Source organism: Myotis yumanensis, unplaced genomic scaffold (genome assembly GCF_028538775.1).
Source record: "Myotis yumanensis isolate MYYU_CA2020_CCGP unplaced genomic scaffold, mMyoYum1.0.hap1 SCAF_9, whole genome shotgun sequence".
NCBI classification, from domain to species: domain Eukaryota; kingdom Metazoa; phylum Chordata; class Mammalia; order Chiroptera; family Vespertilionidae; genus Myotis; species Myotis yumanensis.
The window spans coordinates 34585897-34716379 of NW_027223760.1; the positions used below are offsets into that span (position 1 = coordinate 34585897).

General features: G+C 41.5%; 3 protein-coding genes across 6 annotated transcripts; all 3 read right to left on the reverse strand.

Annotated features, from left to right (window-relative positions):
- Positions 1-9995: 9995 nt before the first annotated feature.
- Positions 9996-10970, reverse strand: LOC139015986 (olfactory receptor 10AC1-like). Its single transcript, XM_070423529.1, has one exon. It carries the CDS (start codon positions 10968-10970, stop codon positions 9996-9998), a length of 975 nt encoding a protein of 324 aa, XP_070279630.1.
- Positions 10971-51086: 40116 nt separating this feature from the next.
- On the reverse strand, positions 51087-66750 carry TCAF2 (TRPM8 channel associated factor 2). Of its 2 annotated transcripts, none has more exons than XM_070424082.1 (8): positions 66340-66750; positions 63106-63741; positions 59394-60385; positions 59037-59134; positions 55771-55984; positions 55153-55392; positions 54064-54401; positions 51087-51856 (listed from the first exon to the last, which is right to left on the reverse strand). In XM_070424082.1, exons 2-8 carry the CDS (start codon positions 63726-63728, stop codon positions 51602-51604), a joined length of 2760 nt encoding a protein of 919 aa, XP_070280183.1. In that variant the 5' UTR covers positions 63729-63741; positions 66340-66750; the 3' UTR covers positions 51087-51601. The 2 variants fall into 2 exon arrangements, with proteins under 2 accessions (XP_070280183.1, XP_070280184.1); XM_070424083.1 differs by having other exon boundaries at positions 51725-51856; positions 54318-54401.
- A 7781-nt stretch (positions 66751-74531) lies between these two features.
- On the reverse strand, positions 74532-121058 carry TCAF1 (TRPM8 channel associated factor 1). 3 transcript variants are annotated; one of them, XM_070424085.1, is made up of 9 exons: positions 120923-121058; positions 101514-102146; positions 85816-86810; positions 85446-85543; positions 84244-84457; positions 83698-83937; positions 82296-82633; positions 80360-80610; positions 74532-77305 (listed from the first exon to the last, which is right to left on the reverse strand). In XM_070424085.1, the coding sequence occupies exons 2-9, from the start codon at positions 102131-102133 to the stop codon at positions 77296-77298; spliced, it is 2766 nt and encodes a 921-aa protein (XP_070280186.1). In that variant the 5' UTR covers positions 102134-102146; positions 120923-121058; the 3' UTR covers positions 74532-77295. The 3 variants fall into 3 exon arrangements, with proteins under 3 accessions (XP_070280186.1, XP_070280187.1, XP_070280185.1); XM_070424086.1 differs by lacking the exon at positions 120923-121058 and adding an exon at positions 110921-111085; XM_070424084.1 differs by lacking the exon at positions 120923-121058 and adding an exon at positions 108876-109051.
- Between the last annotated feature and the right edge of the window lie 9425 nt (positions 121059-130483).

The window sequence follows — 130483 nt, forward strand, 5'->3', positions numbered from 1 at the left end:
GAGTGATTTTCATCTTTGAGTCTGATCCACACCAGGAGTTGCATTGACAGAACCAATATTTTATACACTGGATCCCTGGCTCTTAGAGAAAGTTCACTTCCTATAATGACTGTGCAATCTCAGACCTGCTGCTTGCCTGGGTCTTTTCTCACTCCTTTGGAATTGCCCCATTACTACTCACTTCCCCACCCTCTCCTTCTTTGCCCACATATGTCCTTGCCATAAGACTTTCCTCTTACTAAGAATAGTTCTAGTAAACTGCTACATCTGGTTCTCAGTTAGGCACCTACCCCTTTCAGTTCTTTCCACTGGGGAAAAAAAAAAGAATTAGTGTTTCCTTAAATGTCAAGAGGCACCTTGTCGGAAGCAGGTTATGTGGGCTGATGACCGCTATATTTGAGGGCAGCTTCAACAACCCCAGATATAGCTCATCACTAATAAGCTCTGTCATGGGAGGGTCAGACACTCCTCTGGTTCCTACTGTTACACTCTAGGACAGGGGTGGGCAACCTTTTTGTGAGTGCGTGCCAAAACTAGCAAAATCTCTGACTCAAAATTCTTCTGTGTGCCAACCCTAATTTTTTGAGAACATGTTACGCCTACTTGATATCTCTTAAGGTGTACGTATGTGAAGAACCTTGAAGAAATAATAAAATTCATTCGAGTGACAAAAACACAGTATATGATGATGAAAAATACATTTACTTTTGAATGTATACATGTTCTGTAAAATTATTTATTTATTTAAGATGCACCTACACTGAATTTATCTGAAAAATAAAAAAGTCGATATTAAGAAAAAAATTTTAAATAGAAGATTATAAGAGAGGGTTTCGCTTGCCAGCAAAAGTTACTGGCGTGCCATGTTTGCCACACGTACCAGGGGTTGCCCACCCCTGCTCTAGGAAATGTTTAAAATGGTATTCCTTTGCTTTGTTGTCTCTTTGTGACTTAGGGGAAACCATTTAAGTGGTGGTATTAGGGATGAGAAAGAAAGACTTGGCTACTAATATTTATGAGTATTAAATGCTTTATAAGAATCAACTCTTTGAAGCTTGACATAACTTTCTTATATATTAAGAAGTAGAGTACAGTTTATTTCTGTAAAAGAAGTCTTTCCTTAATAGATTACTAGCACACACATAGAGTCAGAGCAACCTTTACTTCAAGGTCAAATTGCCTATGTGATGGAGTAACAAATTAAAATATACTCTTCATGGATGTTCAATGAAAATGTAGCATCTTTGCCCTAACCGCTTTGGCTCAGTGGATAGAGCGTCGGCCTGCAGACTCAAGGGTCCCAGGTTCGATTCCGGTCAAGGGCATGTGCCTTGGTTGCAGACACATCCCCAGTGGGGAGTGTGCAGGAGGCAGCTGAATCGATGTTTCTCTCTCATCGATGTTTCTAACTCTCTGTCCCTCTCCCTTCCTCTCTGTAAAAAATCAATGGGATATATTTAAAAAAAAGAAAATGTAGCATCTTTGATTTCTATAGTGATCTTATCTTCCTAAGTGTACATCCTGATGGGTAGTATGGGGAGGGGAAAAAAGCAAACAATATAATAGGTCAATTAAATATATCTCATTTTCTACAGTATAAACAGTTTCTTTGACTTAATCTTTCTTTTTAATCTTTCATTAACTACTAATTAAATAGTTAATTAACTCAAAGTCCAATATTTGATCAGACTGGTTTATTTCTTTCCTTTTTCAGGGTATAAGAGAAAAACTGATACTATTGAGTTATTGTGGAACTTGGATTGAGGGTATAGAAAGAATCCTGTTTCATGTCTGTCCTGGTGCTGGTCTCTGCAGCTGGGCTACTACTCTCATCTGAGCATATACACATGGCTGGTTTCTGTTAAATGGTGGTTGATTGTATCTAGTCTGTGGCATCCACTGTTGAAGTCTGTGGTTGAGGGACTCATGGACTATTGTCTTAGCTTTGTCAGGGTTCTGTGGCAATCCTTTTGTTGAACCTACTTCAGGGTTTCCAATATGATTCCCCCCAACACAAACAGACACACATATGTATGCACACATGTGTGCACACACGTGCACGCATGCATACATACACACACACACGTGCGCACACACACACACACACACACACTTCGAGAACTGACCATGAGTCCTTTTGGGGTCTTGGCTTAGTAAGTCTACTTTGTAGTCCTTTTCTCCAAGCTGATCCTCTCCTGCCAGGTTCTCTGGTAGGACTTTCAGCTGCCTCTGCAACCTCCCATTTGAGCCATGCAGGAGTTTGGGGCCCATAATCTACATTCTAGGAGCCAGGACCATGTCTCAGATTGAGCTGTCCAGCACCATCCTTCACTGCAGTGGTTCTGCTGTCCTACCACCTTGAGTTTTCTGGGCCACCCTGAACAATAGTCTTCTATCCGGTCTCTAAATGGGAATCAGGAAAACATTTCTGATTTTGGCCTTCTCCTCACCCCATTTCTTCTCCACCCTCAGAGACCTAAGTCCCTCAAAAGGGGTGGTCAGGGCACATATATTTGACTCTCTGCTTTCTTTTCTTTCACTTTCTTTCACCCCACACCTATGCCAGAAGGGGAAGGTTTTCCTTCCATAAGGAATTCAGGGATTTCCCTTGTATCATATCCTGAGTTCCCTGTGCTTCTACTTTATCAAAATCTTAGTGTCCAACTCCAAAGGCTGTGTGTTTTGATTTAGGTGCCTCAGAACTAGAATTTTGGAATTAATAAAGATTAAATGACATTGATCTAATATTCCCAAAGTATTAACTGTTATACCCATTATTCTCTATACAGTGTCCATCTTGCATGGAGAATTGGCCATCTCCTCTCTCCTCTATTCAACTCATTATACCTGTTCCCAGGAACAGGTGGGGGCTTCTGTTTCAACTCCATGAAATTCTAACAAGGGAATTATCAGAGATCTTCTCCCCATTGGTTTCTGTGGTCTCTGTGCTCCATATACATCTCAACCCTGATCTACATTCAGCTTCTTCTTTTTGGCCTTTGGCCTGGATTATTGGTCATTCTGTTCCATTCCATTCTTCATGGTTGCAGCTGACTGGCCCAATGTAGTGAATCCATGTGGGTAGAGGAGGAAATGAAGAATGCATGCCAGGTCTGACTACAGGACCAAGCTGCTACATGACAATCAGATTGTGATCACTAAGCTTAAGGCATGTGAGATATTTTTGCTAAAAGATCCTCTTTCACTCTTTATTTTTTAAAATATATTTTTATTGATTTCAGAGAGGAAGGCAGAGGGAGAGAGAGAATTAAACACCAATGATGGAAGAGAATCATTGATCAGCTGCCTCCTGCATGCCCCCTACTGTGGATTTAGCCCGCAACCCCAGCATGTGCCCTAGACCAGAATTGAACCTGGGAGCCTTCAGTCGCAGGCTGATGCTCTATTCCAGTGGTTCTCAACCTTCCTAATGCTGCGACCCTTTAATACAGTTCCTCATGTTGTGGTGACCCCCAACCATAAAATTATTTTCATTGCTACTTCATAACTGTAATTTTGCTACTGTTATGAATCATAATGTAAATATCTGATATGCAGGATGTATTTTCATTGTTCGTGACCCCACAGGTTGAGACTGAGCCAAACCAACTAAGGTGATTCTTTTTAAAAGGCCCTAGCTTGGTGTGAGCTTGGCCCCAAAGGGAGATCTGGATATGTGTCATGTCCTATGGAGTGAGAAGAGGAAAACATTATTCAGGATAACTTTGTAAGGTAGGCACAGACTTGGCTAGAGCTAGACAATTGATAAAGAGCCAACTGAGATGAAAATCAAGGTATGTCTTATGTGGAGGTCTTTTCATATTCTGACATTTCTGACATTCTCTACACAGAGGTTAGCAGAAGGGGGAAGCAGTATCTTTATGCTTCAGGATCTTTTTCCTGCCCCAATTAAGCAAAATGATGTTTCTTAATACCCCAGAAAAGCAGAGTAAAGGAATTCTGGCTGGGTATTTCCTGCTACTCTTAGATACAATTGGCTTCTTAGCCTTAGACAAAGAATCTGACATGCTTTTTTCTCTAGTCTTCAGGCTCATCTCCAGGCCTACATATTTGCCCTAACACTATGGATCTGTGGTAGGTTAAATAATATCCTACCCTTGTAAGTCCATACCCTAATCCCTGGAATCTGTGTCATATCTTGCATGACAAAAGGGACTTTGCTGATGTAATCATGTTAAGGATTTTGAGATGGGGAGATTATCTTCAATGATCCAGGTGAGTCCAATATAGTCATATAGATCCTTATTAGTGGGGAGGGGCAGGAAATCAGAGTCAGGAAAAGGAAATGTGATGACAAAAGCAAGAGTTTAGAGTGATGTGAGGAAGGGGCCATAAGTCAAGGAATGCTGGTGGCACTAAAAGCTAAAAAGGGAAAGAAAAGGGTTCTCCTATGAAGCTTCCAGAAGGAAAAAAACCTGCCAGCACTTTGACCTTAGCTCAGTAGAATTGATTTTGGACTTCCGACCTTCGGCACTTCATGAGAATTAAATGTGTATTGTTTTCAGCCACTAAATCTGTGGTAATCTGTTACAGCAGTAAAATACTAATGCAGCTTCTAATCTCTCCCCTTAATCTCCTTTCCTTGGTCCCCCTGGAATTACTTCACAACTAATGATGCCTCTGTTTTCTTCTCCATACCTTGCCTTGTGTTCCTGCATCTGACCTCCTCCTCCCTCTCCATCTCTGTCTCTCAGCCTGTGGACTCTTTTTGAAATTGCCTGATCATCAGCTGTCCCAGTAGATAGTAAAAATGAGAAACCCTGCCTTTCCTCTGCTGGCCTTGAGTTTCATGATGAAGGATGCCTCTTTCCAGCTCAATTTAGAGGGGCCTCTCATGTGGTGAGTATGAGACTATCTGTGCCCGAGTCTCTTGACTCCCTTGGCCACAGACTGGGCTGTCTTGGGACACCATTCACAACAGCCCAAGGACTTATTGATGTCTAAGTCTCAGGAGGACATTTTTTAAAATATATTTTATTGATTCTTTACAGAGAAGAAGGGAGAGGGACAGAGAGCCAGAAACATCGATGAGAGAGATCAGCTGCTTCCTGCACGCCCCCCCAGTGGGGATGCGCCCGCAACCAAGGTACATGCCCTTGACCGGAATCGAACCTGGGACCCCTGAGTCCGCAGGCCCATGCTCCATCCACTGAGCCAAACCGGTTCGGCAGGAGGACATTTTTTTCATGACAGCTATTTAAGTACTTGTCACTGGATACCAGGAGGTCTTAATCCCTAATTGCTCCTTCCTGTTGCTCCAAAGGTTCTGCAACTTGATAAAAGATATTAAAATGGATACTATCTCAGTTTTGTCTTTGTGTGAGAACAATCAGATTAATGCCTTATACCCACACCTTCCAAAATGAAGTACTTACTTACTTTGCAGAGTTTTCAGAGAGGGTTTCTAAAACCAATTGTCAACTCTCATCCTAGTCCCCAGCCCAGTATGAAAGGTTGAAAGTGAAGAGGAGGAGGAAGAGATTGGAGAGCAGACTTTTTTGGGGAGAGATTTGGTGTTCTTTGATGTTTGTCCTGTCTCACCTCCATGCACGAAGGATGGGAGGGTTTCCCATCCACCTTAAGCCATTCATTCTCTTATATCAGTCACTATGTACCCCTTAGAGTTGGGGGAGCCTAAGGACTGATAAGAGGAGCTGTGGCTAGAGATGCAGAACAGAGAGAAGGAGGAGGGCTGCCTAGGCATGAAATGGCATTTCTCCCAATGCTACAGCAGAAGTGCTCAAGGCTTTCTTCTAGACTAGAGGTGGGCTCCATGGAACTGAGCTGGTCATGACTATGAGTCTCTCTGAAGAGACTGTGTGGAGGGTAAATATGACCCTAACTGAGGAAGTGGACCCTCAGATGCACAGAGGTTGAGGGAGAAACTGTATGTGGTCAGCAGAGGGGGGTGGGGGAAAGTTTAAGTGTGTCTGGGTGGGTGGATCAGAAGCTTTGCCTACATCAAGGGTGCTGCAATGGTCCCAGTTGTAGAACCTCTGAGAAAACCCTGATGGTGCTTCTGAGTATAGTCGGCCAGCTTAGGGAATCTTCTCCCAAAAGACACCATTGCCAGTCAACAGAGATGTTTTTGCCCCTTACCCATGTCATTCCCCTGCTTCAAATCTAGGAAAAGTTAGACACAGTCTAGTGAGGCCAAGCAAGACAAGGAGAGGAGGAAGAGGGAAGAGAGATAACAGCAAAGAAGCTGACTTTCCAAATTCAAGTTTCTCATGTTGGGGTGAGGAAAGCTTCAACTTACACTGAGGTTCAGGATTTTTATTTTGCCTTGGACTGGCTACTTTTAATATTGAAACGAGAATGTTTTGGGAACCAAAAGTGACTGGGAACTTATTTTCCACAGGAACTAGGACAATATGCAGCATGTTATGTATTTAGTCTGAGGGTAGGTCAAGGACTGTCCCATAGTGCAGGCTTGAGGACATGGAGGTCAGAAGGAATAAAGTCATTTTCTGCTTATACCCTGAGAATTCAGCGTTCTGTGAACCAGTTTCTTTTAGTTTTCAGAACACGATAGATTTGAGGTCCGGTGGTCTAGAGCCTGGAAATCCCATTCTACCTGTGACCTTTTCCCAAGACTTTCAGATCTTGTCCAGTCTTAGGTGCACATTGTGTAGCAGAAGAGTTTGTTCTGTCTTCTCAGCAGACCACCACTCAGCTGGAGGCAGCAAAGCCTGGTAGCTAAGGGTGTAGGCTCCATACTCTGGATGCTTGCATCTGAATATTGGCTCCCACATTGTCCATTTGTAACAGTTGGGCAAGTTAAAGTCTCCACTGCCTCAGTTTCTTCAAATGTGAAATGTGGAGAATTATAATGTCTGGGCTCTTGTGAGGATGATAGGAGGTAATCCACGTAAAGCACTTAACCCAGTGATTAGTCTATGGTATGGTGAACCTTTGATGCATGTTAGGTATTTTAAATATTTGAAATACATTCAAAACTGTGGGAGAAAATGGCTAGTCAAACCAATGCTACAAATAGACCTAATTTCCCCCCTTACTCATTTACTTCTATCCTGTTGAGCTTTGTCAACTCAAAATCCTCTTATTTTTCTCTTTTGTAAAATACAAGTAGTTCTAACAGTTCTCTGCACCAAGCCTGCAGTACTTTATGCCACCCTTGGGATTGTGTAAGAGAGGTTTTCAAAATACCTTTTTATTTTTATTTATTTTATATATATACATATAAAATCCATATATATTTATTATTGATTTCAGAGAGGAAGGGAGAGGGGGAGAGAGATGAAAGAGAATCATGGATCGGCTGCCTCCTGCATGCCCCCTACTAGGGATCGAGCCCGCAACCCGGGCATGTGCCCTGACCAGGACTCGAACTGGTGACCTCCTGGTTTAGGTTGATGCTCAACCACTAGCCACACCATCCGGGCTATTTAGAAGCTTCTCTGGTTGGAGTTGTTCCTCAAGCTTTGCATTTAGTGTAGAAAACTTCAGAGCTCCCAGACGGTGGGGCTGCAGAGGGCAGCTTGGCATAGATTCCAGCCAAGGAAACCTTCTGGCCACTGCGGTGGGCATGGGGACACTGAAGCCAGAAGGGAGGCCAAGAAGGAAAATGAGTATAGGGACTGGGAATGGCTATCCAAGAGCAAACATGAGTCCAGAAGCTATACAGAAGCAACAAGGACCCTTTTCCATCTTGCCTGTGTCCCTGCTGATACTATACTTACTGCCAGTGTCGTGGAGAGTGGATGGAGAGAGAGATGCTGCCCGGAGTGAGGGGTGCTGCCACACAGTCCCTCCCTCTTTCCAACTATCTCCAAGTCTAGTGAAAAAAACATCAAAAGAAATCCCCCAACTCCCATAGCGTAATTACACATTTTCTTTCTTGTGAAGACAACTTTCAAGATCCACTCTTCTAGCTACTTTCAAATCTGCAATACAGTATTAACTATAGTCCCCAAATTGTGCTTATAGGACATTATAATTTATATCACAACATACTTTTTGATAACATAAATTTCCAAGAATATTGTGGGTAAAATGTTTTTTAATTAAATTTTATTGGGGTGACATTGGTCAAGATGAACATATAGGTTTCATGTGTGGATTTCTAAGTTACAAAATCTGTATATAGCACCATGTGCCCACCACCCAAAATCAAATAAACGTTTTGTTTTTTTTAAAAAACTGAGAATGAATTTCTTCTGATGAAGCTTTTCAGCTACTCATGCAGCAAAGCATTTCATCGGTGATACACGACTTTCATGTTTAGCAGTGACATTGGACAAAGCTGAAGTAGGCCCATATTTTGTAAACATAACCACACCATAACTGCACTCCTCTAGACTTCCTTCCCTTGCCTTGTGGACAGGCTGAAACTGCATCCTCCATAAGAACCATAAATCCCAACCATAAATCAAGTACTGACAGGTACTTGATTTCACTGTGGAGCTCAATGGATTGAAGGAGGCAGGGCTAGATCACACATCACACAGCAAGCCTTCCCTAAGTGTCTTTCATCTGCCCCCGAAATCCCTTTTCCTATTACAGCTGTCTCTTTACCCATAACTGAGATTCTCAGTCAGATGCCCATGCATGATTTTGTTTCAGGAAAGAGTGCTGTGAAGAAGTAGGCATTCCATGTAATGAAGGAGGTGATGGAAACAGCTAGGTTCTCAGGGCAGAGGGTCTGGTGTTTGACCCCCAGCATGATACATGCCCTGTCCCTAGCAGCAGAACTGTGGGGCATGGCTTCCCTGCCTCCACCACCAACTCTACAGCCCCCCTAGAGATTTACAGGTTTCTAAATATTCCTCATAAATGATTTTTCTGCTTCTTTTACTAGAGTAGATTGTTTCTTAAAAATACAATCAGAACACTGACTGATCTGCCTTGTGATCTCAACCTCAGCTCCCAAGCCAGTTCTTAGCCTTTCCAGACCTTCACTCTTTCATTCACTGTTTCATTCAACATTGAGCAGCAGCTACATATAAGACACTGTTCAGGAACAGGTAATGAAGTAGGCAAATTTCACAAAGTTTATATTCTTTGGGAGGAGCAGGCAATTAAAACATTACAAAATGTCAGATAATTTCCAATAATGAGAGATGCTTAAAAATTAAAGCATGATAATGTGAGAGAGAGCAGAGAGGTGATATTATATAGAGTGACTAGTGCAGGCCTCTATTCTATGAAGAGTTGAGACGGCATCTGGATGACCAGGAGCCAGCCTGTGAAGATCTGAGGGAGGAGACTTCCAAGAGTGGAAATAGCAAAGGACAAGGCCAGAATTAAGGGTGACTCCTTAATACACACTATTGTGCCCCTTGCTTTTTCACTTAATAATATATATGAGAGATGGTTCCATGTATGCCACAGATCAATCTTTTTCTCTTCCTCCTCCTCCTCTTCCTCCTCCTCCTTCTCCTCTTCCTCCTCCCCTTTCTTCCTCTTCCTCCTCCTCTCCTTTCTTCTCCTCTGCCTCCTCCTTCCCCTCCTCCCCCTCCCTTTCCCCTCCTTCTTCTTGGCAGCTGCATAGGATTCCATTATAGGGATAAATCAAGTTTATTTAGTCACATGCTGGTATTTAAACAATTTGTAATCTTTTGCTGATTCACACAGTGCTGGCATGAACATTTTTGAACATACATACTTGCCCTGTCTGCGAGCTCCCTGCAGCCATGCGTTTTGCTTCCCACATCATTGCAAGCCCACCACCGTGCAGGCTCCAGGGTTGGGAAGAACTCAGCAGTGCTTGTGAAAGCACTAGAGGCAGGTCTCAGGTGCCATACCACACTGTCTCTGGCTATTCCTCTAGGGAGGGGTGGAGGATGGAGCAACTGCTGGCAGGCTCTCCTTATGTGGACACGCTTCCTGCTTCTTTCCTGAATCCGGTCCTTGAGTCCCCCCCGGGGGCATTCCTGATGATATGTCCTGTAGACGAAACTTTAGGGAGTAGAGCTGCCTACTCTGGCCTGGCCCCTGCCCGCTGTCAGGGTTCATACAGTCTGACCCTGTGGTTGGCCCAGCAGCCACCGCCCCAGCACCCTGCGGATGGCCATTGTGACCTCACAGTTGCGTAGGCTGTAGATGAATGGGTAGAGCAGCGGCGTGACATTGGTGTAGATGAGCGCCAGTGTGCGGTCCCTCCGCGGGGAGTAGCTGGCCTTAGGCCGCACATACATGAAGGTGGCGCAGCCATAATGCAGAAAGGTGACAGCCAGGTGCGAGCCACAGGTGGAGGCAGCCTTGCGCCAGCCCCCAGGGGAGTGCTTGTGGCGCAGGGTGGTGGCGATGGCGCCATAGGAAGCCAAGATGAGTACCAAGGGCAGCAGCAGCAGCACCAGGCAGGCGCCCAGTAGGGGCAGCTCGTCCATGTAGCTCCGTGTGCAGGCCAGGTGCAACAGCGCTGTGATGTCGCAGAAGAAATGCACCAGCAGGTGGGAGCCACAGAATGGCAGGTGGAAGACCGCTACCGTGAGCCCTAGGGACACTGTCAGTCCCCCGAGGCAGCAGGCCAGGGCCAGTCGTGCACACAGCCCCGGGGTCACTACAGCCGCATAACGCAGCGGGTGGCAGATGGCCATGTAGCGGTCATAGGCCATGGCGGCCAGCAGGAAGCACTCGGCCCCACCCAGCGCCACGAACATCTGCATCTGAACAGCGCAGCCCAGGAAAGAGATGGGGCTGCCCCTGCCGAGGCCAAGGCTGGGTGCAGCCAGGTCGGCCAGGGAGCGGGGCACCACCACCAGCGTGTAGCAGAGCTCGATGGCTGACAGCTGGCATAGGAAAAGCAGCATGGGTGGCCGGCTGGGCATGTAGGCCACTGCCACCAGGATGAGCAGGTTCCCACTCAGGGTGGCCAGGTGTACAGCCAGCAGCAGGAGGAAGAGCACAGGCCTCAGGTGTGGGAACTCAGAGAAGCCCTGAAGGAGAAAACCTCGGGGCATGGTAGCATTGCTGGAGCTATCCATGTGGGTCGCCCAGAGCCACCTGTGGGAGAGAAATGAGGGAAAGGCGAGCTGTGGGGTGCCACCCTTCTAGACCCTATGGTGGAGAAAGGGCCAGGTGGGAGTTAGAGGGTGGGAGGGAGTAGTGGATACAGAGAGCGGTGGTAGGTGCACGGTACACTCCCAGCCCCCTCCCCATGAGGGTGTCTTGTTAACTGGTTCAGAAACATGGTGCAGGTCTTCCTGCCTCCTAGACTAGATTCTCATTGCTGCTTTCTCAACATGCTCTTTCCAAGGAAGCCTCAATTTTAGACTCTTTCCTTATAATGGATCACTCATGACCTTCACCTACAAAGAACTTCCTGCCCTCAAACTGCAGTTACCATTCTGAGGGGGCTAGCCTGAGCTCCCCAAGGCAGGAAATGTGTCTTCAGTCTCTGCCTCTGTTCCCTCCTCCCTGGCCTGTCCAGTCCCTTCTGAGTTGCTTTCTGTATGTGTCACAGAATTACAGAAACATAAAGCAGATGAAGACCTTAGAGCTCATGTCCTACAACCTCATAATTGTAAAGAGAAAAATGAGGCTGGGGGTGGTACTGGTGAAGGGCTTAACTGCTCATAGAAAATTATGAACAGAATCTGCATTCCTGAGACTGAATCCTGACTCCAAATGGGGCTATAAAAAATGTCACTACAGTCAGTCAGTCCATAGTAATTTAGTCTTAAATGGAAACCCAAGTGTGTTCCAGGCACTGAGGCAGACACTTAGGGAACAGGGGAAGTTAGCGGGAGGGCCTGGCTGGGCACATCAGGAACAATGTGTCCCTAACATTTTTATTAGAAGTAATGTGTATCTGTTCTAACTTGCCTTTTTGAGTGAGTAGTACATTCCAAATTTGCCAACTGAACACAGTTTCTTTCTAAGCATTATCGCTGACTCATTTGCAGGAAACATTTGGAAAACATTGATAACCTGTAGGTCGACTGTGCTTGTTACAAAACTCTAGTATGGGGGAACATGGGGTGGTAAGAAATTCAAGGCAATGCAAACAAGAGGAGGATGTTTGATTTTTCCAATAGTTATTTATAATATCTCTTATTTTCTTATCTTTTATTAAGTTCAATTGTAAGCTCAACTACTATTTCTTCTCAGTGACTTCGAGTCATGGTTTATAATCAATGTTGGAAATGGAATTTGTGCATAGCTTTTATACCATAGAGTGCAGTAGCAATAAAGCTGGGTTAAGGGCATGGTCAGATGAAAGAGCTGGAAGGAATGCAAACAGCTTGGGCTTTGCTAACTAGTGCTTCTTTTGGAGAAGGGAATTCTGAAGAATTATCAGTGTCACCCTGTGCTTTTTCTTTCTTTCTTTTTTAAAATTTCTTTATTGATTAACATATTACATATGTGTCCTTATCCCCCTATTGCCCCAACCTCCCCACCCCCGCTCATGCTCCCTGTGCGTTTTCTTGTCATCTTGGGGGAATGTCTCCAAACAGATGTTTGTAGTCTTACGGAGGACAAGTAAGTTGGGGTTTTGGGTGGTTCTAAGGGAGATGGAATCATTTCCCTTGTGTTTTAGAACTCTCGCTTTTTTGGCCAGTATTCAGTCTATTGAGCAAATTTAACAAACCTTTTTCTGTTAAGTGATTCTTCCTTGTCAGGTGTTATAGCTGCAGGTGTGAACAAGAGAGAAGCCTGGCTGTCCTGGAGGTCCTGGCAGGATGTAACTGCTGAGGGACCCACGGCAGCTCTCTTCTCTCTGCCTTGGCTCGCTCTTCTCTACTCCTTTCTTCTTAGAGAAGCAGGGGGTGGGGGGCTGAGGGACAGAAATGATCCGATTCTTTTGTCTTCATGTTCATACTGCACAGAAATGAAGATGACAAGAAAGGCCAGGAGAAGGTGCCAATAACTGCATACTGAACATAGATCATGTTTTTTATAAGCAAAGCCCCACGAAGAGCGCCACATAGGCCAACTAAACAGAAAGGAGACTGAGGAATGTTTCTACTTTGTTTGGAGTTTTTAGGAGGATTTGTTGCAAACTCAAGGAATGTATATCACAAATGTCTTTTCTCTTCAAGGATGAACGAGGTCAGACACTTTCCAAACTTCTATGATTTGGTCCATTTAAAACCCAGCTCTATCAGAGTCGTTGAAGCTACAGAGGGAAAAGAAATGATGACAAGGTCTGCTTGAGCCACCCCCCCTCTTACCCCCCATGTCCTCCAGGGGCAGAAGGGCAGATATTCTTGTTCTTCCAGGTGATTCATAGTATCAACAATAATAGCTGTGCTTAAGGGAGTAGCTGGCAAATGCTCACAAGGACTTTACACATTTAATTCATTTAATCCTAGCGACAACTCAATAAAACAGGCCAACTCTTACACTCATCATACAGATGAGGAAATTGAGGCATAAAGAAATTAGATGTCATGAGCTAGTGGTAAAGCCAGATTTTACACCCAAGCCTTTTATAGTCCATGGTCCTATTCACAAGATAGTCTTCCTTACCTAGACCTCTCCTGAAAATTCTTCCCACCTAAGACACACCCTCCCCTTCTTCCCACATCTCCTACTTTCCCTCTCTAGAAATTAACTGGACTCTCCTAGGCATTGCTGTCCTCATATTTCCCTTTGCTGACATTCCCTTGAGGCCTTGTGGATGTGAGCAGCAATACAGATAGTCTAAGATAGCAAATCTAAAAATAATTTCTCCTTAGCTTTGACATTCATCGCTGCTGCTGTTATTGTTCTGGCAGATCTGCTTTTCTAATTGTGTGAGGCTCAATGGAGCACCCACAGAGTAATGCCTGGCTGGTGGCCCAGGACATTGGGATGTGGCTGAAAGCCTCACTGGGCTGCAGCTGCAGAGCTGGGCTTTGATTTTTACAGTGCAGAAGAATTAAAATTATCTGTAATAATGATGCTTTTTAAAATTGGTCATTTCAGTAGTCAATGAAAGCACATTTAAAGAGGGGATGAAATGGGAGGTTGGAGAGGCAGACAGGTCAGGCTCCTCCAGACCACTGGACATGACCAGATCTCTGGCACCCATCTGTAGACCACCTGGCATGCATCATTTTGACCACCTGACATCTAACTGATTGTCATCCTGGACCAATCCTAGGGCTAAGAATGCAGGGCTGATTATTACCAAGAATGCACTTTGAACTATAAGAACACAATTTTTCTTTCTTCTGAACATTTTTGAGGTTTTGCCTAGCTGTGTTCCCAGTTTGAAAACTCTTAAGACCCTGGAATAAATCTTTATAATTAGTTTCTAGCCAAGCCTCCAGACTCTTTTTTAGTTCCTTTGACATATGTTAGAACCCAACTTCTACAGTATCGTAGCAGCCTTTGGACTCCATTTGCATAGCAGCTGACAAGTATAATTCGATAATGACTCCTTTTCCTATGTCATTAGTTTTTCCCTTGATTTATGACAGATAACTCAAAACCTATTAATATACATATACTTGCAATATTATTGTATTTAACATTTAGATGTTTTCTAAAATAAAATCCTTGAATTAAAACTTATTACCATTCTCTTGCTAAGATGCAAACATATCTTTTGGTAGTGTTTTTCTCATCAGATTGATATTTCCTTTACTCAAAGGAGCTACATATCACCTCTGGATGCACAGATTTTATTGTGTGCTCCCTCTTCCAACCATTTATAATTTCAGCCTCAACCCCAGGTAGGTGCCTCTTTTCTGTCCCTGTGTTTCTGTCTTGTGAGACACGTCCTTTCACGTGATAAAGCAGTCTCCTGAGTTCTTGATAACTAAATTTGGTAAGATAGCTTGTCAAAAATTTTTGGAAGCCTAACTAAAAGAAATCCTTTGTTATTTCTTGTTGGCATCTGTGTTCCCAAAAGCATTTAAATAGATTTAATAAGGAATATTTTCCTTACATGGACATTCTTGCTTTCCTCCCTTTATGGTGTTTTCTGAAGTATTTAGTGATCCTACATGTTATAAAAGTGAGATGCCCTTCATACTTTCTGTGTCTTCTTAGGAGTTCTTAAAGTGATGGTTACACAGGCAGTATTTTAGTTCTCCAGCTCTGGGTCAGTATGTTACCTTGGGTTTTACATTTTTGCCAACATTTATCCTTCAAGTTTCCTGACAATTTAGAATTACAACAATGTGTGCACTTGTGTTTAGAGCCCCCTAAATAGTTGCCGCTGTTAATTCTCTTTTCTTAAATCAGTTGAGTGAAGTATTATTTCAGGCTTCATGCTCTCTTTTAATTTCATCTGAAGAGGAGCTTTGAACCACACAAACCTGGGAGCCCTGCTGATTTTAGAGCTTGGTCTCTGCCTTTGCTGCTTTTAAAAAAGTTCTCAGCTTGAACGAAGCAGTATCCATTTAAATGGATATCTCTGACCCAGGCTTCCGCCAGAAGAACAGGGATATACTTCAAAAACCAGCACTTTAATGTTTAACATCAAAATTGTCTGGCAAAGAGACTGTCCCCATTTTGGGACTGTGAAGGACATCCTTACCACACATAAATGCATGGTCATTGTACTGTTACATTTTGAAAAGTATTCTAGGCCTGAGGGTCAGTCACTTTATCAACTTGAAAAGATATTAACATCTTTTCTATATAGGACACTAGTTTGTTTTCTAAATATGTTTTTAAGATCAACTGTCATTTTTCATGAAGTCAGTTTTAGTAGGTTTGAAAATACTTTTAATTTCTAAACTGCATCTTATGCCACAGAGCAATAAGAGGGCTCCCTCAAAAACCCAGATGACCCTCCTACTAAAAGAATGTTGGTCACAGACTGAGAGCTGGAACTAAGGACTAGGGGCAAGGCAGCTGCTTGGATGAAGACATCAAGATTATCTCAGTTCTGCCAGGGTATTTTCATGATTCATTAAACTGTAAAACAACAACAACCCAGTGGTGAAAAAATATATTGATATCCTAGTCCAGCCACCATACAGGAGAGAGCACACTGATATCTTTGGAACATTGTCTCAGAAAGCCATGGGCCCTCAACAGATTCTTCACCTGGGAGTGTTGTGTGCATAATTTTGGCTTCAGGAGTTCTTTCCAGTGAGGTACTCTCCTCACCATCCTGCTGCCTACCCCCAAGTCTCCAGAAAAGACTTCTGTATTTGCTGAGAAAAAGCAACAAAAGTCCAGATGAAATGAGATAGAACACACAGAGTTCAGCCAGCCCAGGGGTGGGCTCTGATGGTGGGCCAGGTCTTCTTCAAGGGGGAGGGGAGTGGTCACTGTGGTTGATGTGGTTTGGGGCCTAGGGATTTAGTTTTTGGCCAGGAAGCAAGGAATAAATGGAGCCCCTTACAATACCATGACAGGAAGTTTTTGTGTGGTCAAATTTTTGTGTCCCGTGGAGCTAAATAATAATCATGGACTTTATTTTCATGAATACTCTATTTTGCCTCTAAAAGTTGAAGAGGTAATATTTTCCTCAATTCTATTCTTACCCATTATTTTATAGAAACAACAGATCATTGAATGACTCTCTCCATGAGAACCTCTATCCACCTGAGGAGAAAACAGGGATCTCCCAGTTTTTGGTTGGAAAAGTTGAGGCAGAAGAGATGCATTTGGGCAAAGATATTAAATAAAAAAAATATAGAACCTAAAAGTTCTGGAATCTGTAGCTGCCTCATGTTCCTCATACCACATGCCTCCTCAGTGCACCTCAGATTAAAGGGGTCCACAGGTGAGAACACCTTGAACACCACGTGCCCCATGATTTACCGATGTGGGATACCGGGTCTGACTTGAAGTGGTGCATGGGAAGAAATGCTTCTCTCACAAGTAGTTATCTTTTGGGGGGGAACCTAATTGGGAAGTGTTTTGATTTCCTTATTTCCATGCTCCATTATTTGTATTTCCTTCTCTGCCCACATACTGTACAAATGCCAAACTTCTCCTTACCTGGGCCCAGAGAGAGGGATGACCTGGAGATGGGTGGAAAGGAGACTCAGATCATGGTAACTGGAGGTTAGAAACATCACAGGCAAAATGAGAAATAGCAGACTGTAGGTTTGCAGTGGGCAGTTGTAGTGGAGATGGAGGGTTGAAATGAGAAGAGTGAGAGATGGAGAGGCTGTAAGAGGGGAGATCACCCAGACGGATTTCCACAGCAGCTTCTGGATAGCTGTGTCTGGTTGGCATTATAATCTTAGCTTGCTCTATACCCGTGGAGAGTGGGGAGAGAGGAGAGGAATATATTAGTTCCTTCCAGAGGGAGGACAAGCAAGAACAAAGACATCTATAATGAATGCACTCACCACAAAACCCCTCCTCAGGGCTGGAGACCTAGGTGGGGCTTGGCACACATACAGTGACTCTCCAACTATCCAAAGAGAAATGACTTGTCTTATCCCATGTGGCCCACTGTCCAAAATGCTGTCGGTCCCATTGGTACTTACTCTTTCCCTAAAGTGCTTCTTGCTCCTCTGTCATCGTAACAATTCCCCTCTCTGCATGCCGGGGCAGGTGGCAGCTCTAGAACCCGTAGTAAAGTGTCAGGTCTTAGATAATAGGTCTTAGATGTCTTTAGTTTTCCAGTTGGGAGCTGGCTGTTGAGATGCATGAATGAATCTCCTTTCTAACTCTCACATTTGTGTGCAAGGACCCAGGAAACTACATTAGGAAGCCTCCACCACCAAGGGATACTCCTGACCCTAGAGTAAGAACTAGAAGACTCTGGCAGGTCCCTCTAAGTTTGGGAGCCAAAGACTCACTCTTGATTTTTTGGTTATTATCTTGCATGTTCACATGTATATATGTGCCAGTATTGTTGGATGCTTTGAGGTCATCTATTCTAAATTCATATACTCGTTCATTGATTCAACAATTCAACACATGTTTATTGAGTACGCACTATGTGCCAAGCATGGATCTAGGTACTGAGGTATAGATCAGGTAGCAAAGCAGGGAAAAAAATCCTGTTCTCATGGAGCTTACTTTCTAGGGCGGTGATGGCGAACCTTTTGAGCTCGGCGTGTCAGCATTTTGAAAAACCCTAACTTAACTCTGGTGCCGTGTCACATATAGAAATTTTTTGATATTTGCAACCATAGTAAAACAAAGATTTATATTTTTGATATTTATTTTATATATTTAAATGCCATTTAACAAAGAAAAATCAACCAAAAAAATGAGTTCGAGTGTCACCTCTGACACACGTGTCATAGGTTCGCCATCACTGTTCTAGGGCAAGCATGTCAAAACTCTCGGCCCGTGGGCCGCATCTACAATGAATATTTTTGTGGCCCAGCCAATATAACGGTATGTAAGAAACATTTTATTTTTTATTTTTTTTTTATTTTTATTTTTTATTGCTTAAAGCATTACAAAGGGTATTACATATGTGTCCTTTTTTTTCCCCCCCCGCCCTTGACAATACCCCGGCTTCCCCTACCCCCCAGTGTCTTATGGCCATTGGTTATGCTCATATGCATGCATACAAGCCCTTCAGTTGATCTCTTAACCCCCTCCCTCCTGCCCCCCAACCCTCCCCAGCCTTCCCGCTGCAGTTTGACAATCTGTGTGAGGCAGCTCTGCCTCTGTATCTATTATTGTTCAAAAGTTTATAATGGTCTCTATTATCCATGAATGAGTGAGATCATGTGGTATTTTTCCTTCATTGACTGGCTTATTTCACTTAGCATAATGCTCTCCAGCTCCATCCATGCCGTTGCAAATGGTAAGAGTACCTTCTTTCTTACAGCAGCATAGTATTCCATCGTGTAGATGTACCACAGTTTTCTAATCCATTCATCTACTGATGGGCATTTAGGCTGTTTCCAGATCTTAGCTATGGTGAATTGTGCTGCTATGAACATATAGGTGCATATATCCTTTCTGATTGGTGTTGTAAGAAACATTTTAATAAAAATTTCATAATTTAATTTTTACAATATCCTGTTATACATAATCTAATCTAATAATAAACAAACATGGTAATTGACCGTAACTTTACTATGCTTCCCATTGGCTAATCAGTACGATATGCAAATTAACCACCAACAAAGATTGTGACTAATTTGCATATGTAGGCACCAAGCAACAGAGCAAAGCCAGCTGGCCCTGGGCAGGAGCAGCAAGCAAAGAGCAAAGAGGGAAGCCCGCCATGCAGGCCCCGCCCCCAGGGCCCGAGCAGCAAGCAAAGAGCTACTAAACCCCTCGCCTGCGGTGCCGACCTCACTCCCGGGGCCGGGGTGGCCAGCGAAGAGTGAAGAGTGAAGCCCGCTGCGCCGGCTCCTCCCAGCGAAGAGTGAAGGCCTGGGTTCCGGCGCTGGAGGAAAACTGGTGCCAGCAGCCAGGGGAAGGGGCCCCCGAGGGGCCCCAGACTGCGAGAGGGCACAGGCCGGGCTTAGGGACCCACCCGAGTGCACAAATTTTTGTGCACCGGGCCTCTAGTTATTAACAATGAACTACAATGTTTGCTAATGACTGATTACTATAATCATGTTGCATTTATTTCCCTTACACACCTTATGCGCAGGCGTACCATTTCTCTCCACTAATGCTAGCAGCAAATATTTTAACAGCTGATTGCCACGTCATTAGTCTTGGACTGATTTGTTTGGTGTGCGCAACAGGAAATATTTTGCTTTTGGCGAACAAGAAAAATAGGTTTGTTTGTGTTACGCTTATTAATTTGTGCAGTTATTCAGTGTCTAGTAAGTTAATGTTCAAGAAAAAATATTAATTTTTATTAAAATGTTCTATTATTTTATGTTAACAATTACTCATTTATTTCAGCCCTTTAATCTACATTTCTATGAAAATTGAAGCTTTTGTGTGTTTTTTGCAGCCCACATAAACTTAAACCTTATTTATTTGGTCTGTGTTAGCCTTTGAGTTTGACATGCTTATTCTAGGGAGAAGAGACAATGGCCAAGTTAAGTAAATTATAGAGCATATTTGGAAGTGATAAGTCCAGTGGAGAAAAATAAAGAAGGATAGGAAATGTGAGGAGGTGACATGCAATTTTCAATAGGATGTTTGAGGAAGGCTTTAGAGGAAAGGTGACATTTGATGCAAAACTTGAAGGAGATAAAGCAGTGAGCCATGTGGATATCTGGAGGAAGGACATTCTAGGCAGAAGCATTAGCCAGCCAGAGGCCCTGAGTGGGGTGCAGGCCTGGTGTGTTTGAAGTCCAGTGAGGAGGCCAGTGTGGCTGGGATGGAATTAGGGAGGACATATTAGCAGCAGATGATGTCAGAAAAGTAGTGTGTGGCCAGTAGGGGGTGCCATGCAGGAGATTGTGAAAACTTCGCTTGTATTCCATATGGGATGGGGAGCCACTAGACCAGGGGTGGGCAACCCCTCGCACGCGTGCCAAAAATGGCACGCCAGTAACTTTTGCTGGCACTCGAAACCCTCTCTTATAATCTTCCGCTTACAATTTTTTTCTTAATATCGACTTTTTAATTTTTCAGATAAATTCAGTGTAGGTGCATCTTAGATAAATAAATAATTTTGCATAACAAGTTATCTTAAAGACCATAGACATGGATTGATGAGAGAGGGGAAGAGCAATTTCTATGCCTCTGCCTTAACTCTCCCTGCCTTCCTAGATCCGACCAGTGTTTTGGTTTCATCCACATACGCTTGTGAATCTTTGTTCTCAGTGATGAATTTTGTTAAGTCTCGTAATGGGAGTAGCCTGACGGATGAAAGTAGTAGCTCGTGCATATCTCTGAAGGTCACGAAATATAAACCTGATGTAAAATCTCTGTCATCAGTGATGCAGCAGCAAAAGTTTCTGTCGGACTATCAGTGTACATGTATACATTAAAAAATAAATGTATTTTTCATCATCATATACTGTGTTTTTGTCGCTCGAATGAATTTTATTATTTCGTCAAGGTTCTTCACATACCTACACCTTAAGAGATATCAAGTAGGCGTAGCATGTTCTCAAAAAATTAGGGTTGGCACGCAGAAGAATTTTGAGTCAGAGATTTTGCTGGTTTTGGCACGCATTCACAAAAAGTTTGCCCACCCCTGCACTAGAGACTTTGAGAACAGGAATTCTATAAAAGGACCACTCTGGCTGCTGCATAAGAATAGACTGTAGGGGACCAGAGTGCTTTACACTAATCCGAATGAGGGAGAATATGATGGATCAGATTGGCAGTAGAATATTGGTTGTATTCTGCAAATATTTTAAAATGTAGAGCTAGCAGAATTTCCTGATGGATTGAATATGGGGTGTGAAAGAGAGGGTCCAGAATGACTTTATTTTTTGTCTGAGCAACAGGAAGGGTAGAGGTGTCGTTACTTGAGATGAGGCCTCAGGTGGAGCAAGTTTGGGAAGGAGAAGTTGTCAGAAGTTCAGTGTGGGATATATTAACTTTGAGACGTCTGTTAGCTGTCCAAGTGGATCTACCTAATTGGCAGTTGGGCATGTGATCTGTAGTTCATGGGAGACATCCACATTAGAGGTAAAAATTTCTGCCCATCAACCAATTTGTCCAATGAGTCCTGATCTCCACCATCATAAAATATTTATATTGAAAATTATGTAGTAGGATGAATTCTCCTTTTGATACTAAATAATTATTTCAACCCCTACACAGTTCTATTAAAGATAGAGTATTGAATGATGGTCATAGCTACACTAGAGGTTGGAAGTGAGGGCAGAACTCAAACCCCATAGAGAAGGAAAGAGTTGGCAACAAAATTATGGGTTCTAAAATTCTAGGTTCTTATCCTAAATTTGCCTCTTTTTTTGCTATGTATTCTTTAGAAATTAACTTACCTTGTCTGAGCCTTAGTTTAGGTGACTGAAATATAAAAATAATAATACCACCTGTGTCTAATTAGCAAATTTTGTTTTTACATTTTATTTCTGACAGCTTTATTGAGGTATAATTGAAAAGCAACGAACTGCTTACACTTAATGTGACAATCTGATTAAGTTTGACATGGTTCTCTCTCTCTTTTTAATCCTTACCCTAGGATATGTTTATTGATTTTAGAGAGAGAGAAAAGGAGAGAGAGAAACATTGATGTGAGAGAAAAACATCAATCGGTTGCTTCTTGTACATGCCCCGACCAGGGATTGAACCCCCAACCTGGTTATGTGCCCTGACTGGAAACCAAACCCTCAAACCCCCCAGCTTTTGTTGTATGGGATGACACTCAACCAACTGAGCCACCCAGCCAGGGCGTGCCCTTTCTCTCTCTCTCTCTCTCTCTCTCTCTCTCTCTCTCTCTCTCATCATGAGATCTACCTTAACACATATGGAAGTGCACAACACAATATTGTTATTCACAGCAGTATGTTGTACAGCAGATATCTAGAATTTACTCATCAGTCATAACTGAAATTTTATACCCTTTGGGTAACAACTCCCTGATCTCCTACACTCAGCCCCTGGTCACCACTATTGTATTGTCTTCTTCTATGAGTTAGGCTATTTTCGATTTCTCATCTCTGTGGAATTAAACTGGTGTTTCTCCCATCTTAAAAGCTTTCTTGATTTCCATTTTTATGCAGTTGAAAAAACTCAAATGAGTTGTCTTTGTTGTCTATACTTCCTCTCCTCTTACTTTCTATTTTTAAAAAACTGCTTAATTGAGATCTGGTTTACATGTAAAATGCAGTTTTGAGATTTTAAATAAGATTTTTACTTATGAAAGCATTTTTTTAAATTCTGAAGTGCTACAGAAATGTCACTTATTATATTGAAGAGCCATGATCAACATATTTTCCAAAATAGGACTCTATCCCACCTTTCCCTGGCTCTCAGCTTTCAGAATGTGGACTGCCCTCTCTTCCTCATTCTTTTCATGCACATAGTTTCCCCACAAGATAAGAAGCAATCGGGAAGGGACTCAGTCTGGACAGGCCTCCCTAGTGATCAGGACTCCCGGATATGATATCATACACAAACAGCAGTGTAGTCACGGTTCAGGATTATGGAAATGGTGCCAAGAGAATCTTGGACATAATCTTCAGGCTGTATTAGCCTTGACCTAAAGCAGGATTTACCAGTGACGGGAGTTTGAAGTTTTATGCCTAATGTTTTTCTTGGCTGGAGTCTGGCTTTTTGTGAAGAGTTGTGTCAACACGGGGGAGTCTCTGCTTGGGCTTAGGGAGTCCTCAGATTGGTGGTGCCTCTGTTCCCTCTTGGAGAGTTGTGAGTTTTCTCAGACTTGGAGTCATGTGGGATCTGTGTTTGGAAAGACTGGAAATTCTTACATCATCTCCACATTCCTCAGCCATTTGTCACCAGATTGCACATTGCCTGGTGGGATGCCTGCTTCCAGGGGGAAAAGATACTAGTACTTCTTTCTGACTTCAGCAGAGAAGAGGTTGGTTAAGTTTTTTTTTAATATATATACATATATATATTATTGATTTTTTTACAGAGAGGAAGGGAGAGGGATAGAGAGTCAGAAACATTGATGAGAGAGAAACATCGATCAGCTGCCTCCTGCACAGCCCCTATTGGGGATGTGCCCGCAACCGAGGTACATGCCCTTGGTCGGAATCGAACGTGGGACCCTTCAGTCTGCAGGCCGACGCTCTATCCACTGAGCCAAACCGGTCAGGGCTGGTTAAGTTATTGAGTTAGATGAACATTTATGACTCTGGCTGTAAGGAGAAAAAGTTTATTTCTTTGGGGTCTTTGCATTTTTTTTTTTGGTAAATTTATAGAAATATTGATGATAGAAAAAGGGCAAGATAGTAAACCTAAAGTATCAACAATAAATAAAATTATAATGATGCCTAAAGAAATTATAAGCATATAAGAGAAATAAAACAGAGTATAACCAAAATCTTAAGTTGATTTTCTGCAAGTTCCAGGAAGATGAAAACATTTCTGGAATTCTCACCAAAGAAAAATGAGAAAAGACAATTAAAAAAATGAAAAGGTAGAAATTAAAATCGATAGAGTTTAGAAATAATAGAAAAATATTATTTAAAAAGTACTTATGGATACAATAGGCACATATCTGAAAATAAAAGCCTAATTGGCCTAAGAAGAAACAGAAAACTTGAATACAATTATAATCATTAGTACCATTGAAATTGCTACTGTAAAGATAACTTTTCTGTCCTTTTCATTACACCCATGGAAAATAATTTTACAAGTGGACTTTACCAATGTTTCAAGGAACACATAATCCCCATATATTAGTAAGTTTTCCAGAAAATGGAAAAAAAGGAGAAAGAAAAATTTCCCAACTCATTTTATGAGGCTTACATAACCTAGATTAAAATAATTCTCGTAAGTATATTATGCAAAATGTATACATTAATTTTATGGATGACAACATCTTTTAATATTATTCAAAAAATTCAACCTTTATTAAAAATCAGCATATTTCTACCAGGTGACAATGTTCCCAGGAGTAGAGAGATGATTCAATTTCACAAAATTCATAAGCACACTATCACATAGGATGATTACAGGAAAACAGTCATTTATTTTTTAAAAATCTTTATAAAATATATTTTTATTGACTTCAAAGAAGAAGAGAGAGACAGAAACATCAGTGATGAGAGAAAGAGTAATTGATCAGCTGCCTCCTGCACACAGCCTACTGGGGATTAGCTCAAAATCCAGGCATGTCCTGAGCGGGAATCGAACTGTGACCTCCTGTTCACAGGTCGACACTCAACCACTGAGTCACACTGACTGGGAAAAATAGTCATTTCAATATACAAAGAAAAATGATGAAAATTCTTAGAAAACTAGAAACAGAACTTTATAACTCAATAAAACCTATATTCAAAAATTCTATAACAAATGTACTTAATGGATAAATCTGAGGCACTTCTTCTAAAGTCAGAAACAAGATGCATCCTGCTTTGTGTAAATGATACTTATGGGCACACACAGTACTTATGATTCTAGCCAATACAAAGAAAATAATAATTGATCTGGAGGAGCATGCACTATAATTATTTGCTGATGATATTACCATGTACATTTAAAATCCAAGAGAATTAATGAGCAAATTGGTCACACTAATAAGAAAGTTCAGCAAGATTTTCCAATATAAGATCAACATGTAAAAGTAAATAATATTACTGTATACTAATGATAATCAATTAAAATATAATAAAAATAAGATACCATTGCTATAGGAACACATGCCATTAAGTATGGAGTTAATTTAATAAAATGCTTTCTAAATAAAATTATTAAACTCTAGTAAAAGACAAGAAATAAAATTTAATAAATTAAAAATTATACCATGTTCATGAATGACCTTTCCTTGTAAAAATGTCAATTTTTAAAATTTTGGGATATATTACATGCTTTCTTTATAATTACGACAGGAGCCCTGGCTGGTGTTTCTCGGTGGTTAGAGCATCAGCCTGCATACTGGAGGGTCATGGGTTTGATTTCTGTCCGCATACTGGAGGGTCATGGGTTCGATTCCTGGTCAAGGGCATGTACATGGGTTGCAGGTCTGGTACCTGACCCCAGTCATGGCACATGCGGGAGGCATCCAGTCGATGTGTCTCTGTCACATCGATGTTTCTCTCTCTCTCTCTGTTTCTCCTCTTCCCCCTCCCTCTCTTACACTCTCTCTAGAATCAATGGAAAAAATATCCTCGCTTCTTAGATGAGGATTTAAAAAAATAATAATTACAACAGGAATCATGAGGCCTGTTAGTATAGGTTTTAAAATATATATGGAAAAATAAAAGCCCTAAAATAGCTAATAGAAGTAAAAAATTTTGAACTAATGTGGAGAGGAGAGAGGATGACTGACTAGCCCTCCTGGTTATTAAGATATACTGCAAAGCAATAATTAGTAAAGTAATTGGTATTTGTATAAGAAATCTGACATAAGGTCCAGGATTGAGAGTTCAGAAAGAGATCTGTATTTTTGTGTGAACTTGGTAAATGATGGTGATTGCATCATAAATCAGTAAAAAATAATTTAAAAATAAAATTTTTAAGGAAAGTAGGTTCATTAGATGGAGGAAAATCAATTAGTTGCTCCAGATACACCCAAAGATATAAAATACACAACCTTTAAGAGAAAAATTGATATATCTGACTACATTAAAAATAAATATTTTGGTTAATGAAGAATGACATAAGCAGAGATAATAGTCTAGGAAGTGATACTTGCATTATTAATAATAAAAAAAATCTAGAGTTATATTAGGAAATAATACTAATTAATTAAAAAAACAAGAAATATGCACAAATTTATTAAGCTATTCAAGAAGAAGAATTTGAATGGATAATAAATCATTGAAGAGATTCTCAGCATCATTTTTAGTCACAGATAAATAACATTTAAACAACCATGCAATCTCTCTTTTTTCTTTCTCCGTCACTGCTATGACGTGGATACTTGACCTTTATTTTAACCATGTCTCACATTAGCTAAAGAATCCAGTTATCTTTCATCAGAAACAAAAGCAAAAGTGTCCTATTTCTCAAGGGATTACAACAACAACAATATGACCATTAATCAGATCAGGTATGATTCCAATAAAAGATTTGGCAAATTAACCAAGTTGGGCATTCATGAAGGTAGCCTGTATTGGCTCACATGTTTATCTTGCAGTGATTCCATGTTTCTTACTATTCTGTGTTGAGCCAAGTACTTTTCATGGTAACCACTTGAAATTTGTTAGAAGACATACCCAATGACATTTTCATTATTTGTTTTCTGAAGTTCAATATTAAATATGTGATACCTTTTGAACTATTGTTATATTTTAGTTTGTGAAGCAACATACTTACTAAACATGAGCTTGAGGCTACACCTTCCACCTCAGCCAGGTGGTGTAACACATTGAGCATCATACCTGACACTTCCAAGATGCTGAACAACTGTTAAATGAAACAAGCAAGCAAGAAAAGCAAGAATAAATGAGAAATCCATTTATAACCATCAGGTTGGCAAAAATGAAAATGTCAGATAGTACAAAGTGCTGGTGAGTTTGTAGAGAAAGAGAAATGAACCCTCCTGTACTCGAGTGGAGGTATAAACTAGTGCACTCAATGTGGCGACAACTTAGTAACATTAGTGAAATTGTATCAGTTTCATATTCTATGTCTTTGCAGTTTCAATCCTAAGCATATGCCCCACAGATACTCTTCGGGAGCTAACAGGAATAAGTTCTCAGCAGCGTAGTTTGAACCAGCAAAGAGTTGAAAATAACTTGAATGCCCAATAGTACAGAAATGAATACGATACATATATGTGAATGATAAAATGCCATGCAGGGGGCTGAACTAGATTTAAGTATGTCTACATTAATCTCAAATGTAATGATGAGCAAAAAAAAAGTAAGAAAAAATGTAGCATAGTGCCAGGTGAGTACTTGAATATAATATTAACATATTAGTAAATATAAGAATATAAAAAGAGGAATAATTCATGATTGATAATGTTATTGTGCTACAAATTGATTTTGGTCAAATTAGTTTTTTGCCCCACTTCCTGAGACTTAAGTTTTTCACTTTCTCCCCTGGGAATGAGAAAGAATATAATAGGTCATAGCTAACTAGAATCAAATAATGATTGATCCTTCCCTTTATCCAGTCTCTCTTTGAGTTCTATGGTATCACCAGTTTGTGTCAGAAATTCTTGTCACCACTGTTAACAAATTTCAATGATTACTTTTCACCATCTTCAATGATTTCTTATAATAAAGACTGAGCAATGTGGGGATGAGGGCAACATTTCCAACCTTCTTGAAGTCACATAATTAGTTTCTTTAATGAAGTAATACTGCAGAACCTTGTTCCTGATTTTTCTTTCCATTTTCTGCATTTTCAGTGACTTCACCACTTACATTATAACTAGAGGCCCAGTGCATGGATTCGTGCACCAGTGGGGTCCCTTAGCCTGGCCTGCACCCTCTCGCAATCCAGGACCCCTTGGGGGATGTTGGACTGCTGGTTTCTGCCCGATCCCCACGGGCCAGGTCGAGGGATCCCACCGGTGCACAGGGCCTCTGGTATGCATGTAAGATCTTTGGTTAATCTCTTCCTGCCATCCCCTCTCCCCCTTTCCCTCTGAGATTCATTAGTCTGTTCCATATTTTTATGCTTGAGTGTTGAGTGTCTGCCCCCTGGTAGTCAGTGCTCATCATAGCTACCAGTTGAATGGTCAAATGGTCGAACGGTCGGCTGGTCACTTAGGCTTTTATATATATAGATATACTAACCATACTTCCTATCTTTACCTATTTCCACCCTGTTTCTTCCCCCCATTACCATTTATCCCCTCTATGCCCTCTTCTACCTCCCCACTCCCACCCCTTTTTTGACTATTAGCAAAGAGATGCTTAAGCTTCATGAATGAGTGTCAACCCTCCTGTAAAATATCACCTACTAAATCTTTTAAATAATTGTACCCTTGTTTGTGTGGAATGACTGCCTACTTATTCTAATTTCACTCATTCTACTGGCTTCCTTTCTGACCAGACACATACCAACCTTTTCCAATGTCTGGCCAAACTTTAAGTGAGTTCCTACAGATGCTTAATAATAATGATTGTTCTTTTTCTGGTGAAATTGCCATAGCATCTCTTCCAACCAACCTTCTTCTGTTTTTCTCAAGCTTACTTCTTATCACTTTGTTCTTAAAGAGATATTTCATATTGATTATTAATATCCTTGCTCCTTTTAATTCCACCACTACCTCTACAATAGCTTAGAAAAGTTCCTGGAACATAGTAAACACTCAATAAATTTTTGCCACTGTTTTTACTACCAGTGTTAAGTCTCCTAGGATCACCATATGTCAAATAGTTATTGTGTTAAGGTTTATGCCAAGTATTTTATGTATCTTACCTCATTTGCTTTAATACACTTTTACTATGTTGAAACCATTTGAGAACAATTCTTAGGTTTTTCAAAATTGATTTCCTTAAAATTTGAACTCTTCACTTATCTTCCTAATCTCAGAAAGAGATGTGCTCTTCCTCTCCAAGGTTAGTACTTCAATTCGTATTTTCATCCACAGCCCTTTCCAAAACCATGTTTTCCTGGTTTCTGACTCCCTTGATTCTTCAGACTCTCCTTTTCCAATGGCTCCTTTTTCAGCCTTCATATAGTCCTAGGTCTGCCTAAGTTGTCTCAAAATCCCCCAGGTTTGAACATTTTTCTGTGTAACATTCTATCGCCATTTTCTCCTTCCCATCATTGTACACATTAGGTAAGTGTTCTATCCTATGCCTTTTTCTTATCTGAATTCTGTTTCTGAAACCTACCTCTATCATTTCTGAACTAATCATGATTGGTCATAGTTTCATAGCTATGAAAACCCTCTTCTAACTATCTTCCATGATTTTTCTAGTGCATTTTTCGCCTTTGATCACTGTGTCCTTGAAACTCTTATCTTCTTTGGTTTTTATGATCAGATACATTCTCAGTTCTCTTACACCTTTCTGAACACATTCCCTTCTCTCTCCCTGTCTCTTTGAGGCCAGATGGTGAGCATCATGTGAGGACACCATCTGAGGGATCTGGAAGCAGAGCATGCACAGAAGGTCAGGGTTGGGCAGCAGCCAGGTCAGTATTCACATTGCCAGAGAGAAATCAGGAGGGAATCAAAAGGCAGAAGGTTTATATTCCTGACATCAATTGGTAGCTGAAACAGCTGCAGTTGTACATGAAATATTATGTAAGTCTGAGAACAAATTGGTCAAAGAGTTTACAAAACTGATGGAGCCAGAGCAAGGAAGGGCAGAAGTGTGTAGGTGGCAGTTGGGTGGGATGACAAGGAAGTAGGTGGGTTGTGGGGCAGAAGGACAGCAGAAAAAAAAAGGATAAAGAGTCTTGGCTCCATTTACTTACCTCCTAATGATGAAAGTTCATCCTGGGTTGGCCTTGCTCAGAACCAGGGGTGATGATGGCATGAAGTAGCAGGCTAGGTGATTGGGAGAATGAGGCGAAGAACTGCTTGCTAATTATTAGCACTGGAATGAATAGAGCTTGTTAGAGGTACAGATCTGATGAGCAAGGTGCTTGGACCATCATTCTCCTTCCTTTTTAATAAATATCAGTCATCCACACATTTTACAGCTTTTTATTATAGAAATTTTCATGTATATATGTATATATATGTATACACATATATATACATGAAAATTTATATAATATAGCCTATATAATAAAAGGCTAATATGCAAAGTGACTGAACGGTGGAATGACCAGTCGCTATGACACGCACTGACCACCAGGGGGCAGACGCTCAATGCAGGAGCTTCCCCCTGGTGGTCAGTGCACTCCCACAGTGGGAGCGCCACTCAGCCAGAAGCTGGGCTCATGGCTGGCGAGCGCAGCAGCGGTGGCGGGAGCCTCTCCTGCCTCCACAGCAGTCGGACATCCTCCGAGTGCTCCCAGACTGCAAGAGAGCATAGGCCGGGCTAAGGGACCCTCCTGAGTGCACGAATCTCGTGCACCGGGCCTCTAGTCTATATATAAAATAATGAATCCTCTATTATCCAATTCAGCAATGATCTATTATGCAATTCAGCAATTACCAAATTTTGCCAATCTTGTTGAATCTCTCTTTGCCCTACATCCTTTGGATATTTGTTTTTGTTGCAACATTTTAAAGTAAACCCAAAACATCCCATTATTTTACCCACAAATAATTTAGTGCAATCACTTGTTTTGTGTCTAAGCATCTGCATATATACAGGTGAATTTTCTGCTTTTGTACAATTATACCTGTGGCTCTTCAGTTATGATGTTTGGGTACCAGGTGAGTCTTAAAAAAAGAGCAGTAGCCAAAGAGCCCAGCTGGTTCTGCAAATGAATGTGATAATGACTTTGGTCCTAGTGTCCTTTTTAAAGTTTTTTTGTTTTAATTTAAATTTAATTTTATTGTAGTTGGTATTACAGATGTCCCCAATTTCCCCCCTCTGCACTGCCTTTCTTCCCGCCCCTGCCCCACCACAGGTCTTCACCACACCATTAGTGTATTTTGTTTCCTTTAAAATTTGTGGCTTGGCCGTAACCGGTTTGGATCAGTGGATAGAGTGTTGGCCTGCAGACTGAAGGGTCCTGGGTTTGATTCAGTCGGGAGCATGTACCTTGGTTGCGGGCACATCCCCAGTAGGGGGTGTGCAGGAGGCAGCTGATCAATGTTTCTCTCTCATCGATGTTTCTAACTCTCTATCCCTCTCCCTTCCTCTCTGTAAAAAATCAATAAAAATATATTAAAAAAAATTTGTGACTTGAAGAGCCCTCACTGAGGACTAGACTTTATTCCTTAAATTAAAGCAGGGTATTTCTTTCTTAGGCAGTCAGCTTGGTCTTTAAAACTGAAACTGTATTTTGCATAGAAAGGATTTTGCCATTTGAAAGTCTCTGAGCTAGCCTGATAGGCAACCTTAGAATCATTATTATAATCTGCCTGAGTTATTAAGCAGCTAACTCTGAGAGATACATAATTACTGGAGATACATGGACTAACCCAGTAGGAAAGATATGAAGAGTTAGAAACATAACTAACAATATAGTACTGCATATAGTGTGCCTCCACTACACAGTACAAAAATAGGTATGCTCAATAATTATAGTGAACTGATTATGTAAATTGGAAATCAGGATATGTAATTTAATAAAGATTTTTTCTAACATGAATTTACTTATAATAAGAATCCCTCAAAAATAACATTTCGTGCTACATTTGAGTTATTTTCATTAAGAATGATAACTCAGCAGTCAGTCCGCCTGGTGGTCAAATCCCTCTAGTATTAACTACAACAATTAAGGCTTAACTAGAACAAGACTGCGCACAAAGACCACAAGGGGGTGCACCAAGAAAGCATAAAAGATGCAGAGACAAAAAAGCATGACAGAAATGGAGGATATGGAGCTAAAAATCGCAATTTTGAGGGCTTGCAATAAACTTGAGCAGAGCCTCACGAAAACTAATGAGACCCTCGATGCTATGATAAAGAACCAACTAGAAATTAAGCATACACGGACTGAAATAAAGAATATTATACAGACACCCAATAGCAGACCAGAGGAGCGCAAGAATCAAGTCAAAGATTTGAAATGCGAAGAAGCAAAAAACACCCAACTGGAAAAGCAAAATGAAAAAAGAATCCGAAAGTGTGAAGATAGTGTAAGGAGCCTCTGGGACAGCTTCAAGCTTACAAACATCAGAATTATAGGGGTGCCAGAAGATGAGAGACAGCAAGATATTGAAAACCTATTTGAAGAAATAATGGCAGAAAACTTCCCCCACCTGGTGAAAGAAATGGACTTACAGGTCCAAGAAGCGCAGAGAACCCCAAACAAAAGGAATCCAAAGAGGACCACACCAAGACACATCATCATTAAAATGCCAAGAGCAAAAGACAAAGAGGGAATCTTAAAAGCAGCAAGAGAAAGAGACTCAATTACCTACAAGGGAATACCCATATGACTGTCAGCTGATTTCTCAACAGAAACGTTGCAGGCCAGAAGGGAATGGCAAGAAATATTCAAAGTGATGAATACCAAGAACCTACAACCAAGATTACTTTATCCAGCAAAGCTATCATTCAGAATTGAAGGTCAGATAAAGAGCTTCACAGATAAGGAAAAGCTAAAGGAGTTCATCACCACTAAACCAGTATTATAGGAAATGCTGAACGGTATCCTTTAAGAAGAGGAAGAAGAAAAAGGTAAAGTACAAATAGTGAACAACAAACATGCATCTATCAACAAGTGAATCTAAGAATCAAGTGAATAAATAATCTGATGTACAGAATGAACTGGTGATTATAATGAATCAGGGACATAGAAAGGGAATGGACTGACTATTCTTGGGGGGGTAAGGGGAATGGGAGATGCGGGAAGAGACTGGACAAAAATCGTGCACTTATGGATGAGGACAGTGGGTGGGGAGTGAGGGCGGAGGGTGGGGCGGGAACTGGGAGGAGGGGAGTTATGGGGGGTGGGGAAGAGGAACAAATGTAATCTGAACAATAAAGATTAAAAAAAAAAGAGATGCAATAAAGATACCTATCTCAAAGATTGTTGTGAAGGTTGAATTAGATAAAGTTTGTGCAATATAAACTGTACCAATTTTCAGTTACTATTATGAGTGTTAGACCTAGTGAGATAGGAACCTGACATATAAACCCCCAGATGCAGAGATCAGCCCCAGAGTAAGTGATTAAAGACCACTATGGTCATATCTACACAAATGCCAGGATTGTGGGATGAAATTCTTTGGGGAGGTAAGGTAGGCTAAAAGTGGGCAAATCATTTGTTACAAGGAGTTCTGCTAGCAATGATTAGAGATCTACTCATTAGGCACCTGGGGCATGAAGAGCAGGCCACAGGGTGCTCTATATGAGGTAAGCAATCCAGGCAGTAGGCCTCGGGTGGAGGAGAAGGACACCATGGGACTACCAAAAACAGAGCAGAAACAACGCAAGCCTGGTGATGCCAAGGAGATAACTAATAGCAAGAATTAGTCCCAGGGTTAAGAGCAGAGGTCCTTAAGTAATGAAAGTGCAATTATAATAATCAACCCTCCGGCTCTTACTGTGTGCCAGGCGCTATTATAAGCTCATTTTTACCAACTGAATCACTTCATCCTCAAACAACACTATTATTAGCATTTTGCAGATGAGGAAACTGAAGCCAGAGGAGTATAAGAACTTCCCAAGTTCACATGGCTAGGAAGTAGCAGAGTCAGGACTTGCATGCAGTGGTCTCCGAGCCTCACCTCTACCTCTGTGCCACAGCTACTAATGTTAGAAGGGAGAGGGGGTTCCTTAGAAGACAGATAACCCACTCCACTACCCATATTCTCAGGATTTGTGGATTCTTACTGTTAATCTCTACAAGTACTTTATTATATCTCTATGCTCTCCATACTCCTTTATTCATGATCACTCTGAGTGTTAATCCTACGACAAAGGGTAGCTTGCTTTTCCTATACTATTGGATCCTTGATTATGGGGGCAGCATAACAAAGCAGGGTGGGCTTTGGGTTCAGAGAAGGCTTGTTTTGAGCACAGGCTCCACTCCTTGGTGATTGTGAGCACTTGGCTTGTTACCTTTCTCTAAGCCTTAGCTTTATCATATGTAGCTACAAGTGAGCATAATGTGTGATGATTGCATGAATAGGCTTTGGAATCACACACTTTTGAGTCCAAGGGTCTGGCTCTTGAATTTAGAAGGCCTTCAGGTGGGCTTGAATCTAAAATTCAATCTTGTCACTGACTCCAAGGTACGGAGAGAAATTTCTGTCTTAGATCTATTGGCTCCCGGGCAGCACCTCCCTACCTCCCTTCTGTGGTCTCATTTGGAGAATTCTCCTGCCCTTCACAGCATGATGAAGGCTTACAAACCAGGGGCCTGTTCCACAGGAGGAGCTGGACAGGGCATGCTTGCGAGTCAGATACCCCTCCCTGCTGTTGGCCATGGGATTCATTCTAAGTCTGTTTCATGAATATCACTGCATACCCTCTGTCGTCCCAAAACTCCTGGAAGGAAAATACACTTTTTTTTTAGTTGAAACTATTTTTATCAAAGTTAAATAGTAATTTGGTAAAGTTGAAAAAAGTATCTGTCCTCTGCCCGTTTCTACCTCTGACTTCTGCTCAGCGTCAACTCTTTTAATTACTTCTTTCTGGCAATGTACTTAAAAACCATCTGAACCTATTATGTTTTACATATTATTTCTCAACTTCCTACCATGGAAGACAGAAATTTGGCTTTCTGGTACTCCTTTTTCCCAATACAAACATATACAAGACAAACAGATACCTCTTTTCCCCATATAATAATTAAGTCATAGTTTTGATATAGAACAATATTCACTGTGTAGCTGATTACAGTTATGTTAATATTATTCACAGATGAGCTGTAGATTATACTATTATCACCAATTATTACATTTGCCTTCTTGTAAAACTTTTATTTCCCTGGAGTTCGTAATTACCTTATTTTTGCTGTTTGCTTAGTTTTCTGTATAGCTATCACTACTTTACTTTAAAACACTGAGTCAGTGATGTGAGTCTCTGAGTATATTTGAACATGTCAGCAATGTGTCCCTTTTACCATTGTCATAGAGATGTCTCTCCTGGAGCCTCAACCTCCTGTCCCAAGATGGTCCTGTGGGTCTTTGCTCACTGCACAGCTGCCCTGGCATCTGCCTGTAGCACTGTCCTGAAGATTTCCTCACTTTCTCTGGATCCCTGTCTCCTGGATGCTGGATTTTCTTCTTTCTCCTTTACTCTCTTATTGGTTGGCAAAGATCTCTTTGGAAACTTTCTTGAAAAATGAAGTGGGCGGAAATAAAGGTCTTGAGACCTTTAATGTCTGATAATGTCTTTGTCCATACAATGGACTAATACTTTTGCAAGAGTGTAACATTTTGTGCTGAAAATGAATATTCCTCAGAACTGTGAAGATCATTTCATTGTTCCTGGCTTCCAGTGTTGCTTTTGAGAAGTAGGATCCAATTCTGGTTTTCACCCCTTTTCATATAACCTATTTTTTTATCTCTGAAAACAATTGGTGTCTTTGTACAGAGGAATTTGAGATGTCATGACAATCTGCCTTGGGGCGGGCCATTTTTAAAATGAATCATGAGTGCATTGGTGTGTTCATTCTTGAAACTCATTGCCTTTGTTTCTGAAAAATATTCATTTATTTTGTTTTAGCTAATGTTGTTCCTCCATTTTCTTTGTTATTTCTTTTTTGGGACTCCTATTAGGTATTGAACCTGTTGGGTACTCCTCCATTTTCTTTTTTTTAAGTATGTATTTTCTCTAATTTTCCTTCTCTGTCTTTTTTTGCTATACTTATGGGAGATTTTTCTCTTTTTAAAAAATATGTTTTTATTGATTTAAGAGAGAGGAAGGGAGAGGGAGGGAGAGAAACATCAGTGATGAGAGAGAATTATTGATTGGCTCCCTCCTGTATGCCCAACACTGGGGATCAAGCCCGCAACCCAGGCATGTGCCCTGACTGGGAATCAAGCTGTGACCTCCTGGTTTATAGGTTGATGCTCAACCATTGAGCCATGCTGGCCCAGCATGGGAGATTTTCTTGACTACATTCCAACACTTTAATTTTTCGTACTATTGTCAAATTTATGATTTTAGAGACCATTTTATTCTCTGGTATTCCTTTTGCCTGTGTGATGAGATGTTCAAATTGTTTTCATTTGATATATGCAATGTCTTTTCTAATTTCTCTGAGGAAATTTACTATATATATTTTTTGTAACACCTTTCTTTTTCCTGAGATTTCTTTGAGTGTATATGTTTTCTCTAATATTACAGGTTTTTAAAATGCCTGGTGCTTCCTAGCTCTCTGTTCATATCTATGATGAGTCAATAAAAACTATTTAGCCCTACCTGGTTTGGCTCAGTGGATAGAGCATCAGCCTGCGAACTGAAGGGTCCCAGGTTTTATTCCAGTCAAGGGCTCAAGCCTGGGTTGTGGGCTCGATCCCCAGCAGGGGGCGTGCAGGAGGCAGCCAATCAGTGGTTCTCGCTCATCATTGATGTTTCTTTCTTTCTCTCCCTCTCCCTTCCTCTCTGAAATCAGTAAAAATATATATATATAAAAACATTTAGAAGAATAGTTTGTACAGCAAAGCTTATTGATTGGTGGGCTTCCACATTGAGTGGTTCCTCAGCTACTTCAATGGGGGTCCTCTAACTAGGATCTATTAGTCTCTTCTACTGACTTGTCAGTATACTCAGAAAGAAATGTATGAATCTCTGGCCTGTAGGGTATAAATCTGGCTGCCACCATCCTGAGACTCTGGTAGGGAAAGGGATCTGAGGGTGAGATGGGGAAGAAGTCTCACTCACTGCCCCCATTTCCAGCACTTCCTTGTCCTTGGACAGTATACTGACCCTAAGCACAAAGTATTCTAGTTCAACCTCTGCCTTCTTCACTTGGGGTAGAGTACAAGCAGCTCATTGACTGTAGGGATCTAACTACTTCTGTGCAGACTTGTAAACTAGTCCTCATGTTCTTCACCCCTCAAATTCAATTCTCCCCAATTCCAGAGACTTCCTAGGAATCTGCACTGTAAATCTGTGTTTCCAACCTAGGTTTGTTTTCCTTGGTTGGATAAATTGGTTGCTCATCTGTCTGTTTTGCAAAGTTTAAAATTTTGTTGTTGTTATCTCCACTCCCATTTTCTTGATCCTTGAAGATGTATGACTTTTGTAATCCCTTACTTTTCATTTTAGTGAGGTTTGACAGAAGCAAAGGTAAATCACAGGCATAAATGGAAGTTCTTTAGAAATACTTCTTCACCATATTTTGCAGCACTAGCTTTTTGGTTCATTGATTTTTTTTCTTTCCTTCTCTTTTTTCCCCCCACCTCATTGTTTTATTCTATTACTCTTAATATGTCCTGGGAATTCTGGATTGATATCCCAGAATCAACACTATAGATCATTGTGTTCCAAACTTTAAAAAAATTGTGATTTATAATAATTACTTTTTATATCATATTTTGGTATGTGCAAAAAAAACCCCCATATATATATAATTTTAACAAACTTTCACAAAACAACACTTTACTTGTATTAAGTGTGGGAAATGTCATATTTTCCAATTCTATTCTATTCTGTTCCAGTCTAGCTATATTATCTTTTGTTAAGAAAAATATGTATTATGCTAAGTGAAATAAGCAGTCAGAGAAAGACAAATACCTTATTATCCCACTAACGTGGAATCTAATGAACAGAATAAACTGACAAATAAAATAGAACCAGAGACATGGATACATGGAACAGACTGACAGATGTTAGAAGGGAGAGGGGTGGGATGCACAGGATGAAAGGAGTTGAAGAGATTAGCCAAAGAATGTATATGCATAGCCCACAGACACAACAGTGTGGTGTTGGCTAGAGGGAAGGGGGGCAAGGGCTGGGTGGAGGTAGACAAAGCGGGGGAGTGGGGACATCCCTAATAATGTCAACAATAAAAATAAAATAAAAAATAAAATTTTGTTCAGAACATGGTGAACTATATTCACTGCCTACTAATGGTTAGTGATGTACAGTTTTAAAAACATTGCTGAAGATGATTCTGATAACAGGTTATATATAGGGCATTTTGTGAAACCCTTTACTATTTCTTGATCCATGTCATTGCTAAAAATGAAAAACAAGATAGGGCACATTATCTAGTCCTATAGACTATTTCTAGAAATCTCTCACCAGGTTGAAACAGTGCCATTAATGAACATACTTTGCATGTGGTTTATCCATTCATTCAATAAATATTGTCCCCAGGCACTGTGAATACAGCAGTGAATAAAATAGATAAAATCATTTACCTATGAATTTTCTATTTTAGTGGATAAAACAGTCAATAACAAAATATACAAATAAGCTTGTCAAGTGATGATAAGTGCAATGAGAAAAACTAAAGCAAGATAAAGAAGAAAAACGTGGGGGTGCTATGCTATTTTATTTGCAATTACCAGTGACTATTTACTGTAAAAACTAATATTTGAACAAAGAGTTGAATAAATGAGAAATAGCTGGGGAAAGAGCATTCCAAACTAAGGATAGAGCATTCCAAACAGAGGAAAGAGCCAGTGCAAAGGCCCTGAAGCAGAATCACATTTGGAACTGGCAAAGAACACATTGGGGGAGGGGAATGGTAGAGATGAGAGCAGAGAGGTAGCAGTGTCCAGCCTATGGATTGCTTTTCAAGGCTATAGCAGTGACTAGATTTTACTCTGAGAGAAAGTGCTTTTTGCAGCTGAGTTATATGATCTGACCTATACTTTAAAAGACTCAACTAGACTGCAGTGGGAGAATAAGATGGAGGCAAAGGAAGATATTGCAAATGTCCAGGCAAAGGTGGTTGTGCCTTGGATTAGAGAGAGAGCATAAAGCTGGTGAGAAGTGATTGAGTTCTGTTCTACATATTCTGTTCTGTGTATATCTAGAAAGTAAAGCAGACCAAATCTACGATAATTGGATGAGGGTTTGGAAGAAGTCCACAATCACTCTCTGTCATCCCATTTTATGTATTTTTATAGCACTTTTAATATTTGTTATATATATACTAGAGGCCCGGTGCACAAAAATTTGTGCACTCAGGGTGGGGGGGGGGGGGGTCCCTCAGCCTGGCCTGTGCCCTCTCACAGTCTGGGACCCCTCAGGGGATGTCCACCTTCTGGCTTAGGCCCACTCCCCGGGGGATCAGGCCTAAGCTGGCAGTCAGACATCCCTCTGGCAGCCCGGGAGCCCTTGGGGGATGTCCACTTGCCAGCTGGGAGCAGGCCTAAGCTGCAGTCAGACATCCTTAGCGCTGCTGAGGAGGCAGGAGAGGCTCCTGCCACCACCACTGTGCTGGCAGCCGTCAGCCTGGCTTGTGGCTGAGCAGAGCTCCCCCTGTAGGAGTGCACTGACCACCAGGGGGCAGCTCCTGCATTGAGCATCTGCCCCCTGGTGGTCAGGGTGTGTCATAGTGACCAGTCATTCCCAGTCATTCTGCTGTTAGGGTCAATTTGCATATTATCCTTTTATTATATAGGATATATATATATTTTTTACTTGTGTATTGTCTTCCTTAACTGCTAGACTGGGCCCCCTGTGAGGTCAGAGACCTTGTCCATCTTGTCACAGTCCTAATCCAGCTCCCAGAAGAGTGTCGGGCACATACAGAGGCTTAATAAATGTTTGTTTGCATGACTGAGTGAAAGGAGGAAAATGGCATCTATATTGAGTCCTTAATATACTTCTGCCATTTCAGACTCTAATTCTACTTCTGGGAACCTATTTTGAGGAATTTTTCACAAATGCAAATAATTAGCCCCATAGATATTCATCAAAGTAACTGATACTAATAGCAAAAAGTTAGATACATCTTAATGTTCAACAAGAAGAGAATTTGGGACACTTCAGAAAATGTTCAAGGGAGACTTGGCCCACCTTTGGGCAGGATGGTCAATGTTTGGAAATAGCCCTCCCTGCCAGGGCTTTAGCACCAGAGCCCCGCAGGCCTTTGGTCACAGGCTTGTGGGCTTATGCCAGCTAGATGTCAGGGTTATGTTAGTTCACTTCAAATCATGCATTCTAATTACAACTCTTCAAATCTCAAGGGTTCAATTTAAAAAGTTTTATAGCAGGCTTTGAACTGGTTCCTGGGGCCTCATTATTGTCAGCTCTCCTCTCCATGGGCCTATGTGGAGGGAGTTAAGGGAAAGGGGAGCCATGACTAAGGAAGAAAAATGGAGGATGAGACATGTGTTAGGATAGAAAAACCCCAGGGAGAGTGGGAGCTTTAATGAAAACCCAGCTGGGCAATTTGCATCAGTGAGTTTAAACCTGAGAAGGAGAGGGTAGCCTTAGAAAATACTGTGGGAATATGGGTTTGCTAGGCTCCTCCAAGGTAACATTTTCAATAGACTTTGCAGTACAGCTTACGCAGGCACTCAGCACATTCCTGTGGGAACTCATGCTTGTGTGTGCAAATATGAACACATTAGCATTTATAATTTTAAAAATTAATAAAACCTATATTTATTCTGCTTCTGCTTAGTGCTGGGAAAAATAAATGAGACATAACACCATTTTTACTCACCAAAGAATGCTTTTTAACAAGTTACATAACAGAGTTCCAAGTCCTAGTCCACAATCATATGTTTATTTCAAATCAAAGCATTTCCAAGCTGAAAGGTTGGAAATGAGCTATTTTGCCTCTTCATTTTACAAATAGGAAAATGCTGCCTAGAGAATATTTGAGGTAGTAGAGAAGGGTAGAGAAAATATTAATTCCTGACTCCTATTTCAGCAGTTTCTCCACTATTTTATATTGTTTTCTTTTTTTTTTCTTCTGGATTTATTTATTTGACAAATACTTACTGAAAACCTATGTGCAATGCACTGGTTAGTGATTGGGGAAGGTGGTGCACAAAGACGAAACTGGAATGAATTTTACTTTCTAGGGATACATACTCTAGATATAAGTGGTCTCATACTCATTCTTTTCTCCTTCTTTCCTCTACCTAACTCTAAAGCCAACATTACTAGTAGGTGGCCAATATTTAGACCATTGTGAGCCAAATGGGAAGTAATGCAAAGCAGAAAGATGTAGGTATTATATGGGCTACCAGGGATTCTAAGAATTGGGTAGCTTTAATGGGATTGAAGGGAATTAGGGCCTTTCTCTGTATTAAGCTTTGGCTTAAGGGAATGTTTTGGCTGGTTTGAACTTATATCCAGACCACTAAAACTTTCTCCATATCAGCAATAAGTCTGTTTTGCTTTCTTATCATTTGTGTGTTCACTAGAGTACTTTTAATTTTCTTCAGTAACTTTTTCTTTGCATTAACAACTTGACTGATGCAAGAGGCCTAGCTTTCAGCTTATCTCAGCTTTTGACCTGCCTTCCTCATTAAGCTTAATACTTTCTAGCTTTTGATTTGAAGTGAGACATGTGTGACTCTTCCTTTCATTTGAACACTTAGAGACCATTGTAGGGTTACTAATTGGTCTCATTTCAGTATTGTTGTGTCTCAGGGACTAGTGAGGCTTGAGGAGGGGGGTGGGACAGCTGGTCGGTAGAGCAGTCAGAACACACACATTAAAAAATATATATATTTTATTGATTTTCTTTTTACAGAGAGGAAGGGAGAGGGATAGAGTTAGAAACATTGATGAGAGAGACACATCAATCAGATGCCTCCGGCACACCTCCTACTGGGGAAGTGCCCGCAACCAAGGTACATGCCCTTGACCGGAATCAAACCTGGGACCTTTCAGTCCGCAGGCCGACGCTCTATCCACTGAGCTAAACTGGTTAGGGCACACACACAACATTTATTGATTAAGATTGCTGTCTTATATGGACACTAGTGGCCTGGTGCACGAAATTCGTGCACATTAAAAGGGAATTAATTAGAGGAAATATTTTAATATTGCTATTTGCCCTTTCTCTGTAATAGAAGTGTCCAGCTGGCCCCACCCCGGCCAAGTCCCGCAGGAGGCAGGGGGCGGAATATACAGCCTCATGTCCCAGTGCTGGGGCGGGGGCATGGCCTCAGGTCCCCCAGCCCTGGCCCATGCCATGCAGTCTCACCCAGACCTGCCGCGCTGCAGGACCCATTAATGCACCTCCTGGTGAATGGTTGTTTGGTTGTTACGGATGAAAATAAAGTCATGCAGTTAAGCATGCACATTCATTTTCAATGCCTGATTTGTCTACGTTCTCAAAATTGCAAAATAAATAAGATCTTCAGACAGATAACATCATAATGCCAAGTTCTTTATATAATGACACATACCATTTTCTCTACTCAGTATGCTCCATTTATATGGATTAAATGTATGTGACTCATATGAAAGGCACTGCTGCTTGCTCTTTTTAAAAAATAAATCTTTATTTTTCAGATTATTACAATTGTTCCTCTCCCTCCCCCCATAGCTTCCCTCCACCTGGTTCCCACCCCACCCCATGCCCTTACCTCCCCTCCACTGTCCTCATCCATAGGTGTACAATTTTTGTCCAGTCTCTTCCCACACCCCCCACACCTCCTTCCCCTCGAGAATTGTCAGTCCACTCTCTTTCTATGCCCCTGATTCTATTATATGCACCAGTTTATTCTGTTCATCAGATTTTTTATTCACTTGATTTTTAGATTCACTTGTTGATAGATATGTATTTGTTGTCACTTTGTTGTTCATAATTTTTATCTTTACCTTTTTCTTCTTCTTCCTCTTCCTAAAGAATACCCTCAGTATTTCATATAATACTGGTTTGGTGGTGATGAACTCCTTTAGCTTGTTCTTATCTGTGAATCTCTTTGTCTGACTTTCAATTCTAAATGATAGCTTTGCTGGGTAGAGTAATCTTGGTTGTAGGTTCTTGCTATTCATCACTTTGAATATTTCTTGCCACTTCCTTCTGGACTGCATAGTTTCTGTTAAGAAATCAGCTGACAATCTTATGGGTACTCCCTTGTAGATAACTGTTTTTCTCTTGCTGCTTTTAGTATTCTCTCTTTGTCTTTTGCCCTTGGCATTTAAATTAGGATGTGTCTTGGTGTGGCCCTCTTTGGATTCCTTTTGTTTGGGATTCTCTGCACTTCCTGGACTTGTAAGTCTATTTCCTTCACCAGGTAGGGGAAGTTTTCTGTCATTATTTCTTCAAATAGATTTTCAATCTCTTGCTCGCTCTCTTCTTCTAGCACCCCTATAATTTGGATTTTGGTATGCCTGAAGTTGTCCCAGAGGCTCTTTACACTATCTTCATATTTTTGGATTCTTTTTTCTTTTCTGGTTGAGTGTTTTTTGCTTCTTTATATTTCAAATCTTTGACTTGATTCTTGGGATCCTCTAGTCTGCTATTGGATCTCTGTATATTATTCTTTATTTCAGTCAGTGTATGCTTAATTTCTAATTGGTCCTTTTTCATATCCTTGAGGGTCTAATTAAATTTCTCAGAGCTTTCTAGAAAATTCTTGAAAAACTTTATAACCGTGGTTTTGAACTCTATATCCAGTAGTTTGCTTTCCTCCATTTCTTTCATTTGTGACATATTTCTTTGTCTCTGCATTTTGGCTGCTTTCCTGTGCTGATAGAGTGGCTTTGTGTGCTAGGTGTCCTATAGGGCCCAGTGGCTCAGCCTCCCTAATTACCTGAAGTAGACACTCTTGGTGCACCCCTTTGTGGGCTGTGTGCATAGTTTTGTTGTAGTTAAGCCTTTTTTGCTATTGGTATAAATGGGAGGAATTGACCTCCCTGCCAATTGGCTGTGAGGACCAATTGTGTCTACAATGGGAGAACTGCTGTGCTAGAGACACCCTTATGGGATGGGACTTGCTTCAGTGGGGCTTTGGTGCTCACTGAGTCTGCCCCCTGAGTGTGTCTCTTATGGATGTGAAGGGTCGTAATCTGGTATGGTCTTACTCTGACCACTGAGTACACTGGCTCTTGGATCTCCAAGGAGGTGCAAAGTCAGCCACTGCCTGAGGCCACCCAGCAGGAGCTACAGGGAGATCTGCAGATTCCTCCTCTTTGTTTGGTGTTTGTAGGTGCCCAGATGAGGCCCAGCTGTGAAGCAATGCAGGCTGCTGTTGAACCTTGGGCTTTCTTTTGGAAGCTCTGGGGCTCTCTGACCCAGCTGCAGTTTGTTAGGTTTTAGATTGCAAAAGGCCAGGCCATTTGTATGCAAAAGCCTGTGTGCACAGCTTGGGTGGGGTTGTAAATTGGGTGGGGCATGGTCTCAGGGAATCACCAGGGTGGAGCAAACAGCAATGGCTGCCCTTCAGCCCTGCCCTGGAGAGGTCCCTGGGTCTCTGTGTCCCGCGGCACCGTGCAGAAACAATGATCGCTACAAGCACCTCTGAGAGAAAGCCGCCCTCGTGTTCCTGCCCAATGCCAGACAGTCCAGTTTCTCCCCATATGAGTCTGGGTCCCCAGCCTCTCACCCGGAACTGGAGTTCAGAGCAGTCGGGAGCTTGTATCTTCCTCCCAATTGGAAAAGGCAACAGCATACCCAGTTGCCATCCTGTTTCAGTGCACGCCTCTGTACCTCCGCACTTCTGCACCTCCACTTCTCCCAGTTTCAGTGTGCTTTTCTTTCCTTCTAGTTGTATAACTTCCATTCAGCCAGCTTTCCCGTGGTTCTGGATGATATCTGTTTTGTCATTTAGTTGGAGTTTTGATGTGGTTGTGCGAGGCAGCAAGTTCAGGTGTTTATCTATGCCTCCATCTTAGTTCCTCCCTGCTCCTTGCTCTTAATAGAGGAAGCATTAGCTCATTACCTAATGCCATAAAGTGGTTTAAATGGCATATACTGACTTGAAGAACAAAAGGAAAAATAACAAAAAAACAAAAAATGATGTTTAGTGCTGCGGACGGCAGAATCCTCTCCCTTTCCCTTTGTTTGTTTTTTTCTGCTTTTCCCATGAACCTATTTGCCCTCTGCCTCAAAATCAACACAGAAAACAATATCAGATGCTGTAATCTGCATTTTATAGTGCCATTTGAGTACAAAGAGGTGTCTTTCAATCTTTGCTTTTTTTTTTTTTAAATCAATGCACCTCAAACTTGCTCCCAACGTTCCAAGAGCCAGGCCAACATGACTGTGCAGACACACCTTTGCTATGTGCTGTCAGGCTTCAGGGCTGGGGCAGGGAACATGCCAGGTGTTGCTGGAAACGAATCAGCTCTCCTCTCTACATAGCAGGAGTCTTTTCATTATAAAATGCAAAGCAGCAGCCATTTTTCATTACTCCCATCCCCATCCATCCTTGCCAGGGGCATAGGAAGTGGCTGGGAGGATATTTATTCTTGGCTCTTTGATTTCTCTTATTTAACAGAGCCCAGTGACAGCTGCTTCTCTGAGCGCAACGCCAGCCGGCTCAGGGCTAGCCGCACCTGGAAGGCAAGTGGCAGAGCTGACCAGGGGCTTTGACCAAACCCAAGCACACAGGTCACAGCAACCTCAGCAGGCGGGCTGCTCCCAAAGACTCTAGACCCCTCCCAGCTCCGCACCCCAGCTCTCTGCTCTCCCCCTTTTACCCACAGGTACCACCGGCATGGTGTGCCCCAAGGCTTGCTGTGTAGATGCCAGGGTTGCAGGTTCAAGACACTCCACCTCCTCCTGGCACATTGAGCCATAAGCGCTGCCAGGGACCTTTCCACTTGGTCTTGGTCTTTTGTCACTACTGAGGTTTTCTGGACTTTCTAGGCCAGGGACAGCCAGGACCTTTGCCTCTGACCAACGCAGTGCCTGCAGCCTGCCTGGGGTACCCCCAGCACTGGGAAAGCATGGGGACGTGGCCGGCCTGAGTGAGGGGCCATGGGAGTGGGGGGGTGGCTTCCCCACCCTCAATTGGGGTGAGAGAGGCTGATCAGGGTTGGGGACGGGAAAGGTGTTGGGCAGGGCAGCCATCTTGTGGTGGCGTTATGGCGTGAGGGTCAATTTGCATATTACCTCTTTATTATATAGGATGGTTCATGGTGCCCCAAAATAATTACAATAATAAGAAAAGGATCACCGATCACCATAACAAATATAATTTAAAAGTTTGAAATATTGCGAGAATTATCAAATGTAACACAGAGACACAAAATGAGCAAATACTTTTGGAAAAATAGCACTGGTAGACTTGCTCAACGTAGGGTTGCCAGAAAACTTCAATGTGTAAAAAACACAGTATCTGCAAAGCACAATAAAGTGAAGCAAAGTAAAATGAGATCTGCCTGTACAGCAACAATTATGTGACAAGAAGAATTTGGTTAGGATGTGGGTGCTGTGGCTACTGGTCACTGAATGCCACCAACAGAATTAATTCCATACTTGACACTCTTTTCAAGTCATCTGCTGGGGACCCAACATCCCAGTGGACTTGACTGACTATACTTTAGTTACAAGGGTTGAGGGTAAGGAATATACATATGTGGCATTTTTAGCTAGCGTGCTGTGAAGAAGGACCTTGCACTCAGACTCAGAATATTTAAATGGGATTCCAAACAGGACCAGGATCCAAAAGCTGAGTAGCCAAAAAAGAAAAAAAAAAAAGAAAGAGAAAACGAAAAGTCCCTTGTGCCTGTTTAAAATTCAAGAGAATTCAGTGAGTTGAGAGCAGATAATCTGTGAGTCCAGTCAAATTTTCACTTTTCATTAATAAGTTTTTAGATGTGAATCAACAAATTCATTTTCAATATATGTTCATCCTAGATCCAAATGATACATTGAGAAGTAAGGTGCTAGTATTAGGGGAACCTGCCTCCCCCAGATGTTTTATTATTATAAAAACAGCACTGGCTGGTGTGGTTGGAGTATCCTTTTATCCACCAAAAGGTCGCACCTTTGATTCCTGGTCAGGGCACATACCCAGGTTGGGGGTTCGATCCCTGATCAGGTTGTGTACAGGAGGCAACAGATCATTGTTTCTCTCTCACACAATGTCTCTGCCTCTCTCTCTCTCTCTCTCTCTCTCTCTCTCTCATTTTCTCTGCCTCTCTCTCTAAAATTAATTTCAAAAACACATATCCTTGGGTGAAGATTAAAAAAATATCTCAGCTAATTATAGTTCATTAAAAGAAAAAATATCATTTACACATTAGTCTCCAAACATCAATCATATAATAAAGTTGAATTGAGATGATAGAAAATCAGTTTTTCTGGCTGACCTATGGATCATGATCTATCTAATCTCTTTTCCTTTACTTAAAAACTATACTCTCATATAAACTAAATATAATGTACTTTTCCCCATTTAAAACATATAACCCACAATTTCTCCCTCCATGCTGGATTATTCGCAACTATATATAAGTATTCTCTAATATGTCATTATTTTAAAAAACAAACTCTTCCCTTGACCCTTTAACCCCCCAGTTACCTGTTTCTTTGCTTCCTTACCAAGAAAAATGTAAAGCATTTTGAATATGAGTTGTCTTGAATCCCTCATCTCCCATTCTCCTCAACCTGCTCCAGTTGGGTTTCTGACTCAGCCACCACCTCCTTGATGAGATCACCAACAGCCTCCATGAGCACTGATCCCAAAGTTACCTCTCAACCTTCATTTTACATGACATTTTTATGACTTTTTAACAACATATGACTATTGTCATTGCCCTCCCCCTCTGCTTAAAAAGTATATTTTCTTCCCCACATTTTTGTGATACTATCATAAATTTGGGCTTTCCTTTTATCTCACTAGGCTAGTCCTTCCCAATCCCATTTGCTTGCTTCAAAATGTTGGCCTGCAGCATTCTCAGTGTTCTCCTTCTTAAAGAATTCAACTCAGCCTAAAACTTTGAATACCATCTACATTCTGGTAAGTTCTAAATTTACATTTTCAGACCTGACCTCTACTCTGAAGAAGTCTAGACTCATCTATCAAACTGCCTATCTAATATCTTCTCTTAATTCTGTACTCTAAACCTCTAAAGTCTAGACTCATATATCAAACTGTCTATTTGATATTTTCTCTTAATCTCACACTCTCATTTCCCACTATCTCAGTTATAGTATGAAAAACTCTGACAGCTCAAGCCGAGAGCCTAGGTGTCATCCTTGATCTCTCTTTACCTGTCCCCATCACTTCCAATTTATCTGCTAAGTCTATTGCTACACCCCCAAAATATAGAGGACCATATTTTTCTGAAAATAAAACTATTTTTTTCTTCCTTTTCAGTTTGCTTAATTTTCTTATCTTAATGCATTAATGTGCCGAGCCAGCACAACCATGGGTGAACCTGAGAGGGGGTGGTGAAGGATGGAGAAGATAGACAAGAATATAAAGCTGGGGCTAGATGGATGCTGCCCTCTCTGATGGAGAGACAGTGCCACAGCCTGCAAGCCAAGTCTTTATTTTATAGCCAGATTCCACGAGGCAAAGTAAGGGAATGGTCAAGATGTTTACAATGTTTTCACGGGTTTCGAATCTACTCAATTACACGCACCTGATCAAGCTTTGTTTACTTGCTGCACCTTCTGCAGCCTATATCACTTAGGCACGTGAAACACAGATTGGGACCATAAGGTCAAGCTGACAACTATAGCCTTTGGCTATAATTGTTCTGGGAAGGCTTTGCCCTCCAAGCTAGGACTTGCACCTGGCTTTGCCACGAGAGGACCGTGCCCTCTCATTAGTCCAAGGCTTGAACCTGTTCAAACACTGTAGCTGCTCTCCACACATTAATAAGGACTTCCAAGGATATATTGAAGATAGATTAAGAGTGAACATTCTTCTCATGTTCTTGAATGTAATGTGAATGCTTCTAACTTTTTACTACTGAGTATAATGCTTGCTAAAGGTTTCTGGTAGATGCACTATTTGTTACAGGACATTTTTTTCTACTGGACTGTGCTGCAAATTATCTTTTGGCATGATCATAAATTTTTCTCATGTAATCTGAATTTAGCGAACATATTAGATTTATTAGAACTGGGTCATCTTTGCATACTTGAGATTTACCAGTTCCTCCAATCCACTTCCCCTGGACTTGGGACAACTGTGGCCACAGCTGCTCTGAAAGCACTTTGTATTAGGCAAGTTCTTGGTTTTCTTTAACCATGTGATACCATCTCCCTAGATCTTTTAAAAGGAGCCTGCTTCCTGGTTTTCCATTGCTGTGTTAGAGGTTTTGAAAAGACCTTGTCTTTCTAGTAATTTATAGCCAGGGGTTGAAGAGGCTGGAGTCTGTGCTTAGTATGCCATCTTGAGGACAGATAGGAAAGAACTCAAGTTATTTTGGTTGATGTCATAAAGAGATTTGGGGATCATCTTGATTTAGGGGAATGCCTTTGATCTGGAATATAATGACATATAGCAGGGCCAGGAAAAGTGATCTTTCACAAGAAAGAAAAACCACTCAAAAATTAATGCTGGCTGAAGTTCAAATAAGGTGAGAAAAGAAACCAGTATGGGAAGAAGTGAAGACAGAGACTATAAAATGTCAAGGCCTAAAAAATTAAATTAATAACTGATGATTTCCCTTGAAAGTTTCCATCATCATCCCTACAAAAAATTTTCTACAAACATTCTTGGAAGTACTGAATCTTTAATATATAAATGGGGTGGGGAGGAAACCAAAGGAAAGTTTCCTTCCATCCAGTCTGTCAACCAATATAACCAAAATTTTTATGTAGCTAGGTCTGAGATAGAAGAAAGTGGAGGAAAAATTAAAGTTATATGGAAACTTCCTTCTAGATTAATGGAAAAATTTCTTTTGAATTTCAGTAATTATCATAGGACTCTATAGGGTATTTAGTTGCGATAGTAATTGGGAATCCTTAATCAGTCTTGTATACCTTTATTGAGTACACAAATACCTATGGAAAACTTTTGATGTGCCAGGCACTTTGATATGTATTGGAAATAAAGTCCTGAGAAATGCAGGCTCAGCCCTGCCTTCATGAAATGCACAGCCTAGTGAGGGAAAAGAACATTAAACAAGCATTAATTTCAAATGTGATGAGAATTATTAAATAAAGCATGATGGGAGGCATGACTTCAGGTAAACAGTAAGCATAGGTCATTAAATTGAGACTTTAAAAGAGGAGTCACCCAGCCATTGGTCATTCTGATTAGATTCCTGTCTTTCCAAAGCTGGGAAAAAACCCAAATTCTTTATGACAATTTTTTCCCTCTTTATCCAAAGGTTTCTTTAAAATCAAGGCTGTGTCCTGGCTGGGTAGCTCAATTGGTTAGAGGCGTGGTCAGCAAACTGCGGCTCTCGAGCCACATGTGGCTCTTTGGCCCCTTGAGTATGGCTCCCCCACAAAATACCACATGCGGGTGCACGTACAGTGCGATTGAAACTTTGTGGCCCATGCGCAGAAGTCGGTTTTCAGCCTGGGCGAGTCTATTTTGAAGAAGTACTGTTGATATTTGGCTCTGTTCACTAATGAGTTTGCCGACCACTGGGTTAGAGCATCCACCCAAGGTTGTGGGTTAGATCCTGGTCAGGGCACATACAAGAATCAATCAATGAGTGCATAAATAAGTGGAACAACAAATCAATGTTTTTTCTCTCTCTCTAAAAATCAATCAATGAATAAAAATGAAAAAGAAACAACAAGAGTATATGGTTTCAGAATCATGGAATTCCAGAGGTGGAGGCCATGGTGACCATCTGCTATCTTATCTTTACCATCAGTGGAAAACTGGCTTGTGTTCTCACTGTCATGACTCATGTGGAGCCCACTGACTGTGAGGAAAGCGATGTGAAACCAGCAGGGTCTGCCCCAGGGTCAATCCTCTGTGAGCAAAGACAGGGGTCACCTCACTTTAATCACAAACTTACAAGGACTTGAGGAAGGTGGAAAATGTTTCAGTTGAGCTTTTCTGATGACAGGTTTAGATTGTAGTCAAGAATCCTTCCAGAGGCAGGAGAAAGGATAAAGGATAGGCTAGGATCTCGACAATGCAGTAGGAGTGACACTAATATTCATTACAGTCTCTTACACGAGGACTGAATGCCAACCTCAGGGTGGTCAACTCAGAAGTGAGATTCAGTTTTCAGGTTGTCCACACAAAACTGGGACCTGGAGAAAGCTTAAGGATACCCTTACACATGGGTACATGTTATGGTGCAAACACATTCACCATTATCAAGTAAAACATTTTTATCCCCATGTCATGGGTACCTGAGTCATTAGGAGGGCTTTAAGTTTAGATGTATATTGAATATGCTCTGGGGTCAAACATTGAAAGGTAAACATTTATGAAATCACTACTTTTATTTTGAAACAAGAAAAAAAAAGAATACAGAAGCACAGAGAGGTTAAATGGTTTTCCATAGAGCCAAAAGCTCTCTCCACTATACCACCCTGTCTCTCCTGCTATTAGAAAAGTTCTCAAAGCACAAGAAATTAAGATCCTTGTTCAGTCAGTAGTGAGGGAGTGATATCAGATTATTATGGTAATCCATGGTCTTTAAAAATATTGGTCAAAAATAGAAACAAAGAGCCTGCAGGACCTTAAGATGCCAAGACGAAAATTCTTCCACTGGAGGACTAGAATGGTGAAGCACAACTCCTGGGAAGAGTGACAGTATAAGCAGAGAGACAATACAGAGAAGTACCAAAGTATTTTCCTGAGAAAGTTGTCTTCATTTTGTCTTTGGACCTTCACTGCCTTTCTGAAGACAGGGAAGGAAGTAGGATTCAGGCTCAAGGTACATGGGTGGTGGAGCTGGCCAGTGACCATTCCTGTCCCCAAGTGACTCTGTACATTTTACTCCTCAGCATGGATGTGAACCCGCAGGGGGTTTTCTTCCCACCAAGGCAGACAAGCCAGGCTCTCAGCCACTTCCTTCTGGATGGGCCAGCCCCAGGCCTTAAAGAATGGAGCCAGATTCTTCTGCACTTTTTCAGAGAACTTCCTCACCCACAGATTCATTTTGCCAGTGTTGTCTTTGGGGATGCTGGGTAGGGTCTGGTACTCAGCAAAAAGTTGGGTGAATGGCTCCCATCCAAAGACCTCCTGGAGCTGAGAAGAGAAAGAAGGGGCAGGATGAGACATCAAGTTTCCAAAAGTAACGGCAACATGCTTGTTCATAAGAATATGTCCTTTATGGCCCTACTGGTGTGGCTCAGTGGTTCAACGTCGACTTATGAACCAGATCACAGTCGATTCCTAGTCAGGCCAAATGCCCGGGTTGTGGGCTTCATCTCCATCAGGAGGCGTGCAGGAAGCAGCCAATCAATGATTCTCATCATGATTCTATCTCTCTCTCCCTCTCCCTTCCTCTCTGAAATCAATAAAAATATATTTTAAAAAAAGGATATGTCATTTATGGTGATTATTTCCTCTTAATAATTTATAAGCTTCACTCCTATTATCTGTCCCTGTCTCTCCACCTGACCTCTGCACATAAGTACAATCCCATTGGCTCATTCCAACCTCCTATTATCCAGTAATTCCAGAATCTGGCCACAAACCTATACTCCCTGAATCCAGTAGGGGACATCATGAGAACCTAATATCTGACAAGGGGTATATACTCAATAAATGACAGTTGTTGTTATTATTATTATTGTCTTTAATTTAAAAATTAGATCCCCAGATCCTAACTGTTTTCCTTGGCATCAGACAGGTTTGAGCCCTAGTGAGATGAGAAACCTTCATTTTGTACATATTTGGGATGATATAGGGAGAAGAGGTTAATAGAGCTGAATTTTGACAGGTGATCTGACAGGTAATAGACAAGATGTTCAAGCAAGTTGAGGCTGCAGGAAGGAAACATGGGGAGGCACAGAAGCCTGGAACAGCGAGATATGCTTATAGCGGAAAGCAGCCTGGTATACTAGAGGGTAATTATGGAGGTGAGGAAATGGAGCTGGAGCTGGAGGTGCTGATAAAGGGTCTTCTCCACTTCATCCTGTATGGAAAGCAGAACATTTGGAAAGTGTTAAATGTGGAATATTAAGATTGTTTTGGAAGGTGGGTGGTAGAGGTAAAAGCAAGATGCTGGAACAATTTAGGAGGCTTCTGGAATAGACAAGGAAGAATAATGAGGACCTGAGTTAAGGCCTGAGTGGGAGGAGTGATGGTGAGCAGAAATCTCTCAGGTACAGAAAGCAGGTGTCTGCTTGTCTTGAGGCAGAGGCTCAGCCTCCGAGATGATAAGTGTGCCCATAGCTTTTGCAAAATGATATTCAGGGCTCCACGTTGAGTGGGTATGCGGGGAGGGCAGAATTAGGTTTTTAACTTCCAACTTCAATGGCAACCTCCTACCATTTAAGGCCTGTTACCTTATAGACCCTTGGACTGGCTATATAAGAATACAGAATGGATGCAATGCAAAGTTATTTCATTGACATCCACTCTTTAGAGTGAAAGAAGAAACAAAAAAGAGCAACTCATCATTAACTTCTGATTTTAAGTTCTGGGTCCATCCTTTAAATGTATGATACTGGATTGGCAGTTTAAACTCCTCAACTTAGCATGTGCCTATGTGAAAAGTGTCCCTATCTATAGGGTTCAGGTGGACAGCATAGGAGATCTGATATGAAGAACAGCTTTGACAACTCCAAACTATTAAAATCCCAAGCAGGACTGGGGAAGGAGACAGGGACTTATGTTAATTTCCTATAAAGCAGACCTGGTTCAGGGCTTCCTTCCACTTGGTTGGTTGGTTTGTTTATTTATTCATTCTTAAAGCATTTTGGGTTCAAGTGGGATGATGTAAGTCTGAGAATCTCCTTAACAGCCTGATCTCCTATCATGCCTTCCTGCAATTGTCCCATAGACAGACATGTCACTGTTACTATGAAGGGATATAACACTTGACCCATAAAACTAAGGTGAGGTAAAACAAAGCAAAGCAAACAATGAACATTTCTGGAGTACTTATTAGGTGACCAAGGTCAAAACCAGTGAGTGGAAGAGGTATGATTCAATCTCAAGAAAGCCTAACTCAACTTCTGCCCTTGGTCAAAATACCAATAGGCTGCATTTTTCTCTACTTACTTTTTCATAACACTTTTCATTTCCTCTTACTTATGATTGCAAAATTATAGGAGGCGAATGGGACAGGTATAACTATCTCCATGTAGAAATGTATAAGCTGAGAAGCATCACCATATGGCCCAGTCTCTCATGTCCAGGGGGAGGTGGTGGGCCTGGGCTGGTGAAGAATGTTACATGACAGAGGGGTCTTATGGCCCCCACCTCACTGAATCTTGGCTGAGTACCTGTAGATATGTTTCCAGAGCTGTCCACACATTCCAGTTACACAGGGGGGCTCCCTTGCCCAGGTGCTCTTTGATCCTCTTCTCTCGTTCTGGAGGGCTCAGAGCAGGGTGGGCCTGAGCCCTGGGGATGCCCAAGACTGTCTCATGCACATAGACTGACCAGAGGTTGCAAGTGGCCTCAGTGGTGTGCGGGGGGAACTCCCACCCATGCCGCTGCTGGTTGTGGCCCAGCTCATGGATGGCTCCCCACAGACCTCTGCTTCTCATGTTGGTCTCATTGATGAGCTCCTGCACCGATTCCAGGTGGCACATGATGGGGTACCCTGAATGCATCCAGCCTGGGAACCAAAAAGAAAGAGAGGAGGCATGAGGTGGGGTACCTAAACCCATCTCCCTTCTTTCCTCTCTATTCCAGAATCCCTGTGCTCATTGGAAAGTAAATGGCTTTCCTATATACTTCACACAGACATTCTTGGTATAATTCATTTCTTCATTTTTGTATGTTTCCTCTGGGTGCAAGGCTGTGACATTATGTCCTGTGTCTGAATTTGAGATCCTCAAGGCTAGAGCAGCATCATCTCTTCACCTATGCAAACCACTGCTGTCTAGGTGCATACTCTTTAACAGACAGAATCTTGTCCTTTTTAAAAGATCACACTGAAATTCCAGAGGAATTTTTTTCCACTTGGAACCAGACTTCCTTATTTTTTCTTTAGATTCCCTCTTTCCTCTAAACCACTCAATACTTAATATAAACCTCTTTTCTCCCTATTTTCATTGCCACTCTGACTTATGCTGGAAGGAAATGTTTCTATTTTAGCCTCTCCTTGAAACAACCCTCAGTGTCATCTGTGAACTCCTAGAACCATTTTTCCTGAGATTGTTCTACCCATCCTGTGAAATCTCACCTTGTAGATGTAAATGATTTACCTTCTCACATGTAAACATTTTTGCATCCCATCAAGGTCCACGTCTTTTATGGCTTTTTACTTTTATTGGTAAAATTATGCCTTTCCCATATTGGACATTTAAAAAGGCAAAATGATAAATGGTGTCCACTGACTAGGAGTCCTTCCCTGGAACACCCACCAGCTGAGATTTGTACATCAGCAACAATCCTCTCCGGACGGTGGAACGGGAAAGGCTGAGCTGCCAATCTGGCTATAGCCTGCATCATCTCATCCCAGAGGCGGAGCACAGGCTCAGGGTCCTCCAGGGTCCGGAGGTTTTCAGTTGGCACCGTCAAGATGATGTTGTCTGTTGCCAGCTCTCCCCAGGGAGCCAGGCTCTCCTGAATACAGCTCTTCCACTCCTCCTGGGATGTCTTACCTACGAATAAATATCATGGATCTCTCAACCACTTCCCCAACTTCCCTTGAGCTGAAAAACATAACTTGAACTCTAGGAAGAGGACACTGAAATAATGAATTATTATCATGTGGGTCTCCTATGAAGGGAAGGATAGGCCTCCATATCCTTCCTTTAGTTCTATGAAGGTAAGGACAGGCCTCCAGCTCCTTCCTTTGGTTCTATCCTGAAGTCTCCATAGGTACAGGGTGTTCAATTTCTCCTGCTTCCACTTCAACCTTGAACAGTTCTTCCTCCTTCTGTCCACCCATCCCTCTCCCTCTCCTCCTTAGCAACCAGCCCCTAAACTACTACAGCATCCTTAGTGCTCCCTCTTCCCTCAATGTTCAGTTCACTTACCCAGCTTGTAATATGGGGCAGGCACAGCACTCTTAATAGTGATGGACATGGGTCCCAGTTTACTGCCTTTGGGCACAATGACATAGAAAAGGCCACCCCAGAGGCAAGAGACTGACTGTTTGGTCTTGTTCATACACCATCGGTGAGACACCATAGGGGCTCGAGACAACTTGCTGGCATTGTTCAAGTCATCGGTGTGGCATCCAATCTGTACCTGCGGTGTTGTGTACATGAAGGATATTAGAAAAACTCCAAGAGCTCCAATATGGTGGCAGAGTAGGTGGAAGTTACACTCACCTCCTCCCAAGACCAAATCAAAATTACAACTAAATACAGAACAATCAACCTGAATGATGAACTAAAGACTACCTGAACAGAAGTCTTATAAATAAGGATTTGCGGAATCCACATGGAGACTGGTAGGAAGGGCAGAGAGGTGAAAGGGCTGGTCTTGCAGCCATGTGCAGCAGTTGAGAATACCAAAGGATATCTCAGCTGCAAAGGTACCCCCTGAAGAACGAGGGTATCAACTCAACTCTGAGCTCCCAAGCCCAGAGTACCAGTGCTGGGAAGAGGAGCCCACCTAACAGCTGACTGTAAAAATCAGAGTTTAAAAACAGAGAATTTTAAAAGCAGTGAGAGAAAGATAGTTACCTACAAGAGAGCTCCCATAAGCTGTCAGTTATTTCTCAACAGAAACATTTCCAGCCAGAGGGATTGGCATGAAATATTCAGTGATGAAAAGCAAGGAACTAGCCCTGGCCTGTGTGGCTCACTTGATTGAGAGTTGTTTCATGCAGCAAAAGATCAAACTATATTATAGGCCATAGTAATCATAGTATGGTACTGGCATAAAACATGCACATAGATCAATGGGACAGATTAGAAAGCTCAGAAATAAACCCATGCCATGCACAACAAAAGAGGCAAGAACATACAATGGGGTAAAGCCAGTTGATTTAATAAATGGTGTTGGGAAAATTGGACAGGTACATGCAAAAATATGAAACCAGACTACCTCCTAACACCATATATAAAAATAAACTAAAAATAGATTAAAGCTTAAATATGAGACTCAAAACCATAAAAACCTTAGGAAAAAACATACTGAAGTATCAGATATTTCTCGTAGCAATATTTCTTCTGCTATATCTCCTCAGGCAAGGGAAACAAAAGAAAAAATAAACAAATGGGACTACATCAAATGAAAAAGCTTTTGCACAACAAAGGAAACCATCAACAAAACAAAAAGACAACCTACTGAATGGGAGAAGATATTGGCCAATGATATATCTGATAAGGGCTTAATATAAAAAAGTTATAAAGAACTCATACAACTCAACAGCAAAAACAAATAATCCAATTAAAAAATGGGCAAAGGACCTGAATAGACACTTATCCAAAGAGGACATACAGATGACCAAAAGATATGAAGAGATGCTTAATGTCACTAATTATCAAAGAAATGCAAATTAAAACCACAGTGAGATATCAACTCACATCTGTCAGAATGGCTATCATCAATATATCAAGAAACAACAGGTGTTGGTGAGGATGTGGACTGTTGGTGGGAGTTCAGACTGGTGCAGCCATTGTGGAAAACAGTATGGAGTTTCCTTAAAAAATTAAACATGGAAGTGCCTTATGACCCAGTGATTTCACTAAATATATATATAGATATAGATATAGATATAGATATAGATAGATATAGATATATACATACACACACACACATACACATATATATACATATATATGTGTATGTGTGTGTGTGTATGTATATATCTATATCTATCTATATCTATATCTATATCTATATATATATATAAACTCAAAGCACTAAATCGAAAAAATTATGATCCTTATGTTCATTGCAGCATTATTTACAGTTGCTGAGATATGAAAGCAACCCAAATGCCCATCAATAGAAGAGTGGATAAAAAAGCTGTGGTACAAATATACAGTGGAACATTACTCAGCCATAAAAAAAAAATCTTACCATTTGTGATAGCATGGATGGACCTAAAAGATATTATGCTAAGTGAAATGAGTTAGCCAGAGTAAGACAAATACCATTTGATTTCACTTATGTGTGGAATCTAAAGAACAAAATAATGAACAAACAAAATTGAAACAGACTCATAGATACAGAGAAAAGATTGATGGTTGCCAGAGGGGATAGGGTTTGGGGGACTGGATGAAATAGCTGAAGGGATTGAGAAGTACAGATCGGTAGTTATAAAGTAGTCATGGGGATGTCAAGTACAACATAAGGAATATAGTCAATAATATTGTAACAACTATGTATGGTGCCAGGTGGGTATTTGAATTATTGAGGGGAATACTATGTATAAAGTATATAATTGTCTAACTACTATGCTACACACATGAAACTAATATAAAATAATATTGTATTGTAAATCATAATAGAAAAAAAATTAGACAAACTCCACCTTCCCTTTTCTCTGAGCTACGCATGGAAACCTATGATATTTTAGCACTTCAAAAGTAACATGGACTGAAGCACGAAGAGTCACTTTTCTAGGGATTAGAACAGCTCCTGAGGCTGATTATGACTAGGTCCCACATGCCTTCGCATCAGGAAGAACCTCTTCTACTGGATCCTAAACCAGTGTGTTGAGTTTGATGCTGAGGATGAGCCTGTGGGGTCCTGTATACAGACAGGAGGTGTGACCACAGGCAGCAGGATCTGGCCTGAGGGGGAGACCTGAGTCTCTCTCCTTTGTCAGGCTTGCCTCTCTCCCCCTCCCCGCTCTCCCCTCCCCTCCAGGTCTGAAGGACTGAGTACTTCTCTGTTAGGAGTCCTGGACTTGCTTTTCTTAGGTTTAATGTGAGTTCCAGAAAGGAGCCTGATACAAAAGAGACCCTAGCTGTGGAAGGAAGTGACTTTCAGAATTGAGGCAGGAGGAATTTAAATTCTGAGTGTAGTGAGTGACCAGATTAAATATACCCTTTAGGTGTCAAGGTAAAGAGGTAAAACCCAGAAAGGCAGTGTGCTCTCCACATTCCTGTTGGGAGGCAAACATCACCATGTGTGGAAATTGTGGCTTAGATCTGAGTGCTGGATCTGATGTTAGCACTCTGGCATCATCACTCACTGCCTTAGGCACCCTGAAATTTAGCTGCATCCCCTGGGAAACCTGTAAAATGAGCTACCTGTGTTCCTGGTAGCATTGCCATGAGCTGGATGAGAATGAAGCAGCCCTGAGGTTTGGGGATGTGGGCAGTGGATGTTCTGGCCTTACCTTCAGGCCGGTATCGGCCACAGCTTCAGACAGTGAGACTTCTGCATTTTGTCCATTTAGGACGTAGAGTCCAGTACTCACCCAGCACTCACCGTTGCCTGAGAAAAGCCATAGGAAAGGCTGAGTTCTCCCCACTAGAGCATCACAGCCCCTTCCACAGGTGCAGGCCCTTTCCTGCATACCTCACTTAACTCGTCCATGCTTCTTGCTCTCATCCCTTCTAAACTCTAAGACCCCAACCCCTCTTCCTGAAAATAGTTGGTAGAGAATAGAGCTGCCTGCCTGGGCTTCAGCACCTGCTAACCCAACCTTCCCCGGGTCCTGCAAAGCTCCCAGCACTCTCCTCTAGCTCCATACCTGGGTTGTTTCCGTCGATGTCCACAGCAATGGAGTGTTCTGAGGGGTCCAGGCTGCAGTGGCAGGTCCTGGTTCCCCAACCCTGCATCAGTTTGGAACAGTCAGTCCCAGAATGTACCAGCTCAGTGGCTAGGCAGAGCACTGTAGCCTCAAGGGAATCACTGGCCACTGGGTTTTTCCGGCTCACAGCTGGGAGGCCGGACAGCTGCAGCATCTTCCGTATAAGTCGGTGCATGGACATGTATGCAGGGACCCCCTCAGCAGGGATCTGCAGGAAGGCGGCCCCATCACCTCGCAGTTTTGCCAGCCAGCTCTTTTCCAAGTTCCTATTCCCCTGGTTCAGGACAGCCTGGAATTCCGATAGGGCCTTGCGGAAGTGGTAGCTCCGCATCTGGGGGTTGGGGACGGGGAAACACCCTGGGTTGAGAGACTGAGGTAGGATGCTAAGGCCAAAGCAGTTGAGGATGACGTTACCAGGGAAACCAGCCAACGTGGAGTGGCCCGGGTTCTGGGAGGCCCACCACCAGGCCTGGCCCCCGATCAGCAAACCCCCTCCCTCAGCCACAAACTCCTGTAGCTGCTTAGCCTGACTGTCACTGTAAGCCTTACAGCAGTAGACAGCCAAGCCACTTGTCAGATGGGGCTCCAGACTGCATTCCAGGCCATGCTCCAACAGTAGGGCACACAGGTTTTCTAGACTTGTGTTCACCCCAACTTTGCCTGTCTGGCCTCTGGACAGCCAGCGTACAGCATTGAGCAAAAAGGGCCTCATCTTGGGAGCACAGAGCATGCCCTCATGGGCAGCCAGGACCACCCGGCCCTGGCCATAGCGGGCAGCAGCCAGGAAGCAGCCGAGTGAGGCATCTAACCCCAGAGGGAAGGCCAGGGCCCCGTGCACCAGCAGCTGTGAGGGGAGTCCTCCTGTCTTGATGTCCAGCTCTGAGATCCCTTCCAGGAGCTGGTCCTGGTCCTGCCTGAGGTCCTCCCCACACCTGGAAAGTGACAAAGGGGTCACAGTCAGTCAATGAACCATTGAAATGAGTTCACTACATAGAGAAATCAATGTGTGGGTACAAAGTTTACAAAGTTCATGCCAAGCTCCTTATTCTTACTGATAACATTTAGGATTTTAGTATGTAACCACTTATTTTTTTTTCACATCTAAGGCATATTTTTTCACCTCTTAACAATCGATGGCATATCATTATTTAATTGGCATATTTTGTTCTATCTCAGTGACTCATAAAATAATGGTGCCTCTTATAATCCATGTTGTCCTAGATTTGATGAAATACTGAAGAGTAAGGTAGTGACCTTATTTGCACATCTTAAAATCTATATTCTCCAAATGAACTCTTCCCATGTCAGTCAACTGAATGTGGACTAGTCTGGCTTGAATTTCTATATTTTCAAATTTGAAAATATGAATGAATTAAATTAAAAGAGATGTTCTGTTACTCCTGAGAAAGTAGTCCTACTTACACATATCTCAGAGCTAATTTTCTGCAAAGGCGGGCTGTAAAAAACATAAAATTACCCTCACCCTGTGCTAGTTCTGATCTAGGAACACATTACAAGTATATTGTTTAACATTATACTTGAAGACTTATATAAATGCACAGTCTTTTTTTTTTTTTTAAATTCTCACTTAAATGTGATGATGTACTTACTACTTTTTATTGAGAAATATTTAAAATGTAATGAATTCAGGAGAGGTTTTATATTCCTGGATTTTTCTTTTTTAAAAAAACACACACCCAATTTGTAGATACTCTAAATGCCAAACAATAGGAAACTGATTAAATAAGTTATGGTTAACCCTAGACAGCATACCATGTAGTAATTAAGATAATAATTAGATAGTGGAAAATGCTTAGGGAGAAAATTTTTTAATCAGATTAAAAGATACTGTGTACTAAATAAGCCAGATTTGCAAAACAAACAAACAAAACACCGAACACAAAACAAAGCAAAAACAAAAAACAAAACCAGATACAGAAACAAGATTTAAAGCACATTTATCAACACGTCTTCAGTAATCATCTTGACTATTGGGATTATAGGTGATTTGAACTATCTTTATAAAATTTTGTCTCATAATAAAAAAATTTAAATCAAATGTTTAAAAAATAGTTTATTCATTTGAGTAGCACAACATTATTGAAAAAAGTAGCTCTTGTACAGTTTCTCCTTAATTTCTTCTCAGCATGAAAATGAGGACTGTATCTTAGTTTTGGCATCTGACTTTCAAACTAACATGGCAAATGTCATACAGGTTCAGGCATCAGTTTTTTGTTTTTTTTTTATAAAAATATGTTTTTATTGATTTGAGAGAGAGAGGCAGGGAGAGGGAGAGAGAAACACTGATGTGAGAGAGACATTGATTGGCTTCCTCCTGTACACACCCCGACTGGGACCAAACCTGCAACCTGGACAAGTTCCCTAACTGGGAATCAAACAGTGACCTTTCTGTGCATAGGACAATGCTCAACCAAGAGCTATAGTTTTACCTGTAGCTTTCTCTTCTTATACAGATTCTAGACTTATTTTGGAAAGTAATGCCATTGAGCTATAAGACTTAGCTTGTATGATGCTTCTATGTCTCTGGATCTATTTTAATTCATCAGTTTATGTTGTTCATCATATTCCACACTAGAGGCCTGGTGCATGAATTTGTGCATGGGTGGGGTCCGGCCAGCCCTGCCCCAATGGGGACCCATCAGGGCCAGGCCAGCCAGGAGAAGGGGACAGTGGGAGGTTGGCCAGCCAGCCACCCCCATTGGGGTTGGGGGGGTGATCAAGGCCGGGGCCAGCTGCCCCCCACCCCCATCCCCGCAGTGCATGTCATAACGACGGGTCATTTGGTCGCTTAGGGTTATAGATATAGATATAGATATAGATATAGATATATACAGATATATAGATATTTAGATATAGATATGAGTGAGATCATGTGATATTTCCAACCTCAGGGGGAAGGAGTGGGGGGAGTTGGGGAGAAGAGATCAACCAAAGGACTTGTATGTATGCATATAAGCATAACCCATGGACACAGTCAGTGGGGGGAGAGGGTGAGGGCATGTGCCGGGGTGTGGGGTGTGTGTGTGGGGGGGAGGGGGCAATGGGGTCAAGTGGGAAGAGGTCAATGGGGGAAAAAGAATTCATATGTAATACTTTAAACAATAAAGAATTTAAAAAAGACACTATCTTCTCCTATTATATCTTATTAAGAAATGTATTGCCAAGAAAATTTTAGTATTTGTTTTTAAAAGACTTAGCTTGTAGACTTGGCTTCCATTCTTAACTGTTATCCCAGAATCTTCTGAAAAGCACCTCCTAATATTTCACCTAATGATAGAAAACCTTCAATATGGAGAGCCATCATTAATGAAATTGCTAACCTGAGGGTTCATACTCATGTGTTTATAAAAATGTCTAACTGCTACCATCCAGCTGAGTGGGTGACTGATGGGCCCTGGTTCTGGTGGGCAGGGTAGGATCCTGCTTCCTTCCTTGACCCAACAGCTTGATGGCCCTGTGAAAATTACTTCCCCTCTCAAAGTTGCCATTTGCTCATTGGTTTCTGGGCTTATTAAATAGTGATCATGATCTTTAGGGAATAATGGAGACACTGTGGCAAAGGGAATGGAAAGTTAATCCTCATTTCAATAGGGTCATTGGGAAAGACTCCCTGAAGGGACATATTACTCACCTGACCTGGAGTGGGATCTTGGGCACCTTCTTAGAGACTTTGAATGGGCCTCTCTCCCCATAGGTGTCGGTGAAGTACACTCCAGCCACACTGGTCACCAGGTTCCCAGGGAACCTGGATAGCACCTTGTCACAACCGTGCTGACTGGCCCAGTACCAGGCCTGGCCCCCAATGAGCAAGCCCCCACCACGTTTCACAAACTGGACCAGCTCTGTAGTCAGGGTTTCATTGTAGGCATTGATGCAGTAAACCCCTGAGAGGTCTCCCAGTTCTGGCTGAACCTGTGCCTCAATCCCAGAACCCCGCAGGATGGTAACTAGTGGTTTCAGGGAGGTGTGCACTCCCACGGGAGCCCCAGGAGAGGGACGGAGCCAGTTCACTGCATTGAGAAGAAAAGGAGCTAAGCCAGCATCCAGCAGGTAGCCCTCATGGGACACCACCACCAGGCGGCCTCGGCCATAGGAGGACGCAGCAATGAGGACCTGGCCCTTCTTATTCACCAACACTGGGAAGGCAGCCTCTCCAATGAGAAGCAGTTCACACGGGATGGGACCTTCAGGGACATCCCAGCTCGTCACTCCATTTAGAAGGGCCTCGAAAGCCACCATGGGAGTTGTTGCCATGATCACTCAGCTGCTGCAGAGAAAAGCAAAGACAGTGTGAACAGAACAAGTGAAGCAGTGGGTGAACACAAGAAGGAATGAATACATTCGGACGAGAACCATTTCTTGGGTCCCCACTATGTGCCAGCACTGGTGGTGCAGCAAGGAACAAATCAGACAAGGTCCCCACTTTTCTGAACCTAGTATTTCATAAGGCGAAGGACCATAAATAGGTCGACCAACAGATCAATAAAATGCAGCAATTAATAAGTGTTATGATGAAAATAAAACATAGTGATGTGTCGAATGACTGGAAAAGGGCTTTAGACTCGGTGACAGGAAGGCATTTATGAGAAAGTGACATTGAAGTTGAAACCCGACATGTTAGTTGAGACCTGACAGGGTGCTGCCGGAGAAGAGCAGTCCCACAAAGAGAAGTGACAGGGAGGCCGCAGAGAAACGGGCAGGGAGGAGCAGGACCTGAGTGGAGTGGGGAGGGGCTGATCCTGTGGGGCCTGGTAGATCAATGCAACTGGTGACTTAGTATTTCATTTCCCTGGACAAAAAGGTTTGGTGACCTTTCAGAAACTGCATTTGTTCTGATAGCTTCTTTGATTAAACGAGTTAGAAATGCCTCCCAATTCATCCTTTCTAACTAGGGAGTTCACCACCTCCATTTGGGTAGCATTCTGTAATTTCTGGAGCTCTTTTAAAATTCGCTGCTCCTAAAAGTAAGCTCATTAGCCCCCTCAGAGCAGGTCCTCTTGAATAAATTAATTGTCTCAGTTTCCCCATTTGTAGAAAAAAATCATACATCTCTTAGAGGATTGTTTTTGAAAATTAAGAGAATGCATGTAAAAACGCCTTTTCCTGGGCTGGGTCCACAGTGGGCACTGAGAAAATGTTTCTGTCCCTTTGCTTCCCTTTGGATCTTCCCCAAGTGACAAGGATCCTGTAGTAGATGCTTAGGTGCTGGTGCCATGTCCCCTCCGCCCACTTCTAATTTCAGTGGCTGCTTGAGATGCATCCTAGAGTCCTCAAAGGGTCCTCGGAGGAACTGAGTTCTGGCTGCCCACAGTGGAAAACAGCTCAGTGACATGCCTCATCCTTCACTGCCTTTCCCACCTTCCTTGTCTCTTCCTCCCCATGTACTCCTTCTGGGCTCTGAGCTCACTTCCCAAATAAACTACCTGTATACCAGTTCTTGCTCTGGGGAAGCATCTAAACTAAGACAGATACCAAAGTTCTCTGCTGCATTTGCCGCCTTCCTCCCTTCTGTTTCTACCTCATTCCTTCATGTCATTCCCTTTAGTTTACATTCATATATATCTAGATGGGACCAAGTTAGTTTCTTCCCAGGATGTATTCTCATCTAAATCTTTCTCAAGCCATCCTACAGACATCTCTCCCTAATAAGAGCCCTCCACTTTCATCCACTGTCCATATGGCAAAAGTTGAGTGCCTCACTCTGGGTTTTCAGGTCTCCAGGGCCTGAACTTTCCATTTTTTCCTGCACTTCCCTTTCCTGCTATGTTGGTTCTCCACGAGATCTCTAGTTGGCTTGACTTGTACTTCCTGTAAAATTCCAGGGTGGTTTTTTTTTGTTGTTGCTGTTAGTTCTCACCTAAGGATATTTTTTCCATTGATTTGGAGAGAGGGGGGTAGGGAGGGAGGGAGGGAGAGAGGGAGAAGGAGAGAGAGAGAGAGAGAGAGAGAGAGAGAGAGAGAGAGAAACATCAATGTTAGACACATTGACTGGGTACCTCTTGCACATGTCCCTGCAACCGAGTTATGTGCCCTTGACTGGGAATCCAACCCTTCTGTGTGTGGGCGGAGGCTCTAACCATTGAACCACAGGCCAGGGCTTTTTTTTTTTTTTTTTTTTTAATCTACCATCTCTTTCTCAGTATTGCTCTTAGGACAATAAATTCACAAAGACAGACATCTCCTGCCTGGAGTGTGTGGGTGCGTGATCCCAGCTTTTGGGTTCAGGAGTGGGGAAGGCAGGAAAGAGTTCTGGTACCTGAGGTCAATATCCTGTTCATTACCTCTGAGATGACAAGGGAAGTCTTTCATTAATCTGGACAGCCCTTGTTTTACAGGAAAAACACACAAAACACAGGAGATGAGTAATATACACTTGGGACGCTGACCCCCAACTCTATAGACCGAAGTGCGCACGCACATACACCTATCTTTGTCAGATTCTTGACTCACAAGTTCAAAGGGGCGAGAGAAAAGTGTTTTGAGACAAATAGTGAATACCATCCGACCGGCGAAACAAAACGAAATAAAAACCTGGCGGGAAGAAGAGACAGACACCCTGATAGAAGGAAAGTTCCGCGCATGCGCCTGCCACCCGGGGGTCGCAGTGTGTAGGGTGCCCACACACTCTCCCACATTTCAATCGGAGCTCGGATTGAAAACTCAGGCGCGAAGGAGGAGAGATAAACCAAAGAACTTATGTACTTATATGCGCAGCCCACGGACACAGGCAGTAGGGTAGTGAAAACCTGGAGTGGGTGGGTAGGGGCAGAGAGGAGAAGGGGAAAAGGGAGGGAAATGGGAGATATCTGTAGTACTATCAACAATAAAAAATATATTTTAAAAAAGAAAAAGGAAGAAAACTCACGCTTAAGTCTTCCGGGTCGGGGCGCTGGCTCCGGTGCAGGGACTAATGCAGGCGGTCTTGGCTGGTGGCCGGTGGGGCGGGACTAGGTGAGACTGGCGGACACGCCCTGGAGCCAACCTCCCTCTGTCACTCCCCGGCCGCTGCACGTGGGGCGACCCAGCGGCAGGGGGGCGTCTGCAGAGTGAGCGGGGGTCCCTCCGGAAGATGGGGTCCCTCGGCCTGGCCTGCGGGAATCGACCGAAGCGGGCTCTCCCACATCCCCTGAGTGGTCCCGGAGTGCGAGAGTGCACTCTGCAAAGTTGCAACGCAAGTGTGCAATAAACCAGATTCTGGGTCGACTGTGCCCCAGCAACAACTTAACGCACTGCAGAAGGTGGAATCGGGTGGCCCTGAGGAATCGGGCTCTGTCCTCTCTGGTCCGCCCTCTCTGGTTCCGGGGTGTGTCACCCGTGAAGTCACTGCTGGGCAGCTCCTGCGTTGAGGGTCTGCCCCCTGGTGGTCAGCACCTGCCATGCAACCTGTGCTGGGGCCATTCGCAGAGAACCAGGGAATTCAGCAGAGAGAATTATACACAGAAATCGTGCCTAGTGATATTGCTGCTGGGAAGGAACTGTGCCAGTTACATCACCACACACATAAGTCCCTGCTTGGCTGCAGAAATCACCGCTAAAGCTATCGAGTAGCTGCTGCTTGTATTTCACCTAAAGGGTGGGAAGGTGAAAATCAATGTGGGCGAGTAGTACTAGGGGATTTGCGCGAATCTGATTTTACACAGCTTTGCATAACAGATACACCATTTTTAATTCAGTGAAGCTTTATTTTGCTTTGATTTTAGGGGGAGAGAGAGGATACAGGAAGGGTAAGTGTTATGATTGGAGGATGATTATGGAGAAGGGGATTTTAGACCCCTTATTTTCTAAAACTCCCATTGGGGCTACCTTTGGTTTTACAAGTAAATTATCACTCTGTTTTTAAAGTGATAAGATGTACCTATTTTTAAAGAAAAGGTTTATGACTGTCTCTTCATAAGCATCATTTAAAAGCAGCAGTTACTCCCACAAACATGTAGTGGACTCTTCAGTCATATTCTCTTCTGTCTGGGGGCTTCACCACACCTGTAGGTCATGCTCTTTATAAAACAGATAGCACCTCCTCCAGGATATTGCTGTCCAGTTCCCTCTCCTTTTTGTGTTTTCATTTTTGTGATTTCTTTCCTAGACTAAAATATAGATTGGTTAAACTCCCTTCCTTGCATCCCTGTGCAGAAGACACCATTTCTTCCCCATGGTTCACCCACTCCTTTGTCAAGAATAAGGCTCAAACCTCAGCTATGCAGCCTCTGCTTCTACCACTTTATTCCTTCCAAGGTCACCAAGGGATTCCTTTCCACACTCCATCCTTACCGCTTGCCTCCAATGCACATTTGCAGTGGTTACTGATTCATTGTCAGTCTTTTCTCTTAAATTGACATAATGCTATATTATTACTATACTTCTCTTTGGAACTGTACCAAACCATACTTTCAGTATTTTAAAATAGTTATTTTTTCTTTGAGAGTTGGAGCAACCAGGAATGAAGTGCTGATTCTTATTTTAATACATCTTGAACTGCTTCTTGTTATGGACCAAACTGTGTTCATCTCTTCCCCCAAATTTATATTTTGAAGTCCCAGTCCTCAGTACCTCGGCCTGGCCTTGGAATGTAACTGTATTTGGAGAGAAGATCTTTAAAGATGTGATTAAATTAAAATGAGGCCAAGGAGGTGTGGCTCTAATCCAATATGGCTGATGTCCCAATAGTAAGATGAACACTGCAGTTAGTGTTCATTCTAAAGTTCAAATCTGGTTATGAAAGTTCCTGCATACTTCAGGCTTCCCCCCTTGGGCTATTGACTTAGATATCCGGCCTCCACATGGATTGACCTTTGCTCAGTTCTTCATCCTGATTTAACACTGTGGTTTCTCTTTTCTCCCAGGACTCTACCTGTCCCTAAAGTGAAATTTCCTTCTCCTAGAAAATGACTTTTTTCTTAGCTCAGTCATCACTTCCCTAGAAAAGACTTTCCTAACCTGCAAACTATACCAAAGCCTCTTACTGACTACACAAATACCTCTCTTCTTAGTTCTCATCTAGGATGTAATTTTATATTTAGTTGTATAGTCCTCTGGTTACTGTTGGCCTCTCTTATAGGATCTCATGCTATGAGTATAGAGTTTGCCTCCATTTGCCCACCATTGGGTCCTTGTTGCCTGGTTTCATTTCTGGCATGTTGGAGACTCTAGTTTCTTAACAAATATATAAATGTATATTGAATAAATGAATAAGTAATAGTGAATGTTCAAGAAATTTCTATTCTATTAGTGAGTAATTAACTGAGTATTAGAAGGACTAATGGGAACCTGTTTGCCACAGGACCAAATGCAATCAGGTTTCAGAAAGAAAGAGCAAGGAGAAACCCACACAAGGGTGACAGTTTGGATAAAACCTATCAGGATTTTGAATACTCAGGATGGAAGCCCAATGTGAGGTGAGGTTAGTTGAGTTCTTAGGTCTCATATCAGGAAACAGTTGACCTTCAGGAAGCCAAATGAGAGATGAATACAGAGGGAGTGGGTCAGAAGTGTGACATGTCAAATGCTGAGCTCAGGATTTCTTCTGTGTGTTTATGCTCTTAGCTTTTAACCAGTCTCTCATGGAATAGAACCATGACTTCTTGGTTCATAGGTTGATGCTCAACTGCTGAGCCATGCTGCCTGGGCTCACTCTTGTAAAGACTCCTGAGCATATCTTGGTGTTGATCTAATAGAAGAAAGAGCTTTGAGCAAAGGTGAAGCAAGCCCACCATCAACAAGGCACTTGCCCTTTGGGATCAGGAGTTGGCCAAAAAATGGAAACAAAACAACATAGGTTTCAGAATAAAGGCCTGTTTAAAACCTGGAAATAAAAGATGGCGACTAGCATGGGTTCTGACTAAAGGGTCATTGCTCAAGTGGAGGTGCAGATCCCAGACCTTTCATCCCACTGAAGGGAAAATAGAAACTACTCCATGAAAGTCAGCCTATTCTCATTGAGCACATATTCTGGGAGGCATTTTGGGAGATGGCGATGATCCTATGGTCAATAAGTCTAGAGGAGAGCAGGCATGAAAAACAGCCATATCAGATCAATTTCTATAGATGCCAAAATTGGTTGCAAATTAAGTACGAGGGCACAGAAAGGGAGAAGCAATTGTTTCTAATTCAGCTTTCAGAGGAGAACTTACAGAGAAGGCAGCACTAAAACTTGGCTTTGAAGAAATCTATATGACCTTTGTGGGCAGAGAGAGCATTGCAGTATAAGACTGCATCACAGGCACAGCGTGGAGATGTGAAAGCGAAAGGCTTGATTTGAGAAAGACCAATTGTTCATGGTGACTGACACTTGTTAACAGGACTCACGTAGTGCTAGCTCTGAAGAGACCTGGGCCAGGTGTTGAGGTTGTATGAAGGAATCTGGATTGTGGTCTACAGTCTGGAGAAAGGTGCTTACGAGATGCCATGTAGGAAACACTGAGGCCACCTCCTCAACTCTGTTCTCTACTCCATCCTTATTGTCCTTTCTAACCAAACCCCAACTCTGTTCAGATAACCCATCTCTTTCTTACAGCATGCAGGGGAAAATGAAGCCATTTCCAGTTCCAAGGCTAGATATGAATGGGCTTAAGCCAGGCATGCTAATGCATATCCTTTGCACTGCAAAGCCTGCTCTTTCTGGGTTATAATCAATAAATATACATAAGCAATATGATACTTAATTATCCAGCATATGCAAGAGGCATACACAAATCAGAATTGTTATTGTAAATCAGTCCATTTTTGTCAATTAGAAGAAAATTCCTTCAGGAATTCTCACGAAGCCAAATGCAGGATTACTTCATAGATATGCTTTCCAATATGGGCCAACATGAAGAATTACTGGCTGTCTTCTTCAATTATTTTTAGTTATATGTTAAAGTTATGTGACCCATATATTCTTTCCTCAAAGGCCCCCAAGAATCTGGAAAGGATTAACCAGACTCTAACTTAGGAACAGAGATGGATGAGTCCATCTGTGTGCATTTACTGGCATGAGTCACTGGGGAGGTTGACTAAGTCACTATTTAAGATGATCCAGAACAGGTGTCTACAACTGTTTTAAGCATAAGTACTGTGGTGGCCATGAAAATGGCCTGCTCAGGTCTCCAACTTTGGGGATTGACAGACAGTCCCAGCTGGTGGCTCTGGAATCCTGGGCACCAAGGCCAAGGATGATAACCTTTATTCAAATTATAGCATGGTCCATCTCTAAGGGCAAGTGATTAAGTGTGGTGGGGGTACTAAGGTAGGCCCATTCCAGGGAGACATGGGACTCTTCTGATGGGTGACTTTGGCTCGAGGACTCCCCCTTGGCCTTGACCAAACTTTCTGAGTCCTGCACTGCAGTGTAAGCATTTCCTTCCTTTGCTCTCTCCCATATCACATATCACAGTCTGATGGCTCTCCTAGCATATTTGATCTCATCTTGGCTTCTGACTCCCGGAGGACCAGGCTAACACAAGTACTGCTAAAATTATATCTCCCAAATTAAAACACTCAAGTGTATTTATTAAAATAGTCTTGTAGTAGGAATAAAGAGCAAAGACTTAATTTGAGAATGTTTATGAAAGACTTAGCCACTACATTTCCATTCTCTAATATGTGTATGATAACCTTTATTCAAATTATAGCATGGACCATCTCTAAGGTCAAGCTCCTGTCTGCCTATTTAAAGCAATGAAGCTGAAGTTTGCTGCTTCTCTTGACAGGTGGGCAGCCCTAATTCAGAGTTATAAAAATTTTCGTTCTCCTTTGGTGTATTTGTGAAATTAACCTGGGCCTGTATTTTTTTTGGGGGTCATAAGTATATGAAACATATATTCTAGGAGCCAATAATATTCCAATCACAGAGGATGTCCCAGAACCTATCACTGCCACTCCAGAGATAGCCATGCTGAAACTCTCTCCCTCCAGTAAGGAATAAGGGAGTGGTTTTCTTATATTCCTAAACTCCTCCCATCACCAGGTTAAACATGAAGTTTAGTTTTGTACTGAAAATTTCAGTCATCTGAAAGCCAGTGACTTAACCCAAGGCTGAGAGTGGATGTTTTTCCTCTGGCTCTGAAATATCAGACTCACTGGGTAGGCACACAACAGCTCCAATTTCCTATAATTGCACCTACACCAATGTGGTTTATATGTCTTCACATATAATCCTATAAGGGTTGCAGGTATCAAGATGCTAAAATGTTAGTGTGTGGGGATTGTGAGTCATGGAAGATCAAATATCTCTATGACAAAATTCCTACAGAGAAAAAATGTGTGAAAGTTCCTAATTTTATGGCCTAAACATTATTTTTTCCCCCTGAAAATGTAAACAATTCTTTCCAAATTCATTTATTCTAAAGGCCCTGTGACATTAAGGTCTTCCTTTCAAGGCTTTCCATTATCATCCAGAATTGTGATCCAAAGTTTTTAAATTTTAACTGAGGTTACATGAACATCAGTCATCTTGGGGAGGGAGGAGAGTAGGGAGGATATGAAATGAAAAGCCAAGAATAACTGAGTCTAATTTTCCCACTACTTTACACATCAAAATGTAAGACTAAAACTTTCATTGCTATTCAAATTTATTCAATTGTTTCCAGATCAATTTTTCCCATATGAATTGGTTCCAAATTCCACTTGTTACTAGATCCATCAGGCCATTGACAGGGGCCCAGAACTTAGTATATAAAAATATAGAGTCATGTCTCCATTCAATATCTTTGGCAGAGGCCATAGTAACCATTGAGATGAGCCCCTCTTTCTCCTTAGTCATAGAGAAATTTGACAGAGAAGCTGCAGAATATACTGTGAAGTGTGACTTGCCTTGGTACTTTGAGGACAGATACTCAACAGTTGTTTCTTTGAGGTCAACAGCTCCTATCATGATGTTAAGGTCAGAAATCTGTGATCAAGACTTACATCTGAGAAAGTAGCTATATGTCAAGTATAATTTTACCTTTCTTTGTCTGCGTGGCTTGTTCCACCATTTCTTTCAAGAATTTGCTCAAATGTCACATTTATCAGAGAGACTTTCTTGGACCTCACTACATAAAACAGGAAACATATCCATTTTGCAGTCTCCTATCCCACCCTCACTTAGTTTTATATCCCTTCAGTACTTACCATACCTGATATGTTTATTTGTTCATGTTTATGCTCAAACTGGAACCTAAGCACTATGAGGGACCAGGCTAACACAAGTTATGAGGGCAGGAGCTCTATTATGTTTCTCTCGTATGCCAAGACCCTATAACAGTAACTGGAATTATTGTTGGTGTTTAATAAATGTTTATTGAGTGAATTTTTAGGTGACCACACAGATAGCAAAAACAAAAGGAGAAACTATGTGAAAAACAAAACAAAAAATAGCTGGAGTTGCTCCTCCCATCTCTGTTTATCTTGATGGAGGGTGAGGAAGGAGTTTAAGGTCTTTTTCCATTTCTTTAGCTCCTGTTTAAAGCACAGACACTTCACAGAAAACAGGGATAGGCATAGATATAGGCTGCTTTATATACTTAGGTCTTGGACTACAGGTTGTGTTGAAGGGGGAGGGTCTTCTCTCAATATCTGTGGGGCCTCTGGACTTGTTTTTATATTGAACATTTGATCATTTTGCCTTCCCCACTCCCACCCTTTCAGCATAATTTTGGCAATCTGTGAAAATGAGTTTTATGTCAAAATTTAGGTAGTTTATGTGCAGAAATTTTTAGTACATATGTATACACATTTTTAAAATAATTATATGGGTTCCTATATAATACAGATGAACAACAGTAACTTTTTAATGGCCCTCAGGTGCACATATTTGTATTAACATAACACTTGGCTCCTGTTATCAATGGTCAATGCATGGCTCATTTTAATTTACTCATTCATTTATTCTATTTATTTCTCATATATAATAAACAACTATGAAATCCACCACCTGACATGAGACTAGGACATTGGTAATAACTTAAACTGCCCAAGCTTTCCTATGAAAGAAATGCTTCTTCTTTATAGCATTTAAATGCACAAGAATCCAAATGCATAAGTAGCATTTCTATAGCTCTCTTGAATTAGACATGGAATTGTTTGTGTGTACATGTAGTTAGATTTATGAAAAGTTGAAGCTCACCTTCATCCTTCTCTACCACACTTGGAAGACTGACTCCAATGATGTGGGTCAAAGAAAAAAATCGGTTTCAAGGTGGAAGTCAAATAGGGTCCAAAAGCTTTAAAGGAGTAAAGCACATAGGCATGAAGTGAAAGAAGGATGTCAACAAAAATAGTCAACATCTAAAGTCATATCTGGTTAGCTATTGACCTGTTAAATACATACATTAGGTGAGGTTGTGACCCCTGGTAGGGACATTGCTTTAAAGATGAAATATATCAGAGATTAATCTTACGAAGAATTCTAATAAATGCAATTGTTGAAGATTGGCTGTAGGATTAATACTCATTAGAGAGCTCTAGTTGGCCTTGGGAGTTAGACAATAAGACAGTAAACTAATGGAGAAGAAACAGCCAAGGAATAGCAAGACACAAGAAACTTGGGAGCCTGAAGATTTCCACTAGATAGTTGACTGTTTCTCCCAAATACAGGGGGACAATAGCTGAAAATAGATTACGTTCAGGCAAAGAACAAACCAAGGAGACTGACAGATGGATAGAAATCTCTGACACCAGTTGATCTCATATGAGATTAAAACTTAATAAAACTGTCCAATGAATCAGAGTGCAGGATAGCCTACAGCTCCATATGGTATTGAAATGGTATTGGAATAGGGACAATTATTATGTGCCTTCTTGGGAAAGAACACTAGTTGGCAATCTTCACACAATACTCTATTGTGCATTCATTCACTCAACAAATACTGAAAACCTGCTAGACAGTAAACTTAATCACCAGACTCACAGTGATACAGGGGCAGGTTTTGTTTTCATGGAACACCTGCAGAAACAAGGTGAAGTATGTTAGAATAGTTGAAGGATATTAAATGTGGGCTTTGATGAGCCAGGACACATGAAGGAATCAACACACCTGAGGGCCTTATAAGCCATGTTAAGGGTTTTGGTTGGACTATAGCTTAGTCGATATGAAGCCACTGAAGGATTTTTATTTGACTTTATTAACAAACTTTCAAAGTAATACATGCACAAGGTAAAAAATTAAATGGTACAGAGGACTTGAAATGAAAAACACAATACCCCACTCCACCCTTTTTAACCCTAGTCCCATTCCCTAGAGGCAATGCATTTAACAATTTTTATCTTTAGATATTCTAACTTCCTAACATTAAATAAAGTTTGAACAATAATTTCTTGGTTTATTAACTTTAGACAACCTTTAATAATACACCATTACAAAAGATAAGGATTTAACTTACACTATCCCCACTTTTCCTTTGCTTATCTTTTCCCGAATTTTTGATAGTTATCATTTTAATGCTTCTATTGAATTTATAGCTTTGAACAACATACCAATCCTCCAGTTCTTGTTCCATTAACTGTAGATTCTTTTTCCATCCCCACTTTAAATATATGAGTAGCCCTACTCTTCCTTCCACCTCTTTTCCCACAGCCAATTTTCAACCTCTTTCTGCTCTCTTTAACTTGTCAGGGTTAATTTCAATTTCATTTCTGAATAAAAAATTAAGTCTTTCATGTTTTGCCTATAGGCTGATCAGAACACTAAGTACCAATACATAGCATTTATATTATTTTGGCTATATCAATACTGTTTGCTGAGAGCCACATAGAAGCTAGGACATTTTCTTCCATACACATCCAATGTCATGCCTGTGCCATTTGAAAGGAAATAGACTTACCGCCAATGTCAAATCGAGTCTCTTCTTATATTCCATGAGTATTTTTATTGTTGTTGTTTCAGAAATGGGCTTAAATTTCTTGACATATTTTTGTTTTGTTTTCTTTTTGGTTGACTAAAGAATGTATGTACTCAATACTCTCAAACATTGTAGCTTCTCAGTGATACTATCCTTGGCACAAAATGAATATTCTTCCCAGAGAGCCTGAGACTGTGTACTCTCATCTGAACTGGGTCTGTGTGCTGGATAACTAACTGTCACTCTAGAGTGAGACATCCTGTTGGATAACAGTCACTCTAAATCAGGGGTGGGGAACATCCAGCCCTTGGCCCGAGAAATCATTTGGTCTTGCCCTGCCAAGGCATTAGGGATGAGTTAATTAAATGTTTGACCAAATATAGCAAGCTAATTTTTAGATTGATAATTTTGTATGGCCTAAAAATCATGTTATAAATATCCAAATGGCCCTTGGCAGAAAAATGGTTCTCTACCCCTACTCCAGAGTGAGACATCCTGTTGGATAACTGTCACTCTAGAGTGATACATCCTGCCTGGGTGAGGTCCATTGTTTCCTAGATTCTGTTTCTTCTTTCTTGGTTCTCATCCTCATTTTGCCGGAGAACTTCCTCAAAGTATTTCTTCAATAAGGGTGCAGAGAAGGTAGACTTGCTGAAAACTTGCATGTCAGAAAATATATTTTGACTTGACTCAACAGCTTGGCTTGCTATGGAATTCTGGGTACATTATTTTTCATAAGGTATGTGAAGACATTGTTCCATTGGCTTCTAGCTTTTAGTGTTGCTGACGAAAAATCTGCTGCCCAGTCTATTTCTCATTCCTTTTTGGCTAAGCTAATTATGATGACCCAATTTTATTTTCTCTCTGGGCAGTTTTAATGTCTTCCCTCTATCCTTAATATTCCAAAATTTCACATAATTGTGTCTCGATGTAGGTTTTATTGGAGCCCCCTGAATCTGGAGACTTAGTTCTTTCTGTTCTTCAATTATTTTTTTTCTTTGCCTATATTTTCTGTTTTCTCTTTAAAAAACACTAATGGTTAGATATTGTCTAGATCTTTCCTTTCTTCATAGTTTCTGCTATTTATTTTTGATCTATATCTAGGGAGATTCCATCAACTTTACTTCTAGCTTGTCTACGGGGTATTTTTGACAATATTTCACTTTTAAAGGGCTCTCCTTATTCTCAGTTTTTCCTTTCTCTGTAGCATCCTGTTTTCATCTTACAAATATACCTCAGATCTTTCTGAAGATATAACTAGATTTTAAAGTTACTTTTCCCATTTTGACTTCGTTTCCTCCAGATTTGGGTGCAGTTTTCCAATCTCCTAATTCTAATTGGTAATTTTTTCTTACATATGTCTCCCTTGGCCCTCCCTCCCACTCCCCGACCCCACCCCCACCCCCAATGCTCAGTGTCTGGTAATTCCTAGCTGACCAGTTGTATTTAAGCATCAATATAACTGTTGACTTTTATAGGAGTTGATATGGGTTTCCTCTGTCATTGTATGGTTTGGTCTGTTTTTCTAGTAAGCTTCTTCTATGACTGGAAACACTTGGTTACTTGAGTAGGTGGGGGGGTTTCAACTGTCAGTAAAGAATTAGCTGATAGGCTAAGGGATCACTTATTTACACAAAAAGAAATTTCATTCTGAAGCACCAACTCCTACCTCTCTCGGGCAATTTATTCAATTTCTTTATATAAACAACAACAACAACAACAATAATAGCAACAACAGAGTTCTCACTGGTACCAATAGTTGACTGCCTGTATTCTATGCACAAGGGGTAGGGTAGAATGCGATGGGGTTCAATTTTACAACTGGTATAATTCTTTAGTAGATAGACTTTTTAGGTGCCCAAGCCTCTCTGTGGTTATGTTATTCAGATCAGCTTATATTCTCTCTGAAAGGTACCTTCACTCTTTCATTCTTTTTTCATACTTCATCCACTTTCTGTCCAGAAATGTGTTGAGTTCTTCTTCATTCATAACCAAATGCCTTCCAGTTTTCTTTTACTTCAATTTCAGTGGGGCCTGTAGAGGGAAGAGAGGTAAATTTGTATGTTCAGTTCATCATCTTAAATTCAAAGTAGCACTGGAAGCTTTTAAGTAAGGAGGTGGTATGGATAGTTTTACATTTTTAAGACATCCCCAGGGCTGTACTGATGAAAATGGATTAAAGAGGGCAAGAATAGATATAAGTATTATTCTAAATAACTGAGGATCTAATTTCCTTTCTGAGAACATGCAATGTCTGGAACTTTGGGGAGTCAGGCACTTTATCAAAATAACCCATTATTTAAAATCCAATAAGCTAGTAGATGCTTTCATGGTGCCCTAGAGAAAAGGACTGAAACCTGAATAACCTGAAACCTAAAAAGAGTTGGATGACACTAAAGGGATCATCCCAGCTCTGTCTATTGGGAAACACTTCAGGAGCCTACCTCAGATTCTTCCTTTGAACTGGAGTTTGGGATAAACAAAGGTATTTTTTGTTCTGATAAAATTAGATGAGGAGCAAGTACAAGTAGCCAAAGTGCTGGCAAGTAGGGACATAAAGATATCTCTATTTGCTGGTTGGTTTCTTCATTTACTCATTTATTTTGTTATTTAAAGCACTTTAGTTACTAACACCCACTGTAATCAGAATGCCCAGGTTCAAATCCCAGCTCTATCACTTGTTGGCAGTGTAGCCTTAGGCACTTCAATTGCCCTCCATAAAATTCAGTTTGCTCATTCCTAAAAAAGGAGCAGTTAATTTCCATCTTATAAGATCACTGTGAGGATTTAATGAAACTATATATATAAAGGAACCAGTCCAATAACTGGCATGTACTTGACATCCCACTAATCGATAGCAATTATTATTTTTTTTTGTAATCCTCACCTGAGGATATTTCTTCCATTGACTTTTTGTATAAAGAGAGTTGGGGGGAAGGAGACACAGAGAGGGAGAGAGAGGAAGAGAGAGAGAGAGAGACAGGAACATTGATGTGAGAGAGACACATCGATTGATTGTCTCCTGTGTGTGTCCCAACCGGGGCCAGGAATCGAGCCTGCAACTGAGGTACGTGCCCTTGACCAGGAATTGAATATTTGACCCATTGGTCTGCAGACCAATGCTCTAACCACTGAACAAACTGGCCAGGGGTTGATAGCAATTATTTTAAATGTTAAAGCACCCAGATGAAAGATATTCATGAAATAAGGGAAAAATACTTCTATGATTGAGAAATGACATAATAAAAAATCCAGCCTTAGCCAGTTTGGCTCAGTGGATAGGGCGTCGGCCTGTGGACTGAAGGGTCCCAGGTTCGATTCCAGTCAAGGGCACAAGCCTGGGTTGCAGCTCAATCCTCAGTAGGGGGCGTGCAGGAGGCAGCCGATCAATGATTCTCTCTCATCATTGATGTTTTTCTCTCTCCCTCTCCCTCTCCCTTCCCCTCTGAAATCAATAAAAATATATTTTAAAAAATCCAAAGAAAAACATCCAGGTCAAATCTTATTATTTATGCACCCACTCAGTTTTCAGTAAAGCAAATAAAACGGTGTATTACAATAACTACATAAAAAGAAGTGAGCTAAAAGAAAACTGGCTGGATGTATACAACAGTAATCCTACATCCTCGACTCTAGTTGAAACTACAAAGAAATGGGAGTTTCTGAATATGATTAGAAGAACATTTAAGAAAATCTTTTAATCAAGTGAAATTTGAGTTGGTTTTATCTAGTTCTCTTATTCCAAAGTAAATATTTCTATATTGTGTGAACTTTATCTGCCCAACTAGTAAGTAACTCTTGACAATGATAGAAATCTGTGGCACTATGGAAATATAAACACCAACACTGAGCCAGTTGCCCATTGTTTGCTCAAGACAAGCATCCTCCTGGAATTTTCCTGAGTTTTCAAGTGACATCCACTCTTTATTTAATCAAAGATGGAATTCTACCTGAACAATGGAACTGAGTAAAGAGCCCAAAACCCTAAGTAGCTTGTAAAACCCTGTGAATTTAGAGCCCGCCCTTTAGATCATAAAGCAACTACCAGACTCCTTTCAGAGGTTGGTGTAGGAAGTGTAGGAGGGCATAGGATTAATTACACTGCTTTTGTAAAAGCCATCTAAAAGTGAAGTCTAGTTCTCCAATGATAGTGAGTTAATTAGATAATAATAATAATGGCTGTTGACATTTTCTTTGTACCTACTAATGGCCAGCTAACTGTTCAAATCACTTTTAGAGGCACTAAAATTTAATCCTCACAATAATCCTATGAAATCAATCCCATTTTAGAGATGAGGAAATTGAGTGACAGAGAAATCAAGGAACTTGCCCAGAGTCATACAACTAACAGGTGAAAGAACCAGGATTTGGAGGCAAGGGAGTCAACTGTGAGAGTTGATGATCTTAACCTCTAGGCTATGGGAAGTAGTCAGCTCACTACTCTGTTTCACAATAAAGCAATCCCTTGGACAGTATGCACTGTATTCACAAACCTCTTCAGAATTACTGAGTCTCTATGACAACCCGTGGGGTAGGAATTTTTATCCTCATCATATACACAAAGAAATAAGAATACCAAAATAAAACAACTTTCCTAAGAGCTAACCCTAGCTATGGGTTCTATTTCACCAGATTACTTTTCAAGCTCTTTGAAAACTACCCAATACACAAAATATATGAGTCCTCAGGGAGCTATGAAAATCATGATAAATTTGTATTTCAGTTGGGTTCTATGGTCAGGGTTTTTGGAATAACTCATTTAAAATAAAATCCAGTGAGTCCTCAGGATGTCAGGATGAGAACTCTCTGTGGGCTATGTGCCATGATGGTGAACCAAGGGCTAGCATAGAAAGCTCTCAGAACTGGCCCAATTAGGGTTAGGAGTGAATCTGATAGCAGAAAGCTGAGGAACGAGACTCATAAACAGAAGGCCTTGCCCCTGAGAAATTCTGATTCCACTTTCTTACTGTGTTTTTAACCCACTTTTGAGAGACAGAACTAGGGAGTGACAGGGGCTGAGGAGTGAATCCTTGTCTCTGTCTACCTCCCCACACCTCTCTATCTGCCACCTTGCTGGGCACTCCTTACATTTGTGTGAGGAGGTACAATTTCATAATATTTTCCTTCCATTCAGGCAGATAGGCCAGGCTGGTAGCCACTTCCTTCTGGATTGGCCAGGCCCAGGCCTCAAAGAAGGGAGCCAGATTCTTCTGCACTTGGTGGGAGAACATCTTCACCCACAGATTCATCTTGTCAACATTGTCGGTGGGCAAGTTGGTCTGGTTACGATACTCAGTGAAGAGACGGATGAAGGGCTCCCAACCAAAGGCTTCCTGGAGCTGAAAAGAGAAGGATGAGGCAGGATGAGACAGGTAGTCTACAACAAGAAGACCTAAAAAAACACTCTGATAAATGAATTTACTGCACTGAACCACTTCAACACTAATTGCATGGCTATGACGGACCCTCTTTCCTGTTTTACCTGCTGGCCTCATGCCCTAACTCTCTCATATTTGAATCTTAAGAAGGGCCTCTCGCCCAGCCGGTGTGGCTCAGTGGTTGAGTGTTGACCCAAGCACCAGAAGGTGGTCGGTTCAATGCCTGATCAGGGCACATGCCCTGGTTGCAGGCTTGATCCCCAGTAGGGGGCATACAGGAAGCAAATAATACGTTTCTCTCTCTCTCTCCCTTCCTCTCTCTGAAATCAATTTTTTAAAAAGGGGCCTCTCAGCTAGCACAGTGCTCAGCACAAAGCAGACACTCAATAAATGATTGTGTGTTGTGCTTGTGGGGCTGAGGCAGTTAAATCTATCATTATTCATATATCTCACTAGATTATGTAATATCTCACTAGGATATTACACAAAGCTTTAAAATGGGCTGGCATGAAAAAAAATCCTTATATCTTTCATAGTTGCAAAGTAAACCCAATATTTGGGGAACTCCTATCCTGACATAATCCTCATTAATCATAGGTCTTTGTTAATTTACAAGGCAACTAAAATGGCCTGGGCGGGGGGAGTGAGTCTGGTAGAAGCAGAATACTATATATATTCTAGGTAGCTGGAGTTAAGAGTATCATTTCAGAAAGGCACCCATCCTGAGACCATTGGAAACAGCCCATGTTAGGCTGGGTTATAGACCTTTAGCATGAAAAGAGACGTTAGCAGTTCCCTAGAACAACCTCTACTTTATGTCACAGATGTGGAACTTCTGTCCCTGGGGTGAAGTGGCCCTAATGACAAGTTTAAGTAGAGTCTCCCAGGCAATTTCACTGTCATTCTCAAGGCCACGGGAATAAGCACAGAGGAACTGGAGCGGTGGAGAAACCAGACTACACAGTGTGACTGGTCTGGGATTGAGTTCTAGAATCCAAGGTGATGAAACTCTTCACAATGAACTGGGAACTAATCCAGGGACTCAGGGGCAGAACTAGGGTGTTTGAATGATAATTCAAGGCAAAGGCAACCTCCATGTCCAGGCCAGGGAGAAATCTTAGATCGCCTATAAGGTGGAAACAGGCACAGCCAAGTCATATTGAGAAGATGGTATACTCATCTGAGGAAAAAAAAATGTTCTATCCCATATTTGTTTTGTGTGTGGGGAGGCTTTTTGGTTTTAGATAGCTATTAAATAGCAGTCAGTGGTGTCAATTGGTGTCAATCTCGGTTATGTCTGGTCTAAAGCCTGTGATAGTAACTGTATTTATAGCAATACACATGCCTCTATCATGTTTTCACCTCTCTCAGTGCTTCCTATCTATTCTCATGCATTTCTTCAAGTTCATAGGGTGAGGGTGGGGATGAGGCAGTTAACTCTACTTAGGATCATGCAAAATGATATACTGAGAGGCATCATCTAATAGGACTGTCACAATTGGGCTTTGTCAGGGTCTCCTGAGGCCTAGCATGGGAGACAGGTGTAGTGGGAGGTCTTCTGGGTTATAAGAACATCACCTAACAATGATGCTCTGGTATCCCCAGAATAAAGGGTTCCCATCACCCTTCCTTTTTGCCTAGTATACCTGTAAGTATGTTTCCAGGGCTGTCCACGCATTCCAGTTTTTCAGATTGGGACCCTTGCTCAGGTAGATTCTGACTCTTTTCTCCCGAACTGGGGGCCACAGGGCAATATTGGCACGGCCTCGAGGAATGCCCAAGACCGTTTCGTGAACATAAACACACCACAGGTTGCAGGTGGCCTCAGTGGTGTGTGGTGGGAATTCCCACTCCTGCCGCTGCTGGTTGCGGCCGAGCTCATGGACAGGGCCCCATAGCCCCTTGGTTCTGATGAGTTTCTCATTGATGAGCTCCTGCACTGACTCCAGGTGGCACATGATGGGGTACCCCGCATGCATCCAGCCTGAAAATAGAGGAGGGAGGTAGAGGGTTAGAGCGCTCCCCACATATCTTACAAAGTTCTTCTCTGTTTTGTATCTCCCAAAATACTTAGTAACCCCAATGACTTCCAGAACCCCGTACTGCTCAGAAGATCAATCCAAATCCAGGGCTTTCCTCCGTATCCTCTCACTCTGTAATGACCCCTCATCCTCACTCTGACCTGATAGCATGTGCTTATGGGAGGTGATGCAGGTCCCAAATCACTGTTCATGTTACTTCTCAAGATTTCTATGTTTATAAGAGTGCCCTGTCCATGGGAACCTATGTCATTATACTCTTTTCTCAAAATTAAGAATTCATTGAGGGTGTTCCCTTCTTGTCATTTAGATGTGGAATTGCCCACATTAATATTACTTTATAGTGATTGTAAGCCAAAAAAACCTAGAGTCTAGAGCAATGTCCATGCTTATTTAATTTCTATAGACCCCCCTATAGAAATAAAATTTCTATAGGCCCAAATTTTTTAGGCCTCCTGGCTCACTGGTAAAACACCATCAAAATATCACTTTAAACGTCTTCCTCAATGTCTATTGAGGGTACACACAATATATTAATTATCCATTCCAGCCCTAACCGGTTTGGCTCAATGGATAGAGCGTCGGCCTGCGGACTCAAGGGTCCCAGGTTCGATTCCGGTCAAGGGCATGTACCTTGGTTGCAGGCACATACCCAATAGGGAGTGTGCAGGAGGCAGCTGATCAATGTTTCTCTCTCATCGATGTTTCTAACTCTCTATCCCTCTCCCTTCCCCTCTGTAAAAAATCAATAAAATATATTAAAAAAAAATTATCCATTCCATAATTGTTGGACATTTAGGTAGTTTCCAAATTTTGTGAAAGTCACTGAGTCTATTTTTTTTTAAATATAGAGGATTACATCTATATTTAAAAAATATATTTTCATTTAAGTAACGAGGATTACATCTTATTTGTCTTGCTAGAAAAGCATGTTTACCCTGCTGGCTGCCCAATGCATGGCCTTTGGGAGAAAGAAGTCCCACAGGGCTGCTTGGAACAGGGCACCCACCTACTGAAATCTGCACATCGGCAACAATCCTCTGAGGCAGACGCAAGGGGAAGGGCTCAGCCCCCAGCCGTGCCACAGCCTGCATCACCTCATCCCAGAGGCGAAGCACCGGCTCAGGATTATCCAGTGTGCGAAGGTTGGCGGTTGGCACTGTCAGGATGATGTTGTCCGTAGCCAGCTCTCCCCAGGGACCTGGATTCTCCTGGAGACACCTCTTCCACTCCTCCAGGGATGTCTCCCCTGAGAAGAGAGGCCATGGGGTTGAAATGCCCTTTTCCGAATCCCTTATGTTAAAACACCTAACTTGAACCCCAGGAGGAGAACACCAAGGCCATGAACAACCATGTCCCCATCTCCATCCTTCTTCTATGGCATCCCCATGGATGTGGGTTGGTCTATCTCCTTGGCCCCAAAGATGAATCTAAGGAGGCTTACCTTCCTTCTTTCCTCCAATCTGAATCTTTCTCTTCCTGCACCGAACAGTCCCAGTGTCCTCCTCACCCCCAACTCTCCTGTCCCAGGGTTCACTCCATAGCGCACACTCACCCAATTTGTAGAATGGAGCATGCACAGCCCCTTTCACAGTGATGGCCACAGAACCCAGCTTGCTGCTCTGAGGCACGATGATGTAGAGGAGGCCGCCCCAGAGGCAGGTGATTGATTTTGTGGGCTTGTCCAAGCAGCATCGGTTGATTACCAGTGGGCCTCGGAACAGCTTGCTGGCCCTGGTCAGGTCATCTGTGTGGCAGCCAATCTGTATCTGGAGCAGAGATACCCCCCCACAGAGTCACCTCAAGTGCACGCAGTGGAAGAGGATAATGCCCATGAGGTGGGGACAGGAAGGGCACCAGGCTATATGACCCCATGTCTATGAACTGTGTATGCTAAATGAATTACATCATTCTTTAGGTGGTATGGACTGAATGGTGTGAAAATATCCTCCCAGGGGAGTCAAACAGCTCTACTAAGGTGATGTTAAGATGCTGATGTGAGGGCACTAGGTGTTCCACGATGGGGACTCTAGTGTTGGCAATGGGATGGAAGGGATCCAGCCTTTTGCTGACTCCAGAGGAGGCCCAGTGGCATCTAGTGTGACAGGCTGATATGGTAGAGGATTGACTCAGTTCTGATCTATAAGACTCCCCTTCCTGAGCCAGTGGAGTGACCCTTGTTTTTGGTGGAGTCCTAGAATTGTTTTCCTGGGTTTATGCTAATCAAACTCTAGGATAAATGCAGGCACAGAATAAGTCCTGTCACAGAGACCCTCAAGGGAGACAGAGCAGCACTGCAACTTAATATGTGACTAGGGTATGTATATGTGCAAGTGACAGAGCTGAGGGGGCCAGGGATAACAAGGAACAGTCTTTGGCATCCCAGGAAGAAGCTGGAGTAAGAAAGGCCTTTTGCTACAGTGGGAGATACATATGAGATGGAAGTGAACTAAGGTTTACTGAATACCACTGTGTGCTAGGGCGCCTTCCACATGGCACCTTTCCTATTCCCTACTCTATGATATCAGTGAAACGTACAAAACTTCAGGTTTGAGTCCTGGCTCTGAAATATATCAGATCTATACATTTCAATCAATCACTTAACTGTTCTGCATGTTAGTTGCCTCATCCTTAAAATGGGGGTAAAAGTACATGCTCCATATTGCCAGTAGAGTTTTTATGAGGATCAAGATGCCAACTGTGAAAGCAAGAACATTTGGGCTCCATGTTTCCTGGGGAGGTGGGGTGTGGCCTTACCTTCAGGTCAGCAGAGGCAGCAGCTTCAGGCAGGGAGACCTCTATAATTTGCCTTCCAGGTATGTACAGCCCAGTGCTCATCCAGCAATATCGAGTGCCTGTCAAAAGCATGGAAGGACTTTACTCCCCCTCCATAATCCCATCTCCATCCAGCATCTCCACAGGCCCTTCATGAGTTCTGTACATCTTTCCAGTCCACGCTGCCCTGACTCAACTCTTGCAAACATTACCTAATGCCCCAATCCCTATCTCCTTAAAAGTACATGGCAAAGGGTGGAGGTGGCCTTCTGAAAGGAATCAGGTCCCTGAAGTGAGCTAAGTCATCATGTCTCAGTCCCCCAACCCTGAGCTCCCACCCCTTCTTCCATACCTGGATTGTTGCAGTTGACCTGAACGGTGATAGGAGATTCAGAGGGGCGCAGATAGGAGCTGCTGTACATGTCTTCAATTTCTGGGACTAACAGAGAGAGGTCACTCCCAGAGTGGGCCAGACCTGTGGCCAGGGAGAGCATAGCACCCCTGCAGCAGTCATTGATGACTGGGTTCTCTCGGGTCGCCACTGGGAGCCGGTATCGACTCAGCAGCTTCCTGAGGAGCCGATGCACAGACATATAGGCAGGGATCTCTTCTGCAGGGATCTGCAGGAAAGCTGCGCCATCCGGCCCCAGCTTTGCCAACCACCCCTTTTCCACATTCCCTCTCTTCCTGCCCATTATAACCTGGAACTCAGCCAGAGTGGAGCGGAAGTGATAGGTCCTTATCCCCGCTTTCGGAGTACGAAAGGGCCCTGGATTGAGGCTTTGGCTTGTGATACTGATGCCAAGGGGGTTGAGCAGGAGGTTCCCTGGGAACCGAGCCAGAGGCGACACTCCAGGGTTCTTGAAGGCCCACCACCAGGCTTGGGCTGCAACAAACAGGCCCCCGCCCTCAGCTACAAATTCCTGCAGCTCCTTGACTCCCACATCACTCGTGGGCTCAAAACAATAGACACTCGCATCACTGGTCAGATTGGGCTCAATGCTGGTGTCTATGCCCCCCACTGCAAGCAGACCACTCATTGTCCTTAGCTCTGTCTGCACCACGATCTTGCCTCGGCGGCCCGCGTCCAGCCAACGCACAGCATTGAGCAGAAAGGGGCCCAGTTTACCCACAGTGAATAGTACCTTGTGGCCCATCACTACCACCCGGCCCCGGCCATAGCGGGCAGCCGCTATAACACAACCGTGGTAGGAATCTAACCCCAGGGGAAAGGCTAAAGCTCCATGCACTAGCAGCTGGGATGGGAAACAATCCGAGTTGCTGATGTCCAGCTCAGAAATGCCGTGCAGAAGCTCCTCTCTGTCCTCGGAGAGATCGTCTTCACAACTGCAAAAAAGACACATGTTCTCTTAAAGGAGAGGCTCTGCAGATAGCTCTAGAACAGCGCCTGGCATATAGCAAGAGTCAGCTTTACTAATATTATCATCCTTAGCTCTTCCAGGAAAGCAGGAGAACCTAGTGGGCAGATCTGACTTCAATGGGTATGGAGACTCCTTTGAGGGAAGACAGAGGGACTCAGCAATAATTCTGCTCTGCTTAATCTCTGTGTATAAATTCTCCAAAGGAAATCTCGAAGAAAGCCTTGCTGTGTTTACCCAACACTATATGTGAGATATTCTGGATTTAAGTGTTAAAATTAAGCATTACATAAAGAACTGGCCTGGCTGGTGTGGCTCAGTGGTTGTGTCAACCTATGAACTAGGAGGTCAGGGTTCTATTCCTGGTCAGGGCACATGTCCGTGTTTCAGGTTCCATCCCGTGGGTGATGTGCAGGAGGCAGCCGATCAATAATTCTCTCTCATTATTGATGTTTCTATCTCTCTCTCCCTTTCCCTTCCTTTCTGAAGTTAATACAAATATATTAAACAACAACAACAAAAGAACTGAATGGAAAATCATCTTTTCATCCTTATAAGGAGTCTTGTTTATAAATTTCATGCTATAGTTTTCTGGAAAAAACCTCAATGGACAGCTGAGTTCATGGTGCTGTTAGAATCACTATTATCTCAAAACTAGAGGCCCGGTGCATGAAATTCATGCATGGTTAGGGTCCCTAGGCCTGGCTGGCGATCAGGGACAATTGGGGTCTTCCTTCCCTGGCTGCCAAATGGGGCCTTCCTTCATTCCACGCCACTCCCTGGTGATCAGCACATGTCATAGTGAGGGATCGAACTCCTGGTCTCCCAGTCAAACTCCTGAGGGGACACTTTGCATATTAGCCTTTTATATATATAGATGTGGGCCAGGGGAGCTGACTGGACTCAATTCTAGTGAGACCCGCCTGTTACCTGAACCCAAGAGGACTGACTGTCTACTCCAGCTCTTCACCCATTCATTGCCAGCCCACAGGACTGTTGCATATCCATGCTATATGTTTTTTCAGAGTACCATCTGTTTCTGCCCAAAATGCAGATGGAGCCTGTGGGATTACTAGGGAATATGGGGGCAGAGTGACCTCTATAAGCTGAGATCCCAGTGGTATAGATCCCTATACCATTTGTGATAGGTAAGGCTATGGCAACTGTATGGTCAGAAGGAAGCTGCAAGGAAACACTGAAAAACAATGAAGTTTAGCTTCTGCATTTAAGTCTAGATCAATTTCTAATTATTTATTATGTATGGAGTGGGATACATTTCGAGATTTATTTATCCCCCATAAGGGTTTCAGAACCATCTGTTGAAAGATTTTTAGCACCTTGCCAAAAAATAATTGAGCATATAACTGTGGGTCTATTTTTTAACTGTCTAGTCCAGTGGTTCTCAACTTCCTAATGCCACGACCCTTTAATACAGTTCCTCATGTTGTGGTGACCCCCAACCATAAAATTATTTTCCTTGCTACTTCATAACTGTAATTTTGCTACTGTTATGAATCGTAATGTAAATATCTGATATGCAGGATGTATTTTCATTGTTACAAATTGAACATAATTAAAGCATAGTGATTAATCACAAAAACGATATGTAATTATATATATGTTTTCCAATGGTCTTAGGTGACCCCTGTGAAAGGGTCGTTCGACCCCCAAAGGGGTCGCAACCCACAGGTTGAGAACCGCTGATCTAGTCTGTTTCATTCATCTGTGTTTCTATCCTTATGCCAAAACCACCATAGTTTAAAATATTGAGTGTTCTGATACATTAACATGGTGTATTTTTCCATTTCTTTAGGTTTTATTAAATTTGTCTCAATATGTTTTGTAGTTTTCAACATACAGGTCCAGTAACATATTTTGTTAAATTTATCCATTAGCATTTCATGATTTTGGGTCCTGTTTTAATTGATACTGTATTTTTAATTTCAATAACCTTTTTTTGGCTGCTAGTATATAAAATATAATTAATTTTTGAATGTTGAACTTGTATCCTGCAACTTTGTTTAATTATTATAGTAGCTTTTTTTTGTAGATTAAACATTTTTTTACATAGATGATCATGCTTTCTACAAATAAATATGAGTTTACTTCTTAATTTTTAATCTCTATGCCTTCTTCTACTTGCCTTATTGCATTGGCTAGGCCCTTTTGTACAATGTTGGCTAAAACCAGTGGGAGCAGATATTCTTCCTTGCCTTGTTCTCAATCTTAGGGTATTTTACCATTCAGTACATTCGTAGGTTTGGTTTTTCAGAGATGACTCCTGCCATATTAGGGTCCCTTTTTATTTTGAGTTTGCTGACATTTTATCATGATTGGGTATTAAAGTTTGTCAAGTGCTTTGTGTGTGTGTGTGTGTGTTGTGTATGTGTGTGTGCATGTCTTTAATTATATGGTTTTCTTATTCGTTTTGTTAACATGGTGAATTAATTTGATGTTTGAATCTAAAAGCAGCCACACATTCCTAAGATAAGCCCTACTTCATCATGTTGTATTATCCTTTCTCTATATCGCTATATTCTATTTACAATATTTTTTAAAAGAATTTTTGCATCTTGTTCATGAGGGATATTGTTCTGTAGTGTACTTTTCTTGGGATGTCTTTCTCTGGTTTTGGTCCCAGAGAAATGCTGGTTTAATAAATCAAGTTCCAAAAATTTTCCTTCTCTCCTGTTTTCTAGAAGAGTTCATGTAGGATTAGTATTATTTGTTCTTTGAATGTTTAATACAATTCATCAGTGACACTATCTGGGTCTGGAGGTTTTTTAAAATTGGGTGTTTTTTTTTTTTTTTTTTTTGCATTGTCATTGATTTTAAGTAAAGCTTTTATTTTAAAACAATAAATATAAAAGTTGACAATATAGTGAGTTCCTATTTTCCCCTCACTCAGTTTCCCTAATGTTAACATGTTATATAATCACTAGAGTCCTGCTGCACGAAATTTGTGCAAGGGGCTCAGCCCCCTCCTCTGTGGCGGCTGCCTGGGCCCCCTGCCAAGGCAGCTGCCTCTGCCTCAGCCCTCACCACCGTGGCTTTGTCTGGAAGGTCGTCCGGAAGGATGTCCAGTCTAATTAGCATATTACGCTTTTATTATTATAGATAGTACATTTATCAAAACTAGGAAGTTAACATTGGTAAAATACTGTTACCTAAAGTCTAGACTTTATACAAATTTTACCAGTTTTGCCACTAATGTTTTCTAGGATCCAATCCAGGCTACCACATTGCATTTAGTATTGAAACATTTTTAATTACAGTTCAACTCAATTAACATATATTTTCTGTTTCTTCTTTTGTCAATTTTAGTAGTTTTTATCTATTAGGAAATTTGTCCATTTCATCCAAGTTGTCAAATTTATTGGCATAAAGTTGTTATAATATTTCCTTATTATCCTTTTAATGTCTGTATTAATGTCCTTTATTCCATCCCTAGAATTTATAATTTGTGTTATCTCTCTTATTGGCATAACCATATACTTAGAAATTTATCATACTTTTTTTTTCTACCAACCAGCTTTTGGTTTTATTGTTTCCTCTATTGTTTTTCTATTTCCTATTTCATTTATTTTTGCTCTTATTTTGATTATCTTCTTAATCTTTCCATATATTTTGGGTTTAATTTGATTTTCCTTTTTATTTTTTTAGCTTTTTGGTGTGGAAACTTAGGCCACTGAGTTTAATTTTTCACTTTTCTAATAAAAGCATTTAAATTTCTCTCTAAGCACTGCTTTAACTGCATTCCACAAATTCTGGCATGCTGTATTTTCATTTTTATTCAGTTCAAAATATTCTATAATATCCTTTGTAATTTCTTCTTTGACTTACAGAGTATTTGTGTTTTTTAACTTATAAATATTTAGGTATTACATATATGTTTATGCTATTGATTTCTAATTTAATACCATTGTGATCAGGACATACTATTCATGATTTAAATCCTTTTCATCTTATTGAGACATTTTTATGGCATATCATATGGTCTTGCTTCCTGAATATTTCCGGGCACTTAAAAAGAATATACATTCTGCTGTTGTAACCTGTTCACAGTTTACATATTCAGAAATTAAAACTGAATCAACAAATATGGGGGAAAACTCACTTTAAACAAAAATAGGACCAAATGAAAAAACAATTCAAGTAATTTTTGCACAGAGTATTTTCTGTGCTCTGTGTAGAATATTCTGAGGACAACAACAACAACTAACTACAAAAAAACCCTGAACTTAACTTAGTGAGTTTGCTGCTGGTAATAGTAAGGGAATAGTAAGTTATTTTGTGTGCCGTACAGGACTGAGCAAATGAGTACATAATGAAGTTGCTGGAAACCAGTATTCTCACTATGATAGAGGAAGATACAAACATGGAGTGGGTGGAGGAGAAGAATAATTCTGTGGTTTTGGATTAAAATTGGGGGTATCAGTATAGATTCAGGATTAAAACCTATATATTTCTTGGCTCTGTTTTTTTAGGGGTCCAGAAATGATGACAGCACAATGGCAATGAGCACACCTAGATGAGCTTGGTTTCTAAACACTATTCACCACTAAAAAGATCAGGATTCCTTGAAGCAACAGCTGAATCTAGGTTTTGGACAGGAAGACGACCAGGTAAACGTGCAACATCTTATGTCAATAATTAAGTATTAAAAACTGATGGGGTGTGTCAGAGGACTCAGGACTCATCTTTTTCTTTAAAATATATATTATTGATTTTTTACAGAGAGGAAGGGAGAGGGATAGAGAGTTAGAAACATCGATGAGAGAGAAACATCGATCAGCTGCCTCTTGCACACTCACTACTGGGGATGTCCCTGCAACCAAGGTACATGCCCTTGACCGGAATCGAACCTGGGACCCTTGAGTCCGCAGGCTGACGCTCTATCCACTGAGCCAAACTGGTTAGGGCAGGACTCATCTTAATAGGGCTTTTACTTGCCAAATTTGCGACAATTGTACCTTCAAAGAATCCCAACTATAAATAAGTTATAACACATTTGCTTTCTTTAAATAAAAGGGGGGGGGGGTTCCATGAGTACAGAGCCATACCAAGGCAAACAGAATTTAAAAACAACCACAGAACCAACAGCACAATGTTGTGAGGGTGGGGAGGGAAAGTTCCTCTGGAAAGAAGCATGCAATCAATTCTGGGAAAAACCTACAAGTAAACCTATACTCAGCTGGAGTAAGTCCTAGAGCATCATGTTGCTATGGGTTTCCAGAAGAGAGGCATCTACTAGTATATTAGAATAGGAGAGGAGGAGGCAGTGTCTGGAGGAGGTGATACTTCATATGAATCATTAAGGAACACAGGAGCTCCCCAAGTGGTAGAAGCAAACACTTTTATAAATATCGACTAAGGCACAGATCATGAATGGTTGATAAAACCACAAGGTAAAAGATTGTTGAACAGGATATTAATAGTCTCAGATTGCCATTATTTAAATTATTTAAATAGGGGAAAGGCATGAAAGGCACTATTACAATAGGAAAATCTGGCAAACTCTAGTTTAACTAAATGGCCAATTTAAACATCGCCGATAACAAATTGACCACAAGTCTTCTTAGTTTGATATACTGTGATAAACACAATGTCACCTGTATAGTATTCTTGCCAAAAATATTGAACTGAGTGTACTCATGAGAAAGCAACTATACAAATCCAAACCAAGAGGTAATTCCATGCAATAACCAGGTTGGATGCCTCAAAAATGCTCATGTCCTGAAAGAAAAGAAAAGTTGGAAACTATTTTGGTTGGATCCTTAATTTAAAAAAAAAGACATTGTTAGGACAATTGGAGTAATTTAAATATGGACATTAGATAAGAGTATTGTATCAGTGTGACTTTTGAGTGAGACAGCTGTGTTTTGCTTATGTCGGACAATGCCCTTGTCTTTAGAAGATATATGCTGAAGTGTTTAGGTGTGAAATGTCAGGATGTCCAGAGGTTACTCTCGAGTGGTTAGGCAAAATAATCTGTCCCTGTGTGTTTATATAGAATATGTGACAAAATCTAACCACTGGTGAATCTAGGTGATAGGCAAGCTAACCTACCGGTCAGAGCGTCTGCCCCCTGGTGGTCAGTGCACATCATAGCAAGGAGTTGAGCAGCCCTTAGCATATCACGCTTTGATTGGTTGAACAGAGGACTGGATGATCAGACACTTAGCATATTAGCCTTTTAATATATAGAATGGCTAAGGATGTAGTAAGAAACACAGAGTGAGTTAGGAAAGTATAACCTTTATCATGCCTGGCCATAATCTCGACATAAAATCTACAATCAGCATTCTCTATCTATATATATAAAAGCCTAAGTGACCCTCAACCATTCAACCATCCGACCAGTAGCTATGACATGCAATGACCACCAGGAGGCAGATGCTCCAACTGGTAGCTATGACGCACACTGATCACCAGGGGGCAGATGCTCAATGCAGGAGCTGCCAAGCTGTGGTGACTTGGCAGCTGCAGTTCTCGGGTGACACAACTGGAACCAGAGAGGAGGGGGCCCAATTTCAGGGCGTGTCACTTGAGAACTGCCCTTTCGCAATCTGGGACCCTCAGGGGATGTTGAAGAGTCAGTTTTGGCCCGATCCCTGCAGGCCAGGCTGAGGGACCCCACCAATGCATGAATCCATGCACCGGGCCTCTAGTATACCTAACATATAACTAACTAGCAATGACCTCCAAAGATTTGTGGATCCTTGTTATAAATAAGCTTATTAATATCTGCTCAGATAGTGTTGCTTTCCAAACTACGTGGGGAGTCATATTCATGTTACCTTCAGTAATCTAGCAGTTTTCTTGTTTTACTTGAGCTCATTTTAAGTAGATACTAAATTTTAAAAATTCTGAAATCTTAATGATCTAGAATTTAAAAAGATGCTTTTGTATATAACATCTCTTCATCTTTCAAAATGAAGGTGATATATGGCATCTATTTATAATGTTTGTCAATTAGGTTTAACAGCGGTTTTTACAAGCTAAAGTACTTGGAGCATTTGGACAGTTTAGAGCAGGGGTCCTCAAACTACGGCCCGCGGGCCACATGCAAATACAAATATTGTATTTGTTCCCGTTTTGTTTTTTTACTTCAAAATAAGATATGTGCAGTGTGCATAGGAATTTGTTCATAGTTTTTTTTAAAACTATAGTCCGGCCCTCCAATGGTCTGAGGGACAGTGAACTGACCCCCTGTTTAAAAAGTTTGAGGACCCCTGGTTTAGAGCATGAACATTTGTACACCTGTCTTTTCTCTGCATTTCTGATCGACTTTGAGTACAGAGGCATCACTGAAGACTGAAACCAGTCTCAACAGAGTAAAAGCTAAAACGGGGACAAAAACCCTCCACTCCAGAGGTGGGGAATCTTTTTTCTGCCAAGGGCCATTTGGGTATTTATAACATCATTCTTGGGCCATACAAAATTATAAACTTAAAAATAACCTGTTGTATTTGATCAAACATTTAATTAACTCACCCTAAAGCCTTGGCAGGACCAGACCAAATGATTTTGTGGACCTTATATGGCCCTTGGGTTGGACGTTCTCCATCCCTGCTCTACTCCAACACTTTCCACTTAAAGGGAAAAAGAGAGTTGGAAGATGCCAAGGTCACACTGTGCAGTGACTATCAGTAGACCCTGGTTCTACGTTCTACTGACACATGGTATCACAGACTTCTTCCTACAACATTTACTTGGTTTTTGCCATTTCTTATGACTCAATTTATTGAAGATGTTTCTGGCTCCTAATTCCGAGATTGTTGGAAATAATTTTCTTGAAAGAAGAAATAATGCCTAGGATATAGAATATACTCAATAAATGCTGGTTAAATGAATGTACAATATTACAAACAGAGTTAGAACTCTTTAATAAAAGACTGAGATTTGGGTTAAAATGAGACAAGGACTTTTTTTATTGTTTAAAGTATTACAAATAGTAGTACATATGTCTCCTTTTTTTCCCTATTGCCCTTCCCCTGGCCTCCCCTACCCCCCAGCACATGCCCTCACCCCTCCCCGCCCCCAGTGTCTTGTGTCCATTGGTTATGCTTATATGCCTGCATACAAGTCCTTCGGTTGATCTTTTACCACCTCCCCCCAACCCCTCCTCCCCCCACAACACTCCCCAGCCTTCCCGCTGAGACAAGGGCTTTTTTATCAAAAAGACAGAGTAGACTAAATATTTTGGTTGATTTTCCTGAAATCTTCCCAAGATTGGTTATCTAGTGATATGTTTAACTGCATTAAATATTTTATCGGTGTCTAGTACCTATTTTGTTAAAAATAAAGGGGGTAAAATGTGGCAATCATTCATGATGGTGCTGTCTCAGTTTGGTGGAGGAAGTAGGTAAAAATATCAATTAAAATCTCAATACCAGCTGAAACCGGTTTGGCTCAGTGGATAGAGCGTCAGCCTGTGGACTGAAAGGTCCCAGGTTCGATTCCGGTCAAGGGCATGTACCTGGGTTGCGGGCACATCCCCAGTAGGAGATGTGCAGGAGGCAGCTGATTGATGTTTCTCTCTCATCGATGTTTCTAACTCTCTATCTCTCTCCCTTCCTCTCTGTAAAAAATCAATAAAATATATTAAAAAAAAAAATCTCAATACCTAATACAACTGGGACAACACACATGATTTTGGGCAAAAGAGCATAATGATGGATGCTGGTAATTTTCAATGGTTGAAAGTGATATTAGTGATATTCATGACATCATATGCTTACATATCATAGCATGGAGATGGGATGTCAAAATAATTAAAATGCTTTAGGTACTCTAAGCATGTTCCTTAATTCATTCAATTCTCTTAACCACCCTGAAAGGTAGTCATATCCATCCTACTTGACAGATGAGGCTTAGAGAGGTTAGCTCAGGCCCAGGGTTTTAGAGAAAGCCCCAGACAGACTTTCTAAAGTCTGTGCTTTTCCCAGGATATATGAAATATCTTCAAAGCATTTTAGAAGTAAAAGTACTAGAATCCTGAGGCCTATAATGGGGCTGCGACTAGTTTATGACAACGACCCAGTGTTTGTGCACATGAATAGCTAAGAGAAAGAAGATGGGACTAGTTTTGTACATAAAGCACTAGTTCTGCACCAAGAGAAAGTGCTCAGGAAACCAACTAGACCGAGGCAGCTTTGGACGCGGAGACTAGTGTTCTAATTGCAGATCATGATGCTTTCTAAGCAGGAAGATAGGGCAGTGACTATGAGGCTTATGTCCTGGCATCTGTGCTATTCTCACTAGGCTAAAAGTAGACCACATGGTTTTATTACTTATAGTTTTTTTTTTTTTATCATAAAAGTAGGAGCTTCTTCTGTTAAAAATTGGTTCATCTCAATAAGACCTGTGGACTCTAATTTTAGAATGTTGAGAGAATCCCAAGTTCTTGTTTAGAATTTAACTGAGTAAGAAATGTGCAAGTAATGAGATTAAAGGTTAAAGGTTAATGTGCACTCATATGTTCAAATGAGGGTTTAAAAATAAATAACAGGACACTTTGGCAGAGTAACTAAATCCACATGGGGTTTTAATCATAACCTCACTCAGCCTGTGATGGAAATAATCTTTATTCTTGAATTCTGAGAGAAGCATCTTGCTGTCTTGTGTTATCTAATATTTCTAAAATGCTTTGAAGATATTTTGTATAGTACCTATCACAACAGGAGTGGAGAAAGATCCAAGTGCTCAACAGTAGGCAATGATTAAAGAGGGCACATATACAACTCTAAAGATTATATAGAACGAAAAATTGTTATGAGCAGAATTCAAAATAACATGCATACCAGGATGACAACAATGTATAATTATGAATGAAAGGGGAAAATAATATGCAAAGATGAAAAGAGTTATATTGTGTGTTTAAAATGTAATATTTTTTAAAAAATATATCTTTATTGATTTCAGAGCAGAAGGGAGAGGGAGAAAGAAATAGAAACATCAATGATGAGAGAGAATCATTAATTGGCTGCCTCCTTCATGCCCCATACTGAGGATCAAGCCCTCAACCTGGGCATGTGCCCTTGACCAGAATCAAACCTGGGACCCTTCAGTCCGAAGGCTGACACTCTATCGACTGAGCCAAACCAGCTAGGGCAATCCAGCAACATTTACTAGTAAAAAGTAGTTTAAAAGAGTATCCCATGAAGAAGAATCATAATTCAAAAATATTGGCAATATCATATATATATACACATACAAATATATCCTACACATATACATCATACATTATATATAATGCCATACACACACACATATATATCATATCCATATATATAAAAGCCTAAGCTACCATTACGACCGAACGACTGGACGACCAGCTGGTAGCTATGATGCTCACTGACCCAGACCTTGCTGTTGGGGCCCTGACAGCCCCGAATTTGGTTCACCTGCACCCCAGACCCAGACAGGAGGGAGGAGAGAGCCAAATTCCTCGTGGAATCGGCTGTTGGTTAGCTTGTTGCTGGGGCCAACCTCCCGTGGTCCCCTTCCCCCCTACCAGTCAGTCCCCTGATTGCTGGCCGGCCAACCTCCCATGGCCCCTTCCCCCGGCAGGCCGGCCCCCCAATCGGCCCCAATCGCCGGCCACGCTGAGGGACCCCACCCATGCATGAATTCGTACACTGGGCCTCTAATATTATATATGTAACATCATATACACATACACACATATATGTATGTATATAAGAGATATTAGAAAGGAATGGGAAAATAATTAGCTAATAGAGAATTTTGTTTTATATTTCCTGTTTAGGTAATAAAAAGTGTTTGTGTGCTATATAGATGTGGAAGATCTTTAATGTGATTTCTAAACTACTTTTCTTGTCTTTTAATGTTTTTACATGTGAAGCAAGGTAATGAAATATATGCCTTATTAATAAAATTTGAAAAATAAAAGTTTAAAAGTAAAAATATTCTACCATTATTCCATCCCCTCAGGGGATGTCGGAGGCCCAGTGCATGGATTCGGCCTGATCCCCACAGGCCAGGCAAAGGGACCCCACTGGTGCACGAATCTGTGCACTGGGCCTCTAGTATGCATATAAGATCTTTGGTTAATCTCTTCCTGCCCTCCCCCCTTCCCTCTGAGATTCATCAGTCTGTTCCATGTTTCCATGCCTGTGCATGAGCGTCTGCCCCCTGGTGGTCAGTGTGTGTCATAGTTAATGGTCGAACAGTCGCTTAGGCTTTTATATATATATTAGAGGCCCGATGCATGAAGATTCGTGCAAGAATGGGCCTTCCTTCCCCTGGCTGCCGGCACTACCTTCGTTCTGGCCAGAGCTGCCTTTCCACCTTCACTCCGGCCCAGAGCTGCCTTTCTGCCTCCCCACACTGCCCAGAGCCACACTGCCCAGAGGCCCGGAGCGGCTGGGGCAGTGTGGAACGCCTGCATCGTTGCCATGGCATCCCGCCCCACCCCCGGCCACTTGGCGCCTGCATATGCAAATTAACCCACCATCTTTGTTGGGTTAATTTGCATACTCACTCCTGACTAGCTGGTGGGCGTCGTGAAGGTATGGTCAATTTGCATCTTTCTCTTTTATTAGTGTGTGTGTGTGTGTGTGTGTATATATATATATATATACATATATATATATATATATATATATATATATATATATATATTTTAGAGGCCCGGTGCACGACATTCATGCACTGGGGGCTGTGGGGGTCCCTCAGCCTGACCTGCACCCTCTCCAATCTGGGAGCCCTCAGGGGAGCCCTCTCCAATCCGAGAGTTTCTGTCTGTCTTTGCAATCATATGAGCAAATTGTCTGAGACCCCAACTCAGTTTGGTTTGTTGCTCACAGAATAATAGAGGCATTTTTTTTTCCTTGCTTCATTGGTGGAGATTTCCTGGAAGTTTTAGGATAGCCTCCCTTTAATTTTTCCTAGACAGTCTGATTTTACTTATGACTCTCACCTTTGCTTTCCCTCCATCCTCCACCGCAACAGCAACTTGCTCCAGGCTCACTTCGCTCTAGTGTCTAGGAGATCCATCTGCCACCAGAACTATGATTCCCAGCATTCCTGGTGCTCCCCACGATCTTGGTTTTCCTTTCCTGCTCTGTCTCCATCCCATGGTCTCCCACTCTGCCAAGTCCTCCAAGCCGCCAGCTCTCCCTCTCTGCTCTCCATCTGGCAGCTTGGGGAGCCAAGTTCCCAAGCCGCTCCACTCTCCACCAGCTCTCCCGCTCTGCTCTCTGCCTGGTGTCTGTGTATGCAAATTAACCTGCCATCTTTGTCAGGTTAATATGCATACTCACTCCTGATTGGCTGGTGCCGTAGCAGAGAGACAGTCAATTTACATGTTTCTCTTTTATTTATAGGATAGATCTGAGAGATCTACCCATTAGTGATATTTTGGCCTTTTTCTCATGTAATATTTTCTAAACATAGCTATATTTTTTTGAGCAAAATTGGGAACATACTGAACAACAGCTTAGTATCCTACTTCATTTCATTTAATAGTGTTCCCCAAAAGATTTTCCCCCTGTCCTTAAATATTCTTGGAAACATATATTTCTAGTGGTTGGTTAATAATTTTGTAATTTATTTAGCCATTCTACTCTTCCCTATTACAAATAATGCTGAATTGCATATCCTTATACATGAATCTGATTACATCCTGATTATTTATTTTTTAAAGTCCTATTAAAAGAACCTATTTTTAAAGGTTTATTGCAGTTTAATTTACATAAAGTAAAATTATCTCAACTTAGGTGTACAATTAATGAATTTTGAAAAATGCATATAGTTTTTCCCCACAACACCAGGTGGGAGAAAGATAGCTCAATGCTTATATTTCAGCATTGGGCACTTGAGAGCTAATATTAAAAAAATTGTGGGGGAAAGGAGAGAGGATTGTTTTCTCATTTCCCCTACTAATATCAACTATGCATTTAATCATTGTTTCATCTCTCTCTCTTTCTCTCTCTCTCTCTCTCTCTCTCTCACACACACACACACACACACACACACACACACTGTACCTTTTATTTTCTTCTGCTTACTTCATTTCAGCCAGTTCACTCAGGAAAATAACTATTGTCATCCTCAATTCATACACAAGTCAAAAAATTACCCATCTACCATATGAGTAATGCTATGATATACCTACCTGTATAACCAGAGTCAAAAGGTGTGATGTAATGTTACCTAATAAATAACCAATATAATAACCCATAATTTCCACAATAGATTCTATATATTTTCCTAATTAAGTCAGATTTTTTTCTCAAGAGTTAGTCTTCAAGTTGATTTTACCCATTTACGAACACACATGTGCATATACACACACATACACAGACAGACAACCCAACCAGCCCCAAATTAGAATCACTGATGATGAGAGATGATTTAGGCACAGCCAAAGAAAAAAGAGGCATGGTTTTGGTAGAAAAAATACATCTTTTAAGGCAACTAAGGGGGATTAAACTGGTAAGAAATAGAACTATGGTCAAGTCTTACCTTCCCCTTCCTTAGGATCAAGATCGTTGGTAAGCTAAAGTTTGATCAATTTGATCAGTCACTATTCCTCTGAATAACTGTGTCTCTCCTCATTGAACATGTGAGAACGGAGCTGGGGGGTGTTCTAGGAGTTCTATGCCAGGACACTCATTCCCTGTCTCTCTACTAACCCTGGTGTGCCCTCCTCACCCAATCCTATCTTACTCTGTTCCCATCAGTCAGAAATACCACTGCTGAGAGTTTTAATGTACAATATAGGGCGTGGCCTGGTACACCTTTTTTACTCCTGGGACACCTTTTTTACTCCTGGGACTTCCAGCTTCTAATCTCTTTCAATCATCCGTCCAATACAAGTTTACTGACCATCAACCAACCTACTTTGTTCAGCACTGTCAGAGGGATGGGAGCACAATGTGAACAGAACAGGCTGGGCAGTGCTCTCAAAGACTTTCAGTGTAACTGCCTCTATATCACGTACCTCCTTCATTCTCCACCATCAGGTCTTTTGTCCCCAGAGACCTCTCTGAACTCCTAGATATAGCATATATCACTGGTGCCATCTTTTCTGCTATCTCAGTTTCTCACTGCCATCCTAATCCTATCTCGCCAGACATTTAAAAACCTTTGCCACAGCTCTCTAGGCCGGCGGTTGCCAACCTTTTAGACCCCATGGACCACCAGTGGTCCACGGACCACCGGTTGGCGACCGCTGCTCCAAAGGTTTCCTTAAACCAGCAGTCGCCAATCTTTTGGACCTCATGGACCACCGGTGGTCCCTGGACCACTGGTTGGCGACCGCTGCTCTAGGCTGTTTTATGGGGTCCCTCTTGTCCATTTTCTTTTCTTCACATTTCAGTTGCAAGCAACCTTCTTCTATGACCCTTTCTGAATCTGTCATGCCAATTCTAGGATTCAGCAATATATTTTATTAAGCTAGATGCTGAGGGACATAATGGCCACTAAGAAATTTCTCCCCTCAAAGAGATAAGTGGTCTGGTCTGAGGAGGCAGCTGCATTGGAGACCCTGCTCCTCCCGTGACTAAGGATATTTTAAAAATCTGGTTGATTTATGGTGAATCCGCCAAATCCTCTTCTGATAGTCTAGAAATAACCTGAACACAAAAACAGTGTCTGTTTTTTAACCTGGGACCAATCCCCACTGAGGTAATGTACTCACCTAACTAAGACTGGAGTCTTGGGCATCTTCTTAGACACTTTACAGAAACTTGTGTCTCCTTTGTTGTCAGTGAAGTATATGCCTGCCACGCTGGTCACGAGGTTCCCAGGGAAAGTGAACAGAACCCTTTCATCGTCGCCTTGGTTGGCCCAATCCCAGGCTTGGCCTCCAATGAACAAACCTCCTCCATGTTTCATAAACTTGACCAACTTTTCAGTCATGGTTTCATTGTAGGCGTCAATACAGTAAACCCCCAGGGAGTCTTTCACTTCCGGCTCAAGCTTTGCCTCCACCCCAGAGCCCTCGAGGATTTTGGCCAGAGGTGCCAGGGATGGGTGTACACCTATGGGAGCCCCAGGGGAAGAACAAAGCCACCCCACTGCATTGAGGAGAAAGGGAGTGAGCTGGGCTTCTACCAAGTAGTCTTCATGGGATACCACCACCAGGCGGCCTCGGCCATAGGAGGATGCAGCAATGAGGACCTGGCCCATGTCATTCAGCATCACTGGGAAGGAAGCCTCTCCAATAAGAAGCAGTTCACATGGGACGGCATCTTCAGGGACATCCCAGCTTGTCACTCCATTCATAAGGGCTTCAAAGGCAGCTGAGGGGGTTGCCATGGTTATGGGGCTTCTGCAGAGAGAAAGCAAAGATTCAGCTTGGTGAAGAACAGATAAACAAACAAACAAATCAGGTCATTCCTCTGCTAGCTGGGGCAATTCTTCCATCACCCAGATGAGACTGACATCGTGAAATGACTCAGGCACTCACCATGGGTGGCAGTGTCTCCAATCTAGGAGACCCCATGGCACTTTGTCCTCTTAAACTCTTGGGGTCAAACTAAAAGGGCTCAATGCTTTTTCATCACCAAAGGAAACAAACAGAAGTGAAGATTGTGTCCTGAAAGAGATACAGTATGTTTAGGTATTAAGCCCAGAACCTGTGAATGTGACCTTATTTGGAAATAGGGTCTTTGCAGACATGAGCAAGTTAAGATGAGGTCATACTAGATTTGAGGGGGCTCTAATCTAATGACTGGTGTCCCCATAAGACGAGGAAAATTGGACAGAGACACAAATAGACAGGGGAGAATGCTATGAGAAGAGAACACAGGGACTGGAATGAAACATTTACTAGCCAAGGGATGCCAAAGATTGCTGGCAAACACCAGGAACTAGAAAGAGCTATGGGACGGATTCTTCTTCAGAACTTCCAGAAAGAACAACTTTGCCAACACCTGGACTGAAAACTCATAAGCCTCCAGAACTATGAGAGAATATCGTTCTGCTGTTTAAGCCACCTAGTTTTTGGTAATTTGTTCCAGCAGCCCCCAGAAACTAATACAGTGATGCAGCATGTTTCCCGCCCCTCTCCCACCACTTGGCTCCCACACTGATCTTATTAATCCCAGCTGGGGGAACCCAGAATTTCAGTCTGAAAAGTCTAGGTCCTCAGAGACAGTGCTTTGGCCATAGTCACAACCTGGCTAAGAGGAAAGCAGAAGTCCTCTGTGGCTGGTGTTCAGGTCCCAGATAAGCAGAAGGCAACAAGTTATGAAATTATGGCAGATGCTTACTTGCACCTGTCCAGGTGGAGGAAGGTGTGTATGTCTGTGGATATGTACTCACAAAAATCCTCGGCTTCTACACATGAGCACCCCACTAAGGATACTCTACAGTCTTACTCCACTGTATGCACTTTATTGAAACAGTTCCCCAAGTACAGATGTGTTTCCACACTGTGAACATCCAGGGCTTGTCATCCTCACTGATCACTCTACTCAGTGGCCCTGGGCAGTACTGTTCTCTTGGTCCCTGAGGCTCTCACCACCTCTAACCTTATGACCCAAGCCCACATTATCAGCCACCTCTAGAACCATTTACTTCCTTTCCTTCTCTTCCCTCTTCTGAAAATGTAGGTATTCCTTATGATTTTATCTTTGGCACTTACCATTTTTCTATATCCTTTGTCAGAGAACAGACTCATTCTCAAGGGATTACAAGTTCAGCTCTGGAGTTAGGCTGTCTGGGTCTGAATCTCAGCTTTGCTGTTACTAACTGTGAAATCAGGCAACTCATCTCAGATTTAGTTTCCTCAATCTTTAAGTAGGGATAATAGGATCTATCACATAAGGTTGTCCTAAGGATTAAAGGAAATTGCATAGGTTAAGTGTCTTTCAATTATTTATTATATTTATGAATATTCAATTATTATATATGTATATGCACATGTAGAAATACACACACATATCTATGTATACTAGCTTATAATTATTTGGTTAAATGTAAACTAAATATGTGCATAATAGAAAATTCTTATAAAGTAAACAAAAAAACTAACCTAATATTAGATTTTACAAACACTGAATTAAGCATTTATTGATTCTGATTTTTATAGTTTTCATAATTTTGGAGCCAATACTAATACTAATTAGTGCTCTATTGAGTTCTCAAGTATTTCTTTGAACCCTTGAAAAAGCCCTTGGCACAGGTACCGTGCCCTGGTCCTAATGTAACTGGTGAAGAACAGATAAACAAACTAAAGGCCTCCATGCAAGAGCCACTCTCTGATTGGCATCAGTCTTTAAAAGTAAAGAAGTCTTACATTTATTCTTTTCCCTCCAAACTAGCTTCTCTTAGGTAATTTCCCAAGCTTGATGTCCCTAGTTGTTAAAGAGGATAACCTCTAGGCCAGAAAACTACCTAGAAGATACAGTCAGCAAACATTTCGTTAATAAGAGCTTGTCTCTTCCCTGCTCCTCCTGGTGTTCACAAATAACCAGGACAGCAAGCCACAGAGTCACAGTTGTATCCCTTCTGCCCCTGCTCCATATCCTGTCAATGTCCTCATTCACAATTCCCAATCTTGCTGCCACTAACCTAGTTCAGGTCCTCAGTAACTCACTCCTTCACTAAACTGATCCAGTTTCTCTGTCACCAGTTACCTGTTGTTACCTCTATTCTTATGTCTCAGAAGAGAACCCCTTAGACCTCATCTTGGCCCACAGGGGAAAATCTGAGCAGTACTGGGGTGTGAAGCTTCCAGGGCTGGCTGCTCCTTACTTTTCCAGCTGTATCTCCAGCCACAATCTCTCCACAGCTTCCAGAACACAAGGCATCCGTGGACATGCCCTGCTTTCACTTTTGTAGGGAGCGGCTCTAGGGTCAAGCCTCAGGCTGACCTGTGGCAGGGCCACAAACAAGTCACAGCCTGGAGGGCAGAGCTCCCCTAGCATAATTAAGCCTGACCTTGTTACCCTCCCTAATTCCTTCCTAAGTAGCTAATGGGCTGTGGGAGGTGCAGCAAGTGTTGCCAAAACAAGAACATTTGTATACATGTTAATCTACCCTTGTTTTAACCAGACTATAAAATAAAGCATCAATTTGCAGGGCTCTTGTGTAAGGATAGGTACACCTTTGAAACAGCTGGGTCTTTCTGTGTCCTCATCCAGGCATGGGAGATCCACCGAGCCCCAGCTGTATTCTCTTGTCTGTCTTTTCTTCAGTCCTTCACCACCCCTCCTCAGGTTCACCGTTGGCCGTGCTGGCGCGGCACACACTTTAGATTCTCTTCCCATTCTGTCTCATCCTGCTCCCTCTCCCATGTCTTTCTACCTGTTGAAATCCTATCCTCCTAAGAGAAGATATTCATGGAAGAGGGAATTTATATGGCCAGTCAGTCTATGAAAATATACTCAATCTCACTGGTCAGGCAAAGGAAAATATAATGTATGTTGTCCATATTGTCAAAAAAGGATGTGGTGAAGACAGAGAAGAAAGTGAAGAAGACAAAGGCAGCTAATAATGTCTAATGTCCAAAAGGCTTTGGGGACGTCACATTTGCTGAAAGGGCTGAAACACTGACAACCATCTAACAGTGGCAATCAGTTTCAAAGGTGTACCTATCCTTACACCAGTGCCCCTCTTCTACTAACCTTTCTTAGATATAAGAGTAGCTCTATTAAAGTGTATATACGAGGATGCTTGTCTTCACAAAAACTGACCTAAAAATTGAGATAGATAAGTGACAAGGAATGTTTCTTGGAACTAGTTTTGACTCCTGTGGGTACAGACAGGATCTCTAACCCAAAACCACACTTTTATCCACATATCCTGTCCCTATAGCCCACTGTGCTGCAACATACGACCCTGGGGCATAGCCCCCACCAGCCACCCATACACGTTCCATGAAGAGCAACTCTTAGACCTCTTCTCTCTGGGACTATGTTGCTGCTGGTGTTGCTATTTAGCAAATATCTAGAACAGAGAACTCACATTTTTGTCTCTCTGATTGTCCTCTGAGCTAGCTCCCAGAAGAAATATCTGTGAAGTGACAAGGGATAGGCAGGTGGCTTGGAGATCTGAAAAGTAGGGGACTAGGGAAAAGAGGAGGGTTTTTCCTGATGGGTCTCCTCCTCCTACCGTTCTGGGCTGGACTGCTGACCCAAGGTGGGTGGGGTATGCCTGGGCTCCCTTTCTCTCTGCCAGTTTCTCCATGTGTGAGCTGCAGGGTCAGCCCTGGTCTGACACCAATGCTGTGTACATGGCAAGACAACGTTTGAGAGGGAGAATACTTGAGTCAAGTATGATAATATGCATGCTAGAGTATCGTACAGCTATTACAAAGAATGAGTTACATCTATTTTGTACCTACCTAGAAGAATGTCCTAGGCATATTTTAAGTGAAATTTTCAAATCATCATAATATAGAGGACACAGACCCATTTTGGTATGGATGTAGATAATAATAGTAGTAGAACTAATAATTTTTGTAGGTAGTAGTAATGACAAGACAGTGCTAACCAGGTTCCCAGCATTCTTATAAGTGTTTCACACAAATTGTTTAATCCTGATGAGGTATGTGTTGTCACTTTCCCTATTTATATATGGGCAAAGCCACAAAGAAAACAAAAAACCTGCCCTACAGAGAATCTGTTACTTGCTTAAGTAACACAGGTGGTGGTGGAACCAGCCTTCAAAACACAGGAAATCTAGTTCTGAGGTCCACATTTTTAGGTACCAGCAACAGATAAGTCTGTTAAGTCCCTGTTTCTTATATAGGTAGAAAGTCTATGAAGCTACATTTCAACATACTAACATTAGGAAGGGGAGAGGCAAACAGTATTCTTTCCCTTTATACAAGTCTGCATCCTTTCAATTGTTTTCTGTATTACTGTTACAGTTAAAAATAGCACAGGTAATATAAAATCAATGAACCAAGTAAATACACTCTGATTTACTACATAAATTAGATTGACCAACTGATCCTATCTTACTTGTCCCAAATGTCTTCTTCACTTCCCAACAAGTTGTCCATTTGCCCACCAATAAATTTGATTTTTCTCTGTGGGGGTTCCTTGAGCTTTGCAGCTGGTTCTATTCCCACTTTAACCAGCTATGGGTAACTCCGACACTTGACTTTTGAACCAAATGCCTGTGTCGCTGTTTACCCTCCAAGCATGGTGAGCTCAGATGGACACAGCCTGGAGAAACCCCTTTTACTTCTCCCCTGAAGTTCTTCATCGTTGCTTCTACTTCCAGGGATCCTGCATTCTCTCTTTCAGGCCTACCAACTTTCTGCAACCCAAGGCACCTCTAAAACAGACGGTACCCCAGGCACAACTTATAACTGAGGGAGAGAGCTTCACAGATCCCCTACCCCTGCCACAAAGTGATCCCATGGTACCTAAATAGGGTTTCCCTTAAGCAAGTGCATAAATATAGATAGGAAGTAGGGCAATGGCCCTGTCTTGCGTATCGTACCATATCCTACATTATAATTTCATTTCAAATCCCAAAAGTAGGGCAAGTGTCTGAGGTCAGGTTCTTTGGATTTCCTAGGATAATGAATAGATACTCTGTAGATGGGATTGAATGAATGATGGATATAAGGTGTGGGTGTAAGGGTCAACCTAGGCTGACTTCTTTAGCAAACAGCTACCCTGGCCTTGAAAAATGATGCATGTCAGAAACATCCAATTTGATAGATCTTCTCTTCTTCATGCCGTTTTCTTCCATGAAACCTTTTTCTTTTTCCTTATATGTTTTAAAATGTCCCTGAATTTTTCTTAAGCCAGAATTAGGGTGGGTGCAACCTCTTCTGTATTCTGTCTGAGATATTCCCAGCTCAATCTTAATGATTTTCACTTAAAAATGGTTTAATTCATGTATTTAAAAGAATATGTAATGCATGTGGAAGGATATGGATGGTAAAATAATAATAAAATAATTTTAAAATTTAACAGACTCTCATATACCACTACTCAGCTTAAAAAACAGACCATTCCTATTATCTCTGAAGGTCTGCCTGTAGCTCGCTGGAATCATTCCCTCCCCCATTCTCATAAAAGCCATTCAAAACTTTGCTTTTTCTATTCCCTTGTTTTGATCTTACTACACTCCCTTCTGGAGTCCGAGTTCCCCTGGGGCTCTTTCTTACTCGTATTTGCTCACTTATCTCATTGCCAGACTCCCAGCTGAACAGCAAAATGGAGGACCACTAGCCCAGGCGGGAGAAGGCCTGTTTTGTATTTTAAAAATTCTGGTGCTGCTGCTTCTTAGCTGTCGATCACACTGTCTCAGAGGGTGTTCTACCAAATGCACAGTGCTGGACAGGGGCGGTCTACAGTCCCAGGGGCTGTCACTACTAAGCTCTGGTGTGTGATCCCTCTCCTCCACTTCCTCTGCAGGCCCTCACCCAGGCCAGACTTTCCTTCCCAGGCCCAGAGCCAGTCCACAAAGAGCAAGTCAGTGACGTCAGAGGAGTGGAGGGGGCCTTAGGTAGGGGAGGAGTGGCGCAGAGAGGAAAAGCTGGGGTTGGCAGGGAATTCTGCAGGCCCGCTGGCGCTGAGGTTTGGGAGGGACCAGTGGCCCCTCTTCCACACATTCCAGGCTCCAGGGGACCTGTGCTAGTGGATGAGGGATCTTGGTCCCAGGCAAGGTGTTGGTAAAGATCAAAGGGCAGTAGGGCAGAAGTGATGCTCTGTCACCAGCCACCTGTGTGACTCGGAGCCAGCCCAGCCTCCTCCCTGGGCCACGGTGTTCTCATCCCCTAAAGCTTTGAATTAGATGCTTTTCCTCTAGCTCAGGCTTGTGCATAACTCAACGACACAAAGCAGGTAAACAAACATCATACATCAGGGCCCGGAGGAGCACTGCGGCAGGCGCGACGCAGAGCCCGTGAGCAGAGAACAATCGCGAACAGGACTGCGACACAAACAGCGAGACATCTGTCCCCGGTTTGGGCTCACGCAGGTCCGCCAGCAGCCTCCTAGGCCTCCCGCACCGTCCTCCCCCAGACCCAGGCCCATCCGCCGCTACCGGCCCTCCTCGGGCCTGCGGGCTTTCGAAGAGGGCCACTCACCTGGTCGCCCCGCAACTTACAACCGGGCGGCTGGGGAGAGTGGGGTGGGGGAAGCAGCGCTGGATGCAGAGGGCGCGCGCGGTGCAGGGGGAAGGGTCTTCTCTGCCCGGAGCGCCGGGGCGAGGAGAGCAGAGCGCGGAGGAGATGGAGCGGGAGCAGAGGAGGGGTTCCCGAGCAGTCTCCTCCTCCCCACTTCCTCCAGGGCGGGATCAAGCCCGAGGGGCGGCGCCTGGCAGTGGACAGCTCTTCTTTGTGTCCCGGTCCTGTCAGCTGGACACTACGGCGGCGGCTCCCATTCGGGTGGCAGTGGGATCGGCCGTTTTATTCAAGACATAAACTTCTCTCACTATTCACTGATACGGAAAAGCTGAACAAACTATAGGACACATTCTATGGAATATTATTCAATTCTTATGAAGAGTTCAGATCTCCATTCAGTGGGAGGAATGTACTTGAAGTATTTCCAAGGGAAAAATAAAAACTGTAGAAATTATTTAGTATGCTTTCATTTTTATAATAAAAACAGCCCTGTGCATATTTGTATTATGGTGGGAGAAGGGAAGGATACATCTCTATGTGATAATACTGTTTAACCAGAGGAACTGGGAAGGGCAGCTTTTATATAGCACTACATTGTTTGCATTGTTATATGTTACTTTTGTAAATCAAAAATAATATATTTCAAACAACAGGTAGCTAAAATTTATTCTTCAGTGTACATTTCAAACCCTATTTCTTTCTTGTAAGTCCTGGTAATGATCCGTTGACAGATGTCCTCCCTTCTATAAATTGCAAGTTCCTACTTAGTGTGGTGACTTCACCTGGCTCAGGTGCTACTTCTAGCCTGTGAAGTCAGGGTAGTATGGTGGTTAGAAGCCCAGACTTTCACCAGATGGCCAGGATTCAGACCCCAGGGCTGCATTTTATGGGCTGAGTGACTTTGAGCAATTTACTTAATTCCTTTATGCCTCAGTGTTATTACCTGTAAAATGGGGAGGATGAAATGAGTACCTATATTACAGATTTATTGTAAGGTTTGAATTAGGTGAGTAGATTTGTAAATTTCTTCAATCACTATCTGGCAGATAGTAAGTCTGTATGATTGTGAAGTAAAAAAAAAAATCTTCAGGTCATCCTAAGAATCAATATTTCATGTCTCAGGAAAATGCATATCTTTTTCATCCTGACAAAGGTTTTGGTTCCAATTGAAGTCATATTCCCTTTCCCCATCTCCCTTCAACCTCTTTTCCCCAAATTGACTCATATAAACAATAATCAACAGGGGAATGTGGGTAGGTGAGCTCAGTGGCAGGGTTTACACAGAGAAAATACCAGAAAGAGAAATCAAGAGAACCCGAATTCAGGATCCTGGTCTGTGCGGGACCACATGATTGACAGTGAGCAGGTCCTTGATATTCTCCAGGGCTGAGGGTTCTCAGATAAACAAGGTGGGCTGGCCACTTGCTTGCTAAGTCCCTTTCAGGTCTGAAATGCTATGACTAATAGCACCAAAAGGTAGAACCCCAAAATGCTGAGTTTTAGAAAAAAATAAAAAACGCGTATATACATGGGAAGGATAGCACCTGACTTACCTCTGAGGAAGGGGACATGAGATTTGGTGGGGGCAAAAGATCTTACTTGTCAGGCTTTGTTTCTCAGAAAGGAACACACACACACACACACACACACACACACACACACACACACAGCTGAAGCAAATGTCAGCCTCTGATACAGGGATATATCAGACTCCTGATAGTTAGGGTCCTGTAGAATACAGCACGCAATAATTAAGAACCATCGCAGTAGAAAAACGCAGAAACTGACACGGAGAAAACGCAGGTAATCTTTGGAAAACATCTGCTTCCGTAGGCCCCAGGGGTCTCAGGCCCCAAACCTGACCACCTCCGCGGCCATCAGGCACCCCTTCCCCAGTGCTCCCCCGGCCCCGGCCCTCCCCTCCCTCTTCCACCCTGGACCACTGGACTCGGTCGGTGCGCCCGGGCCTGCTCCGGTTCCCGAAACCATTACTGAACAAGACTCACCGGTTATCCAGAAATTTCCACACCTGCTACTTAGGAGGGGGAAGGGACTCCACTGCAGAGATGTGACGAGGAGAGGGGAGAGACAGCCTGGGGATTAGAATATTGGTGGCGGCGGCGTTGGGAGCCTGGTCGGGGAGGTGGTCTGTGGTGCAGAGTGGGGAGAGGAGGGGGCCTTCCTGGGAGCTGATTGGCAGCCCTGGCGGTGGGGGCGGAGCCTGGTCGCCCCCACCTCTCCCGACTGCAGTGGCCTCGCTTTGTGTCAGTTTCTGCATCAAGGTGCAGCCTCAAATCTAGGATGGAGACACTGGCGCCTGCACCAGGGGTGTGGGAGGGTAAATCGTTGAAAAATAAACCCGTGAGACTATTTACTAACAAGGGAGTGGGTAATAAATTATGATAAATCTTTATATAAAACAATACACAGCTATTTGCAAGGATGAGTCATATCTCTATATATTTGCCAGATGTTGGGCTATATTTATACTCATTTTAAATAAACATTTAATGTGTTAATAAAATGAAGTTTGCATTTGTGTACAAAAACTCTAAAAATATTTTATATACATATATAAATATAGAAATTATATGAAAACCCTACATCAAACTATTAGAATCAGTACATCAGACAGGAAAGAGTAGCTTACTTATAAGTATTTTTCTTCATATACCTCATTAAAGTTTTAGTATTAGTATGTATTATTTTGTGAGAAAAATAGATAAATTTAATCAACTAAAAATAGGTAAAATATTCTTGCTCACACAGCTGGTAGTGTCCACTCCATAAATATGATTTCTCTCTTTGTGTGGGCTTCTTGAACTTTGTTCCTAGTCCTGACTCATTTTAATCAAGTAAAAGTGGAACCCAGCACTTGACTTGTGAGCCAGGACCGGGCTTTATGCCTGAGCAGGTCCTGCCTTGAACCAGTGTCTCCTCATCTAGCTTTGTGAGCTCAAGTTTAGATCCTGGGAGAAAACCATTTGTCCCTTTCTATGGTTGGCCCCAAAGCCCTGAAAGATTTGTGTGGTCTCTGGACATTCTCCTGTTTCCTCACCCCTCACCAATCATCTCTCTGGCCTCTGTTCTCAGAGTTCCTAACTGACCCTATGAAGAGATCATTAAAAAGCTTTCTCCCGACCACAAAACAGTGTCTAGGCTGGACCGTGCATGGGAATGTGGATTCAGTGGTAAAGGGGATAGAGAATCACATCCTGTAATTACTTGAGGATTTCATTACAATCCTCAAACTAGAGTAAGCATAAGCCAAGAACTGTGTTTTTTCCTTCTTTTGATTCTCCACTTCATGTAGCCATGAACAGGTGCTTTGTAATGTCCTCTTGATGGATTGATGGTCAAAATAGATGGATGTGCTGAGGAAGGTAATCCTAGGATCACTCCTCAAAAAACAAACAAACAAACAAACAAAAAACAGCCTGGACGGCGTGGCTCAGTGGTTGAGCGTTGACCTATGAACCCGGAGGTCATGGTTCCACTCCCAGTTAGGGCACATGCCCAGGATGCAGGTTCGATTCCCAGGAGGGGGCGAGCAGAAAGTAGCCGATCAATGATTCTCTCTCGTCATTGATGTTTCTATGTTTCTCCCTTTCCCTCTCCCTTCTCTGAAATCAATAAAAATATATCTAAAAAAAGAAAAAAACATACAGCAACTTGATGTAGGAAACTTATTAAATTACAAATTTCCTGTATTGAAAGTTTTTTCCTCTTCTTTGTGCTCCTTTAATTTTCTCCTTTAAACCTTTTCTTTCTATATCTCCCCAAATTTCAGTGGGTTCTTTCCTCTCTTTCTCTGTTTCAGACTTAACATTAGTAACTCAATTTTAAATCCTCTCTCACTCCCTATTTATAATTCCTCTAGAGTTTCTGTTTTTCTTTCCAGTTTCTGCCCTGAGTAATAGAGACTACCATGAAATCTTTAAAGTACTGAAATGACTTTTAAAATATTAAGTTGTGTAAATACTCAGCAACATAGGCATGAATGAACACTTTATTAAAAATCATACTACAAAATATTATGTGGATGAGCTTGAGGAATGCTTTCAATCTATATTTTCAGTGAAAAACTATGATTATATTTGTTTAATTGATTTTTTTTTTTGAGAGAGAGAGGGAGAGGAAGAGAGAAAAATGCATGTGAGAGTGAAACATCAATCCACTCCCTTTACTGGGGATCGAGCCTGCTACCCCTGGCACATGCCCTAATGGGGAATCAAACTGGCAACCTTTTGGTACACAGGACAGTGCCCAACCAATTGAGCCACACAATCCAGGGCTGATTCTGTTTTTTTTGTTTGTTTGTTTATGTCTACCTAACAGGAAAAATAAGGACATACTTAGTGACTTCAGGAAGTGGGGAAGGTAGACCAGTAATTTTTTTCTTTAGACATTTCATATTTTAAAAATGTTACAAAAATCATTTTGAAAAACAAACAAACATGGCTATTCACTCTTATTTATATACCCAATAGAATTTATATATACACATGCCACCAAAAGACATGTTCAAAGCAGCACCAGCCATATAGTCTAAAACCAGAAGCTACCCAAGTGCTACCCTTCCTACTTTCTCACTGATAGGGCACCCTGGCACTGTCTTCTATCGTAAGATTCTTAAAATTTTATTTTCAGACCAACAAATACTGAAGTGTTATTATAAAAGGTCTGCTTTGAATAAATTCTAAAGGATGTAGCTCAAGAAGAAATAAAATAATCTTTGATAATCTGAGATGTGAGCTAAAACAGTGAGAGACTTCCAATGCTGGCCCTGAGAGAATACCTTGTTTGGAAAAACCCTCCTGCTGAAAATAGCAATAAAAGTTGAATAAAATATAGGAAACAATGGAAGATTCTGAAGAGCCAACAACACAAGTAGGATTTGAAAAGTTCTGATCTTGAGGGAAGGAAAATAAGACATGAACTCCACATTCACTATGGCTTTTTCCTTTTGGGCATTTTCCAGTTCACAGTGCAGGGTACCTGAGGCCAAGTGGAAAGTGTCAGTCTGACTGGCTTCAGATTACCAAACCACTGGAGCTCAAAGCACAAAACTTTACAGAAGAAGAAATCTCAGAGAGGTGAATCTAAAAATCTATGTATAAATTCCTCTTAAGTCACTGGCTGTCTCCAAAGCTAGGCATGCACAGGGAGGCCCTCCCCCACCCCCTTACCCCCCACCCTCCACTGCAATTGCAGAAAATAGTGGCTAAAATGCTAAAACAATTGAACAGTCATTTCAGCAGTTGCACTGTTCTGGGAATAAAGCAGTGGAGGTCAGCTTCCACCGAAGTAAATGATTCTTATCAACACACTCTACTTTCAGTTGAGATATGAGAAATTCCACAGTGTATGAATAAGAATGACACCTTAGGAATAAGGACTATGCTCTTGGATAAAGGAAAAAACTTAAGTGGACCAGTTTAAGAAAGTGTAAAACTAGCCCTTGATAGTGTGAAATTAATCTGCTGGTACTTTATCTTGCCCCTACCCCTGAAAAAAATTTTGTTTTAAAAAATAACATCAACCAGAACTTTATAATTTTTATTCATGACATACTGCATCCAACTGAAAATTTAGAGGGAGACTAAAAATTAGGATCAATTGCCAAGAACTCAGGAAAACAACAGATAATAAAAACAGACTCACAGGTGGTTCAGACACTTGAGTTCTTAGACAGGAACTGACTTTCTGTTAACTGTGAATAATATGTTCACATATAACAGAAAAAAGGCTGGAGAACTTCAGTATAGATTTAAAATTCAGAAAAGAGTAAAATGAAAACTTTAAAAATAAAAAAATAATAATTGAAATCAGGAATTCTGTAGTTGGCTTTAAAAGCATATTAGATAGAAATGACCAGAGAATTGGTGAACAGTAACAAAGTTTAATAAAATTTATCCAAAAATAACACAGGAAGAAAGGATGATGCACAAAGAGATGGAATGATATAGAAAGGGCATAATAGAATTATGATATATGGTAAACAGTTATGAATTGTGGGTAATTAAAGTCCAAGAAGGGATAAAAAAACATCAAAACTCAAATGGAAAAACTCTACATTCTCTAAGTAGAATAAATACAAAGAAAACTATACCTACATCATAGTCAAACTGCTAAAAACCAAATTCAGAGAGGAAATTGAAAATTAGTCAGATATAAAGGATACTTTCAAATGAACAATAATACAGTTGGCTTTTCAAAAGAAATAATGGAACTAAAACACAGTGAATTGTTTAAAAAAAAAAAGAAAGATAAAATCCGACAACCTAAAATTCTATGCACAGCAAAAATAAAGGCACAATAAAGACAATTTAGGTAGACAGAAGCTGAAAGAATTTGTTGGCAATACAGTATAAGAACTACAAAAAGGAGTTCCTTGGAATTAAGGAAATTTACCCCAGATAGGAGCCAAAAACTATATGAAAGAATAGAGAATACTGGAAAGAGTAAATACATGGGCAAATGTGTTAAAATTGACTGTTTAAATAAATATAATAGTTTATGAGATATAAAATCATACAAAAATAAAATAAATAGATAATAATAACAGCACAGCTGCAAGATGAGCGTTAATAAAGATAAACTATTTTTAAAGTTATTCCATTGTTTGAGCCTTACCCTTACCCTGACAAAGGACATTACAAGAAAAAAATTATAGGCCAACATCCCTGATGAACATAGAAGTAAAAATCCTCCACAAATATTACCAAACTGAATTCAACAGTACACTAAAAGAACCATAGATCATGATCAAGTGGGCTTTATTCCAGAAATGCAAGGAAGGTTCAACATCTGCAAATCAACAAATGTGCATAGTAAGTACATCAACAGAATGAAGAATTAAATCATACAGTAATCATCTCAGTAGATGCAGAAAAAGAATTTGACATAATACAACATCCATTTATGACAAAAACTCTCAACAAATTGGATATACAAGAAATGTATCTCAATATAATAAAGGCCATATATTACAAGCCCACAGTTAACATCATACTCAAAGGTGAAAAGCTGAAAGCTTTTCCTTAAAGATCAGGGACAAAACAAGAAGTCCCACTCTTACTACTACTTTTCAACATTGTAATGGAAGTTTTACCCTGAGCAATTAGGTAAGAAAAAGAAATAAAAAGCCTCCATATGGAAAGGAAGAAGTTAAATCATCTCTGTTTGCAGATGACATGATCTTGTATATTGAAAACCCTAAAGACTCTACCAAAAAACCTGTAAGAACTAATGAGCAAATTCAATATGGTTGCAGAATACAAAATTAATATAAAAAATCAGTTGGATTTCCATACGCCAAAAACAAAATATTGAAAAAGAGAATTAAGAAAATAATCCTATTTATAATGGAATAGTTAGAAACTAATTTAACCAAGGAGGTAAAAGATGTACACCGAAAACTATAAAAAATGATGAAAGAAACCAAAGACACAAATAAATAAAGAATATTCTATGTTCATAGATTGTTTGAATTAATAATGTTAAAATGTCTATACTACCCAAAGCTATCTGCAGATCAATGCAAACCCTATCAAAACTCCAATGGCATTGTCCCCAGAAATTACAAAAAAATCCTAAAATTCATGTGGAAGCACAAAAGTGCTCAAATAGCCTAGGAAAACTTAAGAAGAATAATTGAGGCATCACAGTGCCTTGTTTCAATACTACAAAGCTATAGTAATCAAAACAGTATGGTACTTGTATAGAAAGAGTTTTATAGACCAGTGGAACAGAAGAGAGCCCCTAACTAAACCCTCACATTCATATTCAGCTGATCTTTAACAAAGGTGCAAAGAGCACACATTGGGGAAAGGATAGTTTCTTCAATAAATGGTGTTGGAATAACTAAATACCCATATGAAGAAAAATGAAATTGAACTCTTACCTCACCATATGAAAATTAACTCAAATTCATTAAAGACTTAAACATTTGACCTGAAACTGTAAACCTACTTGAAGAAAACATAGGGAAAAATTTCTTGACATTGATCTGGGCAATAAAAGTTCTGGACATGATTCAGTTATAAAATAATCATATTGAATGCAATATTGAAAGTTGACATGGTGAAATCTTTATTATTTTTCGCATAAAACAAGATGCCTGTCCTTGCTTTTGTTCAACATTATACTGGATGTACTAGCCAATGCACTAAGACAATAAAAGAAAAAAATTAAAGTTATAAAGACTGGAAAGGAAGAAATAAACTATCATTACTTTTAGATGATATGACCACTTATGTAGCAAATCTGAAAGACTCTATAGGTAATTTTAGAATTATTAATGAATGGAGTTTATCAAGTTTGACATATAATCTATATATATAGAAAGCTGTCTGTCTGTCCAACAGGTAGCTATGACATGCACTGACCACCAGGGGGCAGACTTTCAACACAGGAGCTGCCATGATGCACACTGGCCATTTAAAAAATAAATGGCACCATGGACCTGGCGCCTACAAACCAACACTCAGCTTCCCCCAAGTGGGACACAGGACCTGCCACCACCCCAACGCGACACCCCACCAAATCAGAGCCAACACAGCCCAGCCCAGCCCAACCTGGAAACAGTCGCTGTGGGTGCCAGGTAATGACATCACGTAGCAATGCCCGGCTTCCTCTCCCTAGCGACTAGCCTCCTTGGAGTTTGTTCAGCCCAATAACCTGACTTGCTTTATAGCCAGGTGCAAACATTTTACAATTTAACCAAATGTTTTGAAGTGTTTTCACGTGCCTCATCTCATTTGATCCTCACAGAAATCCTGGAGTAGGTAGATAGGAGACTTGGTAGAACCCTATTTTCTTTTCATTAGCCAGAAAACAGAGATTTAGAAAGTTTAGAAACTTGACCCGACTGAAAAAAAGTAAGAAATGGTGGAACTTGAAAATGACTTCAGGTTTTCTCACTGTGCAGAATATAGTCAAACACTGCTACAGCTAAATATTTTACCCTTTGTTCTCCTTGCATGATCTACAATAATAATCTGCTTCATGTTGATATTTACTGCTGTGTTGCTGATAATTACCTGAAAGAGAAGTTGGGGTGCTTCACTGTGCTGGAAAAAGTTTAGCTACATCAGAAAGCAGGTCTAATTAAGCAAGTTTATTCTATATATATAAAAAGCTAAGTTGACTTGCACATGTGCGATACATATAAAGCTCTCGCTGGTGCCAATTGCACACGTGTGTTTCGATCTGTCATTGTTGATCATGAATTTGCTTGATACTTCTATTATAGAGAAAGGGTGAATAGCAATATTAAAATATTTCTCCCAATTAATTTCCTTTCAGAGTGCACGAATCTGTGCACCAGGACACTAGTCAATATATAAAAGCAATTAGATTTCTACACACCAGCAATAATAAGGTACAAAATATAATTTTTATAAAATAAATCATTTACAATAGCAATAAAAATAATGTATGTGTAAATAAGTTTAACAAAAACGAGAAAAAGGAAAGCAATGAGAAAAATATTACAAAGCCTTAAAAACATTAAAGGTGAGCTAAATAAATAGCAGTATATACCAAGCTCATAGGAGTAAAGATTCAACATCTTAAAGAGGCCATTTCTCCTCAAATTGTTATATAGAATTAATTCAATACCAATCTAAATTCTAGCAGGTTTGTTTGTTTGCTTGTTTCTTGTTTTGTTAATTAAATATTTATATGGAGGATCAAAGATCCAAGAATTGCTAAAACATCAGAAAGAGGTGGGAGAATCTTTCAAGAATTATAAAACTATTGTTGTTAAAACTAATTTTAGTGTTGGTGCAGTTAAACAAATAGATAATGAAAGAGAATAAGGAGCTTAAAATAAATTTATGCATATATGAAAAACTCGATTCATGCTGATCACTCACTGGTGATGGACAATTGATTACCCATATGGAATAGAAAATATAACAATCAATTTCCAGGTGGAATAAGACTAATTGCCAAATGCAAAACTATAAAATCTTTTAGAGGAAAATATAGTAAAATCAATTTACTACCTTGAGAAATTATTTTTCTAAAAAAAAAATATAAAAGAAAGTCACTTAAAATAAAAATTCAAAACTTAGTTCATTGAGAGAGACAGACATACAGAGAAAGAAAAGCTAAGCACCAAATTTAAAGCAGATATTTCCAGCATATATTGCTTACAAAGGATTAATTAGCATTCAGTTTATATAAAGAAAGCATTCCAGTGCTTGCTTGGGCAGCACATATATTAAAAGAAAATATTCCAATGACTCAATAAGAAGAAGACAAACAGCCCAATATGAAAATGAGAAAACACACACACAAAGCCCAGAATTATCAGAGAGAAAGCACTACAGCTTATCAACATATGTATGGAAAGATGGTCAACTTCATTACTTATCAGAGATATGCTAATGGAAATCACAAGGGGATGCTATTTCACTCCTGCCAGACTGGCTAAAAATGAAATTTCATAATACCAAGTTATGACAAGTATGTAGAACAACAGGAACTCTCATCTATTGCTGAAAGGAGTGCAGACTGGCTCAACATTTGAAAACAGCTTGGAAATAACCTAATAATGTTGAACATATACAAATCTTATAACTCAGTAATTCAATGCCTTGGTGTATACTCCAGGGAAACTCTTGCCCATGTGACCCAGAAGTCATGTAAGAGAATGTTAGAAGACATTACTTGTTAATATGCCCTGTAGTAGGCAGCCTTTAATATGGCCCCCAGTAAACCCTGCTCTGTATAACCCTCTCCCCTTGAGTGTGAACTGAAACTAGTGATTCACTTCTAATGAACAGATAGCAAACTGATGGGATGTCACTTTTGAGATTAGGTTACAAAAGAATCTGGCTTTCATGTTCTCTCTCTGCCTTTACTGGAGGAGGGGGCCGGGGGGGAAGCAAGAGGCCCATATTGCAAAGAATTGATGTGTAAAATAAGGGTTACTTGAACACAAGTACCATGATACCTGAGGTGATCTTTTGGTCAAGGCATTTTGGTTGAGAAGGCTAGGGATAGTGCCAGATTTCATCATGATACTCAGAACAGTATGCAATTTAAAATTGTTTATTTCTGGAATTTTCTATTTAATAGATCATGGTTTTCTATTCAGATCGTGGTTTGACCACAGGTAATTGAAACCACAGAATGGAAGATAGGGACTACTGTATTGAAATGGAATCAATTGACAAGTAAATAGTTTGGAGTATAAAAGGATGGATGGTCAGCTAGACAGATATTCTGTCTTTTATGTCTAGTTAAATCTGCATTTCTTCCAATAGTTTCCATGACTGTCCCATTGGTAAATCATTTTCTCCTTACTTAAGGAGTTCTCCCTCCATTGCGGGTTGAATCAACTCAGAGGCCAGCTCAATGGCTGTTTATCTGGTAACTGTATAATTCAGCACTTACCTGAAGGCCAAATGCATTCCAGACTAAATATTCCATAAGATTCCCTGCACCCACTCTCACCGCCATCCCTCCGTACCTTGCACCTCCCTCCCCCACTACTACACTCTGGGGCCCCACGTACAGTTCTCGGATAGGTGAGGACTTTAACCTTGGGGAGGGGGTGGGGGAGGATTATGAAGAGGCAGGCTATACTCTAATAATTCAAAAACAAGCCACAGGAGGTGACATCGCCTCAATCCATGGTTCTTTTTAGCTCAAATCACAATGGCTCCTGTGGAGCACAAGAAAATAGTGGGTAAACGCCTCCAGATGAGCAAGGGTGAATAACGATGTGGCAAGAAGGAAATAGAGGCCGAGCTACAGGGAGACACCAGAGAAGGATCCCAGAGATAACAACGAGGAATCCTGAGCGGAACACCTCTGCCACCCTCCCATCTGGGACATGCAGAGGCCCCACTAACTCCCCTGACCCCCACAAGCGCACAGATAGCCTCCCAGGGCTTTCCCATCTCTCTTCTCCCGCCCACTACCTGCGCTGGCTGGCCTGTGACAGCTCCAGGCCTCTCGTGGTCCATAATTTATCTCTGACCCCCACTCACCGGTTGTCCCGCTGAACCCTGCAGCGCGGGTAGTGGGTAGAGAAGACTGGCTAAAAGAGGGCAGCGGCAGTTCCCAAGGAAAAGAGCTTCTCAGCAGAGAAAAGGATTGAGCTGCGGACAAGGCCTGGGAGGTGGAATGTCTGGGGGAAGGGGGCGAGGAGGAGGGTCGTTCTGGGAACTGATTGGCGGCCTCGAGGGTGGGGGCGGAGCCTGGCCGGATACCTTCGGACTGCAGAGGGCCAGCTTTGTGTCAATTTCAGCTCGAAGATGGGGCCCCAAATCCAGGGTAGAGACACTGGCGCCTGCCCCAGAGTGCAGCAAGACAAATAAATCCGTGAGACTATTTATGAACAAGTGAGCGGTTGCTAAATAATAATAATAATAATACTATATTTATATAATACACAATTATTGCCAAGAACAAATTAAAAATCTGTCGGTTCTAGATAGATTTTTAATGAAAAGAATCAAATTGTATTAAAGTGGAGCATATGATAACAGTCTAATAAAAAGATCATTCATTGCTTATATAAGGGCAAGGCTAAGAGTGAAGAATTGACTACTGATACTTCATAACCACTGAATTGTTTTAAAGATATCATATGTATTGTTTTATGAATTAAATAAAATAGGAAGGAGTTAAAATTTATACTAACCAATAAATAGGTGACAGATTGGACAGGAGGGAGAGAAAAGGTATGGCTGTTAAAAGCTTGGACTCTGAAGCTACTGTGGCATCCTTTACTTACCAGCTGGGTAGTGCATGTGTTTCTTATGATTGGTAACAAATGACCACAAACTTAGTGGCTTGAAACAACACATTTATTGTCTTTATTATCATACACTTCTGTAGGTCAAAAGTCCAGCCAGCATCTCACTGGCTAACATCAGGTGTAGGCAGAGCTATGTTCATTCTGAAGGTTGTAGGGAAGAATCAATTTCCTTGCCTTTTCCAGCTTCTAGAGGCTGCCCAAATGCTTTGTCTTGGGACACCTTGCTTCAGGCCAAAACAATCTCATCAATCATCAAAGCCAGCAACCTCATCACATGGCCCTCTGCTTCTGTTGTCATGTCTCTTTTTCTGCTTCTCCTCTTTCGGTTGTTTCTGAGCAAGTTTGACCTGTTGGTTACCTTTCTGTCCTGGATCCAATAGGCCTCCCTCAATTCTAAATCCCACTTTCCCTTTTACCTATTTCCATTAGGTCTTTCTGTTCCATCTTCTGTCCTCTGCATTGGTCATCTTCATCCCCCAGATAATTTAGTTCTTTACAGCTAGAAAGTGTAGCAAGTGGAACACCTGATCAACAGAACACTTGTGTTGTCCTCTTATTGCAGATGCTTTTCAGAGTTACATGAACCAATATGTGAGAAAAGACATTCTAACTCTCAGAGGCTGTCAGCACTAAGTTCCCAGTCTGCGCGGGCTTCACTCTCTCCTCTTTCCTCTCCAGGCCCTCATCCAGGCTAAACTTTATTGGCTAGTTCCAGAGCCAGGCCACAAAGAGCCTGTCAGTGACATCAGAGGAGGAGGGGGTGAGGGGCGTAGGGTGAGAGGAAGCATCTGGGGAAGAAGAACTGAGCAAAACAGCCTGGCCCCCATCGGCAGTGATTTGCTGGCTGAGGTCTGTAATCTGTGTGTGCTTGCAGGGTGGAGGAGGTGGCAGTTTTTATTGGCTCTGTCTTCTCCCAGCCCCCAAAACACACACACACACACACACACACACACACACACACACTCCCAGCCCCCAATACACACACACACACACACACACACTCCCAGCCCCCAATACATACACACACACACACACTCCCAGCCCCCAATACACACACACACACACACACACACACTCCCAGCCCCTAATACACACACACACACACACACACACACACAGCAAAGTCTAGTCCTCAGGGATATTGTACTGAAAGCACTGGAGCCTTAAGTGGGCCTCTGAATGTCAAGGTCATGCTCATCCCTGCCTGTGCTAACACTTTCTGCTGCCTGCATTTCAATATGCCTTTTTTAAATAAAGGAAGAGATTGGATGATATGTTTTAGCTGTAAACTGTGACAAAATACACAGAGAGAACACCACCAACTAAAAATGGTGGACTCTGGGGGTGTGTCTGGAAGAGAGTGGGAGCAGGCAGGCATGTGTCCTTGCTCACTGTCAGTTTCTGAGAGGAGGAGGGATATAGCAGGAGAGAAATGCAGCTGTCTTGGCAGAGAGAATGAGAAGGTGAAAAAGCTCAATGCCAAGGTTGCCCAGTCTTTTAGGAACACTCAGTCTGCAATCCTTAAATCCCCGTGTGTTTCCACAGGTTCCCTGAGATACCCCACTCAACTGCACAAACTGCCCAGACACTGGCTTTGCTTTTCACCCTCAAATGAATTGTAGCCAGAAACTACCCCTCTGTGCCTGGGAGGCTGGGTTGCTTATTTCTAGAAATCTCTGAAAAATACACCCCAATTTCCGGCCAGGCTTTGCGGGTGAGTTCTGAGGGAGATTAGACTTTGGCAGGGAAGTAAGTGAAGGACAAACCATTGCAGATTTTGAGTAAAGGAGGTAAGGGAGAAATAGAAGTGGTTGTGCCTGTGAACAAAAAAGCTGATCATCTGGGTCAGTAAGAGCGCATTCTTCTGGGACATTGCCCTCAGTTCTTCCTCAATCTTTAGCCTGTTGGCCTTTAGAATGGGTTTACATCATCAGCTCTCCTGAGTATCCAGCTTGCTAACTCATATTTTCAGCCCTAAAAACAAACAAACAAACAAAACCCAGAGAGTTATTTTATCAGCAAAAATGGGTTATTAGGGAATGACAGAGGAATTGCAATTCAGGACATACAAGCTATGGCAAACCATAGGCAAGTCCAGAGAAGAGAGGACTGGAAAATTACTTTATAGAGAAAAAGGGAGCGTTACCAGGATCTGTTATTAGTAAAACGTGTATTGGAGGAAAATAGAAGGTAGAGGTGTAGTGGCTTCCCATTGGTTGAATTATTGCAGTTTCTCCTTGGCTGGGCCTGTTGCTGGGCAAGGAGAAAAACCTTCCTTCCTGTTGCTGGAGTAGTAAAGTAAGCTTGTACATTTGCCATCGTTATTATGACGTGGTGTGGGTCTTTTGGGGTTCATCTTGCTTGGGACTCTCTGTACTTGTGTAACTTTTTTTCTTCCCCATATCTGGGAAGTTTTCTGTCATTATTTCTTCAAATAGATTTTCTAATCCTTGCTGCTCTTCTTGTCCTTCTTGCAGCCCTATTATGCGTATGTTACTTCATTTCATGTTGTCCCAAAGCTCCCTTAGGCTCTCCTCCTGCTTTTTAATTTTTTTCTCCAGTTGCTGTTCAGATTGAGCTTGTTTCTCTGCCTTATCTTCTAACTCACTAATTCGGTCCTCTGCTTCTTCTAGTCTGCTGTTGAAACTAGATTTTCTTTATTTTAAACCAAAAATTATAACTGACTAAAGTTGAACTTTCTAGTTAGTTGTATAGAGTTATATAAAATGTGTTATATTAAGAAGATGATAACATTTAAAAATATATATATTTTATTGATTTTTTACAGAGAGGAAGGGAGAGGGATAGAGTTAGAAACACTGATGAGAGAGAAACATCGATCAGCTGCCTCCTGCACACCCCCTACTGGGGATGTGCCCACAACCAATGTACATGCCCTTGACCAGAATCGAACCTGGGACCCTTGAGTCCGCAGGCTGACACTTTATCCACTGAGCCAAACCGGTCAGGGCACGATAACATTTTTTGTTTCAATTTCTCTGTTATGGAAAGAGATCATTTTGGTTCTACTTGCTGTAAATATTAATAACTGGACAACAGGAGAAGGAACATGGAGGTGCTTTTAACTAGAATCACCAAAGGTTATATTTTAACAATGAAGAGTTGGTTTTTGCTCTTCATACTTCATACCTGGTTTTTCTTATAATTTCAAGGTCATTCCTCATCCCTCCCCCATTTGTAAGGGTTTCAGTTTTCTACTCTTGCATGCTTTATTTCCAAGATCAAAACAAGGGCAGGTATTTTATAGTTTAAAAATCCCATTTAGAATAATTACTCTAAAAAATTTGTAAAGGGGACTATCTTAGCATAAGAGGAATAAACGAAAATGCTATTTCTATTTTCTTAATCTACCAGGTGTCCAAGAAGGGACTCTGTGGTTGTACAAAGCAGAAATACTTGGATATCAATTCATTAAAATTTAAATTATTTTAAAATCAGGGTGGTGAATTTTATAAATACACTCTTTGATGAGTTAAAATAATTATCTAGCATAGCCCTAGCTGGCTTGGCTCAGTGGATAGAGGGTCCCAGGTTTGATTCCGGTCAAGGGCACATGCCTGGGTTGTGGGCTCCATCCCCAGTGTGGGGTGTGCAGGAGGCAGCCAATCAATGATTCTCTCTCATCATTGGTGTTTCTATCTCTCTCCTTCTCTCTTCCTCTCTGAAATCAATAAAGAAATATATTTTTAAAAATTAGCTAGCATATCAGTGAAATATATTTAAGTATTTTTTCCTTTTCATTGAATTTATTGGGGTGACATTAGATAGCAAAGTTATACAGGTTTCAGGTGCACAATTTGATAATACATCTTCTGTACATTGTATTGTGTGCTCATCACCCCCAAGTTAAGTCTCTATCTATCATCTTTTAGTCCCCCTATATTTCCCCTTACCTCTCTTCCCACCACCCCTGACAATCCCCATACTGTTTTCTGTGTCCATTAGTTTTCTCTCTCTCTCTCTCTTTTTTTTTTTTTGCTCAATTTGTGTCTCCATTACTCCCCTCTTCCAACTGTCAGCCTGCTCTCTACGAGTCTGTTTCTATTTTGTTTATTTTGTTCATTAGATTCCACATATGAATGAAATCATATGGTGCTTGTCTTTCTCTGACGGGCTTATTTCACTTAGCATAATGCTCTCCAGGTCCATTGTGCTGTCACAAAGTGTAAGATTTCCTTCTTTTTAATGGCTGAGTAGTATTTAACTATTTGCAGGACATTATACAGTAGGTCATCGGGTTATGTCGGAGATCCATTCCTATGGCGCGACATAACGCAATTTTCACCATAAGTCAGAACCCACCTACATAAGCACCTATGTCACTCACATGGAGCACATGCACAGCAGTAATGAAGTGAAACAGTAACAAAAATTTAAAAGAAAGATAACAATTCCTGACCTTTACTTGTGGTAAATAAAAAATAAAAAACATAAAGCACATATATACATACGTTGAAATGACAGAACTTTTTTTTTTTTTTAATAAATAAGTGGGAGATGGTGACGTAACCATGAAACGACATACATCGAGTCCAACATAACCCGAGGACTGTCTGCAGTAGAATACTTTGCTCTAAGACACACACATGACAATAAATGCTATAGTTAATATAATAAAAGACAAGCAGGATTTAATCAACGAGTCTTTGGACACTCTCCTGTCCAGGATGTACTTAATTCTGTAAGCAGTTAGACATCACAAGAGATATTTGTGTATATAAGGGGTATGATTAATTTTTATTTTAGAATGGTCAGCCTGGTGGAAGAGTATAGGCTGGTTTGAAGTTATTCAAATTCAAAAGGAAGTTGCTGCAAATTATGGGAGGTGAGATAAGGCATGTGTTACTATATTAGCAGTGTGAATAAACAGATATCATCCAGAACCACGGGAACGCTGGCTGAGTGGACGTTCGACAACTAGAGGGAAAGAGAAAAGCACATCTAGACTGGTAGGAGGTGCAGAGGTGCAGAAGAGCAGAGGTACAGAGGCACATGAAATGGTCTGGCAACTGGGTATGCTGTGGTCTTTTTCAATCGGGAGGGAGATACAAACTCCCGACTGCTCTGAACTCCAGTTCCAGGTGAGACTATGGGGACCCAGACTCATACGGGGAGAAACTAGACTGTCTGGCATCAGGCTGGAACACGAGGGCAGCTCTCTCAGAGGTGCTTGCAGTGTTCATGTTCCTGCATGGGGCCGCAGGACACAGAGACCCAGGGACCTATCCGGGTCAGGGCTGATGGGCAACCATTGCTGTTTGCACCACCCATGATTCCCTGAGACCCTGCCCTGCCCAATTTACAACCCCACCCAAGCTGTGACCAGAGGCTTTTGCATACAAATGGCCTGGCCTTTTGCAATCTAAAACCTAACAAACTGCAGCTGGGTCAAAGAACCCCAGAGCTTCCAAAAGAAGGCCTAAAGCTCATCAACAGCCTGCATTGCTTCACAGCTGGGCCTCATCTGGGCACCTCCAAACCCCAACAAATAGGAGGAATCTGAAGATCTCTCTGTAGCTCCTGCTGGGTGGCCTCAGGCAGTGGCTGACTTTGCACCTCCTTGGAGATCCAAAAGCCAGTGTACCCAGTGGTCAGAGTGAGACCATACCAGATTACAACCCTTCACATCCATAAGAGACACACTCAGGGGGCAGACTCAGTGAGCACCAAAGCCCCACTGAAGCAAGTCCTGCCCCATAAGGGTGTTTCTAGTACAGCAGTTCTCCCATTGTAGACATAACTGGTCCTCATAGCCAATTGGTCTGGAGGTCAATTCCTCCCAGTGATACCAACAACAATCAAGGCTTAACTACAACAAGACTGTATACACAGCCCACAAAGAGGTGCACCAAGAGCATCTACCTCAGGTAACTGGGGAGGCTGAGCCACTGGGCCCTGTAGGACACCTAGCACACAAAGCCACTCTATCAACACAGGGAAGCAGCCAAAATGCGGAGACAAAGAAACATGTCACAAATGAAAGAAATGGAGGAAAGCAATCTACTGGATATAGAGTTCAAAACTACAGTTATAAGGTTACTCAAGAATCTTCTAGAAAGCTCTGAGAAATTTAGTGAGACCCTCAAGGATATGAAAAAGGACCAATTAGAAATTAAGCATACACTGACTGAAATAAAGAATAATATACAGAGATCCAACAGCAGACTAGAGGATCCCAAGAATCAAGTCAAAGATTTGAAATACAAAGAAGCAAAAAACACCCAACCAGAAAAGCAAAAAGAAAAACAAATCCAAATCCAAAAATATGAAGATAGTGTAAGGAGCCTCTGGGACAACTTCAAGCATACCAACATCTGAATTACGGGGTTGCCAGAAGAAGAGAGAGAGCAAGATATTGAAAACCTATTTGAAGAAATAATGATAGAAAACTTCCCCTACCTGGTGAAAGAAATAGACTTACAAGTCCAGGAAGCGCAGAGAACCCAAAACAAAAGGAATCGAAAGAGGACCACAACAAGACACATCATAATTAAAATGCCAAGGGCAAAAGACAAAGAGAGAATATTAAAAGCAGCAAGAGAAAAACAGTTAGTTACCTACAAGGGAATGCCCATATGACTGTCAGCTGATTTTTCAACAGAAACTATGCAGACCAGAAGGGAGTGGCAAGAAATATTCAAAATGTTGAATAGCAAGAACCTACAACCAAGATTACTCTACCCAGCAAAGCTATAATTTAGAATTGAAGGTCAGATAAAGAGATTCACAGATAAGAACAAGCTAACGGAGTTCATCACTGCCAAACCAGTATTATATGAAATGCTGAAGGGTATTCTTTAAGAAGAGGAAGAAGAAGAAAAAGGTAAAGATTAAAATTATGAACAACAAAGTGACAACAAATACATATCTATCAACAAGTGAATCTAAAAATCAAGTGAATAAAAAATATGAACAGAATAAACTGGTGTATATCATAGAGTCAGGGGCATAGAAAGGGAGTGGACTGACAATTCTCGGTGGGGAAGGAGGTTTGGGGGGTGCAGGAGGACACTGAACAAAAATCGAACACCTATGGACAAGTACAATGGGGAGGTAAGGGCATGGGGTGGGGTGGGAACTGGGTGGAGGGGAGCTATGGGGAGAAAAAAGGGGAACAACTGTAATAATCTGAACAATAAAGACTTATTTTTAAAAAATGAAATAAAATGGTAAAAAAAAAAAAGACTAAGGGAGAGGTGAGAGATCTGTAATAAAATACTGAAAGACTATGATTCATTCTGTAGAATATTGACATGGGAACAATTAAACATGATGGCTTGGGGGAGTGGCAGAATTTTAGTTTTTGATAGAAATAAAGGAGTCAGAAGAAAGTTCAGTTGTGGAGAGATGAGTTGAGTTGATGGTGAAGTATTTAGGAAACATTCATTAAGCTGTTGAAGACAGCATCTGGACTTCTGGAGAAAAGTCTAGGAGATAAAAGTGGAATTGAGATTGAACTATATAGAGTTTATAATAATCCCTGTAATACAATGGTTCTCAACCTTGGCTGCACATTAGAATCACCTGGGAATCTTTTTAAAATCCTGATTTCTGGGCCTCATCCTCTGGAAATTGTTTCGTTGTTATGGGGTGGGGCCACAACATTAGTAACAAAGAAACAGAATTTCCGGAGGATGAGGCCCAGAAATCAGGATTTTAAAAAGATTCCCAGGTGATTTTAATGTGCAGCCAAGGTTGAGAATCACTGCTGTAATAGAACTATGTCCTTGAAGGAAAAGCTGTAGAAAGGAAAGTACAAGTTCTGAGAGCAGAACCTTGGAAAATGTTCACAGTAATGGAGCAAAATAATTTAAAATTTAAAATAATTACCTAAGAGTACAAAGAAAATAAGGACAGAAGAGTATCATAGAGTTGAGAGTTTGAATGAACAAATAGTTAAATTGATTAATCAGTAATTAAAGAACTAAAGTAGAATAAAAGTCTCTGAATTTTATGAGTAGAAAGTCATAAGCGACCTTCAAGTGCGTAATTTCTATAGATGAGTTAAAGTGGAAAACAGATTTCTGTGGAAATAAGCTCAGCAAGTGGACATCAATTATTTGAGAATTCTGGTTGTAAAAGGAAGTGAGAATTAGGATGATAATTATATAACAAATATTTCTCTCCCCAATTTGGGTTTGTATATTTTTTTATGATGAAGGAAGAAGAATCCATTAGGGTCAAGACAGAGCCAGGTTGGTAGAAGGGGGATAAATGAAGGAATAACATCCTGAATGTGATGAAGAGCTTGAAATGAAAGGTCAAAAAATTATCATCACTAAATGATGTACATGTGCCCTAATTCAGTCACTAGAAGCATATTGATTTCTTCAGTGACCCTTTCAGTTGGCCAGTTTTATCTGTATGTTACATATTAAAGAGTATAAACCTCAGAGAGGCTAAGTAGGTTGGTCTAGGTCTCAGGAAGCAGAAGAGAATAGATTCAGAGCAAGAAATGTTAGGTCCTGAGGGTGTCAGTCATTTGTAATGAGAGACAGGCTGTAGTAGAGAGATGTGCCAGGTGAGTGAGAGTTTCAGAGTGAATCAAGGGCTGGCATGTTCTCCAGGCACCTTGCACAGTGCAACAGATGATGTAACAACAGTCTGTTCTGTGTCTTTCTCACTTCAACTTCATGAGCACAAAGAAGTGTAGTATTCATCCTTGAAATCACAGCATCTATCAAAGATGACCCTAAAGATATTTGCCAAATTCACTGAAAAGGAAATGTCTACTTCTGATGCAATAAAGTTGAGTTGAGACACCTTT

What these genes read in the sequence shown, in the direction of transcription:
- LOC139015986 (XM_070423529.1), bottom strand. Translation starts at nt 10,970, where the DNA reads ATGGATAGCTCCAGCAATGCTACCATGCCCCGAGGTTTTCTCCTTCAG.
- TCAF2 (XM_070424082.1), bottom strand. Translation starts at nt 63,728, where the DNA reads ATGGCAACAACTCCCATGGTGGCTTTCGAGGCCCTTCTAAATGGAGTG. An exon ending in AAGATCCCACTCCAGGTCAG is followed by an intron (nt 60,386 to 63,105) that starts GTGAGTAATATG and finishes GTCACTTTCCAG; the next exon opens with GTGTGGGGAGGACCTCAGGC. An exon ending in CATCGACGGAAACAACCCAG is followed by an intron (nt 59,135 to 59,393) that starts GTATGGAGCTAG and finishes GGCTTTTCTCAG; the next exon opens with GCAACGGTGAGTGCTGGGTG.
- TCAF1 (XM_070424085.1), bottom strand. Translation starts at nt 102,133, where the DNA reads ATGGCAACCCCCTCAGCTGCCTTTGAAGCCCTTATGAATGGAGTGACA. An exon ending in AAGACTCCAGTCTTAGTTAG is followed by an intron (nt 86,811 to 101,513) that starts GTGAGTACATTA and finishes TCTTTTTTGCAG; the next exon opens with TTGTGAAGACGATCTCTCCG. An exon ending in TGCTCCATTCTACAAATTGG is followed by an intron (nt 83,938 to 84,243) that starts GTGAGTGTGCGC and finishes CTCTCTTCTCAG; the next exon opens with GGGAGACATCCCTGGAGGAG.